Consider the following 121896-nt stretch of genomic DNA (forward strand, 5'->3'; position numbering starts at 1 on the left):
AACATATATCCCCTTTACACTAGATTCGCCTATACAGAATAGAGGGCAATGCATTGTTCATGGCATGGAGAAAGATGGGACATGTTTTAAATGGTGCTATATCTTATCTACAGATTATATGCTTTAAGAAAATATATATTTTAGAGTGTTTAATTTGTTTTTCCTGGACTATACATGCCAACATATATCCCCTTTACACTAGATTCGCCTATACAGAATAGAGGGCAATGCATTGTTCATGGCATGGAGAAAGATGGGACATGTTTTAAATGGTGCTATATCTTATCTACAGATTATATGCTTTTCAGAAAATATAAATTTTAGGGTGTTTCATTTGTTTTCCCTGGACTGTATATGCCAAAATGTATCGGCTTTACACTATATTCACCAATACAGAATAGAGGGCAATGTATTGTTCATGGCATGGAGGAAGATGGGACATGTCTTAACTGGTGTTATATCTCATCTGCAGGTTAAATGCTTTCAGAAAATATATAGTTTAGGATGTTTAATCTGTTTTCCCTGGACAAAAGAGGCCAACATGTATCCGCTTTACACTAGATTCGCCTATACAGAACAGAGGGCAATGTCTTGTGCATTCATGGAGGAAGATGGGACATGTTTTAAATTGTGTATATTTTATCTACAGATTATATGCTTTCAGAAAATATATATTTTAGAGTGTTTAATTTGTTTTTCCTGGACTATACATGCCAACATATATCCCCTTTACACTAGATTCGCCTATACAGAATAGAGGGCAATGCATTGTTAATGGCATGGAGAAAGATGGGACATGTTTTAAATGGTGCTATATCTTATCTACAGATTATATGCTTTTCAGAAAATATAAATTTTAGGGTGTTTCATTTGTTTTCCCTGGACTGTATATGCCAAAATGTATCGGCTTTACACTATATTTGCCTATACAGAATAGAGTATGTATTATGCTTGGTGTGGAGGAAGATGGAAATGTTATTTTGTTGATTAATGTTATAATTCATGTACAGGGTATATGCTTTTACAATATGTAGAGTAGAGTTTGCGAGTAAGTGGCTGTTTTATGACTTTAATGAACCATGACCCATGTACTGTATAGGCATGCATTGTATATTTGTGTAGATCAATAATTGTTGGTATCTATCATTAGGGGGGAGCTAATTAAACTGAATCTTAAACTATATGCATAAGTAGATCAGAAATAATTATTATATCATTACTCTGACTCCTCTGAAAGGAACTTGTGTGGATTGTCACATTGTTCATTTTGACACGTTCCACAGGCAGCAGTGCAAGGTAATCCATATCTTCTACACAAACAGCGGAGTGTCTTGCAGAAATGAGAACAGTTGACTGTCTCTGTACTTGGATCTAACATGAAAGAGTATTTGATTGAGGTTGATTCCATTCCATTCGGTAATCAGTATCTGAAAGCTAAACTGAGGGAGCGGTACGGGAATGACATATGTTTCACAGAAGGGAAAGGTTTTGAAGGCATGGTGACACTGAGAGAGAAAACATCATGCATCCTCAGGTCCTACTATAAGAACACTAAAAAAGGTGGAGATGAAGAGTCATCAGTGACCTCTTAATCTGATAAAACATGAAAAACACTTTCCTAGGCTGAATAATGCTTCAGATATAGCCAAAATTAGCCTCTGGTGGCCATCTTGGACGCCATCTTGAAAATTCTAAGTCTTTGAAAATGATGATCTTATACTTTAGTGTGACATATATGATTCAGTGACCGCTACATCTGATTAAACACGAAAAAAACTTTCCTAGGCTGAAAAATGCGTCAGATATAGCCAAAATTAGCTTCCGGTGGCCATCTTGGACACCATCTTGAAAATTCTAAGTCTTTGAAAATGATGATCTGATACTTTAGTGTGACATATATGACTCAGTGACCGCTAAATCTGATTAAACATGAAAAACACTTTCCTAGGCTGAATAATGCTTCATAGCCAAAATTAGTCAAGTCAAGTCAGGTTTATTTTTAAAGCGCATTTAACATGCACATAGTGCAATCCAAAGCGCTCCACAAACAAGACACATAACAACAAGACAAAAGATGCCGGATGGAGCGGCTTAGTCGCCAGCGTACCCATGACATCAAGACAAGACAAATACATTTAAAAAATAACAAATACAAAAAATGCCGGACGGAGCGGCGTAGTCGCCAGCGTACCCGTGACACCAAGACATACAAGACAGACAACAAAACAAATAAACAAATAAAAAAAAAAAGAAAATATATTTTAAAAGGGGAAAAAGTGATGTTAAAACTAGTCCAATTTCCAAACCAGCTGAAAATGTCCAAGGGCAATCATGATCCATGAAAACTGCGCACAGAGCTGTGTCTTTACAACCGATGCAATGCCAACAAAGTTCTTTAGCAACTGACCAACCCTGTGAATTCACTGGCAGTCTGGAGATAACGTTAACGTTAGAAGCTAGGCCTGCTAGACTGCAGTCTGGAGATGATGGATGCACAGACCAAAGTAACTGAGCGATCGTGTAGATCCGCAATTCGGTGGACTTAACAGCGACTTTGTTGCTCCGTGAGAATGCAGCTCTTCACCGTTAACGTTAGTTTGCAGTTGGCAAGGCAGCTCGCAGGTCAGCAACAGCTCGGTGGGCACGGTAGATCTTTCGCAGAGTAGAGCCTAGGTCCGGCTGTCCCGAGAGATCCACTCGACCAGACAGTGAAGTGCACTGTTCACGGATGGATGGAAGGATGTCAGAGGCCCAGTTTGTCTGCAGTTGGCATGGCAGCTTGCAGGTCAGCAACAGCTCAAAATTAGCTTCTGGCCTTGAAAATGACAAGTCTTTGAAAATGATGAACTGATACTTTAGTCTGACATATATGAATCAGTGACCTCTAAATCTGATTAAACACGAAAAACACTTTCCTAGGCTGAATAATGCGTCAGATATAACCAAAATTAGCTTCTGGTGGCCATCTTGGACGCCGTCTTGAAAATGACAAGTCTTTGAAAATGATGAACTGATACTTTAGTCTGACGTATATGAATCAGTGACCTCTAAATCTGATTAAACACGAAAAACACTTTCCTAGGCTGAATAATGCGTCAGATATAACCAAAATTAGCTTCTGGTGGCCATCTTGGACGCCGTCTTGAAAATGACAAGTCTTTGAAAATGATGAACTGATACTTTAGTCTGACGTATATGAATCAGTGACCTCTAAATCTGATTAAACACGAAAAACACTTTCCTAGGCTGAATAATGCGTCAGATATAACCAAAATTAGCTTCTGGTGTCCATCTTGGACGCCATCTTGAAAATGACCCCTTTACTGGGGTCAGATTTTGCTAGATTTTTAATATGTTATTAAGTACATCTAAAGGTATCATAATCAGTTGAAAAACCTTTTGTATAATTTTTTTTGAGGTTAGGTGTTTTTTTTTTCATATATTGACCCGCCTACTTATTTGAAGTAGGCCTATTATTCATGTCACATATTGTGTAGGCTACATAGCTTAAACTGTAGGCTATGTTTAAACTGTATTTCGAGTTTAATGTCTGCACTTTGCCTAAAACACGCGTGCATACCATAAATCCTCCCAGGCCTCAGATTCAGACAAATAAAGGCCAGCCCCCAAATAGCCTACAAGCCAGGGTAATAATTGCCTACATTGTTTCGATTTAGCCTAACTCAATGAAATAAAAGAGCTCTTATTAATATTTTACATTGTTGGTTGGTTTAATACTGTTGCCAATGAAAAGTCGTTGTCCTACACCATGGGTTAGAGTTCTCAACGGGCCTGAAAATTACAACCCGACCCAACCCGGCCCATGGCTTTTAAAGCCCGGACCCGATGTAATCCGACACATCAACATGAACGGTGATTTTCTCCTCTTCTGGCGTATCGTGACGGAAGAACCATGCCAACTTTGGATGCGGTTATCTTAGCGATACTTTTTTCGATTACCCTCGATATACATATCGTTGGAAAGCTTAGTTTATGGTCGTTCATATGAGCACAATAACTTAATTTTGTAAATTTTCCCAAAGCGACTGGTTTCGCCTTGCAGGGTCACATATTTCATCAGCACCTTGCATTTTGAGCATTGCACATAACCTGTAAAATGTCCATCAGAATCCAGCACCACTCCAAACACTTTCCAGACCTCTGATTTTCCCACTCCTGTAGTAGCGACGGTGAATTCCCCTGCGGCAAGTTTAGCCTACTTTTCACCAACTCCATCTTCTTCTCCAGGCTAAAGGCGTGCACGCAGCGTCTGCCCCTGCCCCTCTCCATGATGCACGTTGCACGCAGCAGCAGACTTTCTTTATGGTGAACAGCTGCGATGATTAATAAATGTTTTTTTTTTCACTGAGCAGAAAAGATTAAGCCCGAGGTCCGACCCGACCCGAGTCCTTTGCTTATATTTTCGACCCGAACCCGGCCCGAACCTGCGGGTCCCGTCGGGTTTGTCGGGCCGACCCGACCCGTTGAGAACTCTACAATGGGTCTCCAACACGTCGCTCTCAAGCTATAGTCGCTTGCTGCCCCCTTCTGAGCTTGTCAGAGGCTGAAGCAGTACTAGCCTACATTTAAACACAATTGTTGCCGTGAGGCATTCCTATACGAATGTAATAAAAAATTTAAATTATGCATAGGCCTAATTAAGAAAAAAACTCAATTTAGGCTACCGTAGGCCTACTTGGCTACGCGATAAGGTTTCCATTACTGCACAGTGTACGTTCAAAGAATGAATGAAAGCGGATGCCTTGTCTCACAATAAACAGAGGGTGGAAATCCCGACACTCTTTCAACTACATGAAATTAATAGTGAACCATCAAATACCCCCCAGATTTCAGTGCCCATCAGTCAGCCAAAGTAAATAAAACACCCTGGCCATAATTTGAGGATTTATGATAGTCTGTATCCTAAACATTCCTCATCCGTTATCCAGACATCCATGAAAACAAAACTCACAGCCAAAGGTTATTTTGATAATGATGACTTTCTCTTCAGCATTGTCCTAACCGTTAAAACGAGGCAGATATGATGAGGCATTGCAACAATGTTTATTGAGATACACTGTAAGGTTGGCTGCAAAGATTATGCAGACTGTTGTGAATGACTGATTGTCAGGGCACACAGACTCAGGATAAAGATTCTGGATTCAAGATTCAATTCCAAGTTCAGGTTTATTTTCAAGATGAAACAAAGGCAGTTGAAGCAGGGACCAAATCTCAGAAAACACAGAAGATCAGGAATAAAGTTAACTGAAAAAGTCCAACTTAACAATTCACCATCCAGACCAGTGTCTGAAGAGCGTAGGGGGGAGTCCGACCAGAAGAATGTCGATAGAGAAACCCTGGAGTCGTGGAGGCCCGCGTGGAGGAACACAGGGACACAGTCCGTGCGCAGCAGTGCTTCATGTCTCCATAGACGAGGACAGACAGAGAGTGGAGTGTGACTGGGCTTTAAGTGGTCAGAGATAAAGTCCTACTGTAAATGTCAAAATCATTGAGTATGAACAAAAGTTTATGAAGGGGGTAAATTTACTCATCTAATTTGCATATTATGACGTCACTGGATGGTTACCACCGTGAATTATGCACATTTCAGTAAATACTAGATGTTAAACATATTTGAGCAGTTTTACTTTTTTTTGTAATTTCACCGACATAACAAATGAACAGGAAAACAGTCACATGTAAACCAACAATAGTAAACTATTACTATAATCACAAACCCTATGCTACTATACAATAAAGTAGCCTGGTCAAATCAGTTCCATATCGCGGGTGACTTTGAAGTTCTTCAGAGCCCTATTTTTACAACCCCTGTCTATACCACGTCCATTACGGACACTATCATCACTATTGCCACTGGAACCTCCAACTATGTTGGGCAGAGGGTCGAAATAAGCATGGTATGCTTAGTGGACACTATCGCAAAGACGCGCCTCCATTCACAGACGCTCCGTGACTATCAGTCAATAGACAATCGATCATATTCTCCAAAAGGCAGATATTCTCCTTCAGAATCAGAATAGGTGAATAACAGATACAAGACTTCATCACACGTGAATTTTTTTTTTCAACATTTGGTGTATTTCTGCTTCAATTTGTGCAAAACTATGGCCCGCATCGCTTCTGCGTTATGGAGGAAATGCACGTCTTCTTTGTGTGTTTCTCACGTGTTTTTTCGTCCTTCCTTGAAGAAATACACTCCTCAATGTCAGATTACTTGTTTAATGACAAAGATGAAGAAGCCCTGCAGCAATACACAAAATAGCAACATAAGCTACAATCAGTAATTCCTACATGCACATGTTATGGTTATGGTTATGGATTTAGCAGACGCCTTTGTCCAAAGCGACACATAAATACAAAACAACATAATATTTAAAATTGAACAGGGAACAGATTAGAATGTAGGTCAAATATAGTAAGGAGAATAGTACACAATAATATCAATTCAATCAAAAGCCTAATAAAAAAGCAATGGAAAAAAAAAGGGGAAAGGCAATAATAAACAATAATGTCCATTCAATCAATAATATATAAACAATGACATGCTAAGACTACATTAAGGAGAATATCAATAATAAACAATAATGTCAAATTAATTAAAAGCCCAATTAAAATAAAACAACATTATACAAACCATAACACATAAGCGCTTAAACAACTAAGTATATGTTGAATAGGAATGTCTTTAGACCCCTCTTTAACGACCCAAAACTACCACAGGAACGGAGAGCACTGGGCAATTCATTCCACCAACATGGAACCACTGAAGAAAAGAGTCTGGAATTAGACCCAGTTTTCATGACTGGTCGACACAACATGCGCTCACCAGAAGACCGCAGTGGGCGGTTGGGGATGTAAGGCTTGATTATTGAATTATAATAACTAGGAGCAGATCTAGTTAGTGTCCTATAGGCCAAAGTGAGAGATTTAAATTTAGTTCTGGCTACTATAGGGAGCCAATGGAGAGTAACTAGGAGAGGAGTTACATTTGTCCTCTTTGGCTGATAGAAGACCAGGCGTGCTCCAGCATTCTGAATCAGCTGTAATGATCTTGTTACACAAGCGGGTAAGCCAGCTAATAGTGAATTACAATAGTCCAGCTTAGAGATGACCATGGTCTGAACAAGAAGTTGTGTGGAATCTTGTGTCAGATAAGGTCTGATCTTCCTAATGTTGTAAAGCATAAACCGACATGATTTTGCAATAGAAGCTATATGCTCAGAGAAGTTAAGTCGGTCATCAATTACAACGCCCAAATTTCGTGCCGATCTAGTTGGGGTCAGTGAAGTTGAGTCAAGCTGGATGTTAATCTGTTGGGGAATAGCTGTTTTAGCTGGAAACACCAAAAACTTTTTAAGATTAAGCTGAAGGTGCCGATCTTTCATCCAGGCTGAAATATCCTTAAGGCATGCAGAAATCCGGTGGGAAACACTAGAGTCATCAGGTGGGAAAGACAGGTAAAGTTGAGTGTCGTCTGCATAACAGTGATAGTCAAATCCATGGGAGTGAATGGTATCACCTAAGGAAGTGGTGTAAATAGAGAAAAGCAAGGGTCCTAATACTGATCCCTGAGGCACGAGTCATGAGACTTAGATACCTGTCCCTGCCAAGACACGTTGAAAGAACACTCTTTAAGGTAAGATTCAAACCAGTCAAGAGCTTTTCCAGAAATTCCCAGTTCAGATAGTATAGATAGGAGAATGTCATGGTTAACAGTATCAAAGGCTGCAGATAAATCTAGTAGAATTAATACTGATGACTGAGCAGAGGACTTAGCTACTCTCAATGCTTCAGTCACAGACAGAAGAGCAGTTTCAGTAGAATGACCACTCTTGAAACCAGACTGCATAGGGTCTAGTAGATTATTCTGATGAAGAAAGTCACAAACTTGCTTGAAGACCACTTTCTCCAAAACCTTTGACAAGAAAGGAAGAAGGGAGACAGGTCTGTAGTTCTTCACCTCAGTTGGATTAAGTGTACTTTTCTTTAGCAGAGGTGTAACCCTAGCCTGTTTAAAAGAATAAGGAACTATTCCAGAACTGAGTGAAGCATTAAATACATGTGTGACTGCTGTAGAACAGCGGGTGAGATAGACTGTGGAAGAGTGGACGGGACAGGATCTAATGGGCATGTTGTTGGACGACATCGCTGAAGCAATTGAGAGACTGCCTCCTCATCAAGAGGAGAGAAAGAGTCAAATCATGCGGTCATACTAACACAAGGCAAAGCCCTCCTTATAGGAGCATCAAACTGAGCACTTATTTTAGCAACTTTTTCAGTAAAAAATGTTGCAAAGTCATCTGCTGACAGTGAAGTAGTTGATGGTGGTGGTGGAGGATTGAGAAGAGATTTGAAAGTAGAAAAAAGTTTTCTACTGTCAGTGGCGCTCTCAATCTTGCTTTGATAGAATGCCTTTTTTGCAAGTGTAACAGTGGATGAAAAGGATACTCTTTTTCATGTCTAACATAAATATCAGTAGGAACTTAACCAACCTTGACAGCAACAAAATAGTAATAAAGAATGACAGGGGACTTACATGAATTATGTTCACAGCTTAATATTCAACCTCTGTAACAGGAACATTGTAATTCTGGCAACAACAATATGGCCGACTCCTAATTGAGCTGGTAAGGTAAGCTGTCTTAATGAGATACTACCCCCTAGTGGCCAGTGGTAAACTCTGCATCCCCCCCAGTCCGGAAAGCTATGAATGGGTATAGGTTAACAGACTCAGTCCTGTATCCAATGGCCCGACTCGGGTTCGTAGCGTTTGGGCGTCTTCCTTGTGCAGCTCGGCTGTGCAAGTCGGGGCAGCGACAACAGAGATGCATCCGGGGTGACGCCTGTCGGAACCAGGTGAGCTTGGTCCCTGAGATCAGTGGTTGACTCACCAGATGGTGCCGGCGGGGAGGCGTTCAAAGCCGTGTCATGGGGCCCATCTGCTGCTCGTGGGATGATTCCCTGGGGCATCACTGGCTCCGGGTGGACAGGCGGGGGCTGGCGTGCCAAGGTCGTGTGAGGTGGCAACAGCACAGCCGGCCGCTGCTGGTCGTATGGGGTAGCCGGCGTGTAGCCGCGAAAGCATCCCGACCCGTCAACCTTAATCCGATACTGATCATGACCTAGCGACTCCACTACCACCCAGACCTGTCCCACTTGTGTGGACTTGGGCCCTGCTGATTCTGGAGGAATACCTTCTCACCAAGTGCCAATGGGCGGAGTGGTCTTGAGTGAGTCCTCAAAGACTCAGTGGTGCGGGATATCCGGGTCTGAAGGGCATCCTCCTTCGCCGCCCATGCCTGGCGCTAGAGCGGCCGGATGTGAGGGTTTGAGAATTTTTCTAGTCTGTTGACGAACAGGAACGAATCTCAAAGGGGACGGCCGAATATAATCTGTGCCGGTGAGAGGTTGCAGTCGGAGTCAGGTGTGTTGCGCAACTGTAACATGGCACGCAAAAAGCGGTCATGATCAAGACTGCCAGTCGGGCCAGTGTTGGACATCAGAAGGCTCTTAGCAGTCTTCACTGCAACTTCCGCTCTCCCATTCGATTGTGGGAAACCGACAGAGGACACGCGATGACTGACGTGCCATAGGCGGAGGAAGTCGTCTGTATGGCTAGCTTTGAACTCTGGACCACCGTCGCTTGAAAGCTACTCTGGCACGCCAAAGGTGGCGAAGAACGTGCGGAGGTGGCGAACCAAGCCATCTGAGCCCCCTAGATCGGAGCCTGCTGTGGAGCTTAGGACCTCCACCCAGCCCGAGAGTCGATCCCCGATAACTAGGTAGTGGCGGCCTCCGTAATCAAAGAAGTCAGCAAACACCACCTCGAATGGGGTGGATGGTGGTGAGGATGGTAGGGGGGGCGTGGCTGCCTGTGACGGAGCATTGCGGTTACATTCTGAACATCCGTACCTGGTGGCTCGGATGTCCTTCGACATTCCTGGCCAGTACACTATGGCACGGGCCCGCTGCTCCATCGCAGAGGTTCCTTGGTGGGCGGCATGGAGGTGCCGAAGGATTCTGTCACGAAGGGACGGCGGAACTATGACACGATCACAATACAGGAGCACGCCATCTTGTGCATAGATGGACTCACAACTGGAGAAAGACTCGCCAGGACAGGGTCATTGACGTCAACCCTACCCTCATGCTCGATCAGGTACAGAATGTGGCCAAGGCATGTGTCAGCTGCCGTCTCTCGTGCGTGAAGGGACCCTGATATGGCTCCAAGTTCTTGTGCATTGTCACGGACGGACGCCATAAGTGCTGATTCTACAGCGTCAGGTATGCTTGGCGATCCCAGTGAGAGGCCGTTTGCAGAGCCCGAGATGAAGGGGTGTCTCGAAGTAGCATCAGCGGCATGGTTGCTAATGCCATGTTGGACGCACGCATGCTAACGCAAAATGTCTGAAGACATGAGTGAATAGGGCCTCAGCAGTTTCAGTTGCTGGGGAGGCCCTTGAGAGGAATAAGCTGGCAAGCTTGAGAATCGGTCAACGACAACCAGGATGCAGGTCTTGTCATCGGATGGAGGGAGGTCGGTGACATATTCGACTCCGAGGTTCGACCATGGTCGTCTTGGCACTGGCAGAGGTACCAACTTCCCTGTGGGCAGGTGACAAGGCGTTGTCGGGGTTTTCCTATGGAATGTTTCCTTGCTTGAGATACCCAAGGCACAATACAATACCTGCACAACGCAGGTACTTTCATTGTTAATGTAATCAATGCATTCAAACTATTCTATTTACTTTATGAATATTGTGTATCAGGGATACTATTATCGTTTCTCCTATTCTACAAGTGTCTCTCTTCATAATGTCACTCTTTTCATGATATTTCTTTCTTCATGTTGTTCCTCTTTTTCTGTTGATCTGAGGGCCATATCCAGGTCATAAGTCTTTTATCTTTTCGCTCTGTCTGGTTTATGAGTTTCGATAAAAACACATTCTTCCTCTTTCTTCTCCTCCTATATATGATAGCTTCAGCGAAAGTTCTACTAGGAAGACTCGTAGTGTAGCTTACTCCTCCCATGCTTACACGGAGCCAATCTTAGCTTTGCCTACTTTCGGGAAAGCCCTGCAATCTGATCATTCACTCATTCAATCAGCGCTAGCCTATAGGAATTCAGTGGGCTCTTTAAATATGTACCACCTAACACTGCTTCTGCTTCTCAGTACGCTGACTTTGACGTCCTAGCTCAGGCTTCCGCGTGGACCTGGGCTCTCTGCATTTTTACATTCGCCCCTTCTGCCCTCAGTGGCGTTACTTGTTACAATCCTACCACGCTCGTTCGCTGCGCTGTTCAGACCTGTGCGTCCTTCTGTCAGGGCCACTGCATGTCGCTTCATCGCTAATCTCTGCATATCGGAGCCAGTCACGCTCACGCTGTTGCAGCCTTCACTTCACGGTAACCTACTGCCGGGTCGCCGTCCTCACGCAACTCTGTTGCAGGCCCATGTCGTTTTCAGCAACGATTTCTTAAGCTTCAGCGTCTGGTAAGGTTATCGTGCTCTCTCTTCCCAAGCTCCTCGAGCTGGGCTACACTCTACCCACAGTCATGCAACCTGCTTGCCAACGATATTCGGCGGGCAGCAAACAAACTGACTTGTCTGACATGGTTTAACTTTCACTTAAGCCTCCTTACAATAATTCCTGCTGATTTTATAATCCCTGCAATTTGTGCTGTTAATTGCTAGCCTGCACCACGCTGCCGTTGAACACAACCCTGTATTAAGACCTGTTTAATTGATGTTCTACACTCACTGTGGTTATCTCGATGTCTACCTTGGTTGAGCGTCGTCAAACCAGTTGTCTTTTTACGTAGCCTCTTAATTTGCCTCACGGCTCGTTGGGCTGCATAGGCTTTAGGCTAGGCTACTCGTCTGCTGGACCTTCGGTTCAGGTATCACTCGTTGTGCATGGCTGCGGGAAGCCAGTTCATCGTTGCATTCGTTTAATCATCTGGGATTGCGTCCCATACCTTCTGGTAGGAAGTCTACACGGCCTTCCTCGGGTGATTCTCTGCATGCACTTGCCGTTGCTCAAACTACTCTCAGCTACCGCTGATCTGTCATGTCCCAGGTATGCTGTGACGTCCCCCACGTTCACGGCTATCTGGGTTCTCAATTTTGGGGGGTCTTACACCAAAGCTCGAACCAAAATGACGGCACGCCGGCCCATGGTCATCAATTGCCAGTATGTCACACAAGCTATTATCTAGGCAATAATAGGTGTTTTCTTTTCAATGCCCGTATTATGTCAGTGTTCATGAGCTGACACCACAGTGATGGGCTCATGCCCACATGGTGTTGGTTGAGCTTTTAATTAAGAAGCTGTGTCATTTGTGTATGTAACATATCCTTCTAGCGTCTTTTGTATGTTTAAAAATGTCTTTTCTGATTCTGTATCGTGTATTGGGTTCCTAGGAATTCTATGGCAGGCCTCACTTTGCTCACTGCCCACCAGTGGGTCGCTTCAGTACTCCATATATTGGTGTTAATGGTTACCAGCTGTTCATGATTATGTCGGCAATTTTACATTTCGCTAGTTGTGGTTTAAGTGGTGGCCTATGCTGGAAGTTCGTTGATCACGACTACCAATGTAGCCGTTGGCTGGTTTTACCGATGACGATGCTACATGTCACCTGTCTAACCACTCCTTCCTTCTCGCAGGTCAAACGGAGCGGTCCATCATCACTGGCAGACTCAAGTCTCCTTCAGGCCAACACCGCACCCTTCATGCACTCTCTTTAGACACAGGTCTCTGCGTGTCCATGTGATTTCAGCCCATCTAGTCACGCCATCAGTCACACTGATTGCTGACTCGAATTGCCGTTTTAGCAGGATCCTCTGCAAATAATGTGTACTCTAATTTCCATTCTCCTGTTTTGTTTTTGGCAGATATGCTCACCCGAAGTGATCGCGCCAGGGAGGACGTGCAAGTTCCTTTTACATTCTCCTCCCAATCTTTAATTTGCTAACCCCTGCAGGTGCATCATGGCTCCCCTCTTCCGTTGAGGGGATGCAGTTCGTCAATGGAGAAGCAGTTTCACATCACACTAACATCTACTTTCTTACAGGGATGGCAGTGCCGGTTCACGGAATCACGCAATCATGTGGATCATGTTTCCAGTTCATACTGGAGGGGTTCATCCCTCCGTCTTCACAAATCTCCCGAAGACCAGCGCTTTCGAGGATATCTCCTCTTGTAGCATGGCTTAAAACTAGCCTTCCTAATCCCAGCACTTATCACCTGTCTAGAACTGACTCTTGACTGTGTAAAACCGGCACTCACTGATGCACTTTTCGTTATTGTGCTCTACCTTCTAAATTGTTTTTAATTGCACTTGCATTGTGGGAGAATTGTTTTAGCTTTAACCTGTTTGCTGTCACGTTGGTCTAGGTTGCCCTAGACGCTGGTTGCCCAGCTCACTGTCCAGGTTGCCTTGGATGCCGGTTGCCCGGCTCATGACGCTCGTCTAGGTTGCCCTAGACGCTGGTCGCCCAGTTTGGTCCAGGTGGCCCTGGATGCCGGTTGCCCGGCCGTCATGTCTGTCTAGGTTGCCCCAGTTGCCCAACCCGTGGTTCAGGATAACGCTATACGGTCAATGTTAACTGCCTGATTCCGGACTTCGACGCAATTGGATGACACTACGTCTGTCATCTGTTTAGATCGCCTCTGGCCCGCTATATCAGCTACACAAATATATTGGTTCCCTGCGATGCAAGGGGCAAAAGTTACGTGCATCATACTCCTTGCCAGACTCGAGTCTCTCCCTGAGCAAACGCTTCCGTGAGAACTCTGGATTCCCAGGGTACATAGTCAGTCGCTTTGATTAAAAATGTCCCGGCCACATGGAATGTCACGTGAATGCACACCCCTCCACTCATCACTCAGGGGCCAGTGCTTGGCCCACGACTAATATAATTTCTGCATCCAGTTGGGTGATATGTTTGCTTATTCTCTCCTCATTGTTACCTTTACTAATTGTCTCTTCAGCAGCCAGTAAACTGTACTATCCTGCCACAGTTGGTGCAGCTGGTATAGCAAGCTCGCGTTAAGTCATTCTCAGAGCTCCTCTACACTCAGATGCATAAGCACCATGGTGGTACCCCAGCACTCATCTGTTTGTTGTCTTGTCATATTTCAGTTACATATGTTTCTTCCTCCTGTCACATACAGGCATGAATTGTCCTGAAGTCCTTTGTCTACGTCGCAAGGTCATGCTTCCCTCGCATGACTGATGCTGCTCATCTTATTTTGGGGGGCTTTCCAAGAGCAGGTGCTAAGTTGTCGCTCACACGCATCCATCTTGACCTTGGGTTTGCAGCTCAATGCATTCATGTCACTCTAGCCGCTGCAGGTGAGCTATCGAACCAGAACACACATCTGGCTTCACAAGCACTACTCTTCTACAAAACTAGTCATAATGCTGATCTGTCCTAAATATTAAACCACATGTCTTCAATGCGAATATACTCAAGCACCGATATCAACTAACTCATTGCTCAGTCCCAAGCATCTGCAACCACAAGCTCTATTCCCCTGCATTGATCCTGAGTACATCATGTTTAACCTTTTAACCCTAACCATGTTTTGCTTCCCTGGTCCCCGTTCACTACCTTAAACTACGGCTCACACTTTACCTGATTTTCAGCAGTCATCTAGCTAACGTGCTGCTTAAATGTAACCTCTCTCCAAAGAGGGTAATTTCTCACTCATTCCGCCTCGGCGCAGCCAAGACTGCTGGCCAAAAAGGGCTATCCACGTCATCCATCAGGATGCATCAAACTAACTCCTCTTGACATTTTCGATGCTCAGAAGTTGCTCTCCCATGTTAACTCAGGTACCTCATTTTACCTTCACAAATCCTGGTGGCGGTGGTTAAATTCTGGCATTCGCCTTGCACTAATCGCTGAAACATATTGGGGCCCAGCATGCCGGTAGCTTGTGGTGATTTAGTCTCAGCCATGGGCATGTTGCCCTTTTCACTGGTTGCCCAGCTCGTTCGACGCTTATGGTTCAGGTCACTTCTCGCCGGTCGCCCGGCTCGTGATGCACGTCTAGGTTGCCCTAGACACTGGTTGCCCAGTTTGGTCCAGGTTGCCCTGGATGCCGGTCGCCCGGCCATCACATCAGTCTAGGTTGCCCTAGACGCTGGTTGCCCAGCTCATGGTTCAGGTCGCACTGTACGCCGGTTGCCCGGCTCGTGACGCTCGTCTAGGTTGCCCTAGACGCTGGTTGCCCAGTTCGGTCCAGGTTGCCCTGGATGCCGGTCGCCCGGCCGTCACGTTGGTCTAGGTTGCCCTAGACGCTGGTTGCCCAGCTCACTGTCCAGGTTGCCTTGGACGCCGGTTGCCCGGCTCATGACGCTCGTCTAGGTTGCCCTAGACGCTGGTTGCCCAGCTAATGGTCCAGGTTGCCTTGGACGCCGGTAGCCCGGCTCGTCTCGTGGTCTAGGTTGCCCTAGACGCTGGTTGCCCAGCTCGCATAAGCACTAAAGTCCAGGTTGCTCTGGATGCCGGTGGCCTGGCTCGTCACGATGTACTAGCTCGCTAGTCACTGGGCGCCCAGATCGTGAAGTGCTTATGGTCCAGGTTGCCCTGGACGCCGGTTGCCCGGCCGCCGCATTGGTCTAGGTTGCCCTAGACGCTGGTTGCCCAGCTCGTCAAGCTTCTAAATCCCACTAAAGCGAAAGCATGCTGCGGGCCCCACTACAACCCTAGGTTTATGGTTAACACCTTGCTACTTTTGCTACCTTGCTGATGCCGTTTAATTCATCTTGTATGTATACTAATGTCTCATCGCTGGACGGATCCGAGACGGGGCCTACGCCAAAGATTGTTACCTATTCAGGACTCGTTCAATCACGCTTGTATCCAAGCCGTTCCATTACTCATTAAATTGTTAACTGATTCTATTCTGTCTACTGAGTCTTTCTGGTAGAAATGATAGCTTCAGCGAAAGTTCTACTAGGAAGACTCGTAGTGTAGCTTACTCCTCCCATGCTTACACGGAGCCAATCTTAGCTTTGCCTACTTTCGGGAAAGCCCTGCAATCTGATCATTCACTCATTCAATCAGCGCTAGCCTATAGGAATTCAGTGGGCTCTTTAAATATGTACCACCTAACACTGCTTCTGCTTCTCAGTACGCTGACTTTGACGTCCCCTCCACCTCCCCTCCAGCCACCTCTGCCAGCAGTCCACGTCCATCAGGCACGGTCTGCCTACCACATAATCTTTCTTCAGCCACCGCCACCAGTTGGTCCCCGTCTCGTCGTGGGGGGTAGGCTCCCCGCCCCTGCCTTCATCCATCGGCAGGAGACGAGATCCGCTCATCGCTGGACGGATCCGAGACGGGGCCTACGCCAAAGATTGTTACCTATTCAGGACTCGTTCAATCACGCTTGTATCCAAGCCGTTCCATTACTCATTAAATTGTTAACTGATTCTATTCTGTCTACTGAGTCTTTCTGGTAGAATGTTCTGTTCCTTTTTTTCTGCTGATCTGAGGGCCATATCCAGGTCATAAGTCTTCTTTCTTTTTGCTCTGTCTGGTTTATGAGTTTCAATAAAAACATGTTCTTCCTCTTTTGATAAGGGCATAATTGTACATGCTATGAATTGATGGGTTGGCTGTCAGCGCAGGGTGAGGGTGAAGTGCCAGTTGGTCGAAACAAACAACAGAAGAGCGTTTAACACAATACCATAAAAGGACCTGAAAGCCCAGACAGTGGCAATGACACGTAAGAATGTAAAGAGGGGGACGTGGTTTCCACCATTGTAAAACGTCCCCTGAGCACTAATTGGCTGAGCAGCGTTCTGGTGACGTCCCAGGAAGGAGGCGCTCCGGGGATGGCCAAGGATGTTTATCAGGTAGAACTTAGCCAGCGGAGGGTCAGATCGATCTCAGCGAGGGTACCAGCTGGTAACATTGCCTTCACCCTATTGCATTGACTCAGACTCAGTTCAGCCATGGTTTGGATTGTGTTTTCATTGCAATACGGTAAATAAAGGAACAACAGTTTAGCCGAATTCTGTTTGCGTGGTCTCCTTCGGACGCTTGATTCCAGAGTGCTGATTGGTGTTTTCAAAAGGTAAATTGATTCCAGAGTGCTATTTGCTACAAAGTCCAAAAGAGTTTAATTTTCCACGACAGCATCTTTGCCATAGCACAGTCGGCACACCCTAAAACGAACCTGCGGACATCCCGAGCCATCCCAGGGTGGGGCTCACAATTAGGTCAGCTGGCAGAATGGGCTTGGGGTGTTTGGAGTCCTTCACTGGGTGGTACATCCGTAATAGGGCATCAGCCCTGGGATTGTGTGATCCAGGTCTGTAACTGATGGTGAAGTTGAAATGGGTGAAAAAGAGGGACCATCTGGCTTGGCGGGGGTTGAGTCGTCTTGCTTCCTTGAGGTACAGGAGGTTTTTGTGATCGGTGAGGACTGAGAATGGTTGTTTGGCTCCTCCAGGGCTAGCTTGATGGCAAGTAGTTCACGATTACCAATGTTATAATTGGACTCTGCGGGGCTTAGCTTCCTGGAGAAGTAGGCACATGGATGGAGACGAGGAGGATTACCTTGATGTTGAGATAGGACAGCGCCGACTCCAGTGGTGGATGCATCAACCTCAACCACAAACTTCTTTTCAGGGTCTGGGTGGCAGAGGACAGGTGCCAACATGAAGGCATTCTTCAGCTCCTGAAAGGCCTCTGAGGCTTCAAGGCTCCAGATGAGGTGCTTGGGCTTCTTACGGAGCAGAGAAGTGAGGGGTGCAGAGATCTGGCTGTAGTTACAGATGAAACGCCTGTAGAAATTTGCAAACCCCAGAAAGCGTTGGAGTTCCTTGATGGTGTGTGGAACATCCCAGGAGAGGACAGCCTTCACCTTCCCATCATCCATACTAACACCTCGGGAACTGATGTGATAGCCAAGGAATTGGATAGAGGTTTGGTGGAAGGTACACTTTTCAGCTTTCAGGAAGAGTTGGAATTCCAGCAACTTCGCCAGGACCAGGGAGATGTGTTTGAGATGATCTGTGAGGTTAGAAGAATATATAAGAATATCGTCAATAAAGACAACAACAAACTGGTCAAGGTACTCCCGGAACACTTCATTCATGAATTCACGAATTTGACAAACCGTATGCCATCACCAAGTACTCATAATGACCAGTGGGCGTGACAAATGCCGTCTTCCACTTGTCACCTTGGCGAATGCGAACCAGGTTATAGGCATTTCTGGCCAATTAAGAACAGGGATACCATGGTCCTTAAACCAGGTACTGGTAGCTTTGGCACTGTGTGCAGGTGCCAAGTCCTGTTGGAAAATAAAATCTGCATCTCCATAAAGTTGGTCAGCAGCAGGAAGCATGAAGTGCTCTAAAACTTCCTGGTAGACGGCTGTGTTGACCCTGGACCCAAGGGCGTAGGTTTGGTCTCAGCTTTGGTGGGGACACATCCACAACTCCTGTTGTCATGATACCAACATTATTGTTTCAATACCAATAGTAATTGAATAATCTCGATTTCGATACTATTGCAATTTTTTAAAATTTGATTTGGTTTGTGTGATTTGTGAGATCATTCACATCAGTGGCAATCATAGAATTTGATTGACCCTCCACACACACACACACACATAGAAAGTGATGGTTGTCATAGGTTTCTTTTTCATATTTTGGAGTTCATATAAACTATAAATGTATACTGATAATTATTTATAGTATTTTATGATCTGCATGATTACTAGTAGCTAAACTAGTGGTGTCAAACTATTAACGATTTTTAATCACGATTAATCGCTGAATTCCTATAGTTAATCACGATTAATCACATATTTTATCGCATGATTAAAATTCTATTATTTTGCATTTCTGAACTTTCCAGGAGTCCATGTTAACAATATAAAGCAATTATTGTGTATCTTGATTAGGATTCAAATGAAAGCAAAGCAAGTTACTTCATTAAGGTCCGTGTATCATTCGTTCATTTGATATTCAATTGAGAATCAAAAATGAAAAAAGGACTTGTTTTTTCATTATTTGTTTATGAATGTGATACAAACCAACAAATAATGCTTTGTTTTTCAGACTTTTGATTTCATGATCAGATCAAAAGTAGAACGTTTAAAAAACGGCCTAAGGCCCAAAACTGATTTTGATATTTATTTTTTCCGATTTCTGTGACCTGGAAGTCTATCCAAGTCACTTTCTTGGTCTAGACCTGTCAGTGCTCAGTGTTGCCAATTTAGTGACTTTGTTGCTAGATTTAATTTTGGCCATCCCATAGCGACAGAAAATATTGTCTAACAACTATAGCGAGAAATTGGGCTCTTGCACAACGATGGCAAACTTGGTTTAGTTGAATCGACAGAAAATCATCTCCCTTCTCATGCCTGTTTCGTTTATGAACATCGCGTTCGCCCAAAGCATTATAGAAGTAATGACTGGCCTAGGCTATGTAGTATCAGCCCATGTTAGGGAAGTAGGCCTAGATGTTAGATCTATCAGCTCAGATCATCATTTGTCGCCAACATCATTGGAAGGCAGCCAGCTGCAGTAGCCTTCTGGTGAGATTACACCAAAGACAGTAGCTATGACAGGGAAACTAGGGACACATCGTTCAACAAGCACATTGATCAAATGAAAGAGGGGCTACAACTTCATTCACAAACAGAGCAAATAATTCAAATCGAGCCATAGGCGTTTCCCGTCCAACTAGGCCTACGTTCACCATCTAAAAAAGACGCGCAAGTCAACACTGCTCTGAGAGCTCAAGAAACAGTCAAATCGCGAACAGGCGACAGCTCCGTTTAATTGTCAGGTGTGAAATGCGTTCATATTCCACTTTTTATGTCATAGACGTTGCATGCCTATGGAAGGAAAGGCTTTGCAGTAGGATTGTCCAAGCTGTTTCTTCAGTTTGTGTTTTAAGTTATGCGACGCACCGTTGCTGGGTTCATGCCGTTTTGCGCAAGTTTAAAATGTTTAGCCGACTGCGTAATTTGCCATTTTTGTTCAATAAGTTCTGTAACATGCATATGATAAGGCTTTGCAGTTGTAGGCCTACAATATGGTCAATCTATTGTCTGGTAGGCCTAGTCCGATTTAACACTGCAAAACAGAAGCAGCAGCTGGCAATGGAAGTCGATAAATAATTTCCGGGTCAGAGCAATCGGAAAAAATAAATATCAAAATCAGTTTTGGGCCTGAGGCCGTTTTTTAAACGTTCTACTTTTGATCTGATCATGAAATCAAAAGTCTGAAAAACAAAGCATTATTTGTTGGTTTGTATCACATTCATAAACAGATAATGAAAAAACAAGTCCTTTTTTCATGTTTTCATTTTGGATTCTCAATTGAATATCAAATGAACGAATGATACACGGACCCATTAACTAAGACGTAGGTCTATTTGATTATTTCAAATCAAATTTCAAAAGATGTGCAGCAGACCTAAGGCAACACAATATATTCTTCAGAAATATAGCTAATAACGGGCATAACAAACATAAAATACTATATTCATTATCTTTGAGTTCGGTTGAAAATAAGGAACTTTTCGACATGAGTGCACTGGCATTTTATAGGCCTACAGTCTATGGAGCACTGTCACTTGCCACACACATCAGCGCCTAAGTTTTTAACACGCAAACACTGGATGAACAATGGATTTTATGGAGCGGCGTCGACCAAATAACTGAATCGTGATTTACATGGCGGCAAAGTGCGATGCTGGTGTGCAGAGTTGTATTGAAAAGAATGGAATCTAATGTACAGTAAATGAATGTCGAAAGTAGATCATGTCGGCATCGGTGTCCACAGCAATTTAAAACACCATTCAGCTGACCAGGGGCCTGTACTACGAAGGGAGCTTAACCTACCCAGATGTAACCCAGGGTTACTTTGTTAAACCGGGGTTGACAAAACCTGGTTATCTTTAGTGGTGTTAATCGGTACTACGACGCTGATTATGAAGTTGATTTGTTGAGCCGGGGTTAACCTCATTGGAGTTTGTGCGCGTTCACTTAAAAGGGGCGGGTTGCAGCGCAAATCACCACTTTCAGTGATGACGCGTTCACCTTATTTTACGGATGAGGAATGCACAATTATTTATGACAAGTTATGAGGAATTAAAACCCACTCTACGACAAAAATCAAATACGTCGGCAGTGAACAAAGCAAGCTGGCAAGGCTGTTGGCAACGTATTGCAGATCCTAAATGCCTAAAAGTAAAGTTTTATTTCCACATGTTCTTCAAATACGGAGGATTAATAGCTTGCGGAATGTATTTAATGAGTTGAAATAATTAAATTACTTATTTTGAGTTCATAGAAATGCCTACAGATGCAACACAATTTAGAAGTGGGTATATAGATTACAGTAATAAGGATAATTGAATATTTAAGTAGCCCCATTGACTGATTTAGTGTAGGCTATGCCTAATCCTGTGAACATTTCAGATGCAACACCATTGCCAAACGCACATGGCAGCAGGTGAAAATGAAACACAAACACATTATTCAGAATAGTGGTTTATATAGTCATAGCTTGCATTAATATTTCTTAATTATGAAAACATGTAGGCCTATGCTTATAGCCTTCACTTGGCCTCTGTTTTACAGCTAACAAGAAAAAGGTGTCTTTGAACACTACTGTAAGGCACCAGAGTGTTTTAGCCTACAGTAGCAGAGGAGTTGGCCATCGCAAATAATAGTGGAAGGCCGATTATGGAGGGGGTTGAGGGAGGCATTCGGTCGGATTCTGGTGCTGTGGAAATGTGTAGCCTTTATGTGCAGGGTACAGTAATATGACATTCAATTCAACAAGTTTGTTAAAATGGTGATTTTTATTTATTAGGCCTACTGTAGGCTATGTCCGATTTATTTTAGGCTATTCTTGCTCAGATGTTCAGCATACTGTAGGCCTATGTCCGATTTATTTTAGGACATACAGTATTCTTGCATCACCGATTGAATACATGAATGTCCACGTACGGGCATTGCTATGAGACGTCTTCCTAGATCATCTGACAAAGATAACGAATTCCCTCGGCTGACAATCTATATCTTCATAGAGAATATCGTCCGGGTAGGCTATATATATTTTCTGGCGGTCTCTAAAACCCCTCGCCCTGCGTAGAGAGTCCCTCACGATTTGCGCTCCAATGTCGTATGGATCATCCAGGTACGCCGACATGTCTCGGGAGAAATTGTTAGTGGAGGGGTGGTACTTATAAAGGGTGTGGTTAACGGAAACCTCGGGTTAACCAAGAACATAACCTGGTCGGAGCAGGTTTGAGATGCAGCGTAAATTGCCATGGCAGCATACCTCGGTTAAAACCTATCCACCTTTCGTAGTACGGGTTAATCGGGAAGTTACGCCACACGTGATCAAGTTACTCTCGAAGTTACCCAGATAAGCCAGAAACCCCGCTTCGTAGTACAGGCCCCGGGAGTTCAGAACTGCGTTGGTGTTTATTGTACGAATCTACTCTTTGGCCTGCTCATAAACCCAAACAACAAGTGTGTGCAGCATGCCTTTACGTAGCCTACTAAAGGTGCATCATCATAAAGATAGGCTACATTTAATCTGCATCACGCCCCATTTTAGCGGAAAATAAGTTAACATACATAGGCTATATCATTGATTCTAATGGGAAAGACAGATAGCCTAATCACACCTTGACGTTACATCTAGTTATTAATTTACAGGCCATTCAATAATTTTACTAACACGGCAGTTATAAAGAATTATGTGTATTTATCACCCGGAGAGAAGAAATACTCTTTTCTGATTGGCTGGCGGGTGGCCTTCTGAATAACAGGACACCGTTCCATATCAATGCTTATGAATGGTAACTATAACAACCATAGTAGGACGACGGTTGCAGCGCTCTAGAATCTTTTGGTTGCAGGCTTCCCAACAATGGAATCAACTGTAAACAAGCTAACTGTCCATGCTAAAGTTGTACAACAAGCTGAACTAGTGAGCTTCTTTTTAAACAGAACCGCGTGTTTACAGTGTTTACAGTGGCAACCGGGTGATAAGCGGGATAACGGCCTTCGAGGTGTGTCCAGTTATATGGAATTAATGGACTTGGGCGGAGGCAACTCCCCTCCGCTGCGCGTCGGGGAGTTTTTGCCCCTCGCCCTCGTCCATTAATTCCGTATAACAGGACACCTCGGCGGCCGTTATCCCTTACTTATCACCCGGAGAGAAGAAATACTCTTTTCTGATTGGCTGGCGGGTGGCCTTTAATTCTGAATAACAGGACACCGTTCCATATCAATGCTTATGAATGGTAACTATAACAACCATAGTAGGACGACGGTTGCAGCGCTCTAGAATCTTTGGTTGCAGGCTTCCCAACAATGGAATCAACTGTAAACAAGCTAACTGTCCATGCTAAAGTTGTACAACAAGCTGAACTAGTGAGCTTCTATTTAAACAGAACCGCGTTGTTTCCAGTGTTTCCAGTGGCAACCGGGTGATAAGCGGGATAACGGCCTTTGAGGTGTGTCCAGTTATACAGAATTAATGGACTCGGGCGGAGGCAACTCCCCGACGCGCAGCGGAGGTATTTTTTGCCCCTTGCCCTCGTCCATTAATTCCGTATAACAGGACACCTCGGCGCCCGTTATCCCTTACGTAACTTACTCATGTCGAAACGATGTAGGCTACATTACAACCCATTCAGCACGTACTACACTACCATATCCCATGTAAAACGGTTTGCAAGCTAACTGTGGAACTTCAGTATAACAGGCATAGCCAATTATCTCACCTAGTTGTAGGAAAAAGGCTACAGTACGTTCATATTACAAGTGATAGAATGAATGTGTGACTTATGTTTAGTTGATGTTATGACATGTAAAGTTAAGCTTGCCGAACTTAGTTATAGTCAGCCACAGGCAGTTTGACTGTGCCTACATTCGTGACACTCCTGTTAGTAGGCTAAACTGGAAAGAGCAAAAAATAGGAACACAATGGTCACATTAATCCCATAAACACACAGATAACTCTTACACCAACCTTATTTTATTCCTTTTATTCACGTTTGTTTCAAGATTAAGCCTGTTTGAGTTGTGATTCACTCGGATCTTTCACCCGTATTAAATTAACCCATGAGTCACGAGTCTCTAGTATCATTAACTCGGATCAGTTGAGTCCTACTACAATTCAATCTAAAACGATAAACAGCGCCACACACAAACCTCTTGCAACATTAGCTAGCCTCCTAGCCCTAGCCATCGTAGCTGCCAAAAATGTAACAATTTCGTAGGCAACCACAACTCCACAAATCAACTCAAGCGACTGAGTGAGCAGGCAGTCTGAGATAACTGGTTAACTTCCCGCAGAGCCGGAAACATTGCAGACTCACAGACCATGGGACTCAGATTGGAGCGGCTGAGTAGCAATCCGGGTTAGTCGGATCAGCCGGCCGGTTAGGCTACGTTGAGTACGAGTCAGTCGAATCAGCCGGCTACGTTGTCATGAGTGGATCTTTAGAGTAACTCCTCGTCAAGGTGAAAAACAAATCCACAACAAAAGCCATGATTTCACTTCTGAAATAACATATGTTCTGCACGCATAGCCTACTTTAAAATGCAATTAGGTCGCGAAGACAGTCCGAAACATTGCAAGCTCTGTATGGAGAGTAGGCTAGTCGGATCAGCTAAGCGGGCCGGTTACGTTGTTGTTATGAGTGCGAGTCAGCCGAATCAGCCGGCTACGTTGTCATGAGTGGATCTTTAGAGGAGCGAGTAACTCCTCGTCAAGGTTAAAAGAAAATCCACAACAAAAGCCATGCTTTCACTTCTGAAATAACATATATTCTGCACGTATAGCCTTCTTTAAAATGCAATTAGGTCGCGAAGACCGTCCGAAACATTGCAAGCTCTGTATGGAGTTGCTTGAGTAGGCTAGCCTGGATCAGTCGGGCGGACCGGTTACATTATGTTGTTAAGAGTGCGAGTCAGTCGAATCAGCCGGCTACATTGTCATGAGTGGATCTATAGACGAGCAAGTAGCCTCTACTCGTGTCAAGGTGATAATAATAATAGGCCTAATGAGAATAGTAGTAGTAGTAGTAGTAGTAGTGTAGTAGTAATAATAATAATAATAACAATAATAATAATTTATTCACTGCAGGGCATTTCTACGTTCCTGTTTCTATGTCTACATTGAAAGTCAATTGCAAAGGCTAGGTTAAGACAATAAATAAACAGTCTGGCTCAAACTGCTTTCTTTCCCGTGAGTGGGTGGAGGTTTTGATGCTATTATATTAGGCTATTTTATATTATATTATATGATATTATATTAGGCTACCTAACATGATATATATATATATAGCTATGATTAATAGGCTAATAATATTAGTTGCCTAGTAATACCTATTAGAATAGATTCCTAGTAGCCTACTATTAGTATAGTAGTGGTAATAAACATTGTAGCAGAGTAGCATTAAACCTAGGCAAATTTTCTATTGTTAACAAAACAACAACAAATAATTAATTATTATATAGGCTACCCTCTCTGTCAATAAGATCAAAGTTTCTGAACATGAGCACCAAAAAGATGAACAATGTGTGGATGCACTTTGACCAGGAGAGCAAAACTCTTAGGCTAAATGCAAGTACTGCAAAAACCTGGTTTCAAATCATGGAGGATCCACATCCAACATGACAAGGCACTTAACGAAATGAAGCACCCCACTGCACTGCTTGAACGTAGGACTGAATTTCTTTGCGATTTAGCAATACTGACTCAAGTGACTCAAGTGACTCGTTCAACCCGGATCAGTTTAGTGAGTGACTCAGAATAACCCGGATCCTTAAAAGGAATCGAGTTTGATAGGCCTATTCAAGATTTAGTAAGTATAACCCCTTTTCGCTCCCCACTTCTATGCAGCATAGGTTTCCATTATCCAAACAGCTCCCTTTCCCCTAAAAGGGGGCGTGTACATGCAGCACGATCTAGCTATAGATCCAGTGTGGTGTTGTAGTTGTTCTAACGTTACTAGTTGTTGCAACAGCTTGTGAAAAAACTACAAAGTTTGTTACACCAAAAAGAATGTTAATCTCACGATAAAAAATGTACGCCGTTAAAATAGGTTTACGTTAACGCCGTTAATAACGCGTTTAACTGACAGCACTAAGCTAAACATATTTAGTAATTTGATTACATCATATTGATATTTAAATTATTAGGCTACACTTGTCTATATCATCACATTTGGTGTGTAAATCTAATTGAGTGCCTGTCACTTTAAGAAGAACGTGAATGCTGAAACATAGTTTCGCAAGTGCAAGGATATGTGGATTCAATTCATCATATTTGCTGTCATTTGATAAAATAAATGTTCAAAAAACTAACAAGTCAAAGAAAATCTTTCTGGGATGAGATCATAGAACAGATAAGTGTTTCACAATGTTCATTTCTATGAGTATGGAAATGCACCAGTTTATCTTTTATTTCTTTGCATTGTGCAGGCTACATATACACTGCTCAAAAAAATTAAAGGAACACTTTGAAAACACATCAGATACATCATGCTGGATATCTATGCTGATATGTACTGGTTAATGTGTTACGAAATGAAAGGAGGGTGTTGGATGGACCAAAACATAATGTCCGAGAGGTGTTCTATTGCATTTAAGTCAGGGAAGTGTGGCGGACAGTCAATGGTATGAATTAATTTATCCTCCAGGAATTGCCTGCACAATCTTGCCACATGTGGCCATCGTTGTGCACCAGGAGAAACCCAAGGCCCACTGCACCAGTACAGGGTCAGAATATTTCATCCCGATACCTAAGAGCAGTGAGGGTGTCGTTGTCCTGCCCACAGAGGTCTGTGCATCCCTCCAAGGGTATGCCTCCCCAGACCATCACTGAGCCACCACCAATCCGGTCATGCTGAATGATGTTGCAGGCAGCATCATGTTCTCCACGACATCTCCAGACCCTTTCATGTCTGTCACATGTGCTCAGGGTGAACCTGCTCTCATCTGTGAAAAGCACAGGGCGCTAGTGGCAGACCTGCCAATTTTGTATTCTATGGCAAATGTCAAATGACCTCCACGGTGCTGGGCAGTGAGCACAGGTCCCTCTAGAGGCCATCGGGCCCTCAGGCCACCTTCATGAAGTCTGTTTCTGACAGTGTGGCCAGAGACATTCACACCAGTGACCTGCTGGAGGTCATTCTGTAGGGCTCTAGCAGGGCTCCTACTGTTCCTCCTTGCATAAAGGAGCAGATACTGGTCCTGCTACTGGGTTAAGGACCTTCTACCACCCTGCCCTGCTCTCCTAGAGCAACTGCCTGTCTCCTGGAATCTCTTCCATGCTCTTGAGACTACGCTGGGAGACACAGCAATCTTTCTGCCAATGGAACATATTGGTGTGCCATTCTGGAGGAGTTGGACTACCTGTGCAACCTCTGTAGGCTCCAGATACTGGCTGATGCTACCAGTAGTAACACTGACACTATCCAAATGCAACACTAGTGAAAAATCAGTCAAGAAGGATGAAGATGGAAAAATTACCAGTTGCCACCATCTGTAAAACCATTCCTGTTTTGGGGGTCGTCTCATAGTTGGCCCTCTAGTACACCTGTAGTAAATGTCGTTGACATCAAAGCAGGTGAACCTGATTCACAACCACCTCTGTTGCATAACTGGCCAGATCAATATCCCACAAGTGTGACTGACTTGATGCTATACTCCTATGACCAAGTGTTCCCTTTATTTTTTTGAGCAGTGTACATTAGCCTACATAAACAGAATATACAGTAGGAACAGGAAAATGTCTCGGATCCATTGTTTATTGCGACTGCAAAATTGGTAGCCCAATTAGCCTAACAGGTCAGTGATGGTGACTTATAGCCTGACTGTCCATGCGGCACACCCTTATTCAACATGACTCCTAACTTTGGTTGAAAGATTACAGAAGCTAGGTTAGCTGTGACAATATCCTGGGTAATATCCTAACAGCTAATGCTATTTTACATAGTAAAATCCGCATTTGAAAGCCTGGTCACCAGTTGCCAGTTTGTATGGCTAATTATTTTGCCTAGACTACAATGAAAAAGCTTCATATTTTTGGGTAGCATAGCTGATTTACAAACCACAAAAAGGGGCAAACATGTACATGCTGAAGGGCAAAAGGGAATATCACAATGTTTTACTCTGGCCTTTTTTGGGATAGGCTATTGTATTGGCAGACAGCCCTAACTTACCGTTGTTGTTGACACACCTGCTCGCTTGACTGCCGGTGCAAACAAGTACAGTAGCCTGTGCTTTGACACTCTCCGTGCGTGTAGGCCTTACTGTACCGTGCATGTCAGATAACCATTCCCTCTCCCCCTCTGTTTTTCAGCAAATCATATGACGACGTTTCACTGTTGCGCTGGCTGTCGGAATGATCAGCAGCGCAAATAAGTTCGCTAAAACATTGGTGGGGACAATTTTGTCATCTTAAATATTTATTAGGACTAGTCCTTAGCATCCCACCCTAAATCTACGCCCATGCCTGGACCTCAGAAAACACAGTGGACCAACACCAGCAGATGACATGGCACCCCAAACCATCACTGACTATGGAAACTTTACACTGGACTTCAAGCAACGTGGATTCTGTGCCTCTCCTCTCTTCCTCCAGACTCTGGGACCTTGATTTCCAAAGGAAATGCAAAATTTATTTTCATCAGAGAACATAACTTTGGACCACTCAGCAGCAGTCCAATCCTTTTTGTCTTTTGCCCAGGTGAGACGCTTCTGACGCTGTCTCTTGTTCAAGAGTGACTTGACACAAGGAATGCGACAGCTGAAACCATGTCTTGCATACGTCTGTGCGTGGTGGTTTTTGAAGCACTGACTGCAGCTGCAGTCCACTCTTTGTGAATCTCCCCCACATTTTTGAATGGGTTTTGTTTCACAATTCTCTCCAGGGTGCGGTTATCCCTATTACTTGTATACTTTTTTCTACCACATCTTTTCCTTCCCTTTGCCTCTCTATTAATGTGCTTGGACACAGAGCTCTGTGAACAGCCAGTCTCTTTAGCAATGACCTTTTGTGTTTTGCCCTCCTTGTGCAAGGTCTCAATGGTCGTCTTTTGGACAACTGTCAAGTCAGCAGTCTTCCCCATGATTGTGTAGCCTATAGACCAGGGGTCTCAACCTCAAATGAGCTGGGGGCCAATTCTGCCAACGTCATCTGATTGGAGGGCCGGCTATTTCTGAAAATGCAATGTTCTTTTTTTCAAATACGACACAAAACTGCAAACAGAAAGTGCAAGTGTTTTTATCTAGTTTTAGACACCTGTGCTAGCAACCTTAGCTTATAAATAAAATAATGATAAAATAAATATTAAAACAATTATAAAACAAATGAAAAGCATGAAAACAGGTATGTGTGTGTTTCACACCAAATAAAAATATTTCCTCTCATAACTTTTTTAAACCTGGCAAATAGGCGTCAGGGTTAAGAAAGCAACACCATTGGATTTTTATATCAAAATGTTAAAAGGCTATGGCTTGAAAGTGGTCAAAGATAAAGTCCTACTGTAAATGTAACAATCTTTGAGTAAAACAAAAGTTTATGAAGGGGGTAAATTTACCCATCTAATTTGTCACTGGATGGCAAGCACCTCAAATTATAAACTTTTCAGTAAATACTGGATGAACATATTTGAGCAGGTTTACTTTCCTTTTTTCATATTACCCACATAACAAATTAACAGGAAAACACCTGATGTATACCAACACCTAAGATGTATATGGTTTCTAAACCACAAGGCCTACAATAAAGTATTCTGGCCAAATCAGTTCCTATCGCGGGTAATCTGAGTACCCAGAAGTTCGCATCATATTGCGGGTGACTTTGTAGTTTAGAGCCCTATTTCTACTAGCCCTGCTGTCTGTACCACGTCCATTACGGACACTATCGTTACGATTACCACTGCAACCTCCAATCTATGTTGAGCAGAGGGTCGAAATAAGCATGATATGCTTAGTGGACACCGTCGTATAGGCTACACGCAGACGCACCTCCATTCAATAGACGATCGATCATAATCTCCAAAAGGATATTCTCCTTCAGATTTAGAATAGGTGAATAACATAGTCTACCTAAGACTTCATCACACGTAAACGTTTTTCAACATTTGGTGTAGGCCTATTTCTGCTTAATTTCTGCTTTAATTTGTGCAACACTATGGCCTGCATCGCTTCCGCGTCATTACAAATGCACATCTTTGTGTTTCTTGCGTGTATTACAAGTATTTCCTGAAAACTTTGCGCAGCGATTTTGGGTTTGAATGAAGCACTGGATGTCTATCACATAGTGGAGCAGAGTACAAATGAGATTTGTCACCCTACTTGGAACTATCGTCTATTTTAATCAGTAGCCTATCGTTGTTTGTTGCAATTAAAAAGTATCAAGGGCCGGATTACATTATTATTTTGACATACGTCGCGGGCCGGACGCGGGCCGGATTTGGCCCGCGGGCCGGGTGTTTGAGACCCCTGCTATAGACTGAGAGACCATTTGAAGACCATTCACCAGACCATTTTGTGTTACCATTTAAGTACATGTAGTCACATACAAACTGACATTTTGTTCTTAAATTTTGCTTCATTAATTGCTGAGTGACACCACAAAATCTCGTGGGATTGTAACTCTGTTACCGTATGATCTTCCCCTAATATAACTATGCCATCAGAAAGGTCATCAGTTGCATAGTCTGCTAAATAACTGTTAAAAAAGTTACATCATCAATTCTGTGTCATGACCATAATATGAGAGGTGCATGTTATCAACTGTGTTTTGTAAATCTATGCTAGTGGTTTTAGCTACAAGTATTAGCTGTGTTGAAGTGCTGAAACTAACGGTTCATTTCTTTTTCTGAAGGGTCACTTTCTTTCAAGGGTTCGCTCAAGGGTTACTTATGTGACAGTGAAATATGGTGCATTGAACTCGACTTGATCCAAGGATTCCAACAGTACCTAATTTTTCAACATTGGGCATACGGGACAAAGGTTAAGTGCAGTAACGCACGTCTGAAACACCAAAACACATTTTGCTAATTTCAGCGCCCCCCTAAAGGTCAAAGGGCACCAAATTTCATATGTGTCCTCACGGAGTCCCTAGTCCCTGTACCAAGTTTTGTTTTGATGAGTGAATGTTTTGCTGAGGTATGACCTTACTTCCTGTTTGGAAGCTTCATGACTGATTTAAATTGGCTGTGAAGGGTGAATGTTTTCGACAATCAAAAATCCAGGTAACTTTTGCGACACATGGTCTGAATATCATGTACGTCAAGTTTTGTGAAGATCGGACAAAATTTGTGACCTGTGAAAATTTAGTTTCGCTTTCGCAAAAATCCAAAATGTGGCCGATACCCAATGATTCCAGCAGTACTTCATTTTTGAAAATCGACATAATCGACATTAATGCACGTGCAAAACGCCAAAACGCCTTGGCTGATTGCAGTGCCCCCTAGGGGTCAAACAGCACCAAATTGTGCATCCTCACAATTTATGTCTATGTACCAAGTTTGGTTTCAATACGTGAAAGTGTTGAGATATTCTATTCTTTTGTTTGGTGGCTATACCACCGATTTCGTTTGGTTGTTATGGGCGAACGTTTCTGAAAATCCAAAATCCTTCTGGTAACTTTGTCTGAATATCGTGTATGTCAAGTTTTGCGAAGATCGGACACAATTTGTGACCTGTGAAAGTTTACTTTCGCTTTCTATTAAATCCAATATGGCGGAAGAACGACATGGGTCAGTGACGCCATTTTCAATTTCCACACTACACTGGTTCCGGACGGACGTTCCAGAGTTGGAGCGGTGGCGATATCTCAAAAGGTCTAGAAGCAGGAGCTGGCCAAAAAAGTGGGCTGAAAGGAATAATAATAAGAAAACTAAAGAACAAAAATAGTGTGCTATTTTCAGTAAACACACTAATAAGAAAACTGGAAAAGAACAATAGTGTGCTAGCTTCACAATGCTGTGAACTTGAGCATAGGTCTGAGACGGTAACCGCATTACCGCAATACCACGGTCACATGACGCCTACCGCGCGTCTGAGCTCGTCACCGTCATCACCGCAAAAAAAAAAAGAAATCCGTGAAACATTGGCCTGCACGTGTGTACATGGTATGTAATGTCATGATGTGTTATGTGAGGGACAATCTTATGACATAGATTCAGTTTTTTTTTTAAACAAAACTTCAAAACTTATCATCAAACGATGAAGCAAACCTGACCTTCTGCGTGTATGTTGGGGAGCGCAATGTTCCAATATTCCATTTGTGTTTATTATGCGAGAGTAGGGGAGAACTGGCACAATCTTAACACTTTTCTATTCTCTCCATTCAAACTCGATTTACACAAAGATGTGAGACTTGAAAGCTGTGCTGTGCTTTCTCTATATTTGGCCTGAAAGAAGTAATACATGTTTACTCCATGAAAGAATGAACAAATAAACAACAGAAATAGACAAATAGACAACAGAAAAAATATGTTCTAGTTTGTTAAGAATTTAGCGACATGTAGCCTAGCTTTGTTACAACCTGATGCAGCCATTAAAAAGTGCGGTAGCCTACCGTTGTAACAGAAGCATAAGCATCATGAATGTAACAGTTCTAAATTCACGATAGCCTTGTTGTTAAACTGATTATTTCTTTCATGTCTGAAGCATTTGGTCCAGTGATCTTTGCTGTGGCTGTCTTAAGTTTAATTGGGGGTGATTGCGGCACAAAATTCATAATCCATAACTCGCAATTAGAATTATTTTTCTTAATTGCAAAAAATGGGTATGTTGTAATATGCTGAAATAGCGATATGGTGTATTTACATACTTCGCCACATAAGTATAAGTATATATACTCTTTTGATCCTGTGAGGGAAATTTGGTCTCTGCATTTATCCCTATCCATGAATTAGTGAAACACACTCAGCACACAGTGAGGTGAAGCACACACTAATCCCGGCGCAGTGAGCTGCCTGCAACCACAGCTGGAGCAGTGAGGGGTTAGGCTCAAGGGCACTTCAGCCGTGCCTACTGGTCGGGGTTTGAACCAGCAACCCTCCGGTTACAAGTCCGAAGCGCTAACCAGTAGGCCACGGCTGCCCTAAAGCAGGAATTGTATGATAATTTTGCCATGCATTGTTTGATATGGCACAAACCTCGTTATTAATTATTATGGCAATGTTGATAATTCTCATGCCAACAATGCATATTTGGTATAGTGCCACCATGTTGCAACAGATAAAATAGCTATTCACCCTTGTAACACTAGGCGAAAAACAAGGTAGAAAGTTTGAAAAGTTGTTGTGAGTGAATGGAGTAATAGCTTATTGCTGTAAATTTCTTAACAACGACAGAACTAAGAACCATTTTTTCATAATTTCCCACGAGGCACAAACATCCATCGGTAGTGGATTGCCAAAATAAAGCGTGATGTTGGACCATATTTTGACATTAAGCTGAGGAAGACATCCATCGTTCTCTTACCCGAGTTATATGGGTGGTTATACAGCCCTCTATCCTATTAATATATCCTTTTATACTGTTCTCATGATCCAATTGAAATTTCATGACATGTGGCACTCATATCATCCCTCACAGTCTCTACTCAGGGACAGAGATTTAGCCCTAGGTGAGGCCCAGGGACTCCATATTGTTTCACCCACACAAACAAGAGTTGGTAAGGATATGGACCTCCCTAAGACAAACATAAGGGGAGGAGTATTATTTTATTAATATGTTAGAGGGGAATTTTAGGGATAACTTGTCAACTGTTGCATTGCATATCACCAAATGTATGCCATAAATTAGTTACTTGAAAGCATATCACTGTACCCTACATATTGTGATGTAGCGCCACCTAGTATTAGTGTAAAACCTCACGTCCAACAGGAAGTGAGTTAGTGTTTCCAATGTATATAACTTGCAAAAACACACACACCTGATATTTGATGCATGCACGACATGTGAGTGCATTGTTGGATTGTGAAATGTCTGGGATCGCGGACCGCAGGTGCTCGGGCCCGCCATCGTCGCTTGCGGCTATATTTAAAAATTGCCTTCGTGATTTAATTTCAAGTAACATTATGCTATTTACAGGCAAACAAATTAATGTGACGGGGTGGTTAGTCAAACCAAGGGATGCCAAAAATTCTCAAGATATTTACCAAAAAAACATTTTATTATAAATAAATATGTCTAATGCCATCAGGAAAATATATTTAATTCTGTAAATAACAAAAGTTTGATAAGAATATAACATCTACGTGATGATATTTTAGATGTAAATGTTCTGTCGGTCAACCTGGACAAATGGAAATGGCCATGCACTTTTAAATGGTTAAAAATAGTGTGATGCTCTTTAATAATAGTATTAATAGTATAATAGTATCAATTTGTTGTAACAAGAACCTTTGAATTCTTAGCTTTAGGTTTTAGAAATACATTTTGGCTATAGTTTGTATCTTATGCATCTCATCAAATGTGACGAAAATGGCACCCGTTTCATAGAAAGACCTGTTTTCTTGAATTATTATGACTGAATTTTTGGTCAACGATACCCAGGACACCAAAACACAGGGGCACATCTATTTATCCTTGCCCTACCTCCACTGACACTTACTCTACCAAATTATCTCACTGTATTACCTCCACTAGTCCATACTCCAAATCATTTGACAGTTATAACTTCATCATTACAGTGCATGAAAATGCACTGTTCTGTTATCCGAAGTCTTCTTCTTCTTCTTCTTCCCACCAAATTTCTGCGTCTAATTACAGTGCATGGAAATGCACTGTTCTGTTATCCAAAGTCTTATTATTATTATTACAGTCCATGAAATGCACTGTTATCCAAAGTCTTCTTCTTCTTCCTACCAAATTTCTGCGTCTAATTCAGCTTCAACCGTTTAACGTAGAAACTTTGTTCAAACTTTGTTACGTAGGTCTTAAAAAAGGACACTTTCAAGGACACACTTATTTTTCCCCATATACTTTGCCTTGGCACTATGACATCACAATGGGCTAATTAAATTGTATCAACTGCCAGCTGCTCAACTAGGCCCCCTCAAAGAGCCAGTTAAACTGATTGCACCTGTATCAGCTGCTTTCTGCTCAACTAGGCCAACTCTCTCTGTCTCTCCATTCTACAAGGATATGAGGCATATTCCATCCAACTGTCTATCCATCCATCTTCTACAAACCATTCACTCATCCACCCATTAAACTATTTATCAACATCCATTAAACAATCTGCCTATCAACATCCATTAAACTTTCTGTCTATCAACATCCATTACACTATGTACATTCAATGTTTAAACTATCTTCTCTGTCTCAGACTTTAAAACAACACCAAAGAGTTTTTTGTACCTTAAAATAATGTTTCCAAAATCGTTTCAGTGGTTCATCAACTCGTAACAGGGTGAATGGCACTTTCTGCATTCGCTTCGCGGCCCTCTATCGGCTATAACCGCACTATGTAAGTTTGCCGGATCGGGTAGCGGATCTGTAGTTCGATGGAATGAGACATGAGAAACTACAAATTTGACTTGCATCTGATGTCGCAATACATCGTACTTTCATAAAATCATGCAACATATTCTACCTTGTCTGTGGACATTGTTATTTGCAAAGCTGATGCTGGATAAACAAATAGTGTGTGAGGAAGAGGAAAAGTTCTTTGGTGTTGCTTGTTATTTGCATACAATCTGGCTCACTTAAGACTACAGATCCTGTTTAACTGTTTCCAAATAAAAGTTTGATTTGCAGTTATTTATTAATATATGTTTTGCATTTTCATGCACTGGTAATTCCTCGGAATTACATTTTCTAGTTATTATTTTTCTTTTTCTTAATGTGTGTTCTTGTATGTGTCATATAAGCTGGATGCCACAATTTGCCTCAGGATGAATAATGTATCTATCTGTACATCAAGTCTTTAACCAAACCACATTCATCTTTCTAAAAAGTGTCATAACAGTCAACAAATTGATCACATAGTGTACTAGTGAAGTCACTGGCATGTCATTACTGGCATAGTCAGCATGGCTATTGGGAGCCCTGGGAGAAAACTCATTGGCCAGTCACTGTGGGCCTCTGGCACAATGTATGTTAATCCCTCTGATATTCATGTCCTTTCCACAGGGTACAAGGATAGAGACATGGTTGTTTGTAAATAATCAGGTATTGCAGAAGAGTCAGTGTGCATTTAATCCAATAAAAACCCAAATTCACCACTCACATGGACAGAGACCATAATGATGTTAGACTTTCTGTGTGATGAAATGTCAAATGTGATGAAAATCTTTCAAGGCCCCTGAGATAGTCTGACTGGATTCATTGCAAACACTGAACTTCACATTAGTATTAGAAACCGGGAACAGCCATGGTAGCGGCCATTTTCTTATTGGCAGAAACCCAAAGCATCTTTTTATCTTTCTATTCAGTCTTCCAGACATTTCTTTTTTAAGAATGTGGCTCAGTGATAACTGTTTAGACACAGTTAACAGTTGTCAAGATGCTACATCTATAATGGCTACGGTATAGCAAACTCAGACAGAACTAGAGGTGCATAACATAACATCAATCAGTCAACATATAACAGAGGAAGTTGTGTTCTAAATATTATAATTATTATTAGACTAATACACAATCGCATTCCGAACACAAAACACATTCACATTCAAGATAATGTGAATATTAAAGTAAAAAAAAAAAAACATGAGTCTTACTGAATGGGCCAATAGTTCATTTGGGTTGCCTTGGGTAGATCTGACTCTGATTTCCAAGTGGGTGTTCACTATTTTCTGTGGGTACGCACAGGGTGCGATTAGTGAAAAAAAAAACAGAGGGGGGGATGATTTTGAATAAGTTTGTATAAGCTTTTTCATTAATTTGTCCAGCTAACTTTTCCATTGAGACTAGCCATTTATGATTGGTTACACAGTCGACATTCAGAAATGCCCTGCATGATCAAGGCCAAATTAACCAGTCATCACGCAGCCACTGTGTCAGCAACATGAGCGCTGACAGTGATGGTGTATTTCTGATGTCAGATTATTATGTACTAGACTGTTCTCACGTTGCAGCGCTTTACTTATATGAAGTAGTATTAATCAATATGAGGCGCAGAGGGGGATAAATGTTGCCCCCCCCCCCCCCCCTCGGTGATGAAAAAAATTAAGAAGAGGGGAGGATATCAAGACCTGGGGGGGGGGGGGGGGGCAACAAATCGCACCCTGGGTACCCAAGCTCCTGAACACCCATGGAGTTGTTAATTAGGACCTGAGATGTGGGACTGGAGAAGGTGATTTCTCAGCTGAACAGAAGTCAATAGCCTGAGATCCAAATGTTTTAACATGCACAGCTGGGTCGCAGAGAGAAGATTGGGCATGCTCTGAAGGTAGAAAAGAAAAAACTGATGCCTCATATGCTTTCATGAGTATGAGAGCATCTCAAAGCTCCAAGTCGGTTTTGTGAATACGTTCACAGCTCAATGGGACCTCCATGATTTAGTCTCAGTAACTGACCAAATTTCTCCTGGAACAGTTTAATTTAAAATTAAAATCACCCATTTCATGCTGAACATTAGGAAAGTTGCCCTGGAAGTTTACATTTCAATTCATTATATGTAATGTCATTAAGAAAATGCAATGGTGATGTAAAGCTCGATGGCAATTTGAAGTTAAAATAGGAACGTGACACCATGTGGGTTAAACACTGATTTTTAACAATACACTGTAAGCTTGGTTTCAAGGCTGAACCATTACATTGTTTGAAGTTCCAACCACTCTGTGACAGGACAGGAAAATCCTGTTTAAGTGTTCCCAAGATGAAGGTAATTAGTGGGGAGCACAAGTGAGGGTATAAAAACATCGCAACAATATTTACTGTAAATGTGTTATTACAGGATTATTATAACAGGACACTGTTGGAGATACTGTCATTTTATTAGTGGGAGTGCAAATATTCAAAGACTATCTTTAAAATTCCAATGTGAAAACTGATACATATTCTGATATCTTAATGCTTAAACATAGGTTTAGCCATCAACTATAAATACAAAGGAAAACAGTCTGTCTTAATTCAGGTTCAGGTTACAGCTTGTGTGTTATATTTGCTTTGTGCTGGTAAATATGAATTGTTTTGCCAATGATGCCAAAGATAGACTTTAGGTGTAATCTGTCAGGCAATATTGTCATCTAAATCAGATAACAAATCAAAAGTTTCTGAAGCTGTTTGGCAAGATGAAGATTGAGACACAAAAAGAAAGAAGAACCTATGCAAAGTCCTATATGAAAGTGACCAAAAAGTTAACATAATTACAGGTTAAAACAGAGTACTCTTAACTGGCAATACTTGTCTAATTAGAATACAAGGACATGATGCAAACATGAAGGAGGAAAAGATTTTGCGAACAATTAAATGCCAAATGGTGTAGCTATGTAAGAACTAGGGGATAGGGGGTTAACACAATGAAATAACTACTGTATGAACTAAGGCACCAAGATTACAATGCATGCAGGAACTCACCCATACCCAGCTGGAGGGAGGTGATAAGCTTTGACTCAAGATTAAATCAATGGCAATATGATGTCATGATTATCTAAGCCCCTCTGCAGCTATATTTAAAATGGCATGATCATGAGATCACAGAATGATAAAGATCAACTAACAAACAAAGATCCAGTGATTTTAAAAGAAATCATTTGCATAAAACATATAAATTAACATCAAATCACAGCAAAGAGGACCATTCTATTTTCCGTTTTGCGCATGGGTTCTTTCAACGGTCTTCAGAGAAATGTTATTGTCTCCATTTTACTTAACAGTATCTGATAAGGAACTCTGACACAGAGTTAATAAGACATGCAAAGACAAACAGGACATGTTTTGAGAATGGATGCACATTTGTGCTTTAAATTCTATAAAAAGTAGCCTGTGACAGATAAACAACAGGGTTAATCACCGCTTAATATGCGCTCAATCTCTTCTAGTCTTTTCAAGGCAGCTGCTCTTTTTTTTTCAATGTCTTTAATCTCTTTTGTGGATTTGCTCTTAGTCCGCTTGTCAAGTTGGCTGCCCTCCAGGTCTGTTGATTGGTCCTGGCCTTGGTTGTCAGAGCTTTCTACAGGGGAGGATTTCCGTACATTCTTCTCATTCCCATCCCCCTGCTTGGCTTCTGCACTAACAGCCTGCCCTTTCCTCTCCTTCCTTTCCCCCTCAGTCACCGAGGAAGTAGCACCCTCTACTGGTAACAGAACATGCCCCGAAGCACTAATTGCTGCCATCTTATTGCGGACAATGTTCAAGTGTCTGCGGACATATTCCTCTTGTGGAGCCATGGCCAGTGTCTCTTGGAGGCACTGCTCAGCCCGTAAAAGGTCTCGTTCCTCAAAGTAGACCACACACAGGTTGTGTTTGCCCTGCACATTGGTGGGGTCCATGCTCAAGATGCGCTGGAAACAGGTTTTGGCTCCATGCGTGTCTTTTTTGTGGTTCATTAGGATATCTCCTTTTAGAATGAGGCCTTTAATGTGTTCAGGATGGTACTGCAACAACTCATTCAACACAGGCAGGGCATCCAGCTCCCGTTGGGACTGGGAATAGAGCAGTGCCAAGTTGAACAAAGCACTTCGAAAGCCAGCCTGCATGTGGATGGCCTTACGCATCCAGTGTTCAGCTGCCTCATTCTCACTGCCATCCATGGCAAGCATCCCTAGATTGAAATAGCCATTTGCATCATTAGGCTCCTCTTCTATATAAGTGAGGAAACGCCGATTTGCTTCTGGACGGAGTCTTGCATCACCTATTGGGTCAGTAGGGAAAGACAAATTAAAAGCCTGATGGATTTATCATATTAGGGATCTGAAAATTATTCAATGTAATATCAGAGCAGATTTTTTCGATAGAACATACAAACTGCCTCTCGGAATACTAGATAATGTAGAGACAGGTTCTGCAGGTTTGTATTGTTACATGCATCACACATGGACCTCATCTGCTTTCCAAATCTGCTGGAACCGAAAATATTAAAAAGTGTAAACAGTCTGCAGAAATGCAATGGTCTCTTACCAGACTCCTGCATGAGTAGAGCTGAATTGAACAAAGCCAGCTTATGCCGTGGATTTAGCTCAAGGGCGCGATTGAAGTTTCTTAGGGCCTCTGCAGGCTCCTTCATTTCAATGTTGACAATGGCCAAATTGTACCAGAGATCAGCATTGGTGTGGTCCAACTCAAGGGCCCTGAGATAGGCATCCTTAGCCTCTGTAGGTTTATTCATTTTCAATAAAAGCTCCCCCCTGTAATTCAAAGTAAATATTAGAGCTGCAAATTGCTTTGTGATTTGAAAAACGTTCCAATTTAATATCATTCTATCTTGCAAGATAGCATTTCTAAGAAACCCTTTTGAACTTTGTTATTTAATCCAAAACCACTATTTTCAGTTGATGTTGAAAATCTTTGCTATTAGAAATACCGTAAAAAATTAATTAATGGCCAGGCTTATAAGCTGCTTATATGTGGGACAGGTGTCTATATTGATTAGTTCCTTTCCACAAAACCTTTGCTCAGCAAAGATGGGATATGCTATCAAATTGATTATTGAAAATCTGCCTACTAAAATAGTCTGTTCAATAAAGTATTAATTATGAATCATTCATTTGATATAGCACTGTTACCTAGTTGAACCTTGTGCAGAGAGAGAGAGAGAGAGAGAGAGAGAGAGAGAGGGATGTCTCAAAATACCGCTAGTCTGAAAAGATGAAATCAAGGAATGGACACATACAGTGCAAATGGAAAGTTTTCCATATTTTGTTATGCTTCAGACTCATTTTAAAATGGATTCAATTCATTTATTCATTTCATGGATTATTATTTTTTTCTCATCAATCTACACACAATACTCTAATACACCACAAAAAAGCAAGTGGTAATATCCCATTTATAAGTATTCAGACCCTTTGCTATGACACTTTCAACTGAGCTCTGGTGCATCCTACTTCTATCAATGGTCATTGAGATGCTTCTACATCTCAAATAACCCTTCAAAGTGGCCTATTATAAGTATAAAATGCAAAATAATAGCGGCTCTAATATGGCCAAGTTCACCTATTTTCACGGTCATGAATGAAATTCAGGGATAGAGACCGTTGAGACGTCATGACGCAGATACTACTCAGTCACCACTAAAGGGCACACTCTCCCCCACCTACGTGTGTTCAGCACTGAACAGGACTGATGCACGTAAGGCTGCTGGTCCTGATCCTCAGCAACCAGCAACTTGATGCAACATTCTAAAACATTGCAACTGTGACTAGACATGGTCTTTGCGCTTTGCGACGGCTTGCAACGACGTGCAACATCTAATTCACAGCGCTGCAACTCCTTTCTGCAACGGTTTCGTCTCATTGCTAATCTTTGGTGTGAATTGGGTTTTAAACAGACGATCTGACGGGTTTAGAAGATTAAATACAACCCAAAACTAAAAAACAGACCAGGCCTCTATTTGAGACCGGCCTTTAACCCAAACCTGTAACCACACCAGGCGTTTAAAAGAGACAGGCGTCTATTTGGGACTCGGCTATTATTTGAAGTTTTATGGTATACATGTGCCGGGGCCACTGAATTCTGCAGCAGACATCATGTTAAGACAGAGTCCAAGCCTAGGAGAGTGGATACTTCACCCCCAGGTGGCGAGGAGATTTGGTCTCACATCAGCAGGGCAGAGGGCGACCTGTTCATGACCAGGGAGTTGACACATTGTCGGCTCTTTTTCTCCCTGAGATGACGGTCCCTCCCTGGGTTGGGAAGCCGTGGTTGCAGTCATGGTCCCAGGTTTTACAGTACAGCTTTCAGCCCTTCACTGTCCTCCAGCCTATCCTCTGCAGGTGCAGATGGAGCAGATTAGGTTGATTCTGACTTTCAGCAATACAACTGTTAGACGGTCCGCTGAGGGCTCCCTGTACGGAGAGATCTGTTGTCTTAGGCGAGCAGTACCCTGTTCCACCCCTTACCGGTAGGAGGTGGTGGCCTGACCCCTGAGCCAGAGCCTGTGGTGCAGACAATACAGTAGGCCTGTGCGACATCTACAAAGGCAGTTTACTCTACTAAACTACTCTAGTTTACTGATGACGGGTGTTTATGACTCAGTGTGAGGCTCGCCAGGTGGAGTCCGACTTGGCTAGTACATCCTGCTGCTCCTGGAGTCCCAGTTGGAGGCACGGAAATTTGCTGTTATTCAGTGAGGCATGGTAGTAGCAATATCAAGGCTGTTTGTGTCGGGGAATATGCACAGGAGGGCTGCGCCCTGATTTTCCGGTTCCTTAGAGTCAGTTTGAATTTTTATATTGCTAGCACCCAGTTCGTCTTGTGTTCTATACACTGCCAAAAGTGCGTAAATCTTTGACTGACCCCCCGCCCTGGATCCTATAGTTGTGCAGAATGGTTCTTTATTAGCGCCTTTGTCTGAATTTTTTCAAACCCTATGTGCACACATTACCTGCCTATACAAAATATTCTACTGACTTCATAAATTAGATCTCGGATGTAACTGATCTACCTAATGAAGTCCTTCTAGTCACACTGGACATTGCTAGCTTCTATTCTAATATTCCGCATGACGGTGGACTGGAGGCATTGGCTTTTTACTTAAAAGACCAAGACAATACTGCCACTCCGCCTAGTGAGCTACTGATTGACTAGCCGCTTTGGTGATGAAGAAAAATTATTTCTTGTTTGATGGAGACTTTTATCTACAGGTGTCTGGCATAAGCATGAGTTCTATTTGCGTACCTAATAATGCAAATCTGTTTGTTGGTCTTTTCAAAAGAAATTTTGTCATGAATGTTGAAAAAAAAACAAACACACATTTGTCAAAAATCTGGAAGTGGTATAGATGCATTGATGATGTATTTTGCCTCTATCATGGTTCAGTGGAAGAATTCCTCTAATTCCTTGCCTTGTTGCATAGCTTTAATGAGAACTTGACGTTTACAATGGACTATAGCCAGGAGAAGGTCCATTTTTTGGACATGTGGGTCTTTAGTACAGGGCGATATGTAGCAAAAAAAGGTGTTTGGAACATTTCATATAGATTTTTGCAAATTAAGTTTTTCAATTCTTCAGACCCTATAGTTTGCAAAACTACCTGTTTCCAATTTTTTCCCGGACTGCACAGGTCCAAAATCCAAGATGGCTGATATATCACCAAAAATTGCAATTAATCGCCTTTTTAAACATTTTAAATGGATATATGTTAGGTATTATCATTATATACATACATTTTCTAATAAAATTGAATGACTTAGGTAATAAATATGACCATGGGTGACATGAGATGTCATGATTATCAACCAGTGATTGGTGTAACCACCATTATGCTATTTATTGGCATACCCGGAAAAACACATTGACTGATTAAGTTTCCTTCACATAACCTAATAATCATTTGAATTAAAGTAATGTTCTGCACTCACCACAATAGATTAGATTAGATTCAACTTCATTGTCATTGCAGAGTACAAGTATGAAGACAATGAAATGTGGTTTGCGTCTAACCAGAAGTGCAAAAAAGGAGAAAAGTGCAATGTGATATACAAAGTATAGACAGGTGGTGCATAGACAGGTCAAGAGATGTAGTGCAGTGTAGACAGTAGTATACAGTTGATTTATATAAGGTTTAGAGTAATATAAATATGTGCAGTGTATGTTAGCAGTTACTTTATAAGAGAAGAATAAATATGGCTATGTAATGTGAACAATGTATAAACAACATACATTGGGGGGGAGGGGGGTCTGCCTCCTTGTTGTCCCTGTCAAGATTGCTATGGTCATGGACACCTCAACAGGCACAGGCAAGGAGGCATTGGGCGGGGGTGGCTTTGTAGGTTGGTTGTCACCAGGATGCAGAGCTAGAGTTCAGCTGCAGGAAAGCTTCCTCTGAACCTGCTGTGCGCCTTATGCAAGCATCACTTGCCCTGGATGGCCTCAATGGAGGGGAGTGAGGTGATGCGTTGGGCAGTTTTCACCACCCTCTGCAATGCTTTTTGGTCGTGGGCAGAGCAGTTGCCATACACACAGTTGGTAAGGATACGCTTGATGGTGCAGGGGTAGAAGTTCACCATGATCTGAGGATCTGACCTTCTTTAGCCTCCTCAGATTGAAAGCTTCCTGAAGTCCACAATGAGCTCTTTGGTCTTCAATAATTCTGTTAACAGGACTTGCAGGAAATTGTGGGAACATATGAATTTGTTGATTATATGCAAGCCTAATGCTGCCCACTACAGCTAAGTCTGCCTTCATCCATGAATTGTGACTGGTTTCAGAAACAGCATCATCTGAACAATCTACAGAGAGTAGCTCAGTGCAATTAACACACACATTGGATAGCATCTTAATAGATGGCATGGCTGTTGTGCAGGAGATGGTTGTCAGGAAAAGTGACATAAACTGTTGCTAAGATCTGGCAGAATGCTTCTTTGAAAATGTTGAAAGTGAGGCACGAGGCTACAATGACATATAGGCTACTTATTATTTAACTATACCATCACAAACTCCATGAAAGACAGGACAAGACAGGTCGATACAATGGGAAAAAGCACATGATAAGGGATACAAAATACAAGACTACACCAATTAAAGACTTTAAAGCTTTCTGGGATCGAAGGAAACCAAAGCCAACCTCGTCCTCTACCTTGCTCATAAAGCTGTTGAACTATGTAAACTGCCAGTCACAGTTCACACACACAAAGGTGGCAGTAGCAGTAAGTAATTTTGGCAAAACCCCACATATCTACACATGTCACACAGATGTCTTGGTGCTTGCCCTTCACAGGGTACCAGACATCAACAAAGACAGTCTCATTATCATGGGCACTGGAGAACGTCGACAAAAGATCCATCTCAGCCTAGAAATCTTGACGCACCCTAGCGGCAGCAAATGTAATTTCTAGCCAGGGGTAGTCTAGCAACTCTCCGTTGGCTTGTGAGGTGGAAAAACCAAACTTTGGTCCAGCCAATCACAACGTGCATAGAGTCGGTGGACCTATCGGGTATCCTATTGTATCCTGTCAGGAAATTGAAAGACAACCGTTTGTCCCGCCATTTACTGTTTATCCCGTGGCAAAGGAAAGGTTTCAAGTCAATCAAGTCATGATGATGTCATTAACACACTTTGTAGGCTTGTAGTAGGTCCTCATCCATCTCCAGACGTGTTAGCTGGATGTGAGAAATTTGTGTGTCAGCTCCTCAAAACATGGTTTTCAAACAGCTAAAGCCCTTCAGTGGAACTCGGGAACTAGGGAAATCCCATCCCTATGATTGTCCTAGCCTCGTCTTTTGCTGTCCCCATGCTCGGATTCCTGCCCGCGCAGCCTAGAGACCCACTACTTGCCCGATGACAACTCCTAATCCCTATGGACAATTCATCCCCTACACTGGACTATTTGAACTTAACACTAAATAGGACTCATGCATTATCATACTGGTTATGTAACCATCTAACCACTTTGTAACATATACCTCAGGTGGCTCTAAATACCATGTTCTATTCTCTGTATATAGACCTTACTGTCCTGTAACTGACCCCAGGCAGATGGGTCAGGCCCTTGAGTCGTGGATCTGCTTAGGGTTTCATCCGATATGTTTCTCCAATTCTTGCGAGTTTTTCCTCGCCCCTGTTACTCATTGGCTCTGTCTGAATGTTTAACACTCTGTAAAGCGCCATGAGACATAATGTTTTGACGCTCTATAAGTGAAATTAAGTTGAAATTGAAATTCTGGGAGCACACAGGCATGCAAATGTTTGGGCACAAGATACAGTGCCTGCTCCAAAGATTCTTGACTCACCATCACTGGGATGGAGGCAAATTGTTGATGGGCAATGGGCTCCTGTTCTGTCAAAACTTCCACCAGCACCACAGGCTGTTGTGGAGCTTGTGAAGTGCTGTTGTCTTGTCAGCCAATGCAGTAGAAGGTGTTCTTGCAAGAGTAACAACTTACCATTCACACAACTTTGCAGGTGTGAAGGCTCTGAGGAGATGTGCACCAATATTAAAAAGACAGTGACAGTGGTGAGGATAAATACTTGAGTGACAATGTTTTGTTGAACTCTTCAATAATGAAATGAATGATTTTTTTAAATGTTTTTCTATTTTTCCCATTTTTTCTCCAAATTTCTTGGCAAATGATGCAATACATCTTTTGTAAATAGTCTGTATCTCACTTGTCTACCTTATTATATGTATATTTATCAAAACAATTGACCACTGTAAGCCTTTATATTATTTTTCTGCATATATTGTCTACAATCTTGAATTTTGGCACTGAAAATGAAGAAAAAAATTGGAAACAGGTTGTTTTGTATTCAATGGGGTCCTAGCAAGTAAAAAATCACCAGTTGCAAAAATCTATATGAACCGTTCCTAAAATTGCACGATTCCCCATACTACTTTCAGAAGAGTGCCTCTTTATCGACCACTTTATATCGCAAAGAAACTGACAAGAATACCCTCCTTTTGACAAGCAAGACAAGCACGTTTCGCCACCCTCTCACAACAATAAGTCTTTTCCAATAAAAAGTGTCATCACTTGCGCCTCCACTCATGTCGTGTACATCCTAATTGAACATGTTAGTTTACCACGGAGGTGGAGTAACCATGACTTGCTACTTAAAAGATGTGAGGCATATTGGATATTTACTCTACAGACACCATCACCAAAAGGCCTCAATGATGAGTTTAATCTTAATTTCTAATTTCTAAAGGGGTGACCATACTCTTGTGAGTGGCTGTATGAAGAAAAATAGGGATTTCATAGAAATGCAAATATGACATTGATATGTGGCAAAAACAGCGATCAATGTCATGGTGTTCTTTTCATTGACAGAGTTCACAGAGTTGAGCAATCATTGCACTATACATTTTACACCTTGTATATGTGACAAATAAAAATGATTAAATCCTTGGAATTAAAGAAGTTAACACACTTTGGCTTTTCCCAGGAAATAGAATTATGTATGGAGTAGTTTTCAGGTGGAAGAAAAAACTTGCCTGCTTATATAAGCTTGCTTGAAGTCAGGTCTCATACTGATGGCTTGCCTGTAAAGCTGGTCAGCTTCCTCCAGACGTGAATCATTTGCCCGAATCAAGTTGGCAAGGTTTATGTAGACATTCAGGTGGTTAGGTGCAACACGTGTAGCATATTTCTTCCCTGGAATTATCTATAATAAATAAATGTATGAAATTTACAATATTTCCAAAGCTGTTTAATGAGGTCTCACAGACTAACTTAACTATCATAATAAAGCTTGAACTACCCACAGGATAAAAATAATTTCACTAGCTCCATGAGAACTAAACAGTTCCTGTATCCTTTATACTACAATGTGTTCTGCTAAATATTTCTTTCACTTTAGTAAACCTTCCTGCAATTTCAAAGACAAACCAGTGGTTTCATTTTCATATTCACGACTGAAACAATGCTTCAGAGGAAGATGTTGGTGACTGATTGTTGATAAAATGTGGATTTTAAAGTTAATATTACAAATGCTAATAAAATGAGCTGTAAGTAGCCTACGTAGCCCACCATACAAGAGAAACTTAGCTTACTTAAGTCTGTCTTGCTATTTAGGCTACTGAGGTTTTCAGAATAGAATATAATGCTATCAAGAAGCTCTTGAAAATATATCTGTATCATAGTTTAAATCTGTTGTAAGTAATGAATCATACCGAATTATGAGTGATATCGTGATTATGGTTGCTAGGTTACGGGGACGCTGGCGAGACACGCCGCTCCGTCTGGCATCATGTTTTTGTTTGTATTTATGTAATGTTCGTAATTTTATGTAATGTTCTGTTAATTTTTTGTATTTATTTTTCTAGTTAAATGTAATCACTCTTTATTCATGTTATTTTCGATCGTTTTTGTGTTATTCTTAGGGACCGTTCGTTATTTATAAACGGGGTCACCGGAGGAAAATAGGGGAGGTTCATGTCTTTTTATTCTTTGTTGAGGGGAGAGTCACCTAACTTTTGTTTTTCTAGGAGGGAGGGTCACCCATCTTTTGTATTAATGAAAACAGCAAAAAAATCAAAGTGGCTTGTTTGATTGTTGATTTCTGTCGCCATATAACGTTCTCTTTCGTTCCATAGCTCTGTCAACATTGAACAATGAAAATAAGGGAGATTTCCCGGGTTTCTCACGCAAAATACGGAAAATGTCAACATTCGTCCCCATTAACGTTGGAAGGGTTGGAGCAACAAAGTAGCCTACTTTATTCACGCCTAACAGCCTATATCCATTTGGTCAACTTTATCCAGCCCTAAAAAAGCTAAATTTAACTTTGGTTTACTTGTAGTTTACCGTGTAGCCTAACTTTAAACAGTGTGCATGCTTAACATAAAGCATACTTGTGCTTCATTCATCCACACATCCAGCTCCTAACGTTTTGACAAGCATTTCTACTCATTGACCTTGTTCCTGCCCATCTCTAGCTTTGGACTTGGAGTGAATATACAGGGAATTCTTTGTCTAGCTGCTGAGTAGCCTGGCAGGTGCGCACGTAGGCATAGCCTACGGCCGAACACTGCAAGCGCTAATGAATCGTGTTCTCACGACAACCACGTCGTTAACTTAAATAGGCCTAGGTTAACATCACTCTGAGTTCGCATTCAAGCAAGCAAAACGATGATTTGAATACATCTGTTTCACTGGAAGGGCAAGGGGTAAGAACAGGACAACACAGAGACAGGCCAGAATGCAGGACTAATGTAATGAGAGTATTACAGTAGCCTAATATGGGATATTCTACGGGAAAATATTAAAACGGCAAGACAGAGGGGAAACGTTAAAATGATAAACCCGGAAAAAAAGTTGGCATGTTAGGTATTTTTCGGTCCCTGTGATTATTTGTGAAATTGTGCAAACGGCCTTTTCAAGTCATTTGAGAAGGAAGGAGTGTAGTAAGCTCCCAAATTGACGCTCGTCTGAGAAATTGAGTTTTGGATAATGTTCAGCTTCGGCAGCTTTACAATGACTGAGGAAGCCTAGAGACGAGTCCATAGCAACAAGTTCATGTGTTGAATTTGTTATTACCCAGTGTGCTTTGTTGAATGGTCTCAATGCTTTATTGTTTTATTTCATGTGAATACTTACTAGAGGAGTAACTTTTCAAGTAGGCTAATGCAGTTGCAGGAAGTGTGCATTTATTTTCCATGCTTATTGTGTTTCCACAACAATATTAGTGAGTAAATCTACTGAAATGGCCACCATCTTGGTGAAGTGTGATGTGTAAGATCAGAAAGCAGAGGTTGGTTTTAGTGCGGTAGCATAATATGTTGATGTGTTTTCTTAACGCGTTAGAGCGTGGGCGGAAGACTTCGACAATTGGCCGGGGAGGGTCATGTCATTTTTGAAAATGCTGCTGGAGGGTCGTTGAAAATTATGTAGCAGGCAGGGGAGGGTCATGCAACTTTTGATCGGAGCACTCAAAATCCCTCCAGTGATCCCGTTTATAAATAACGAACGGTCCCTTAGTCCTTTTTTCTGTTTAACAAACTTGGCTGACACCATCAACGTCAAGTTAACGTTAACCAGCTTCCATTGGGCTGATGAGCGCCTTGGCTAGCCTGCCTTATGTCTCTGAAGTCCCTCATCCATCCGTGACGATGCACATCCAATGTCTGGACGGAGGGATTGCTCAGCAAGGGGGCCTAACGTCAATCTGCAAGAGATCTGCAGCTGCCACGACCACCGAGCTGCGGCTGACTTGCGAGCTGCCATGCTAGCATCTAGAGTCTGGATTGAGTGCTAAGAAACTCTGATGACAGCGTCAACCATGAAACAACAAACGCTCACTGTCTAGGACCACCGAGCTGACAATCAGCAGGGTCGCCTATCACAAATTCGGACTGTCTTGTCCTCCCAGTGCTCTCCAGACTGCCAGTGAATTCTCCGGGTGGGTCAGTTATAAAGAACTTTGTTGGTGTTGCATCGTGAAGACACAGCTGTGCGCAGTTTTCACGCAGGTCATCTTTGCCCTTGGACATTTTCAGCCGGTTGGAAATTGGACTAATTTTATTTTTAATTTAAATTTATTTAATTTATTAATTTGTTTGTTGTAGGTCTTGTATGTCTTGGTGTCACGGGTACGCTGGCGACTACGCCGCTCCGTCCGGCATCTTTTGTGTTTGTTTTTTCTTAAATGTATGTCTTGGTGTCACGGGTACGCTGGCGACTACGCCGCTCCGTCCGGCATCTATTGTCTTTGTTAGTCTGTGTCAATGACAATGTCTTATATGTGGAGCGCTTTGGGTTGCACTCTGTGCATGTTAAATGCGCTATACAAATAAATCTGACTTGACTTGTCTTGACATATCATTTCTCCAACAAAGATGAAGTTCTGATTGTTCTGATGGCAGGCCAGACACTTTGGCGACAGGCTAGGTGTGAAACACCAACAATCGTAGAATGGGTTTTGGGGGTAAGGGGCCGTCTACACAACGCCGTTTTTTTTAAACCGGTGAGTTTTTGTTATCGGTTACGCCTTGTGTGTACACGACGCCGGCAGTTTAGGAGACTGTAACCGATCGTTTTTGTAACCGGCTTCGGAAGTGGGGATTTTTGAAACTGCCGGCTTACTTTCGCCGTGTAGACGCAAAGCTGGCAAAACAAACCAAACCATTTGTTTATCATAATAAAATGTATAAATGTTCAAATGCAATGAGTAAGCATTTGAAATTTCACATAGCAGTCACATATCTTGAAAATGAACTTTATTAGTTTAACCCTTACAAGCCTGACCGTTCTAATTTCGTTAACATTTTAACGATGACCAATCATCTAATATCTCAGCTGTCCAATGACTGATTTTATTTCTGAAATCTTCCCCGAAATGCTGACAACATAAGCTTCAATTTGATATGATTGGTTAAGGGGTTTATGGCGCGAAATGTTTTGGATACTTGAAGATGAGTCGTGAAAAAAATGTTTCACTTCAGTCAGTACATTTTGACATTGACCGCCAGATGCCACCTGCACTTCGTTGGAGTTTACCTCGACTGGAAACCACACAGCTGGATAAACTGAGGTAATATATGTTTTACATAGTTTCTACTTATGGTTCATCTTAATTTGTAGTCATAAAATCATGTCATTTGACAGTAATATGCTTTCTCATCAGCGTCAACATTATGGCATAGCAGGGGCTAAGTGCATCGTCATGTAACTAGCACTAGCTAGCTGCATTACTCTGAACTGCTTGCAGTATTCTCGTTTGCTTTTGTTATCAGTTATTTTCATTTGACAATTTCATTAAAAAACCTGTTAGTATATAACCTGTAAGTAAGTTTGTTTTCTAGTACCAATTTGCTTGTTAGGTAAGAATTATATTGGCAAGTCAGTATAGCATACCAAAGCTGAATAAATCAATGGGCGCCGCGTTTCTAAGTTGCGTTCTCTTACATGAAATAAGTTGAGCGATATTTTTACTCCTCTCAATGTAGTTGTAAAAAACAAGATGTGAAATCACGGATTCTGTCAGAAATGTAGTGCTAATTAACTTATTGACTCTCCTCGGGTTGTTACCTCGCTAGCAGCTAGGCAGTTTGTAGTGAACTGTTTTACCTTGCTAACTTCTAAATGACAAACATCAGACGTGCTTGTCTCAACATTTTCTAAGATGGCATGACTTGATATTCTACTCTTCTCAATATCTAGTTATAGAAAACATAGAAAACATGATGTGAAATCACATATTATGTCAGAAATGTCATTATTGCATTTCAGCAGTTAGTTACTAGGTGAAATGTAATCTGTCTTTATCTTAATGCCAGCCAGGCAATCAGATTTAGGGTAGCTAAACCCATGTGTAATAAAATGACTTTTCATACTTCTAAATATTTTTGAGTTCTTGAATGCTTCAATAGTTTAGGCTACCTCTTCTTGTGTATGTATGTGCACACACGCACGCATCTGTAGTTTTGTGATTTTATTTTTTAAATTAATAAAGGTATTACATTTGTATGATTTTACTGTTGTTTCAGATGGAGGATGACAAGACCTACACAGACCTCCTTGCAGGCCTGAAGAGGTAGCTGACTGCTGATGAGCTTGCGCTCACAATGTTGAAGACCATGTGAGGATGGAGGAAGAAGGTATAGATTTAGGTGGCGTGCGTAGGTTGGTGTAGACTGCCACTAAAACACTGTGAAATAGACTTGTTATGTTGTTTTTTATATGTTGTTGTCCCAGGCATATGTGGTTTTACCAACCGGAACGGGTGGGAGGTTGTGCTTAGTAGGCCGTCGTATGCAAACACACAGTGCAGGGGCATGGGACGAAGAGACCCCAGAAGAGTTTCACAGTTTTCTGGGATTGATCATTGACATGGGACTTCACTTCCCTCCCTAATATCCATTGCTACTAGGGAACCAAGTCTCTGAAGGGATCAGGGAGCATTGACCAAATGAAAAATACATATTGTGTACACTTTTTCTCCATTGACATTGCCGTTGTCAGTAGTTTCTTATTATTTCAAGTTTGGCAATGCAGAATCTGGTGTTGAACCTAGGTTTGGTAGCTACAGCCAGAAAGACTTTGGAGAAAATCTATCACAACAGCTTTCCGCCTCGCCTTCAGCTGCTCCAACTACTACTTTGTCGTCTTTTCATCAAGTACATATTCCTGTACAGCAGGAGCCAAAGAAAAATTGTTGGCTTTGTTATAAAAACAATACATAATAACACTAAAGTAGCTTGTATGGCCTGGAGTTTAGCGGTAGGTGACTTTGTTTTTTTGGTAAACAAAATTGCTGTCAGATTTGGCATTCTACAGAAGGGGATGCGTTTCGTTATGAGTCATAGGTCTTCTGTGTTTAACCTTCAGGTTCCCCACCCCACCTTTCCCTATCCTCCTCTGTGTGTGTGTCTGTGTGTGTGTGAGTTTGTGTGTATATGTGGCAGGCTTGTTCTATGTAATCCACTTTCAAATGTTTAGAACACATTGATTTTTGAGTGTTGTTGAAGTTGATTGTATTCCTAGCTTTTCATAAATAATACATTTTATAGATGTATATCATTTTCATATTAAACTAATTTATATAAGGAAGTTGTATCTGTTGAATCAAATGTATTTTATGTCTCTATTCAGAATTGATCTTCAATAAATATACAGTATACTTACTTCCTGTATTACTGGTAAGGTACATGTTTTTCTTTTATATATCATTATTATTGACTGTAGCATTTGCTTATATACAAATAAATGGTTTATTCTTATGGACCAAATAAATCTAAACCATTGTGTCTGACTTCATTATTAGTTTTTATGCATACTTTTATGTTTTTGGTGAGAAAGAGAATGTGAATTCTGTCAACATTCTAAATCCCGTTTCCTGCATTTTTTTACACTGATCACTAAATTTATCATAACTTTTGAAAGGTTAATGATATTCCAATTCAGTCTTTTTTGTTAAATAGCCCACAACTTGCTGAACATGTCATACACTCTATATTTTTCTCTATCTCGTATAGAAATATGATGAAAATTAATTTTTATGTGAATGAAATTAAATTTTAACAAATTTCGGTATACATTTGGAGAGGATTTTCAAAGACTGTTCATTACTGTATCAACATTACCATATGTATTTTATATCATTTGATAGAACTGATCCTTCTGATTACAATGGTATGTATATCCCATTGATGGTATGTATTATACTCAAGTAATAAGGTTTTTTGTGTAAGGAGGTCATCCAGCACCAAAAATGGAATGTTCGGCACGGGCACGAAAGGGTTAAAGGAGAATTCCGGTGTGATATTGACCTAAAGTGTGTTGAAACATGATACCGAGTGTGAACGTATGTCTCATAGCCCATCTCGGCTTGTCCCCTGCACTCCAAAATCTGTCGCTAGTTAGCCGATGCTACCAACAGCTTTTTCAATTGTGGTGCTTCGGCATCGGGCTAGCCATGCAAATAAATCACTGTTTTACACCATTTACGAGGCTCAATGTATCTCCACACTTCATTGGTAGACTACCGAAGGCCCTGACATTTAAAACGAGACATTGAGAACTTTTAAAAAGCACTGGTAGTTTACTTACAAGACGATTTATACAGACAGTATCTTCACGAAGTTTAGCGTTTGCAGCCATCTTGAATTTAGTCACGATAAGTAGAGCGACGAGTAAGAATGAACAGGTATGATATGGGATCAGATTCCAAAAATAATTCCGTGGAAATGCATGGATTCCAGTTGCTGCTACTGTAAGAAACTGGAATCAATGCATTTCCACTGAATTATTTTTGGAATCTGATCCCTTATCATACCTGTTCATTCTTACTCGTCACTCGACTTATCGTGACTAAATTCAAGATGGCTGCAAACGCTAAACTTCGTGAAGATACTGTCTGTATAAATCGTCTTGTAAGTAAACTACCAGTGCTTTTTAAAAGTTCTCAATGTCTCGTTTTAAATGTCAGGGCCTTCGGTAGTCTACCAATGAAGTGTGGAGATACATTGAACCTTGTAAATGGTGTAAAACAGTGATTTATTTGCATGGCTAGCCCGATGCCGAAGCACCACAATTGAAAAAGCTGTTGGTAGCATCGGCTAACTAGCGCCAGATTTTGGAGTGCAGGGGACAAGCCGAGATGGGCTATGAGACATACGTTCACACTCGGTATCATGTTTCAACACACTTTAGGTCAATATCACACCGGAATTCTCCTTTAACAGTCGAATTAAAAAAACAAATTGTCTGTAGTCTCCTTATTTCATGGGACTGCTTAACAAACTGTTTCAACAATATTTTCTTCTACGCGATTCATGCGAATTAAACGTGAAGCCTCTACACAGCCTGGCGCCATCGACTGGTCTGGCATATTATTACAGCACTTTTAGCCGCTTTTACCTGTGTGTGTGCATGGGAGATATTTCTTTACCGGTATCGTTAAAGGTGTGATAGTGGAGAAAATTCATCCGGCGGTTTCGTGTAGACGTAGTCTAAGCCATTGAAAACCATCCCAGCCAAAGGTGAGAGGTTAACTCAATTATCATATACATCTAGTTGAACAAAAGGTTGCCAGACCAGTTAGTCAGTAAGAGCCAGATCAATTTGCATTGATACCAGCCTATAATGACTTGAGTTGGTAACTTTTAGTAGTTCACCCAGACAGGACGAAGGAGAGAAAACTCCAGAGAATATGCAGAGGGCAGGCATAGGTTGAACCTTTGTGAACCTTTCTACTATTTTGCATTGGAATAAAACCTGACTTTTGCATCAATCCAAGAGAAGAGAAAACCTTTCCTATTTTTTCTTACACTGTGTATTCTTCTCATCTGTCTAGAAGACATTTATTGTGTGACAATAGTCAGCCTTAGAACCCTACTCATGCAGTTCTTACATGAAAGGAGAACTCCGGCCGTTTTCAACATACTGTAGGGTCCTGTTGTCCAAGGTCACAGAGTATTGTAGGTACAATTGTTTTTTTTCTATTTTTTAATTTTAATTTGTGATTTTTAGCTTGAGTTATCCTGCTAAGTAGCTAGTGCAGACAGGCGGCTACAAAGGTACACTGCACAAAATAAAATCTAACCAAGTGTTAATTGGTGGACAACGTACAGTAGGCTACCGGTAAGTAAAGCGGGAGATGTGTGTTGCTTATGCGGCCACGTAAGCTGCAAAGCACTGCGTGAAACACTAAAAAGGGTGTGTCGCGGTTAGGGGTGGCACGGTTCACAAAACCCACGGTTTGGTTGTACCACGGTTTTCAGTTCTGTACAGTTCTTGTTGTTATTTTTCCTTTTAATCTTTAACACTTCAGAAATACCATACTTCAGCATATGATGTATAGCTTAATGATCCACCATTTAGGCTACAGTATTAGTATAGTTATATCATGTAATCATGCACAAACTGAAATAATTGACTTTGAGCACATCATTCACACCATCTCTGAGGAAAGGTGAGATTTTGATACAGCAAGAGTGAAGACATTGATTTCAAATTGCTTTTGATTTATTTGGCAAACAAGTAGAATGTGTTATTGACATCTGCAGGAACTTCTTTGCCTTTGTAGCATACTAAGATTGACTGAGATATTATGGAATATTTTATTTCTACACATAGCTTAGCCTACCCGAGCTATGCAAAATAGCTTCTAGGCCAGTGTTTTTCAACCACTGTGTCGGGGCACACTAGTGTGTCGTGAGAGATCATCAGGTGTGCCGCAGAAAATTACCCAAATGTCACTCACTGGTCCAGAAAAGCAACTGTTGCATCAAAGAATTTATAACCACATGCTCTTATTGATTGTATGATTGCACTATTTGTGGTATGCAGGCATTGTACAACGGGGGCCCCATATCCAGTATTCACAGAATCATCACATATCCCGTTCATAACAACAATTAAATTAGATATAGTCACCTACAAATGAAAAAGAGGGAGCTTGTTTTATTGAGTACAGTAGGTCTTGCATAGAAGCCATAATAAGGCCATATCTGTGTATTATTTGAAATTTTAGGCTATGGTATGTTTATTTTTTCTTCACACAGGATGTTAGTGTGCCGTGGGACATTTTAAGTGTCAAAAGTGTGCCGTGGCACAAAAAAGGTTGAAAAACACTGTTCTAGGCTACCACATAACATTGACAAGCCTTGTAAATGCACTTTATCTCCAGTCTCTGCCGAATTTGAACGCTCCTCTAGTTTCTCTCAACAGGGCTATTTGCTCACTGAAACTGAACGTTAGATCTTATGTGAGAAAGACCCAACACACATTGTAATATTTTATTTTTTTCAAGGGCTTTTGAGATCTAAGGTTATTACCTTTCAGTAAAATTAGTTATTATTAGCCTACTACACGTCTCCCCTGCACATATGAGAGTTCGTCAGAGCCGTGCCACTGGAGGAGGGGCTGCTCATATAGTCTCCTACTCCTTGGTTGTGATTTCCAAACAGTTTTTGTGAGGTTAATTTGCTAATATTTATGAAACTGCAAGTAAGGGCCTGCGATCGCACAGCCTAAGCTGCTAAAGTGCTGCGAGTGCGCAGTAAATGAACTTCAGAAACAATACATTTCAGCTCACGATATTCAGACCGGCCCATCCTCCCAAATCTCCCGATTAGCCACTCCGGGCCTGTACTACCATAATTATGTGCTGCACAATGCTTGCACACAGTCGCAGTTCTATCTACCGTTTTGTAAATCCAAAATGTTCGCACACACCAGACTTATGCGACGCTGGTGCATCCTCCAACTCCGGGCTGCCTATGTTATCGCTCCCACTTGCCATTTGTGACGTGCAGCACTCCACACCTTTCACACGTAAGGGGGAAAACTGTCTGGGGTCACATATGGGCATGAGGCTACATTACACATGCCATGAACCGTCAAAACCGTGCGATGCACACATGTTCCGAACCGAGACAAGTGAACCGAATGGTTCGGATTTTTTTTTATGAACCGTGCCACCCCTAGTCACGATTCTGCCTTTTCACACCGCATATGCACTAATGATTAATTAGGGTGTGGATACATATTTTATAACCCACTTCCTAAAACTATAATTCATGATTATCTCAGGAGTTACAAGTGGTTAGGTAATGATATTTTGTAAGCTAAAGTGAGGACTTTTTTATGCCTTGCAATGCATTTACAATTGAGTTCTAAAGGTGACATTTGCATTTATTTATTTAGCAGACACTTTTGTCCAAAGCGACTTACACATGTCAATGGCACAATGGTGGAAGCCGGGGCTTGAACCCTCAACATTTTAGGCTACTGTATGTAATTGCTCCTATCCACTACACTACCAGTACAACACACTAAAACAATACAATTTAACAAAAACAGTTACACTAAAAACACTACTGGCAACAGGTTCATGTCATTATGCAAATTAGGTTTGTCACCAGAAGCTCACTGTGGTGGCAAATCACTGGTGAATATATTTGCCACTAGTGGCAAACTTCTCATTGCTGCCAGAACTTTGCTGAAAGTTTGCCTCTAGCGCCCAACCTTCTGGCAATATTTTATAGTCAACTAATTTGTTTCCCACAAATCACCCACAAGTTTGCTGCAAATCTGCCGGAAACATTTAATTTTTGTAAGGGTAGGCTCAATTGGCTCAATGCAAAATTATGTGTGGTTAATGTTACAATTTGTCTCTCACATGGTCAGAGTATCGGGTGTCACTTCTAAAAGTACCCCAGGCACATATTTTAACCATTTGAACTCTTTAGTTATTTAGTTACTTAGGCTACTTGCAAAAGAAGCATAAATACAGAGTGGACACTAGGAAATTTACTGAGGTCGACCGAGGTCCTCATTGTGACATAGTGAAATGGGGCGGGGCATGGGATCGGACAATTGAGATGGTTGCTATGATGTTTCTATGGTAGACATGGTGGTTGCTATGCTATTTAAAGTGGCTACTATGCTGGTTGCTACGGTAATGTATGGCTATGGTGGTTGCTAGGGTGACATTGTGGTAGTTGTTGCTAGGGTAATTGAAATGGTAGTTAGGGTGTTGCTAGAGTAGACATGGTTGCTATGCTAATTTAACTGACTGATCAAGTTTTCATTAGGTTACTGAATGCTTTAAATGTGAATGCTATATACTTAATTCACCATTAGGTAAATTAGCATGCAGTTGTCATCTAAATGCAGTGTTTTGTAGGCTATTCAAAGCATTCCACGTTCATCACTCCGTTGTGGTGTAGGCCTTGAGTGAAGGCTGTCCCTTTAAATGTCCTTAAAATTACATTTTAACTTCATGCTTTTAAGCTGCTTTTCTCAGTGGAGAATGACAGGAAGCGAGTGGGAGAGGGAGTCGGGGTGGGATCCGGAAAGGACCACGGGGTGGGAATCGAACCTGGGTCGCCGGCGTACAGTGCAGGTGCTCCAGCCAGTTGCGCCACGGCCGGGGCCACTTCATGCTGTTTTTGTTGATGGACGCCGTCTTTGATTCAGTTTTCTCACCGTTTTAATAAACGACACATGCAATTGCTTGATTAAAGTAAGTAATGTTTTCAGTCGTTTTCTTGCAATTCCCACATAACATTAGATACTAGGTAGGGTTGGGCGATGTCCCCTAAATTGCCATTTGACGATGTGTACAGTAAAACATCGTGATGGACGATGATATCGTCGGGGGTGGGGTGGGGTGTGGGGGGGGGGGTAGTAAACACTAATTACCATATTATTATTATTACCATATGTCTGTATTTTTATTATCATAATCATCATCATCATCATTATTATTATTATTATTATTATTATTATTATTATTATTAATAATAATAATAATAATAATAATAATAATAATAATAACCATATGTCTGTACAGAAATTTATTTATTTATACATTTATAATTTTCTACATAAAAAAAAAAAAAATATATAGGCTATATGGCCTGATGAAAGTGGACAGCTAAGAGAGACATACTGACCAGGCTACCAAAGTTGTGTGGAAGATCTGCTCCAAGAAAATCGTTGTGAAAGACGGATAGACAATCAATCTGAACACTTGCGTGTGCACCAACCAGCGGAATATTACACATTGCCAGCCTTCGCTGGGTTTAGCAAAAAAGCTACTTAAGACTACTATTGTGGTCACTCATTTAAAATCTTCAGTAGTACGCTATGCAGCATCCCACATTATCAGGCTACCGTCTATGCTGACTATAAGGGTGGCGGGAACTGAAAGTAAAGGGCTGCGATCGCGCAGTCCAGGCTATAGGAGGACGAAGTAAAAAAACTTTTACAAATAACGAATCCCGATTAGGACTACAACTCCGCTGTTGTCTGGGACTTTTGCTAAATGCATGAAATACAAGCCTTACAGTGAAAGACGGATGGGCTACCTTCTGATCCTATAATTAACGAAAGAAATGGTTTATTTTAACACAGAGGAGAAGGACACATTTGGCGCTTGCTGTAGCCTCGCAAAAATATTTGAGCACTAGAATGTCCTAGCCGTAGCCTAACAATAATAATTCAATAGGACTATTTTCTGCTAAAACATTAGGCTACACATATTACGTCCAATGTAGGCTATAGGCCTGCGAGACATGTAGGCTACAAAAAGACAATTACATATTCACGTCACAGTCAGGAATTATTTGAATAAGACGGTAGACTAATAAGTCTTTTATTTTACAAGACGGTAGACTAATACTTGATAACTGTTTGGCTGACAGCCTTTAAAGTAGGCTCAATTTCATTTCCTGGGAAAAGTTTTTTTATGTGTTAGCCTGTTACAGCAGGACTGGCATGTGGGGGCAGACTGGCAGGACTGGCATGTGGGGGCTTGGCATCACGATGGTTGCGTCCCATCGTAATGTCTGTCAACCATCACAATATAGTCCATCAGCAGAACCCTAATACTAGGCCTAAGTTACATAAAACAAATGTTGGTTACTATGTCTATGACTGGTTCGAACTTCGTTACTGATAGGTTCATAGGTGGATAATTTTATAATTGTACGATTCTGGATGATCACAGTCAGATGGCAGCACCAGCGTCAGCTGAATGAAAGCTTACACACTAATCAAGTCCACAGTTGCGTGTTAAAACCTTCAGCTGAAGTAGATAGAGGGCCCTATTTTAATGGTCTAAAACGGAAGTGTCTTTGCGCAAAACGCAATTCACTTTGTGGGCGGATCTCGGGCGCTGATGCTATTTTACCGGCGGGATATTTGACTGTTGCGCCCGACGCAAATCTAAAATGGGGTTGTCTGAAGTAGCTACATTAATCATGGGTGTGGTTTGGGCGTAACGTGCAATAAACCAATCAGAGCGTCATCTCACATTCCCTTTAACAACAGGCACGCTTGTTCCATAGCTGATTGCTATTATGGTGGCGTATTTGCCAGGCGCAGCCAGAAGCGTTCACAGCGCTATAATCACTGTTCAGTTGGGAACAGTTAGCTATTGATTTTTCATCTTGACAAAATGTAATACAGAATTGTCACAAAGACATACTTTCCGATGTTTTGGGATCATTCTCACTGAATCACGAGGTTATGAATGCATGGTGATATATTTGCAATGTACAATGTAATCTAACATTACCTCTCTATAGACAATGCATATCTTCTGTCAGTTAATCTCTTCTCTCCCGTGCTGCCGCTGGGGCATTAGGGTTAAATGGCATCGGCATGCAGTTCAACATCACGTCTCCTTAAGTCCTCTAACATTTCCTAATTTATGTCATCAACACATCAGTGATTCGTGAAAATGTGTAGGCTACGCTAGATTTATGCCTATTTTTTCACATGGACACCACACTGATTTCCCTTGAGTGGTAATATTTTTCTTTGAAATTATGTATGGTTTACAGAAATGGGAACTACATTGTATAGATGAGAGGAGCTAAGTGTGCGTTGCGCAGCACAGGCGGCCAAGCAAGGGCTTCGTTTAAGTTGACCTAACTTTCAACTCTGCACAGTATCCCATTAACTGCGTGACAGTAGACTATTTACAATATTTTCTGTAAAGCAGAGTTTGTAAACACGTTATCATCAACTTAATTCACGCACAACATTTATTTGAGCAGGAGAGAGAATAACAATGAATGGATGCAGCAACTACAGAAATTGTACAGAAATTGTAACCATACTTGCTGCTTTCTTGTACTATCTGTTGCTGGTTAACAGCACATGAAAAGTTGATTTAAGCTAATTCACTAACTCAAGACTTCAAGGCCATCATGGATATAAAACGTTTTTTGAAAATAACGAAAGGATGGAGGGAACATAGCAAAGCTTGGAGTTATTTCAGATGGGCTACAACAAGGTAGGCAAAATTATGGTGCTTAAAACCTTACACAACGGTAAATTGGAACAAAACTAAAAGTAACTTTAGCCTTTATAGGGCTGTAAAGTTTCCAGATTAATAGGTCGTAATTAGGCGTTGTTGTAAAGATATTGCATGTAGATGTTGTACTATATAGGCTACTAAATATTTAGGTCACCAATGCACGAACAAAACCGGGAAATGGACAAATATTATCAAGGCTTTGAATGTTTCCGTCTGTGCACGGGGGTGTCTGTAGATTGGTGTGCAACGCATTCATTCATGCAGGCCTGTGGTCATGCATGCGCCCTTAAAATAGCATCTGCATTTTCGCCACAGACTTTAGACCAGGGAGTTCCTGGTCTGTGGCGGAATTGTTTTCTGAAACTGCAAAATATCAACAGTGAACGTTTGCGCCGGAACACGCCCCGTCTTTTCGCTGAACCGCCCCCGTGGGCGCAATCGAATTCCCTAATTTACAGGCATGTACCTGTGGAGGGAAAATTCCAATATGCGCTGACTGCAAAATAGGAAAGATAAAACGCGCGAGTATACAAAGTCAATTGCGCCGGGACGGAAGATAGAGCCCCTACTGTGAAGGTAAGATAGCCTAGTGCGAACTGAGAGTTGCCTCAAAAAAGCGGGAGGCACCGAAAAGCGCGCTGTTTGCGTCCCTGAATGTTAGACAACAAAAGTAGGTAGTAGTAAAATTGGTAAAATATGTCTTGTCTCCACCGTGGGATAGTGAGAAACGTAATTTCGATCTCTTTGTATGTCTGGAACATGTGAAGAAATTGACAATAAAGCTGACTTTGACTTTGACTTTGAAGTAGGAACATTTCACAATTAATTAGGTGAACTGGAACCATGAATGGGGATAAAAAAAGAGCATCCCAGAGAGACAGAGTCTCTCAGATGGCACTGCATTAAAACCAGACCTTTTTCTGTAAAGAAAATCATTGTACGGGCTCAGGAAATTTTCTGATAACCATTGTCTATGAGCACAGTTTAATGCTCCATTCACAAATGCTAGTGTAAACTCTACCATGCAAAGAAGACATTTTATTTAGACATGATACCGAAATGCTACCATCTTATCTGAGCCTGAGCTACTTTAAAATGGACTGATGTAAATTGGAAACCTGTGGTTAGGCCTATACAATTTGCAATGTAAATTGGAAACCTGTGGTTAGACCTATACAATTTGCAATTCTTTTTGGAAATCATGGACTCCTCTGGGCTAAATAGGAGAGGGACTATTCAACTATCCAATGTACAAATATAGTGCTCAGTTCAAAACCCAGTATCCATGATGATGTGGAGCTGCATTAGTGCCTATGGCAGGGGTGGGCAAATTTTTGGGTTCAAGGGCCACATAGGGTTTTGAAAATAGGGCGGCAGGCCACATAATAATGACAAAGTTATTTTGTTGCAGAATATTAATTTAGTAAGAAATACTGCTAATTTGATGCTGTTTAACTTTGTGCACTGTCACTTTAAGCGCATTGTGTCTACACATTTAGTTCTCAATGATCTTTAGCCAGCTCCACTAAAATATAGCCTATGGCTAGTGCTGTACAGTTTATAAATGGCCAGTAGTGGCAACTACTGTTGCCTTCATGATTTCCTTTTAAAAGTTTCTTATAAAAAGGAGATATCAATTATCAACAATCACAAGCCAGCTGGAACCTGCCACTCTCTCTCTCCCTCTCGTGCGCCCTCAAACACGTTCCCAATTAAAATAAGTAACATAACATTCAAGTTAGATCTGCTGCAATGGAGATTACAAAGAGTATCAACTCTATGTAACATGCTGTTTTGACACTGACATTATAAACGTTCTCTAAGAAGAGTGAAAAGCAGTTTGCAGTAAAGCTAACCACAACGTCGTCTATTGCAGGAAAAAAATAGCGAGCAGCCTATGATAATTTAATTAAATGCTCGGCGGGCCGGATTAAAGTCTGTGGCAGGCCAGATCTGGCCCAGGGGCCATAGTTTGGCCACCCCTGGCCTATGGCATGGGCATTTTGCACATCTGGAAAGGCACAATCAATTCTGAATTCGGATTTGAGCAACATATAGGCTACTGTCATCCAGACAATGTCTTTTCAGGGAAGACCTTGACTATTTCAGGAAAAAAATGGCAATATGAATTCTGCTCATATTTAAACAGTATTTCTCCATAGAGGAAGAGTCAAAAATGGCTGCAGACAGGCCTAAAATGGCCTGTCTGCAGCCCAGACCTGTCTAATTGGGTGCATCATGGAATGAAAAACATGACTATGAAGTCCCCAGAGTCTCCTCAGTTCTTAAACATTTAGACAATGTTGTTAAGAGTGTGTCCATGAGAGGACCAGGCGGGGGTGACGCATGCTACGTCACCGATTTTGATGAAACTTGGACAGTTTGAAGGGTCCACCTAAAAACTCAAAAAGCCAAAATAGTACACAATTTGAAACAACCCAGGGGGAGTTAGGCCCCCGTCCTTGTTTTAGGCCAAAAAACCTCAAAAAAAGGCCCAAAATTGCATAAAATGTTGACATCCCTCCTGCTGTCAGATTTAAATACAGCAAAGTAACAATCCATGCCATTAAAAAAATTCAAGGTTAGTTTAATACTGGAGTTACAAGGCGTAAGGTGTGACTGGTGTCAGTCCAGGACTGCACGTATCCACTATGTCACATGCCTTTTGGCGAATACCCAAAAAATAGCAATATTCAGACCTGAATATCTCCGATGAGCAACCTCCTTTTTTCAAAATTCTTTCTGCACATGAAAGGGCCATCTGTGGACTTCATAAATCAAAAGAAAAATGCTCGGCCTTATTATTTTTGTCGCTGTAACCGCCTAAATAGTGTGATCCAGCCAGTGATTTCAAATGCATATCTATTCAATGATTGGTTGAAACATAATGTTTAGGTCATTTATGGTGGACAAATGGAGATATATTATCATCAATCATGTCTACTGATCAAATCCAAGCTAGATTTAATGTCCTAAGTGCAATATATTCCTTAAGGTAGCTCAAAATGACATAATTGGGTGACATACACCAGTATACCCGAAGGTCCAATATTTGCAAATGTGATATCTCCAACATATCTCAGGGCTGGAAACAGTCACTTGGATTAAAATAATAACTTGTAACATTTTGGTAGCCAAAGGTCAAAGGTCAAGGTCACTGTGACCTTATGTATATCCCTTTGTGGTGGATAAATCTCAAAAAATCCCTGACATAATTTCATATGTGATACAAATATTCACTTTGACTCACAGATAACACATTTTTTAATCTGGTGGTCAAAGGTCGAGGTCAAGGACCTTGCATTCTTGAGAAAATTATATATCATAAATGCCTGTAGGGATGTTTTTTCAAATTTGGTACAAATATTCACTTGCACGTTATGCAACGTACATTATATTCACTTGCACGTCTTCGTCATTCATCGGTGACCTCCAGAAGGCTCAACAGTGGTATCTGGCATCTCAGACCCAGCTCGCTCCACACTCATGATAGGTTATCTACCAACCAATACCGACACATTTTTTGGTAATTTGTCTTCTTTGCTGTGGCCGTTTATGATCAGCAACACAGCCAAGCAAACTGCAGTCCCTTGATGTGGGCACCCACAAATACCAACAAATTCTTCAGTTAATCATCTTTTTTGCTGTGGCCATTCATTCCTCTTCATTACTGTGGACACTTATGATCTGATCAACAACATACACAGCCGACACGAAAGCCCTTGATGTAGGCACCAACAACTACCACTCCAGAAACACAGCAGCAGCGTCTCAGAGTCAATTCAGGTTACAACATGACCCCAAATAGCATGTGAGTGCCATAGCCATTGGCTTGCCTTTTCATCAGCCTCCGATATTTGTTACAGCTCCTTTCAGTGATTGTCCTCAAAAAAAGTCTAACAGAAGTTTTGTGGCTGATTATATTTGTGAACTATTTCACTATTCACTAAAAAATATTTTTACAACTTGAACATGATATCCTGGAAACACAGAGTATTGTTATTATTGTTATTTTTCATGTGATAAATGGTTTTAACATTGGAAAATGTTTGGCATTACTCCATTAGCACTGTTCCATTAGCCCAACACAGCGGTCATATGCAGGAATTAAAGTGGGAGGAACGCAGTTCCGCCACCTCGGATAATTTAATAATAAATATATTCTTTCATACCAATGATACAGCGATTATAGTGTAAAAATAATTGGGGAGTTAATTTTTGTGTGTACAGAGGTGACCAAGAAGCTATCAATTCTTGTCCAAAAAGTATTGCTACACCACGATACTAAATATGTTGTCCAACGGTGAGTCATTTTTCCCCGTTGCACCGACACTGGATTTTAGGGTTCCCCCACCTGCCAAATCCCACTTTAACCACTGGTCATGTGGCATGCAATGGAAACAGATTCACAAGTAATGTACATTATCATGTTTTCAATGTTTCAGACAGATTTCCTTGTGGGACCCTAACATGAAGCTAGGTGGTTATACCATATCAGAGTCTCTGCTTTAAAACAACTTGTACTAATAAGCAGGGTCTACAGACATGTTTTTACGATGGATGGACATCGAGGTACAGTAGGCTACAAAACAAGTAAAGCCCAGGAGAGTACTGACTGACTTGCTATATATACGAACACCCAATACCCATCCATAGTAATCATCATGTCCTTGTCCACGGGGTAACCATCATGTCCTTGTCCAAGGCCTACTGGTTAGTGCTTCGGCCTTGTAACCGAATGGTTGCCGTTTCGAACCCCGACCAGTAGGAATGGCTGAAGTGCCCTTGAGCAAGACACCTAACCCCTCACTGCTCCCCGAGCACCGCTGTAGCAGGCAGCTCACTGCACCGGGATTAGTGTGTGCTTCACCTCACTGTTATGTGTGTTCACTGTGTGCTGTGTGTGTGTTTCACTCACGGTGTGTTTCCACACAACGAAATTTCGCGTCGCTCTCATTGAGGTTGAATGGAGACGAAATTCGCCCTAGTTGGACGAAATAAAAGCGAATCGCCGAGGCAGGCGAAACAAAGTTGGCCAAAGTTTAACTTTATTTAAATGAGGACCAATCGAGAACCAATCAGGTACGCGTCTTTGTGTTTGGAGGCGGGAGTTACAAAAAAGTCTGACCAAGATGGCGGAGACTACCTGAGCTGTAACACCAACATTTGTATGTGATTAAAATGTTTCTACATGAACATTGGCACTTGTATCAACACGAATTGTGGTTTATATGCCACACGAACTTAGTCAGAGCACATACACCACTAAATAGACCACTATATATGTTAGTTTAAGCACTCAATCTTTTTAGCTAGCTGACAGGCGAAATGCTAGTATTTTAGGACATTGGATTGCATTGTAAACCTAGCTAGACAGCTAGGCTACATGCTGCAACACAGGTATGAAATATATTATGTCTTATTGACCTTGTTGTTTCTATGAACATGAATTGTTGTTTATAGGCAACATCAACTTAGTCGAGGCATAAAGACCCCTGGATATCTTCATTAAGTACTTAAACGTTTGAATTAGCTGATTAGCCTAATTAGCTCGCTTGCCACCACTGGCTAGACACTGCAGTCAAAATGTTAGCGGTTTCGCCGTCACGCCCCCGAGGCGAAATTTCGCTGGCCGAAAATCGCGAGGTGTTTCGCTGTGTGGAAACACACCGTAATTCACGGATTGGGATAAATGCAGAGACCAAATTTCCCTCACGGGATCAAAAGAGTATATATACTTGTTTGTAAAAATCTCCATTTTGGATGTCCACAGATCCAAGTAAACCAGCATTCTCTTTAGAAGATTTAAAAAAAATATCTGTGTGGGCTAAAACACTGTTTATGTGTGGACAAAAGACCCAAACATAAAATATCTGGTTATGTGTGTACAGGGCCTAAGTTGTGCTAAATTTGAAATAACTCCCTCAAGGTGTTTCCAGGATATTGTGTTCAAGGTGTAAAAATACAGTAGGTGACCCTACTATGACCTGACCTATGACCTTTGACCATCAATCATTCAAATTAATTTGTTATCTGTGAATGAAAGGCCCTTTCCGAAACTAGCTACACTCTCTCCCTAGCCACTTGCACTCCTAACCAAGTGTTAAAGGAACACGCCAACATTTTGGGAAATTATCTTATTGTCTCTGCCAGAGTTAGATAAGATGATACATACCCTTCTCATCAATGTGTGTGCAGTACCTCAGTCTGAAGCACCCACTGTTAGCATAGCTTATCATAGTTCATTGAGGTGAGCAGTTCCAACTAGCCTATAGCACCCAAAAGTGATAAAAGAACTCCAACATTTTCCCATTTACATGGAGAACTCGATTTAGCTGTAAGGGTGATTCCCACCTGAGTGCACATCGTAACTTAGGGGAGTTGGTTTCAGAAAGGGCCAGTGTGAATGTTTGTATCACATTTGCAATTATGTCAGGGATTTTTAGAGGTTTATTCACCACAATGGGATGTACATAAGGCCACAGTGACCTTGACCTTTGACCTTTGACTATCAAAATCTTACAAGTTATTATTTGAGTCCAAGTGACTGTTTCTAGCCCTGAGATATGTTGGAGATATCACATTTGCAAAAATTAGACCTACGGGTATACTGGTGTATGTCACCCGATGATATCATTTTGAGCTACCTTAAGGAATATATTACACTCAGGACATTAAATGTAGCTTGGATTTGATCAGCAGACATGATTGATGATAATATATCTCCATTTGTCCACCATAAATGACCTAAGCATTATTTTCAACCAATCATTGAAGTAGATATGTAGATATGTATTTGAAATCACTGGCTGGATCACACTATTCAGGCGGTTACCACGAAAAAAATAATAAAAAGGCAGAGTATTTTTCTTTCCACAGATGGCCCTTTCATGTGCAGAAAGAATTTTGAAAAAAGGAGGTTGCTCATTGGAGATATTCAGGTCTGAATATTGCTATTTTTTGGGTATTCGCCAAAAAGCATGTGACATAGTGGAGTCCTGGACTGTCCTGGACTGACACCAGTCACACCTTACGCCTTGTAACTCCAGTTTTAAACTAACCTTGGATGGACCTTTGATGGCATGGATTGTTACTTTGCTGTGTTTAAATCTGACAGCAGGAGGGATGTCAACATTTTATGCAATTTTGGGCCTTTTTTTTTAGGTTTTTTGCCCTAAAACAAGGAGGCGGTCCTAACTCACCCTGGGTTGTTTCAAATTTTTGGCTTTTTGAGTTTTTAGGTGGACCCTTCTCCTTGGACCTGGATTACTCTCCTTCAACAGTTGATATGTCGTCATATATATATATATATATATAATATTTCTTCCATAATTGAAATGCCTTAAAGGCTTATCCAGAAAATATTCACTCATAGACATACCTGTGGCATAAGAGACTTTGCAACCATGTACGCTTCTTCAGCCTCCTTGGATAGGTTTAAGTTTTTGTAAGTTCTCCCCACATTCATGTGAGCTCCAATGTCATCTAATATAAATAAAATAAATTGAGAATATATGTTTTATTAGTGAAGAAATAAACCACATGAAGAAAAACCTCATAAATCTAAAGACTTAATTTAAGGCAGGTGCTGGATGTTCTTAAATGTAATATCACCAGAATAGTCACATTGAGATATGGTCTGTTTCCAAGAGAGTTCTGGCCAAAGGAAAATACAGCAACATATTTGAAACAAACATACAAACAAATAAAAAGACAGATAAACTGAACACAAGACAACAAAAAAAATACATTAACATAATTATTTCTGTTGCATGAGGGATGCATGACATTGGATTTTGAATGTATATCGAAATTTATATAGTGGCAAGAAAAAAATAATGACCAACAAACAGCTGCTTTCAAATATAATAATAGTATTCATCTTTATCACAATAATTGACACATCAATGTGTCATAATCTTCTATCATTAGTTCATCAAGATCTAGCATTTCCTTGTGCAAAGGCATTTGGGTGGCTTACGGTCTACAAATAGATGGCGCTGTTGCTGATCTAGTTAATCTACCAATCCCTGGGCAGGAAATGGCATCCATACAAACTTCCTATGGTCATTTCAGTTGGCTTCCTGTTGGTTTGATGGTCAAAAAATATTTAATTACATAATATATAATTACAATTAGTAATTTCCCAAGGGTGCGTCAGCAGCACACATCCGTGGCGGCTGAATTTTAAAGGTCCCCTGTGTAACGTTTTCTAGTTGTTTGTTAACAAAATCAACATTTCCCATTCATAAATATGGCCCCATTCATGTTTAATTACCACCACCACCAATTTGAAGCATACTTATTGGCTTCCTCATTTCCATCTACATAGCCCGGGGGCGACTCTCCATGTACGTGCGCCATTTTAAAATAATGGTGGCCAGCAAGAGACATATGCGAAATACAGCTCAGTCTTTGGCGTCTACATGCATAGAAAAAACATTAGCTTGGATTCATCTGCAGAATTTCCCTACATTCAGCAATGTAAGTTACAAACCCATTTTCTACAAACCACATGTCTTCCAAACATTCCGACATTGAAATTGTATTTTCCAACTAAAGAGAAAAATAACTTGGTTCGTGATCTGTCACTGTCTCACTTGATCTCTAGTCTCTCGACCCAGAGAAAGTTAATAAACTAATCTAACATAGTTTTGCTAGAACTAGTAGATTACCACAAAGTTGCTGAGCGTGTGTTATTTCAGGTTAGTTTGCAACAATATACAAGTTTAACCAAAGTCCTTAGCTGATTCCTAGCTAGCGAACATCTGTAACATTAGCCGTTCCCAATCACTTTCCGTTTACTGTGCTAACGTTAGCTAGCTAGCTTAACATGCGGTTAACAGGCAAAATGAAACTATTTATTCCGTGTCCGAAAGAGTGTTTCATTGGCATCATACACAAGCAATGGCAATAAAATAGTACACAAAATTATATTAATATTTTGTTATTGCTTATTCAGAGAAAAGTTTATGTTTTGACGCACCTAGGAGTCCAGAACTAGTGCCAGTTTTTGATGTGCGACGGCTACTGTAGTTCTAAACGAGGCAGCGCTTGAGAGGTTGGTCACAATATAACACCTAACCACTAGATAGGAGAAATTCTTACACAGTGGGGCTTTAAGGGTTAAACAAATTCTTACCTGGCTGTACTCGTGTAGCCTGAAGGAAATATCTCAAGGCTATTTCATATCTGTTCTGATTTTCAAGAGCATGTCCCACATTGTTCCAAAGCTTTGCATTGTTCTTGTTCACCTGCAAAAAAACAAACAAAACAAAAATCAGATCTGTTATGCCAAATTGCCTTTTCAATTTGAACTTTTTTTGTAACAAAAGCAACAAAAAAGTAACTGGGACCACAATAGAAAAATAAAAAAAATATGTCATACTTTTAATGCTGAGGTGAAAAGGGTGTACTCTGATTCCCAGTCCCAGTTCCGGTTGAAAGTTTTCATAGCATGAGTTAACAGGAGAATTCCCATCAATAGCCATGATATTTTCTTTGATGCTCTGTTTAACAAATTCATATGTTACATATCTGTACATACACATACCGACAGTCTCTTTTACACGCCCGGTGTGGCCACAGGCTAGGATAAATAAAGACCGGCCTCAAATAGAAGCCTGGGCCCGTATTCACAAAGAATTTTAAGGCCAAAAGTAGCTCCTAACTGGCGTTTTGAAATGCGTATGCGGCTACAGGAGCTTCCAATCGCGAGGGAACAATTGTGCATTGTAGGCATAACTAAGGGATGCAATAACGCCACCAACAACAACTAAAACTACTCATTGTCAACATGTAAACTAAATGTAATGTTTGATTGTGAATCAAATGACAATGTTCACCTCTTTGCAAACGTAGGCATAGGATGACAGATTCATTTAAAAATGTTGATAAGATACTGCATCAATCCGTATGTTTCATTAGGCTACTAGGCTATTTGTTTTGCCTTTCTTCTTTATTCATTTAAGCTATTTATTCAGTTATTCTTCATCATCATCTTCCGTCCTTCGCACTACTTGTGTAGCGCACACATTCTCAGACCGGTCACCTGTCACTCATCATCGTAGGGGAGGTGTTTGGAATCATTCCCGCGTTACAATCAACAGCCAATCCAGGTGGTCACTTCAGTTAAGCTTGTGCATTAGTAATGACGTCAACCATAGCAACGAAGACTCACTCTTAGTAAGGAAAAATGACAACTCCTAAACTAAGAGAAGGTCTGAAAGGCTTTGTGAATAACTTTTAAGAGAAAACTACTAGCTAAAATCTTTTAGGGCGATTTAGGTGTACTCCTAGTGGTAAGATAAAATGCTTTGCGAATACGGGCCCTGGTCTGTTTTTTTAGTTTTAGGTTTTATTCAATCTCCTAAAACCTGTTAGATCGTCTGTTTAAACCTACATTGTGTAGTTTTGGGGTTAATTCCTGGGGGAAATTATCCCATCTAGCGGTGAGATGGTATATTGCAACTCCAGCGGTAACTGAATGACAAACGTGAAGGCGGAGCTGGAATTTCAGGTATGTCCATCTTTGGCTAACGTATTCTAAAGATGGAGGCAGAAACATGGCTGCCGCCTTACGGGCGACTCTCCCGTATTCTTAATGGCAGATTCTACATTTAAAAGATTACTACAATTTGTTGGCATAAGTAATTACACATGAATGAGCACATATTTTTGAAGGAAAAAATAGATTTCAAGAATCAACCCAAAACATTACACAATGTAGCTTTAAGCCAGTTCTATGGTGCAGATTGTGCACGCTAAAGTTCTGATTTAATGGCATACAACAATACTGTCATTCCCGGTCCATGCTCTGACAACAGCTCAGATACGGAGAGCGATAAAAAGGTGACCTTGAAATTGTGCAATTAAAGGTGACGCCATGAAAAATTTGGGTGCACCTAAATTTTATGCTGGTGCACCAAAATAAAAAAGTACAACCAATGCAAAAAGTTAGTCTGTAGTCTGTAGCCCTGTAACTATCATCGGCTAGCCTAGTACTATGGGTAGGCATTCAGTGTATTTGAAATTATTAATTTGATAATATTTCCCATCTTTGCAGAGGAAAAGTTTTGTGTGAAGGAAATTAAAGGCCTGTCTCATATAAATGCCTGTCTCAAATACTAGCCGGTACAGTTGTGCGATTTGGGAAAATAAAAGCCCGGGCTATATAGAGTATCCCAGTGACGCCACTTCCATTTGCCTCCATGGGACCTATCTTTCAAAAATATTTGAACGCCAGCCTATGGCGAAAAATAAATGATTTTCTGGTCCCGGTTGACTTGTGCCTTGAATTACCCATATGATGTTTGTCAAGTAACTATTGAATTACAACATTGTGAAAGATCGTAATTCCAACTAACTAATCTTATCGTTTCATTACGTTGGTGACGTACATCGTTCGAGACGAGAGATGTAGTCCACTGAGCGGATTCGCACAAAACCAACATAACTTTTGAAGTCTATCGAACAACAGTACTTTCTTGACGTGAAAAATTATCTTTTAAATTCACACACATCATATGTGAAATTCGTGGCACAATTCAAACTGAACCAAAAAATAATTGTTATCTCTCCATTAACTCCCGTTCATGACAGGTCCCTTGTAGCGGAAGTAAAACGGAAGTCACTGGGACACTCTATACATACATATACATAACAATTATACAAAACAGGTCAAAACAGTAATTCAATTTTGTTTTGAATAGACTTGCCCTTTTCTTGAAACAGCTTTGAATCCATGTGCAATTAATATGCAAAACCCCATGCTGGGTACATAAAGCACTCTCTCTGCCACCACAAACCCAACAGGAAAAAACAAGTTGGATGCCGGGATGAAAGGAAGGATTGTTAAAGACAGGGCCTGAAAGGAAAGAAGAAGGGAATATAATCAAGATACTTTAATGTCAGCATGGTGAAACCATTTTTAAAAATGTGGGCTGGTTACCCAATAATATCTGCTTGGCGGGTGAAAAGGACATTGCCTATACTGTGCAGACAGATACTGTGTCGTAGTTCCAGCAAAACCTCTGCCACAAGTTAGAATAATGTCCCTTCCAAGTTTCAGGTGCTATTCCAAATTGTTCTTTCAAATCTAGAAGCCATTGTTGCTCAGGAGCAACACAGAATTCACATGCCCCCCACACTTCCCTTTTTTTCTGCTAAGTAAACTAGTGTTTCTAATCAGCAACATATGTAGTTCTTTTTAAATCGTGTGGGGGGCACCTAGGTCCTTCATTATGTCATCGAGACACATTTCAGAGTGGCTGCTAGCACCGAAGTGGAAGGGACCATAATGTGGGTAAGAATAATGAAATTTTGAATTCACAATTTAGAGCAACTTCCTGACACATTTCTGTGAAAATATTGGTTATTGATTAGTTGAAGATAATATTTATTCATTAAAAGTAAGTATATATAGAAAAACAAACTTGCAGTGAGGTCGCTAAAAATTGTGTTGCTCACAAGCAACAATGGTTGTTAAGAGTAATAAGTTCTAATAATACAAGCATATAGTGTCATGTAGTGTCCAGTTCGGTTTTACTGTTGTTTTTGATGCAAGTCAAGTCAAGTCATACACAGAGGTCATTCGATTTTTTTTACCAACAGGACATTGAAGGGGCTGACAGGAAACGAGTGGGAGAGAGGGATGGGGTGGGATCGAAAAATGACCCGGTTCGGACTCAAACCCAAGTCCCCATGATGTTTGTCCTTCTTTACGCTTCTCTCATCCTCTCAAAGGAATACTGGATCTCATTCATAGTGACCACTGGGTCCTTGGTTACCTGTCTGACAAAGGCCCTTTGTTCCGAATTACTCAGTTTGGCTGAGTGGCCAGATCTAGGAAGACTGTTAGTTGTTCCAAACTTTTCCAGTTGAGAATAATGGAGGCTACCGTGCTTTTGGGCACTTTCAATGCTGCAGAATTTTTTTGTATCCTTCCCCAGATCTTTGTCTTCACACAACCCTGTCTCGCAGGTCTACGGACAATTGTCTCGATCTTTTGGCTTGGTTTTCACTCTGACATACACCATCAACTTTGAGACCGTATACAAAGAGATGTCTGCCTGTCCTGATAATGGCCAATGAATTAATTTAGACACAGGTGGACTCTAATCAAGTTGTAGAAGCATCTCAAGGACCATTGATAGAAGTAGGATGCACCAAAGAGAGAAAAATGAGTCAGACAGAAATGTCCTTTTTAGTCTGTGTCATATTTAGTCATTCAAATATCATTTTTGTTAGTCAAGTTTCAGTCAACTAAAAGTCTCGTTATTTTAGCCTAGTTTTAGTCAAAAGAAAACTAAAGGTATTTTAGTCAAGTTTTAGTCAGAACATCTTAGTCTTTTTTTTACATGTTATAATATAAATGAGTTGTTTGCAATATTGAACCAATTTGTATGTAAATCCAAACAGTTCTGCAACACTGTCTTTGTAAGATATGCCAGTTTAAATCATATGAATCCTCTGACACAATAAGTAAAGTGCAAAGACAATATAGGCGGGTCAATATAGGGTTCAACGTCAAAAAAATTGATACAAAAGTTTTTTTGGATGGATTTTATGGATTCTGGTACTGTTGGACATGCTAAATAACATACTAAAAATCTAGTAAAATCTGACCTTGGGAAAGGGGTCATTTTCAAAATGCCCGCCAAAATGGCTGTCAACAGGTTAGAATGGCTATATCTCAATTACTATTCAGCCTACAGGGGTGAAATTGATATCAAATGATGGTCAAATTAAACAAGAATAGGATTTTAAATGTTAAAATTGAAAATGTTTCAATGCTCTACCTTTTTCAGCCATAAATTAAAATCAATGCGTTTTAATACAGAGCAAATGCAATACAGGATTATTAACCATCTCCATGGCATGGAGGAAGATAAGACATGTCTTAACTGGTGTTATATCTCATCTAGAGGTTATATGCTTTTAGAAAATATATGGTTTGGGGTGTTTAATCTGTTTTGCCTGGACAATATAGACTAAAATGTATCCCCTTTACACTAGATTCGCTTATACAGAATAGAGGGCAATGCATTGTTCATGGCATGGAGGAAGATGGGACATGTCTTAACTGGTGTTATATCTAATCTGCAGGTTATATGCTTTCAGAAAATATGTAGTTTAGGGTGTTTGATTTGTTTTCCCTGGACTGTACATGCCAAAATGTATCTGCTTTACACTAGATTCACCAATACAGAATAGAGGGCAATGTATTGTGCATTCATGGAGGAAGATGGGACATGTTTTAAATGGTGTTATATCTTATCTACAGATTATATGCTTTCAGAAAATATATATTTTAGAGTGTTTAATTTGTTTTTCCTGGACTGTACATGCCAACATATATCCCCTTTACACTAGATTTGCCTATACAGAATAGAGGGCAATGTATTGTGCATTCATGGAGGAAGATGGGACATATTTTAAATGGTGTTATATCTTATCTACAGATTGCTTTCGGAAAATATATATTTTAGGGTGTTTAATTTGTTTTCCGTGGACTTAACATGTCAACATATATCCCCATTACACTAGATTCGCCTATACATTATAGAGGGCATTGTATTGTGCATGCATGGAGGAAGATAATACATGTCTTAACTGGTGTTATATCTCATCTAGAGGTTGTATGCTTTTAGAAAATATATGGTTTTGGGTGTTTAATAAAAGATGATAGTTTAAAAGTAGACTGTTTAAAAGCTGAATGTAGATAGTTTAAAAGTTGTTGATAGACAGTAGATAGTTTAAAAGATGTTGATAGACAGCTAGTTTAATAGATAGTTTAATGATAGTTTAAAAGTAGACTGTTTAAAAGTTGAAGGTAAATAGTTTAAAAGTTGTTGACAGACTGGAAGTTGAATGAATGTTGATATTCAAATAGTTTAATGGCTATGTATAGGTAGATATTTGACAATAACTAAAAGTTGGAATGGCTCTAATGTTTGCTAGCAGTTATGCTAAGATTTTTAATTCTGCTAACCATGCTACTTAATGTTTTATAGCAGTGCTAGCAATGCTAACATGCTAACCATGCTACTTAGCTAACTTAACTAACATTTTCTAGCAGTTTTGCTAAACATGCTAACTATGCTAGCAATGCTAACATGCTAACTATATTAACCATGTGACTTAGCTAACCAAGCTCATCATTTTTAGTAGTTATGCTAACTATGTTAACCATGTTACTTAGCTAACTTAGCTAATCATTTTTAGCAGTTATGCTAACTATGCTAACTAGCATGGTAACATGCTAGCATGCTAACTACGCTAACCATATTACTTAGCTAACCTAGCTAATCATTTTTAGTAGTTTTGTTAAAAATGCTAACTAACATGCTAACATGCTAACTATGTTACTTAGCTAACTTAGCCAATCATTTTTAACAGTTTTGTTAAAAATGTTAACTAGCATTTTAACATGCTAGCATGCTAACTATGCTAACCATGTGACTTAGCTAACCTAGCTAATAATTTTTAGCAGTTTTGTTAAAAATGCTAACAATGTTAACATGCTAACTTTGTTAACCATGCTAACTAGCTATAGTGGGTAGGAGTCATAGTTGATGAAAAGTGTTGACATAGTTGATGACAAGTTAAAAGTTGTTGATAGACAGCTAGTGAATGTATATAGTTTAAAAGTTTAAAAGTTGAATGTAGATAGTTTAAAAGTTGCTGACAGCTAGTTTAATAGATAGATAGTTTAATGATAGTTTAAAAGTAGACCGTTTAAAAGTTGAATGTAAAAAGTTCAGTAGTTTAATGGGTTACATTGTTTAACAGTGGATTATTGTAGTGAGGACTTTTATTTTGAAACAGTTTTGGGCAGAGGAAACAGTTGAATAGGATGTGTAGTCTTAATTGACCCAGATTGTATGCTTAAAGCCTGAGGCTGCAGGTGGCCTGAACACCTGCCATAGGATTCTAATTGCTTAACGGCCGTATTATGATGTCACAATCGGCAATGTTAAGTCTATGGGGATTTTTAAAAAGTTTTTCTTTAATAGTTTAAAAAGTATAAAAGACATAGCAGCTTTGTCCGTTTGAATACCTACGTTACATAGTTTGAATGAAGTTTCTAAGTTAAACTGTTCAAGAGAAATAGCGTACGGAAAAAGTGGTAAGCGGAATAACTAGAAAAGCATTTCCTGAAGGAAATACAGTGCATGAAAATGCAAAAAATATGATGTAAAATATCATACAGAGTAAAAACAAACTATATTGGTTGCTAGGTAGATGAGGTTTAATATAGTTGGAATGACTGAACAGTTAAATAGGTGGATAGTTTATATAGTTAAATGATTTGCTTGGTAGATAAGGTTTAATATAGTTGGAATGATTGAACGGTTAAATAGGTGGATAATTTAAATGGTTAAATTATTTAGGTAGATAATTGACGATAACTGACAGTTGGAATGGCTCTAATGTTTGTTAGCAGCTATGCTAACTATGTTATCAAAGATAATAATGTTAACCAAGTTACTTAACTTAGTTAACTTAGCTAATGATTTTATTTTTAGTAGTTATGCTAACTATTCTAACTAGCATACTAACATGCTAACTATGTTACTTAGCTAACTTAGCTAATCATTTTTAATAGTTATGCTAACTATGCTAACTAGCATGTTAGCATGCTAACTATGTTAACCATGTTTATAGTTTTGCTAAAAATGCTAACTAACATGCTAACTATGCTAACCATGTTACTTAGCTAACTTAGCTAATCATTTTTAGCAGTTTTGTTAAAAATGTTAATTAGCTTGCTAACATGTTAGCATGCTAACTATGTTACTTAGCTAACTTAGCTAATCATTTTTAACAGTTATGCTAACTGTACTAACTAGCATGCTAACATGCTAACCATGTTACTTAGCTAATCATTTTTAGCAGTTTTGTTAAAAATGCTAACAATGCTAACATGCTAATCATGTTAACTAGCTACAGTGGGTAGGAGTCATAGTTGATGACAAGTAACAGTTACAATGGTTGAACAGTTAAAAAGTTCAGTAGTTTAAAGGGTTAAATTGTTTAACAGTGAAATATTGTAGTGAGGACTTTTATTTTGAAACAGTTTTTGGCAGAGGAAGCAGTTGAACAGGATGTGTAGTCTTAATAGGGCCAGTTTGTATGCTTAAAGCCTGAGACTGGCAGTTGAAACAGGTGGCCCGAACACCTGCCATAGGATTCTAATTGCTTAACGGCTCTATTGTGATGTCATCAGCCCATGTTAAGTCTATGGGAAAATTTTGAGTAGTTTTTAATTAATAGTTTAAAAAGTATAAAAGTTACAAAGATGAAAAATACATAGCCCACATGTCCTAAGTAAGACCTACGTAACATAGTTTGAATGAAGTTTCTACGTTAAACGGTTGAAGCTGCATTAACTGCGTTAGAAGAAGAAGAACTAGAAAATGCAAATCCAGGGAATTACCATTGCATGTAAATGCAAAAAAGCTGCCGTGTATAACATTAAATTACTTACAGTATGATTATTCAGATTACATAGACGTGTCCAGTATTCTTGAAAACCATTTAGGCCTACTTGATTAGATGTTAGCTTAGAGTATATGACAGTCAGTACAAATAAATTGTTAATTCAATATTGATCAACATTCTTTGTTTTAATAGCCTACAGCAGAATGATACTCAGAATACACTAATAAACACTTAACAACCAATGTAAGCTTGAAGTAAAAAAAAAAAAAAAACACAGTTGTGTGTGTGTATATATATATACAGAACTTGATAATGCCAATCATATTATCCTAAGACAGATCTATTTATCAGTGGTAATTCTGAAATGGCAGCAAGAGCTAGAGGTCTCAGTTAAGTGTAATAAATAGGTCACTTTTGATGGTGATATAGACTGAAGAACAAGATTCAGCCCTTCAGATGATCAGTTTTAGACAGAACTTAGGTTAGAATCTTAATTTTCACACAGCACAGCTCAGGTCTAAAAACAGAGGTCTAACAGCACAGCTAAGTTTCACAGATGTCACAGCACATGATTCAAATGTATGCATGCTTCATATAGTTGTCGGCATAGTCCTCCTGCAACAATATAATACTCAGAATGTCTCAGTGTAGATCTCAGATCTACGTCTATAGTTCAAAAGTATGTGCAGATATGTTGAGATATGGTCACATGTTTTTTAGGAATTAATGTTAGTGTTAATGTCAGCGATGTATGGTTGGCAGGATGTGCACACAGACAGGCACACACATAATGTATTACACGGTCATCACCACACTGGTCTGGTCCCTAAAAGACAAAAGCAAACAAGTTAGAGTTATACCAAAAACATGGAATGTGTACAATTGTTCAATACAACTTAGATATTTAAGTGAGGTTGTTGCACCATAAATCTGTAATGGTAGTTAAATATACTAGCCTATAGTATTTCACTGCAAACAAAGCAACATTTTGTGTTTTATTAATTTCTGTTTAAGGATAGTTGACAGCCAAACAGTTTAAAGTAAACAGCTTAGAACACTTTGTAGGCAAAGGGTGTGTTGTTGCTGTTGTTGATAATCATAAACTGAGTCTTAAGGATGGACCATTCTGATATTAAGCATCTTGATAACCAACTACACTATATCTTACAGCTTGCTAGGTCTGTTATCCACATTTGTTCTACAGATTACGATGTAGGCCTACTTTAGGATGTAGCCTACAACAACTGGGAAGCTTTAATTTATAGGCCAGAATAATGCAGAAATGAGTAGCCTAGGCCAAGTAAACATACTCTGTAGCTATGTTGACAGCACAAACGTTATACCTCAACTTCTGTAGTGTGTTTTAACAATACTTTGGTCATATGGTCCGTTTCCAAACAGTAAGGTTTTCATCAGGTCCCTTTCCACAGGTTATCAAGAGCCAGATAGTATAACGCTAGTTAAAACGCTACTGGTTAGTGAGCAAATGTAACGTTAACGTCACTGCTCAGCTGGGAGCGACGTTAGGTTTGAATGTCGTTAGCTAACGTTATCGAAACCTACAGCTAACCGGTCAATTTAAAGTGACGACTTATTAACGTTGATTAGGTGGGTTTCATAACTTTCCTTACATAATAAATATCAACGGATAGTAGGCCTATAAGTGCTAACGTTAACTATTCCCCAAACGTTAGAACTACCGAGTTTGGCTACTTGTGACCTATCATTTCATACATAGCCTAGGCCTATAGTAGAATGCTACATAACATAATGTTTGACGACATAAATAAGTCAAATACCAAAAATCGGACCACTTACCTTGTCTGTAGTTAGAGAAATGTGCCTCTGGAGGAGAGTTTTACGAGCAAGTAAAGTATCACGGCAGGTCAAAACGTTCAGAAGATTCACGTTCACAGCTCCAGTGATAGAAAGATTGCAGCGGACCAGCTGTTGATTGCCTTCAGGTGCAGCTGTCACGTCATAATGCTAAAAGTTGCCGCCACGGCGGTCAATGTTAAGTCTATGGGATTTTATTGCTCTTTTATCGTAAATATCTCAAAAAGTATAAAGTTCACAAATATGAATACATTCTACGATTGTCCGTTACAAGAGCTTTGTAGGAGTCTTTGAATGAGGTCAGACGGTTCAGCGGTTTCAGTCGCATTAAACGTTGAATTTGGTCGGAAGAAGAATAATAAGAAGAACAGCGATAATAGTCCATTGCATTTACATGCAATGCAATAAGAAGAAAATGCCTAGGAAGAACAGTACAGTGCATTTTCATGCACTGTAATAATAATAAGAAGTTGCCTAGGAAGAACAGTACAGTGCATTTTTATGCACTGTAATTATTATATCATTATTCATCATCCTCTGACTCCTCTGAAAGGAACTTGTGTGGATTGTCACATTGTTCATTTTGACACGTTCCACAGGCAGCTGTGCAAGGTAATCCATATCTTCTACACGAACAGCGGAGTGTCTTGCAGAAATGCACACAATTAAGAACAGTTGACCGTCTCTGTACTTGGATCTAACATGAAAGAGTATTTGATTGAGGTTGATTCCATTCCATTCGGTAATCAGTATCTGAAAGCTAAACTGAGGGAGCGGTACGGGAATGACATATGTTTCACAGAAGGGAAAGGTTTTGAAGGCATGGTGACACTGAGAGAGAAAACATCATGCATCCTCAGGTCCTACTATAAGAACACTAAAAAAGGTGGAGATGAAGAGTCATCAGTGACCTCTTAATCTGATAAAACATGAAAAACACTTTCCTAGGCTGAATAATGCTTCAGATATAGCCAAAATTAGCCTCTGGTGGCCATCTTGGACGCCATCTTAAAAATGACAAGTCTTTGAAAACGATGAACTGATACTTTAGTGTGACATATATGACTCAGTGACCGCTAAATCTGATTAAACATGAAAAACACTTTCCTAGGCTGAATAATGCTTCATAGCCAAAATTAGCTTCTGGTGGCCATCTTGGATGCCATCTTGAAAATGACAAGTCTTTGAAAATGATAAACTGATACTTTAGTGTGACATATATGAATCAGTGACCTCTAAATCTGATTAAATTCTGGTGGCCATCTTGGACGCCATCTTGAAAATGACCCCTTTACTGGGGTCAGATTTTACTAGATTTTTAATATGTTATTAAGTACATCTAAAGGTATCATAATCAGTTGAAAAACCTTTTGTATCAGTGAGTAGGCCTATTGTGTAGGTTAATATACAGTTGAAGTAGGTCTAATCTTTCGTTTCCTTGCGTTTCTTTTTTAATAGTTAAGTGGTTCTTTGTCTGAAAAAGTTGGAGAAACGTATTAATTAAAAGTATTAATGTTTTACTCCGCCACGCTAGATGGTGATATGCGCCCAAACGCAACACATTCCCCAAACTTTTCATCTTAGCTAACCTGGGGTTACCACAGGGTTGCAGCAACAGCACATAAACTAACCTACAGGAAAGCTGCTGCGCATGAACTCATTCAGAATATTTTGAAAATGTAACAGCTAGATATTCTGTCTTCTCATTTTGTAGACGAGAGATTTTATCTTAGTTTTTGTTTCATGCAAAACATTTTAGTCTCGTCTTTTTTCATCAACAATAATGCATCTTAAGAGAGTCTTAGTCAGTGTTTCAGGACATTAGTGCAGTCTCATCATCGTCTCGTCTTAGTCATGCACGATATATTGTTATAAAATCGCGATCTCGATTCACCCCTTTGCGCGATTTAATTTTTAAATGACTTCGATTCTCATTTAATTTTATGAGTCGACTGCATCACAAACCCTACTACTTTTTTCTGTGAGCCTTAAAAGCACTTCCAAGCGCTGCAATGCTCTCCCTTCTTTCACAAAGTTCAGGGCTTCATCCTCAGCCAATGACAAAGCGCCTTTCAGTCACGTATTTCACTGGTGGAGTGAGTACGGTAGTTCGAAAGCCTTCGAGGCTGCAGCATCATCAAACTGCGACAGGAAATAAACAAAGTTGATGTTGATTAAAACCCAGGTAGCCTACTAGCAGTGTTGGGGGTTATGAATTACAAAGTTACACGCTACTGTAATTTAGTGCATTGCCTACAATTCAAATTTCAGTAATTAGTTGCAGTTAGGCTGAATAACTCGTCCATTACTGCGTTACTCACAATATCTCAAATATATTGACTTATTTTTTCCATAGCAGCACGCAGTGATTTCTTATTTAAAATATAGATTAGATGCATTCTTTCATTGTAGAGATAAGAGCACGCATTCTCTCCCTGCACTGCCCTCCGTCAAACAGGTTGGCTTCAGCCCGCCCTGCACCGCTTGTGCAAGGACTTGTCATGCAGACTACAACTGTCGCGGTGTAGCCTAGACAGTTTTATTCAAAATTGATGCATTTAAGTTAACTTAGCAAAGTTAGTACACATGGTTAATCACGTTGTCAATCGCAAACGCTAATTTACTCAAACGTCTCTCTACCGAACTACATGGCTAAAAATACATTGAGTAGCCTAGTGAATCAGCCAACCACTCAAACCGAACTGAATGGCGAGTTGAATGTTAATTCTCTAAAAAGCAAGCAGTTCAAGAGTGTGCTAAGAAATCATTCTGTTTTTGATACTGCACTTAAATTGACAATTGACAAGCTCCATTTCTCTAGAGACTGAAGCTGTAGCTGCAGTATGTTGATTGACATGTTTTAGTTATGTAAAGATATGTTCAAGTTCAGATAGAGCCTGTATCAGGACCATATTTAGTTCAATGTGCAATGTACTATTTTTGGTAGCCTTCTGTACTTAAATGGCCAGTATTTTCTTTATTCATCGAAGCCTCTGTTTACAGGCTTGTAGCAATGCACAATGTGCTATAGGTGACAAAATCTATGTTTGGTACTGCCAAATTGTTTTGTTTGGTCATGGTTTATGTGTGCAACAAATATTACACTTAGTGAGGGGGGAAATCGTGGCAGAGAATCGTGATATCAATTCTAAGCTAAAAAATTGTGATTCATTTTTCCCCGAATTGTGCAGGCCTAGTCTCGTCTGACGAAATTAACACTACCTCCCACCCGGAAATAAACGTTTGCCAATGGATCTAGGCCAGACTCTCTGCAAAGTCAGGCTAGTATATTTCTCCTAAATTCACCAAAAGGTAGCATTCTACATGCACTGCCACGACTGTGATCCAAAATATATCATGTGTAGTACCGTTGTAAAGCTGTTTTCCTTGCATGCCACTGTGTGATCCAAATATGGACACTTCCTTTGTTTCAGCAACTAATCGCGAAAGTTCAAAGGCGAGTCTAGGCTGAGAACGTAATCTCATTGGCTGTGTTTCAAGGCTGTTTTCTCAAAACGAGTTTCCTCTCCCACTCTGAGCACGAAATCTCCACTTCAAAAGCACTTACATACACCAGACTTTCTAGACTTATGCCAAACTATATTTAGAAGATTTTTACAGAGGGGTTTGTTAATATATTTTCCTTGCCTGATTAATATGACATTTCATAACTAAAAACTTCCTGGCAAAAATCTATTTTTTTACAGCTATTGACAGCATATTCTGATTTACATGATAACAAAAGCAGATATCCATAAAACACTCTGTAATTTTCCCCCCCATCTAATTTGTGAACACAATGAAATCATAATTTTGAACCTGGCTCAGATTTTGTGCTTTAATATGTACGAAAATGAGCGCATATTTAATTAGATAATGCCTAATTTGCATATGTAAACATTAAATTACAGAAAATTTGTAATACATTTTTTTCTCATATTAATGTAAATAATCAACTGGGGAAGTTTCATAGTGATATCTGCTAGTTAAAAATTGTACCCTATTCACATGTAGTGTCTCGCCTTAAGATGAATATTAGTTGCAGCCTCATCATGTACACATCCAACAATACCAAGGTGTAATCTCACCATTATAACTGTTTTTCCTGAGCTGTGTGCATCTCGGAGACTCTGACAGGCTAGAACCCCAACAAGAGAATAGAAGGCTGCGGTTGCAAGGTTACGGGTGTCCAACAGTGTCTCAACCAATGGAATGGTACCCATGGTCCAATCACAACAGAGCTCAGATGGATTTAGTAAGAGCCACGCATTGACTGGTAGAAGATAGTTGAACGTCAGCTGTCTGGTTGGTGTAGGGCTGACCGCTGCTGGATTATCAAACCTGAAGAGGAAAACATTTTTATTTTTTATTTTTTAGGGATCATAAAATGGTGCTGTATGGGTTCAGATATGCCCAAAATGCTTCCACAATATAACAAATTCATCCGTCAGCAACAATATACATCATTGTTTCTACTTGTCCTACAGTTGAACTTTTCTGTCAGAAGAAAAATATTACAAAAAGATATCATGCACAAAAATATATTATATTGGGGCAGCCGTGGCCTGCTGGTTAGTGCTTCGGACTTGTAACCGGAGGGTTGCCGACCAGTAGGCACGGCTGAAGTGCCCTTGAGCAAGGCACCTAACCTCTCACTGCTCCCCGAGTGCCGCTGTTGTTGCAGGCAGCTCACAGCACCGGGATTAGTGTGTGCTTCACCTCACTGTGTGATCACTGTGTGCTGAGTGTGTTTCAATGATTCACGGATTGGGAAAAATGAAACCAAATTTGAGACCAAATTTCCCTCACGGGATCAAAAGAGTATATATACTTATACTTATACTACTTGTATATGATTGCAAGCTGTTTATCTTTCTGAATTGTCGATACCATATATTATACAATATATTATTTGAATGTGCTTTGCCTAGTAGGTCATGTTCAGAGCAGTAAAGACGCCTGGAATTTAAAACTGGAATCTCAAACATGAACTTGAATGGTGTGTCTCTGTGTGTCTCTGTGTGTGTGTGTGTTTGTATGGAGCTCGTGAGGTGACATGAAAAAAAAAAAAACGAAGGTTAAAAAAAACAAAAAAAACTGAGAAAAGGTATGTACTTGGGACAAACACTGACTAGGTTTGCGAGATCTTGAGTTTGTTTTGCGAGATCTCGAGTTTCTTTTGCGAGATCTTGACTTTCTTTTGCAAGATATTGAGTTTGTTTTGCGAGATCTCGAGTTTCTTTTGCGAGATCTTGACTTTCTTTTGCGAGATCTCGAGGTTCTTTCGCGAGATATTGACTTTCTTTTTGCGAGATCTCGAGTTTCTTTTCTTTTTTTGCGAGTCTCGCAAATCCATCAATGCATTATGAGAACTACTAGAAATGTTCCGGAGAGCTTTAGCCACTGGAATTAGGTTGCAGTTCCTTATTTTGGCATCTGCGTTGGTCTGAGGTTGCGTTCCACACTGACTGACAAGCCAACCTAGTCAGGGTGCGATTTGTGAAAAAAGCCGAGGGGGGGCGGGGGCGTCATCGCTCCTACACATCACTCCATCCTAAACCTCGATTTCAATAGTCAATTTGATTTTAGAGGCTTTAAAAATAAGTTAAAAAGTTTCGTTTCCCTTTCTTTAACTTGTTTAGCTGTATTCTCCAGTGCAGTGAACAAGCCGCTGCATTCTGCAGTGAGTCAAGACCAGAAGTTAACGTTACCGGCACACACACAGTAATAGTCTTTTGATTTTAGACAGGGCCGGTTCTACGTTATTCTGTGCCGGGGAGCAACACGGCCACGACCGCAACAGCCATTATGGTCTAGGTATAAGCACGCAGCACAGGCGAGCATAGGCTACCAGGAGAAACATCAACCAATTCAGATCAATTAGTTAAAATAATATAGATGAACCATACAATTGCAAGCGACCATGCCACAGCGGGCTACTGTATTAAAGGCTGTGTTGCAGGGTTCATTTTCCAACGAATTTGCACAATTTGCTTGTTGATAATAAACATTTAAACTGTTATCCATTGTATTTGATGTTGTTGGGTATCACAAAACGGAATATAATACGAAAAAGCAGGTACTATTTCACAGCATTTGAAGTGATTCTCCTTTCCCCCACAATGCATTGCATTACGTCACCTTGGGGAGACTACAGACTAGAGCCCTGCACTCCCGCGGGAGTCCCGCGGGACTCGCGGGACCCAACGCAAAGCAGTGCGACGCGGGACAAATATTGAAAGCTCCTTGCGGGAGCGGGCGGGAGGGAGAGCGCACAGCGCGGGTGCGGGCGGGAGCAGTGATAAGCGGCAGTCCCGCGAATTAAAAAAGTGTTTTAAAATGTAAAATAAAATCATAAATTACCTATTGGTCAATGTATATCATATATATAACACAATGTGCTGGATATTATATTTGGTAGCCTATCTATTAATAAACATTTTTGAATGTAGATTTGCAGATGTAATAATGCAGATGTAATAATAATTAAGATTATGTTATATTTTCAATATTCTGGATTCAGAAAAGGTAGGCTAATATTTTCTCCATTTCACTTGTTTGCATTTAAGCCTAAATCAATTGTAATGTGAGCTGGCTATGCTCAAATGCTCGAGGGGGCAGGGCATTATGCGGTGTTTAAAATTATAACATCACTTCTTATATTTTTATTTCTTATGTAAACGTAATGAAGCATATAAAGAATGTATTATTCTTAATATCACTGTAGATTAAATTGGTAGGTTTGCTGGGTATTGCTGTGAAACCTAAGCAGCTGGTGCCACCGAAGGCGCTTCATGCACTTTGGAGAAGGATCCGTCAGTGATGCGCTCAGCTTAGCGCAGCGTGTTTAATTCCTCAAACCAATGTCAATAACTGTCTTGAGCAGTAGGTGAACGTCGGAATCATGCGGGAATTGCGGGCGGGAGCGGGACAATGTATTACAGTTGCGGGCGGGAGCGGGACTGAAAATCATAATTCTTTGCGGGAGCGGGCGGGAGCGGGACTGAACACTGCGGGAGCGGGCGGGCGCGGGACTGGAAAATCTGTCCCGCGCAGGCCTCTACTACAGGCCTCTACTACAGACCACTACCCTGACGATGTCAATGGCAATCAATCACGAGCAGTAGTTATCGAAAATATTCATGCTGAAGACACGACCAGCCTAATCGGCGGCGGCTAGAAGCTAAGTTATCTAACTGGGGTGGCTCACAGGTGGGACTAAAAAGTTAGCCCAGCTAGCTATCATGATGCTTCATATTCTGATCTTCTGACTAAGTTTGCCCGGTAGCCTACTTATCTGAACTAACGACATGATCACTATCACTAGATATAAAGAACATGTTGACTTTCATTCGGTGCTGTTCACTGACAGTAACAAAAAAAGTGTCGTAATGTTAAGCATAATACATTGAACTGAATAGGTGCATTATGTAGCCTCATAACGAGGCCTCTCAAATTCAGAAAATTGCATTAAACTAAAATCGGAAGACATTGTTATCTTTGTTAGACCATAGGGTCGTTGTCATATAAATGCTGTAACGAAATTCGAAGTGTATATATACAAACTTTATGTTGGAAGTGTAACCGCGACCGTTTCCCATAGGAATGCATGTAAAACATACCCTCCAAAACGAGACCTCCCGAAATTCAGAAAAAATACTAAATTGATATCAGGCACCGTTATTACCATTGGTAGATCATAGGGTAGCTGTGATATAAATGCTGTGACGAAATTCGAAGTGTAAATATACAAACTTTATGTTGAAAGTGTAACCGCGATGTCCATTGAAATGCATTGAAATGAATGAAGCGCAGATCAAGTAGTCCCCAAAGTCAACGTCATCACCGAATTGCGTACAAAAAACCCGCTAATGCTAAAAACAACAAAAACTGGCATTTAACACCATTTGGAGACATTTTTAAAATGATATACATATATTGAGTGCTTTATGTACCCATTAATCAACAGTGGTGTTTAACCTGCAACACAGGCTTTAATGTCATCATTGTCCTACCGTATCCTCGAACTCGTCTATTGCCCGAATGTGAAGCCAAGAACCATAGGCCTACCTTCTTTGCATTCTCTCCCTCCTTTTTTGTATTTTCTATCCTCTGTTTATGTTCTTTTTTCTGGCTACCAAATTTGTTTACAGCCATTTTCCCACTAGTTTTGCCTACCAAGCATACGCGTAGCCACGGCCAGGCCTGTCTACTTGTCAGTCTTGCCCGTCCAATTAGGCTTTCCTTCGTTTACGTTCACCATCTAAAAAAGACGTGCAAGTCAACACTGCGCTGATAGTTCAAGAATCAGTAAAATCGCATAGGCTACAGCCGGCAGCTCCGTAATTGTCAGGTGTGATGAAATGCGTTCATATTGCACTTTTTATGTCATAAACGCTGCATGCCTATGAAAAGGCTTTGCAGTAGGATTGTCCGATGGTCAAGCTGTTGCTTCAATTTGTATTTTAATTTATGCAACGCACCGATGCTGGGTTCATGCAGTTCTGCGCAAGTTTAAAATGTTTAGCCGACAGCATAATGTGTCATTTTTGTACAATAAGTTCCACTTTTCATGTCATGAATGTAACATGCCTATGATGAGGCTTTGAAGTTGCCCAATATGGTCAATCAATTGTGTTTCATGTGACGCACCGAAGCTACATTCATGCATTGTTTTGCTCCAGTTGGAATTTTTTTTGCGTAATTTGTCAGCTATGATCAAATGCCTTCAATAAATTCCACATAAATATAACATGCCTATGATTAATGTTTGTATGGCCACCCATTTGAACATTTCTGGCTACGCTACCGAGAACAGAATCTCTCAATCTCACATCTTGACAGGTCACGTCTAACGTAGCCTACTTCTCCCCACGAGCCTAACTTTTGCTACATTTTTAAAAATAAATCGTTATCAGCCAATAGGGAAACTGCAAGAAACAACAAGCAACAACGCTTTAAGCTGGTACTGTAAGGGAGACACATCGATGAATGCACACTTAATGCAGAATCACCACAGAAAGCGTTTATTTGATTATTTATTTTTCTGCACCCCCCCCCCCCCCCCACCCCTCCAGACCGGGCCGGTGCTGTTGCTCCCGTTGCGTCTCTTTCAGTGATTTCGCCGACAATGACACTGCAGCCTGGCCTACATTTACGCGCGAAGCCCGTTAGTTTTGCTCTTGTTCGCCGCATGCTGGCAAAACAAGACACTGCAACGTAATTTCAGTGACTGAAGCTCTCCAGAACGTTTGTGGTTCTGCATTGATGGATTTGCGAGATCTCGCAAAACAAACTCGAGATCTTGCAAAAGAAAGTCAATATCTCGCAAAAGAAACTCGAGATCTCGCAAAACAAACTCAATCTCTCGCAAAAGAAAGTCAATATCTCGCAAAAGAAACTCGAGATCTCGCAAAACAAACTCAAGATCTCGCAAACCTAGTCAATGTTTGTCCCAAGTACATACCTTTTCTCAGTATTTTTTTTTTTATGTCACCTCACGGGCTCCGTATGTTTGTGTGTGTGTGTGTGTGGATCTGCTTATTTTTCCAATCTCCGATCCAGCTATTTTGTCAATATCGGGGGCCGATATCCGCTTCTAATATCGGATCGGTGCACCCCTAATTCTAGATATTCTAACAAAGTATTATTAGCTTGTGATTAGGGGTGTCAGGTTTAACACGTTAATCGTGATGAAATAATTAGTGATCCTAATGAACGATACATCATTGTAGTTGGACAACTCTTTGCCAATCCTGTGATTTTAGTCAATATATACTCTCCCAACTCTGATGACAGTAATTTCTTTCAGAAATTATTTTCCACTATTCCTCATTTAAGCAATAGTTTTCTCTTGATAGGAGGATATTTTAATCTAGTACTAGATGTGACTCTGGATAGGTCCTCTAATAACTCCCCAAATCCCTCTAGATCCTCTGGAGTCATTAAGGACTTCATGACTCAGTGTGGCCTCACAGATGTCTGGAGGTTTCAGTTTCTCCAAGCCAGAGCCTACTCCTTTTTCTCTAATGTACACCATACCTACACCCGCATTGACTATTTCCTGGTTGATAATAAGACTGTTGCCTAAAGTTAAGACTATTTCATATAGTAGTATTGTCATCTCTGACCATAGTGCCATCTTACTTAATCTTAACATCCCCAACCGTCCGCCCTCTAATAGAACATGGAGACTCAACCCTCTCCTCTTAGCAGACAACCATTTTGTAGAAGTCATCTCCAACCAAATTCAATTCTTCCTAGAGACAAATACCACCCCTGAGGTCTCATATGCAACAATTTGGAAAACGCTGAAAGTATATATATGTGGGCAAATTATAGCATACTCCTCACAAATGACAAAAGTAAAAAAAATCCAAATGATCTGATATTTCCCAACAAATACTTAACATCGACTCAAAATACACCCAGTCCCCAAACCCAGAACTTTACAAGGACCGTTTAAGGCTACAATCTGAATTTAACCTTTTATCCATTGATGAGGCTACACGTCTTCTTTTGAAATCAAGTCATAACGTTTATGAATTTGGGGACAGGGCGAGTAGACTGCTGGCACGACAAGCTAGACAAGATGCGACCTCCCGCTCTATTACAAAGATTCAGTCAAATCAAAGTCAAAGTCAAGTCAAAGTCTGCTTTATTGTCAATTTCTTCACGTCAAGACATACAAAGAGATCGAAATTGCGTTTCCTACTATCCCACGGTGGAGACAAGACATATTTTACCAATTAGGTCCACAGACAAACATAACATTCAAGTAAACAATATCTAAAAAGTAAAAATAAGAAGGCACATACAATGAAGAAATAAGAGCAACAAAATTTGGTTGAAATTGTGCAATTGTGCATACAGTAGACAGTCAATATAATAGTGCAAAAGTCAGGCCAATAAATGGCTGAGGTAGTTTTGTTTGACCTAAGTATGCAAGTGGCATAGTGGTGCAAGTTATGTAAGAGCAGCAGAAGTGTGTTCAAAAGTGTTCAGGACAACAGCAACAACAACAGCAACAACAACAACAAGTTGCAAAGTGTGCAAGTGTACAAGTGGAGTAGTGCAAGTGGAGTAGTGCAAGGCAGCCATTGTGGGTCCAAAAGTCCAGGATGTTATGTAGCTGAGGGTGGAGGGGGGAGAGAGTTCAGCATCCTATAAGCCTGGTGTATGAAGCTGTTGGTGAGTCTGGTGGTGCGGGAGCGCAGGCTTCTGTACCTCTTCCCAGAGGGCAGTAGATCAAACAAATTGTGAGCGGGGTGACTTGCATCACTCACAATTGTGGTCGCCTTACGGGTGAGGTGGGAGGTGTAAATGTCCTTCAGGGAGGGGAGTGAAGCACCAATAATCCTTCCAGCTGTGTTCACTATGCGCTGCAGGGCTTTCCTGTTGTATTCAGTGCAGCTTCCGCCCCACACAGCGATACAGCTGGAGAGGATGCTCTCAATGGTGCCTCGGTAGAATGTGGTCATGATGGCTGGTGGAGCACTTGCTCGCCTGAGTTTCCGCAGGAAGTACAGGCGGCGCTGAGCTTTCTTCGCCAGTGATGCAGTGTTGGTGGTCCAGGAGAGGTCTTCACTGATGTGCACCCCCAGGAATTTGGTGCTGCTCACTCTCTCCACCACAGCACCGTCGATGGTCAGTGGCAGGTGTTGGGTGTGACCTCTCCGGAACTCAACAACAATCTCCTTGGTCTTGCTGACGTTCAGCAGGAGGTTGTTGTCCCTGCACCACGTGGTCAGAAGGTCGACCTCCAACCTGTATTGAGTCTCGTCGCCCTTGGTGATGAGACCCACCAGAGTTTTGTCGTCAGCAAATTTCACTATGTGGTTGTTGCTGTAGGTTGCAGTGCAGTCATGCGTCAGCAGGGTGAAGAGCAGCGGACTGAGCGTGATGCTGCTTGAGATATTGTTGCCAACACGTACTACTTGAGGCCTCTGACAGAGGAAGTCCAGTAGCCAGTTGCAGAGGTAGGTACTGAGTCCCAGTTTGTCAAGTTTGCAGATGAGTTGTTGTGGTATTATGGTGTTGAATGCAGAACTGAAGTCTATAAACAGCAATCTCACATATGAGTCTCTTTTTTCCAGGTGGGTGAGGGCTGGGTGGAGGGTAGAGCAGATTGCATCCTCTGTGGACCGTTTGGCTCGGTATGCAAACTGGAAGGGGTCCAGGGTGGGGGGGGGGAATGGATTTGATGTGTGACATGACAAGCCGCTCAAAGCAGTTCATGATGATGGGTGTCAGTGCCACGGGACGGTAGTCATTGAAGCAGGATGGAGCAGTTTTCTTCGGCACAGGTATGATGGTGGCAGCTTTGAAACATGATGGGACGATGGCTTGCTTCAGGGAAGTGTTAAAGATGTCTGTGAAGACATCCTTAAGCTCCTCAGCGCAGTCCTTCAGCGCACGACCTGGGATGTTGTCTGGGCCTGCTGCCTTACGGGTGTTGATAGCAGCAAGTGTCCTCTTCACACTGTCGGCAGAGAGGCACAGGGGCTGCTCGTGTGCAGGGGGAGGGGTCTTCTGTGGGCAAGTGCTGTTTTGTGCTTCAGCGAGCAAAGAAGCGGTTCAGATTGTTGAGCAGAGGGATGTTGCTCTCACAGCTCTGTGGCGCGGGCTTGTAGTCCGTGATGGCCTGAATGCCCTGCCATAGGCTTTGTGCGTTCCTGCTGTCTTTAAAAAGTGGGTGGTTATCTTGCGAGTGTATTCCTTTTTTGCTTCCTTGATGCCACGGGACAGGTTGGCTCTCGCTGTTCTCATGCTAGCTTCATCCCCAGCTCTGTAGGCTTTGTCTCTGGCCCTCAGCAGCCTGAGGACATCCCCTGTCAGCCATGGCTTCCAGTTAGCCCGAGTGATGATGTCTTTTGTGTGGGTCACATCATCAATGCACTTTGTGATGTAAGAGGTTACAGTGTCTGTATACTCCTCTATGTCTGTCTGATTGTTGTAAGTGGCTGCCTGCTTAAACATTTCCCAGTCTGATGTGTCAAAGCAGTCTTGAAGAGCATCAGAGGCTCCCTCAGGCCACACTTTTACCTGCTGGTTTGTTTGCTTTCACTCTTTGTCTGTATGCGGGCATTAGCATAACAGTGATATGGTCAGAAAGTCCAATGTGGGGGAGGGGGGTGGCTTTGTATGCTCCTTTGTGTAGTATAGACCAGGTCCAGAATGTTGTCTCCTCTTGTTGGAAAATCAACATGCTGGTGTAGCTTTGGAAGAACAGTTTTAAGGTCTGCATGGTTAAAATCTCCAGCGAAGATGGTGAAACCGTCTGGGCGTGCCGTCTGTTGTTCACTGACAGCCTGGTACAGTTCACTAAGAGCCGTGTTCCTATCGCTGTTATTGTTGGTAGGCGGGATGTATACTGCGACTAGCAGAATCGCAGTAATTTCCCTTGGCAGGTAAAAAGGACAAATACAGGACAGATCTTGACAGATCATGATGACATAAACAAAGCTTTTCCGGATTTTTACTCTGACCTTTACACATCTGAATGCAATACCGACAGTAACGAGGCTTTCTTTGAAGGCCTTACTATTCCTGCTGTGTCTAAGGAGCAAAATAACATCCTATGTGCCGACATTTCAACCTCTGAGATAATTGCAGCCATACAATCAATGCAAAATGGTAAATCTCCCGGGCCTGACGGATTCATAACTGAATTTTTTTAGAAGTTTTCTCCACAATTGGCTCCAGTTCTCCAAGCCATGTTTAGTGAGGCACACACATCTGGTATTTTGCCTATGACCCTGAGACAGGCCTCTATTTCATTATTAGAAAAAAAGGATAGAGATCCATTGCTCTGTTCATCCTATCGTCCTCTCTCATTGTTAAATGTGGACTTCAAAGTATTATCCAAAGTTTTAGCAAGACGTCTGGAAAATGTGGTCCCAGAGATTCTCACCTAACCAGACTGGATTTGTCAAAGGGAGACACTCCTACTCAAACTTAAGAACATTGTTTTGAGGTTGAGGTGAAAATTGAGGTCACTCTCAATCTCTCAACTACCTTTGAGAGACTACCTACAAAGAATTTCACTGGTCTGCTAAATAAGTGTAAACAAGACATGTACCGTTGGGCCTCTTTACCATTGTCATTAGCATATTGTATCCTTGAGCTCAATTCCAATTGTATTGGTAACATTAACCCAGACACAACTGCACATTTGAAACAAGCCTGGGACACAGATTTAGGGGTAGTCTTAACAGAGGACCAATGGGACTCTATCTTAGACTTGATAGACACATCATCCACATCTGCTCTGCATGGTTTAATGCAGATGAAAGTGGTTCACTGAGTACATTTATCCAAAGATATATCCCAGTATCGAACCGTTATGTCCACGATGCAGGGGCCAACCTGCGGACTTAATACACATGTTTTGGCTTTGCCCAAACCTCTCATCCTTTTGGGTGAATATCTTTAATGCTTTTAGTGAAATGTTTGCAACGCGATTTGACCCGAACACTGTTTGCGCTCTTTTTGGTTTAATTCCTGGAGTCCCGTGATAGCCTACCAAACAAAGCTTATGTGGTCATTCCTTTTACCACACTCGTTGCAAGGCGTCTGATCCTTTTAAATTGGAAACAACGTACAACACCATCGTTCTCCAAATGGATCAAAGATGTTCTGTATTTCTTAAAATCAGAGAAAATCAAATATACACTTAAAGGGTCTGCACAGGCCTTTGTTAAGGTTTGGAGGCCTTTAATGGATTTCTATGACTCACTACAAGAACCCGTTGATAACCTGTTTATCTTTTGCATTTCTTATCCAAACAACGTCAAACTTGGCACTGCACTTACTCGTGCCCATAGTAAAACACCTGCCAAGTTTGAAATCGAACAGACAAATGGTTCGACAGATATGCGGTTAACACACAAACACACACACAGACAGACATGACAGCAAGCCACCTCATATTACCTGGTGAAAACTGGCAACTGCGACTGAATGACCTGCACTCTGATGATCACCAGCAGCAGGGTACTGATGATGAGAACAATGAGCTTGAGCAGCGTTTGCAGCATGCCATATGGCAAGATATGCTTCCCTCGCAGTACCTGCAGAACAGTGTCCATCAGGGCAGGCAAGGTGAACTGTCAGTGAATTAAGAAATGAGAGAAAAAACATGAAAGAAAACATGAATTGTACAATTTCAGAAAAATATTTTCCTTTGGTTATTTTTTTTACAGTGGAACATTTGAAAAGGTACAGTCAAACCCCTGACATCAAAAATGAGCTAGCACTTTCAAATTAATACTGTGACCTTGACTGTGATAACACTTCACAAAATATGATTGTCATTTTGTTTTAAAGTGGACTTATTATGCACACGTTTAATGTTTATAACTTTTCTGGGAGTCTACTAAAATAGATCCATTTTCCCTCTGATCTTTATTCACAGTCTATTATATATTATATATTTATACAGTAGGGAGAATAAGTATTTGAACCCAAGCTAAAGTTGACTAAAAAGAGGAATATAAAATAATCTGTTAGAAATTGATCTTAATGATCAATAAAGTCCCCTTGGCCTTTGGATTTAAAATAGCCCCACATCACCACATACCCTTCACCATACCTAGAGATTTGCATGGTGTATTTTAGTGGGGGGCCTTAAGCACATTTTCGCGCAAATTCATCTAAAAGCGCCAAATTTGGCAGAGATGTAGCTTAGGTCATACTGAAATGATTTAGCTAGGGCGCCGGAGTCAGCGGCCCTTGGGGCCAAGATGGTGGCCAAATCCAATATGGCCGCTGCGCGAAAAGAGTTCCGGCTATAACTTTTGAACTATATGAGTTACAAATACAAACTTGATATCTTTTTCAGCTTAATTGATCATGGGGAATACATAGGAATGCATCTGGACCCCTTATTCCTCCAATTCTAATATGGCCGTTGTCCAAAAAAGCAGTTTTGGCTGTAGTATGGGGCCTTACACCGCATTGTTTGTGCAAATTAATCTACAAGCACTAAATTTGGCACGGTTGCAGCTGAGGGCATAATGAAATGATTTAGTCAGGCCGCCCGAGCCAATGGTCCCGGAGACCAACATGGCAGCCAAATCCAAAATGGTTGTCGCCTGAAAGGGATTCGGCTATAGCTTTGGAGCCTGATGAGATACAAATACAAACTTGATGTCTATTTGACCTTTTTTAATGATGGGAAACCCATAGGAATACTTACATTTATGATTGGGTATATCAGGACCCCCCAAATTCCCTAAATTCAATATGGCTGCTGTCCGAAAAAGGGTTTTGGCTTCAAATTTTGAACCAAATGCGCTACAAATGAGGATGTGTCTATTTTTAGTTTATTGACCACAGGAAGTCCATTGGCATACATTGGTATATATATGCTTGTGTAAGTCTGGAACCTGTATTCTTTTCAAGACTTTGTTTGAAAATCTTTTTTTACTACAACTTTGAAGGTTATTCTCAAGGTGGATTAATTTCCTTATAAAAGTGGAATGCTTTCAGTGTACCACAGGTGAATACATTTCGAAATGTAATCATATAAGAAAGAATAAGACATAATTATTATTGCAAGGCAATATTTATAGTATGTCAAATTGTTAAAAGAATAATATAGTCAATTTGTCCAAAACTCTTCAAAGGTTTGCTTAGCATATCAAAAAAACAGCAATAACATAAAAATTACAACAGTGAATTCTCATGGTCGCTCTCATGAATTTTTGCCTGAAGAAGACCCAGCAGGGTCGAAACGTTGCCTGATGTGCATTAAATATATGGGAGTCAAAAGCAGTGTTGTGGACATTATATTTTTTAAATTGAGTAAGTTTTAATTTGTCCTGCACCTGCCAGAAGGTGGGATGTGCACACAATAACTGTTTGCTCTCTCATGAATTCTCATTCTCATGGTCTCTCTCACAATTGTAGTCATAAGAACAAAACACTTATAGAAAAAAAGTACACCTGGTTAGGAAGGAAGTTGGTAGGAAAGGAAGTAGTTGGCTAAACACTGTTGTTGGTCATCTTCTGAGACCACAGGTGACCACTACATGGACCCATTACAATTTGCATACCGTCCAGAGGTGGTTGTGGAGGATGCCTTAATCTACCTGCTTCATAGAACACATTCTCACCTTGACAGGGGCTGGCAGTATTGTGAGGATCATGTTCTTTGATTTCTCAAGTGCTTTTAACACCATACAGCCTATGCTGCTATGTGACAAGCTTTGAAGGATGCAAGTAGACACCTCCACAACTTCATGGATTACTGATTACCTGACTGACAGACCACAGGTTGTGAGAATGAAAGGGTGTGTGTCTGAACAGGTAGTCAGTCGCATAGGAGCACCACAAGGGACTGTGTTGTCTCCTTTTCTTTTCACACTGTACACCTCAGACTTCCAGTACAACTCTGAGTCAGGTCACCTGCAGAAGTTCTCAGACAGTTCACAGACTGCAGTTGTGGGGTGTGTCAGTGATGGTGAGGAGACGGAATACAGGCAACTGGTGGACCACTTTGTGACATGGTGCAGAAACAACCACCTTGTCTTGAATGTGGCTAAGAATTTCTTGAATTTCCCCTGGGGATCAATAAAGTATCTATCTATCTATCTAAGACAAGGGAAATGGTGGTGGACTTTCGTAGGGCCAGGCCTGAGCTAAATACCATTTCAATACTGGGTGAGGAAGTTGTTGAGAACTACAAATATGTGCGGGTTCTTATAGACAATAAACTGGATTGGAGGTATATATATACTCTTTTGATCCTGTGAGGGAAATTTGACTCTGCATTTAACCCAATCCGTGAATTAGTGAAACACACTTAGCACAAAGTGAACACACAGTGAGGTGAAGCACAGAAGCGCAGGTGTCCCAACGCAGTGAGCTGCCTGCTACAGCAGCACTCGGGGAGCAGTGAGGGGTTAGGTGCCTTGCTCAAGGGCACTTCAGTTGTTCCTACTGGTCGGTGTTTGAACCGGCAACCCTCCGGTTACAAGTCTGAAGCGCTAACCAGTAGGCCACGGCTGCCCCAAAGAAGGGTCAGAGCAGACTCTATTTTTTGAGAAAGCTTAGGTAATTTAATGTGTGGTCATGGTAAAAAAAATTAGTTTTCATATGTAGCTTATTCGGACAGTCACCAGATTGCATTTGGGGACTTTGAGAGTCCAGATATACCCACTCATAAATATATATTTTGTGTTTCCCATAGCCAGAAAAGGTGAAATATTTATTAATTTTACATTTGTATCTCATGTGGTTCAAAATATGCAGCTTACAGTAATCCCTTTTCAGGTGGCGGCCATATTGGATTTGGCAGCCATCTTGGTCCCAGGGGCCACTGGCTCCGGCATCCTCGCTAAATCATTTCAGTATGCCCTCAGCTGCATCCATGCCAAATTTTGTGCTTGTAGATAAATTGCCGAAAACAATGGGGTGTAAGACCATATTGGAATTGGAGGATTAAGGGGTCCAGATATACTGAGTCATAAATATAAACATTTATATGTTTTTCCCATGATCAATTAAGTTGAAAAAGACATCAAGTTTGTATTTGTAGCTCGTGGTTAAAAGCTAGTCGAAACCCTTTTCGGGCAGCGGCCATATTGGATTGGCTGCCATCTTGGCTCCGAGGGTCTGTGGCTCCGGCGCCCTAGCTAAATCATTTCAGTATAACTTGAGCTACATCTGTGCCAAATTTGGCGCTTTTAGAAGAAATTGCGCGAAACGACCTATTTATGTGCTTAAGGCCCCCCACTATTTTTCAGTTAGCCTATTAGCTGGTTCGATTTGCATTGCACTCAATGAACATCAAACCAGCTAATAGACTTAACAAGAAAAAAAAAAAACACACCATGCCAATCTCTAGGTATGGTGAAGGGTATGTGGTGATGTAAGGATATTATAATTCCAAAGGCCAAGGGAACTTTATCAGGATGCATAGTATCCTGGATAAAATAAGTGGCCTTTCAAAATAAAAAAATCTGCTTGCCTCTATAGGAATTTAACATAGGGGTCGAATACTTATTACCCCTGTATTTTAAGGAAGAACATTTATTTATTTCCGATACATTCTTCATTCACTAAAATTGGTGTTCGGGTTGGATTTTTAATAAAATTTTTTAATTAAGGCATTAAGATAAATTTCTAACAGATTATTTTATATTCCTCTTTTTAGTCAACTTTAGCATGGGTTTAGCAAATTCGATGCTGTGTATTTTTTGGTCAAGTCAGTGAATGTTAATGTAACATCAGTGAATGTTAATGTTTTTTTTTTCCTTCAAAAATACCCTCACATCTAGTCTTTGAAAATAAAATGATATGATGAAATGATAAAATGATATATGATTTGATAAAAACTGTTGTTATGTTAACGTATGTGTCTGTTCACAGCAGAGGACAAATTATTTTTGCACTAATTTTTCCTGACTAGTGGGACCTCGAGCCTCCTACGGCTCCTCGAGTTGGGACATCGTCCATTGTTGTGGCTACCTTCATCACAAAGGGAAACCACTGTCGTGATGGCACGCCCCCATACTGCCAGACATGCCCTTAGTGCTGGGTGGTATATATTTTTTTCCCATGCATTATCATGTGTTCACGCCATTTTCAACTGGTTGAGAGAGGAATTGCTGCAGTAGATTGACTTTGAATGGTCTATTTTATTGTCATGATGAGTGAATATTGTAGAACTAGATGTACCGCAGAGCGGTACAAAATATGACCGCCGCCCAGTCCAGCAAATTTTTTCCACAAAAATAATTCACGCTGAAAGGCCTATATGATTCTAACTGTCTCACTAAATTGCATTAACCACACTCAATTCTCACAGGTATCTGCTAGACAACAAGTACCAAAACATGATTAGTTCATAGATTTCACATGTAAAATTCATTTTATACAACCCCACCCCCATCTTGCCTGTTCATAATTCTGAGAAATTCTTGAATTGTGTGCATGTGTGCGTGTACACGTTTATGTTTATGTGTGTGGGTGTGTGTGTGTGTGTGTGTGTGTGTGTGTGTGCGTGCTTGTGTGTTTGCCTGCGTATGTGTGTTTGTGCATGTGCATGCATGCGTACATATGTCTACGTTGTGAGTATGTGTCATACGTATGATTACTGTGAATGTATGTGTGTGCGTGTGTATCTGTTTATGCACATGTGTGCACATGGAATGGGTTAACATGACCCCTGAAGGCAAACATACAAAAAAAATGGTCCTCCTAAACCTTACGGTTCTCGAGATATTCACAGAAAACTGTGTCTGCCCTACCCTCCTTTCGGGGGGTGCAGTCCAGCCGGGGGGCTACAGATCAAAACGAAAAACGATGGTTCCATGCTATCCATATGGGGTTACATGCCCACCAAGTTTCGTCTACCCCGGTCTTTCAGTGTCCCGGGAATCCTTGACGGAAATTGGGACATGCGAAAAAGAATTAAAAAAAAAAAAAAAAAAAAAAATCTGACTAAATCTATATGAACGCCGCTTCGCTGCACGGTGGTCATAATAATTCTACACTAGTAGTAATGCAGGTTTGTATGGCCCCAAAAATGATGCTGTTTACAAAGAAGAGCCACTCATGATTCTAATGAAGTGAGGAATCAGAATGCAAAGACAATTGCAGTCAAAATACAGAATTTGCAAATTTCACAAACATCTTGTATTAAACCAATACAAAAAGTAGTGCAACTTGCAATAATTATAATTTTTTGAAAATGATACAATTGATACAATGATGATACAAATGATACAATTGATACAACTACCGCTTATAGGTAGCCAGTGTAGCTCGGTGAGCAATGGGGTAACATGTGCCCTTTTGCGTTGGTTGAAGACCAGGCGCACTGCCGCATTCTGGATCATTTGAAGGGGTTTCACTGTGCAGGCTGGGAGACCTGTAGACCTGTCAGGAGGGCTTTATCGTAATCGTGGCGTAGTCGTGAGATCACTATGGTCTGTACCAGGAGTTGGGTAGCATATTGAGTCTGGTAAAGCCTGATTTTTCATATGTTGTAAAGTGCGAAACGGCACGACCGGGCGACCGAGGCAACATGATCGGAGAAGGTTAGTTGGTTATCGAGCATGACTCCGAAATTTCTTGCAGCCCAGGTAAGAAATTGCCAGGGAGTCAATTTTGTGATGGTGTATAGTAGGTTTAGCTGGAAGGACCAGCAGTTCAGTTTCCGAGAGGTTTAGCTGAAGGTCATCCATGTCTGAGAGGCAATCCGTGCAGAGATCCGTGCAGAGACCAAGGGGTCATCAGCAGGGTTCTAAATTAACACCCGCCAACCCGCCAAATACCTAAGCAGCAAGGTTGTTTATTTTATTGTCTATGGAGTTAGCTGAAGATGGATGTGTAGGCGAAAATTTTCAGTTTTAAAAAATTGCCTGATCAGTGATCACCACCACCAGAAGCATCACGCACTGTGCATAGGGCGCTGAGAGACAGAGGAGGGACCAACATTTAGCCAATAAATAGTAGCTGTACTGCAAACTGTTTTTCACTCGTTAGAATTAATAATAATAATAATTAAAATAATTTGATTTGATTTGGGGGCCCCCACCACCTTGACATCATCAGTAATACTGAATATAGCGTGATCATTACAGATCCGAAGCTTCCCTAACCAGAAGCAATGGGCGGATAGAGAAAGTGAGAACGGCATTAAAGTCACGCACCATATAATGCTGGGCTTATTTCAGGGGATATGACGGATTACAAAGCAGCATCTTATAGTTTACGTAGAGCTATTAAAGATGCTAAGCGGCGCTATAGAGACAAAGTTGAAGCTGATTTCTTGGAGGGTGATCCAGCACGAGTGTGGAAAGGACTCCGAACCATCACTGGCCCCCTCCTATGATGAATGTGAGTAAAGCCCTCCCTGATGAACTTAATGCGTTTTATGCTCGCTTTGACATGAAAAACACAGACTATCTTGCACTAGCTGCAGCATGTGAAGCAAATGAGGATGCACCTTTCTGTGTCTCTGAGGTCGATGTGACCAATGCCTTTAGGAGGGTTAATTGTAGAAAAGCTGCTGGACCGGATGGAATTTCTAACAGGGTTTTGAAATCCTGCGCTGCTCAGTTTGTTCCTGTGTTCACTTATATCTTTAACACATCATTGGCTCAAGAGACAGTTCCTACTTGCCTCAAGCAGTCTGTTATTGTTCCAGTACCGAAAAACAAGTCCATCATGTCTGAATGACTACCGCCCAGTAGCCCTGATGCCAAGATGCCAAGATTGAAGAAATTAGTGCTTCTATCCACCGAATTCATCGGATATAGGAGGAACAGGATGATATTCTGAGAATGCAGTGAGAGAAGGAAAGGTAACCTAACATGCCTTTTAGCCCAGTTGACGTATTGGCTGCAATATGCAAAATATAGCTGTAGCGAACAGGCACAAAAGTAGCCTCCCGCAATACTCCCATTTTATTCAAAAGTATAACGCTACTGACGACTCCAGGCTTCCACGCATGCTTGTTTGTTTACACCGAATACAAGCTGAAGTGCAAAACGAAAGTAGGCCTAACGTTTGCCTACTGCCCCCATCAATGCAGATGATAAAAAATAAAAGGATAAAACAAATATACATCCTTGATAGCCTATGTTGGGTATTGTGGAAGAGAAAATGGACTGTTTTAGTAGTAGTATTAGGCAGTATGCAGTCAGATAGGTCACCATGGGCATATTTGGATTAGCTACAGATGGATTCACAAATAAATAAATTAGCCTACATTTGGCAGGATACTTGATATACAGGCTAAATGCAAATATGGCAATGTATTACATTATGTTTTACATTAACAAAATGTAGGAAAATAGAACAGACTGAAAATAAAGTAGGCACTGATCTTTAAAATCCTGTTTCCTGTAGCCTAAATGTTGTCAGTCATTCTTAATATTCGCAATTGGTGCACTGGCATTTTAACTGTTAGTGTAATGTTAGATTATGTATAAGTTAAGTACAGAACTGACTGTGCGCCCAAATTTTCGTCTGTGCTCCTACATTTTTTAACTTGGGCGCACAAGTGCTCCTGGAAAAAAATGTTAGTGTAGAGCCCTGCTCCCTGCCTCCTTCGACCCCCTCCAATTTGCTTACAGAGCCAACAGGTCTACAGAGGATGCCATCTCAAACCTCATGCACACCACCTTAACTCACCTGGAGGAGGGGAATGGGAATTATGTGAGGATGCTGTTCATTGACTTTAGTTCAGCATTCAACACGATAGTACCTCTCACCTTGGTCACAAAGATGAAGGCCTTAGGACTGAACACCACCCTGTGTCACTGGATATTTGACTTCCTCACCAACCGTTCACAAGTGGTTAGAGTGGGGGGTCTGACATCTGACTCATAAACCATCAGCACTGGTGCTCCCCAAGGCTGTGTTTTGAGTCCACTGCTGTACAACATCTACACACATGACTGCAAAGCCAACAGTAGTCATACCTCCATCATCAAGTTTGCAGATGACACAGTGATCTTGGGCCTGATTAGTAACAACAATGAACAGCTCTACTTGGATGAGGTTGATGAGGTGGCACAGTGGTGTCAATCTAACAGCTTGACACTGAATATCAATAAAACCAAGGAAATGGTAGTGGATTAAAGAAGGCAGCAGCAGAACTACAGTTACACCCCACTAATGATCAGCGGGCAACCTGTAGAGAGAGTCACAAGTTTTAAATACCTTGGTGTCCACATTACCGAAGACTTAACATGGACTGTTAACACTCAATATGTTCTGAAGAAGTCCAGACAACGACTCTACTTCCTTCGTCAGCTAAGGAAATTCAAAGTTTCTACATCCATCATGAAGGCCTTCTACACTTCAGCGGTTGAGAGTGTTCTAACTGGTAGCATCATCACCTGGTATGGGAACTCCACACACACTTACATCATCTCTGTCATCACCTCACATACATACAGCACACTGCTTGCTACAGTAAGCCTCCTCTACTTGCTGCACACTGCCCCCCCCCCCTCCCTACACACACACAGTCACTGCTCCACTCCCCTCCCGCCCACACACACATCTTCACTGTCATCACTCACATACATCATACATACAGTACTCTGCTTGCAATAGTAAGTCCCTTCACCATACTTGCAGTACACTGCCCCCCTCCCCTCTCCCCTACATACACAGCACATTATTTCATCAGGAAGCTTCTCCAACACACATCCCCAACATACTTACAGCACACTGCCCCCCCCCTCCCCCAATACACAGCACGTTGTCTCATGAGGAAGCTTCTCCAAGACACATATTGCACACTGCCCTCTCCCCACATACACAGCACACTATCCCATCTCCCCTGTCATCCCCCCAACACACACACCAAGACCCCTGGCAGTTGGGTTAGCCCCTTGAGCCGTGGATCTGCCCAAGGTTTCTTCCTTGGTAAGGGAGTTTTTCCTTGCCCCTGTTGCTCTTGGGTGCTCCTTGTTGGTGCCCCCCCCAATCCCAATCCTCCCCCACCTTTCTTATGCAGCCCTTGCCACTTAATCTACTAAACCCCTCTTCTACTGCACTTTTTACCCCCCCCCCATTAATGCACAAATAGGCCGACACCAGACATAATTTCACTGTATTTCTTACTTCCAGTAACTATATGCATGTGACAATAAACTTCCTTGTATCCTTGTATCCTTGTTTAGTAATGGCTCAACTGTCTCATATTGTTCTACTGACTTGGAAACTGCGTCATGGAAGCAGTAAGTCAAGTCACATCAAAAATAGTAGTGGCAGAACTCCCAAGTGCCACCTTGTGGTTGTTTGTGTCAACTGCAGTTTGTGCCAACTGATACCCACTGTAACTTTATAAAATGATTGTGTCCCTCTTTGCCTCCTACACAATGTCATTCAACACTTACAGGCTTTATCTAGTGCATGAGATGCCCACTGCCCATGTTGTAAGCCACTGACTTACTGAAAAGAAACGGTCATTCCAATCCTTAAAACAACACCAAAGAACTTTTCCTGTTTCCTCTTTTCACAAGCACGCTATTTGTTTATCCAGCACCGGCTTTGCAAATAACGGTGTCCACTAGGGCTGTAACGATACACCAACCTCACGATTCGGTTTGTATCACGATTTTTGACCCACGGTTCGATACGAATCTCGATTTTTTTTTTTTTTTTTTTTTTGGGGGGGGGGGGGGGGGGGGGGGGTAGACATTTTATTAAATAACATTTTAATAGCCTCCCTTAGAACACCAGAGAATTACAATATAATATATCTATTATTTTATATCCTGATATAAAAATATTTTTCTGAATGACATTTATGACAGCACACTTTATGCAGATTAGCCTATAGCCTAGGCCTACTATTTTTTTATTACCTCTTTAATTCAGCTGTCTGGTTGAAGCCTGGAAATATTGTAAACAAAGTAGCATAGTTGGCTAGCTTAGCCTATCAGTCTACTGATTGGACTGTTCAGTTTCCCCATGTGTGTTTAAGTTTCAATGTAATACTTGTTCTCCTTGGGACAGGCCCTTTTGGGAAACGTTGGTATTGAGATGATCAGTCAACTTCAATGCAAGAGTTTTAAACAAATATGTGCAGCTTGCTAATGATGCTAAGCGGATTTAATAGTAATTTAGCTAGTCATCTTCTATGCGTCATATCATTGCTTTCACGATTGTGAATGTTTTATTTAAGTCGCGCGTGTTCATTGAGCAGGAGAGGGAGGGAGAGTGAGAGGGAGGGAGCGCGGGAGAGAGCGGGGCAAGGAGAGGGGGTTTACTTCTATACTGTTTGGTAAAGTTGCACACATAGTCTACAATGAAAGCAAGGAGAGGTATGAAATTATTATTTATTTATTTGTTTGTTTTTGGACAACGTAGGCTACCGATAAGTAAAGCGGGAGATGTGGGTTGCTTTTGCGCGTAAGCTGCAAAGTACTGCGTGAAACACTAGAAAGGGTGTGTCGCGATTCTGCCTTTTCACACCGCGACACAGTATCGTGGATATGAATGTCGCGATTTCGGTTTCGAATCGTATATCGTTACAGCCCTAGTGTCCACAGACTGACGGTAGAGAAAGCTGCATGATTTTATGAAAGTATGATGTATTGCGACATCAGATGCAAGTAAAATTTGTAGTTAGCACAGTGCCACTGACCACTGTGTTTTTAACCAGAAAATACAATATTCTTTCTGCTCTCAGATTGCAGATGCTGATTTTGGCATTTGTAGCAGGGATACATGTTTTTTCTTCTTCAATTATTCAAAGATGCCGAAAAATATAAAAAATGCAAGGAAGGTCAAACAAACTCAAAAGTGCATGACAAGCTCAGACTCTTGTATGTCAATGAAATAAAAATGAGAAACAACATGAAACGTGCGTCTTACCCCTTGTGCAACAAAAACCTCGTAAACACAGCAGATCCCAATGACTGTGATCCCTTGTTCCTTGCAAAGAGTAGCAGCAGCAACCAGGATGACTGTGACTGCAATGGGCGTCCACACTTGTCAAAAAAGAGAAAGGGTTTAGATACATTAGGACAAAGTGGATTTTTTTTTTTCAATAGTGGTCAAGTAAATTCAAGCACAACTTTAATTTTCTATTGAGTAATAAGGGATTCATCAACGAGTCAACTATTAAAATCACTAGTCGGTGTTGTAGTCAATAGTCAACTAGTCATAAAGAAAATGGCTAAAAGCTTAAGAAGCTTGTGAGACCTAAGCAAAAGTGTGATTCCGGCCGGTAACTTAGAGTAGTAAAGTAGTTTGTCATCATGTACTCATAAAAGGAATTATAAGTAATGAAATTGTAGTGCCCAAGAGCCAGATCAACTTTAAAGAATAAATTAAAAGTACCATATTTAGCATCAGTCAAAAAATGTAACCAGTATATAACCATATATTATTATTTTCTTAAATTACATATTTTCCTATGCATATTATCTGCATATTGTGTGTACTTTTGACATGACAATTCATTAGTATTCATTCTAATTCATTGTATTGTGTAAATGCTGTTTGTAATGACCACAATGAAATACACAATGTTTCTGGGAGCCCTAAAGAAAGGCAGTGGTGTTACATCCTTTATTATTTGACTGCAGCTATCAGAAGTGATGTAAAACAAGAAAAAAAGTACTTTATACACAGTTTGAAGTTTTTTTGGGATTTAGAATGTAGCTCAGTCATATTTCTTCGTCAGTGAGGGGGTAAGTATTCCAGAATTCAGTGGTAGTTAGAGTTAAGCTTATTAGAGTTATTACCGTATTTTCCGGACTATAAGTCGCTCCGGAGTATAAGTCGCATTAGTCATGAACAGGAAAAAAACATATATAAGTCGCACCGGACTTTAAGTCGTATTTATTTAGAAATGTATTTCACAAAATCCAAAACCAAAAACAGACTATATTTAACTGGACTATTAAGGCCAAAAAGATTAATGTTAATGAAGAGGAAGGAGTGAATGCAGCCAAGGAGGGCCGGAAGGTAGACCTAATTGTAAAGCAAAAGATTCACTGAAAGAAAAGGCCATGTGGTACACCAAAATGTGGAGAATACAATGCAATCAAGCATTTTGGGCGATGTGGAGTCACAAGCTTGCAGCAGATTAAATGTTCACGAGAGAAAAATATGCGGTTTTAAAAGGACGTGACCGAAGCTGAGGCAAGCCAGGGATAGGCCTATAGGCCCGACGGTAATTGTAAAGCAATTTACAAAAGATTCACTGAACAAAAATGCTGATGTGGTACATGAAAATTTAGCTAAACATGTGGAGAATGCAATGCAATCAAGCATTTTGGGCAATATGGAGAGACAAGCCGGCAGCAGATTAAATGCTCAGGAGAGAGAGAAAGATGCGGACCGAAGCTGCAGCAAGCAGGTGATATTTAGAAATTTATTTCACAAAATCCAAGACCAAGAACAGACAGACTATGTAACTGGACACATAGAGGCCAAAAATATTGAGAATTCGACAGGGAATGTTAATGAAGACGAAGGAGTGAATAGTGGCAAGAGGCAAGCCAAAGGCGGCCAACGAGGGCCCGACGCTAATTGTAAAGCAATTTACAAAAGATTCATCACATTCACAACACATTTAAAACCAGGGCCTAAATTTCAGCGTGGGATTGCGGGGATTGCGGGTATTGCGCATGAGTTAAGTATTGCACATAATAATAAAAGTCCCGCAACTCTAGCTATCATAATGTGAGAAATTCCCACACATTTTACAGCACTGTCTGATAACGTTAATCTGATAATGGAGCGGCCTGAATGCGGGACGGACCAAAGTGTGACTTATAGTCTGAAAAGTATGGTAATTGATTTTTGTCTGTGGCAAATATTTTGTGTTATCTTCTATTCTGAGATTCCACCAACGCACGGCCATCCCAATCACACACATACAGTTCAAAATGGACCTGTAGGTATGGTAGTGCTAATGTACTTGCCCAAGGAATTCTTTAGTGAATTCTTTATTTTCAACACACTTACCGATGGAGTGATCTGGGCTCCTAGATTTAGTGTAGGCTAAAAATGCTGCCAACAGAAATATGGACGACAACAGTTCAGCTCTACCAACCACACCGGTTACCTAAAAAGTAAAGTAAAATATAACGTAAGTATAAACATAGTAAAGTATGTAAAGCACAGTATAATTGTAAACATAAGCCCTGTCTCATCCAATATGTTTGCATAAAGTGACTCCATAGCAACCATTTTCCTTTTTTAGAAAAGTTTAGAAAACAAATATCTTATAAAAACAAACTTCAAACCTACTTGAGTATTTTAATTTACAATAAAAAGAAATCAGAAGACAAACTGTATTCTGATGAAACAAAAATCAATTTATGATCTGAATCAAATTACCTTTTCAATAATCAAATCGAATCATGAGGCCTGTAAAGATTTTTCAGGAACTTTTTTCCTTTTTTGTAAACTACATAGCAGTACAAAATAGAAAGTATATTTTTGGGGGGCATTTTTGCCTTCATATGATAGGACAATGAACAGACTGACAGGAAGCGAGTGGGAGAGAGATGGGGAGGGATAAGGAACTCGAACCCAGGTCCCCATGGACACTTGGACCTGAATGTGGCACGGATGCTGTAGGTCATAATCTCTGCCTCAATATTTCATCTATAATATATTACATTTTCAGTCCTGTAGCACCTGATCCACCTGAACATTTAAGCTCCTGGAGTTTGGGGCATGTCCTATGGTATGATAAAAATGCAAAAGTTAGACCTATGCTTTTAAACTGCCTACAGGGTGGCATACAATTGTCAGTTGACATTTCTCTTTTCATTTTTCCTGAGGGGATGGTAAAAAAACGGTTTTGTAAGCTTATACATACTTGGTGCTATGTTCACATTCCGGCGAAGCACAGCTACTTGGGCAAAATGATTTGCAGGCAGCACCTAAAAAGCTCAGGTGTTACTTCTTCAAACCCCAAGAAGCACTGATTTCCCTGAATGAAAACATAGTTCCAAGTATGAATATTCCGACGAAATGGCTGTGTTTCATTTGACATTGTTATTTGTATGTATGAAAATGTTGGAATTCTTGTCACTATTGGGAGGTGTAGGCTAATGAAGCCGGTCACTTCAAGGCACTTGTGCTAAGCTAGGCTAGCGGTGGGTGCGTCAGACCGAATAACTACAGGTCTCAAGCCTGAGAAAGTTGAAGAAAAAGACCATAGTGTCGATTCCTTGCCTGGAAGCCAGCCCAAATTTACCCCGCCCACAACATTTTTCAGGAAATTCGGTCTGGAGTCTCTCCATTGAGAAGCAGGCTGGGTGGGCTACAATGATTGACTAAGCACTGTTGCTCATCTGTCTTTCAAAATAAAGTTTGATTAACAACAAAGTTGTGTATTTGGTTGATTTATCTTCATTATAACTTAATACAGTGTCGCTTTAAAAACGTGTATCATTGTTAAAACAATCAGACATAAACTGCCAATCAATGTGACAGGAAGATAAAGAACAGTTAACATTAGCTGACTGGTTTAAAACAGAGAGCAGTGGATTCTTGCAAATTGCATTTGTGCCTGAGCAACCTGATTTTTTCCCCGTAAATTATTTAACTAATGTACTATCGTCAGGCCATCATTGACGTTTTAGAAAATATTAAGTTATTTTTTAGACAAGTAAACTACTGCAGCTTTAAACTATCAACTATGTCTGTAAAACTAAGAGAAAGAATGCAGTTAAAAAAAAAAAATGATGTGATTTAAAACTGAAAAGGAATGCTGAAGGAGAAAATAAAATGTTTCCCTTAGTACTCACAGCCTCTGTGTGGATGGGGTGCACAGCAAATAGTGAAGCGGCCCACAGACTGGACATTCCGTCAAGGAAGAGACGGCAGACCCGCATGAAGAGAATGCACACTACAGCATGAAGCACCACATTTAATAAGTGGTAAGAGGCAGCATTTAACTCACTGAACACATAGTTCAGTCGAAATGTCAACACAGTTAGTGGTCTGTATGATTTATGGCTCCTCTCCTGCAAAAAACAAAATTAATATACATTTAATTTATTCACCAAATACAACACCTATACCTATTAGGCATTCAGTGTGTTTGAAATAATTAAAGGTACCCTATGCAGTATATATTTTACGACATTCCTCGCTCGGTCAGTTTTCCGTTTCCTCTTTCCCTGTTCCTCTGACAAGTTTATTCGCTTTCTGTTTTTTTTTCGCGGGCTCTGCCATGACGAATGTCTGAGAAACTCCATTGCTACCTTGTTCTAGCCGGTACCTAGAGTGTATGTGTATGGTGCTGTAAAGTAATCTGTTACAACATGAGACCGCAAGACTTTCTGACTCTGAGGCCGGTGGCCCGTCAGACCTAAGTTGCAAGGCTGGTTTTTCCGCTCACAGACGCTAGGGGGAAGCAAGGCAGCCACCATTCAACCTGGAAAAAGTCATATAACCATGCCAATGACCCCCAAGCTGTTAAATTAAGGTAAATTAAGCTAAAAAAAACCCTCTTAGCTCTCCTTTAATTCAATAATATTTCCCATCTTTGCTAAGGTAATATAACGTTTTGTGTGAAAGGAATTAAAGGCCTTTCTCATATAGACGCCTGTCCCAAATACAAGCCGGTGTAGTTCAGCTATTTTGGAAAATACGGGCGGGCTATTGTTTGAAGTTTTACGGTACTCCAGTGAAGGTCTGACGGCCCCAGTTGGTTTGCATGCACACTCTACGAAGGGTCTAGTCACATTGTGGGCTCTCTTCGAGGAATATCCTATGTAGGGCGGTGTGTCTACACGCCAGGACTCTCTCATGCTATCAGAGAACCAGGGTTATGCAAATAACTTAAAGTTTTCTCCTCCGCTTTGGGGGCGGAACCACAATTATGACTAGATGTCGAAAATATCTATGCACCAAATGACACAAATCGGCTAAAAGGGGCTGTTATTAACATGTCAATAACTCAAGAATCGCTTAATCGTAAAAGGGTGAAATTTAGAGTGCTTATTCTTAGTCCCATATTTCCTCACTTGATTGTAACTTTTTTCACATGTTGAATCTATCAAATACTTAAACAGTTCAACCATTTCGCTGGCTCTCTGTATGGAATCTTTATATTTCAGGATCCGTATGGAATATCTGAAAAAATAAAACTTCCTCAGATTCCTTGGGGCAACAATGGTATAACAACGTTCAGGTAGCAGAAGTTAATGCATTTTGAGGTGTGAGGGTCACAACGCTTTGCGTTGTGCCCACATTACCACCTCGAACATGTATGAACTTCTATTACCCAGATGTCATTCGCCTTGTTCACCCGGCAGCCAAAAACGAGACACACTTGCCATCACACTTCAGTCCAGCAGATGGTGGCAATGCACTCCATTTGCAAACTGCCAACTCACTGAAGAAGAAGAAGGTTACTCTGGCAGGCCATAGATATATATATATATATAGAATGTCTATAAGTCTCGTCCGCGCTGCTTGCCAATGGAGCTCGACGTCCGCACCTCGCGGCCATCTTGCCACAGTCAGCTAGCTAACTCAACATTGTGTTTCAATTGTGCACTGTAATGACCTGGTAGTGACCTGAAGGTGTCATTGTTATAACCTGGGGGCATTGTTCTGCCTTTAGTAGAAGAAGAGCCATCAGGTACCACAGAGCCCACCAGATAGCTTGTCTGTGACAAGATGGCCGCCGGTGATGCCGTTGGAGACTCCGCCATGAGACATCTAGCCATTCAATAGAGTGTCCCAGTGACGCCACTTCCATCTTTCAAAAAATGTTGAACGCCAGTCTATGGCGAAAAAGAAATTATTTTCTGGTCCCGGTTGACTTGTGCCTTGAATTACCCATATGATGTTTGTCAATTTTAAAGACAATTTTTCATGTAAAGACATTTGCAGTTTGTTTCCTAACTATTGAATTACAACATTGTGAAAGATCGTAATTCCAACGACTACAAACCCATCAGTCGCGCTAGTGACGTTAGCTCATTCACAGCCACACTAGATTGTAGGCTACAAGCATACCAGCAACAGGTCTTAATTGGGCTTTCCTTGCCGATGAAAATACCATGAGTCAGAGGATTAAACACATCAGGTAAGTTGTATTCGTCCATAGACTGTACATTAGATACTGTTAAGTGACATAGTGACAGCAGGCAGCAAGATGCAACCGTTAACTAGCATAACAGCTAAACTTTCATGGAATTAAAGGAAATTATGGGAATTATTGGGAATTGGGAAATGTGCGGATAGCCGATGGTAAGCTTGTTTATGCTGGCAACAAACCAAAAGTGTTTGCAAATGTTATTCTTTATTCTAAATGCGTACTGCCATGGCGATAAAGAGAAAGAAGTAGGCTATGATTTGAAATGTAAGCTGACTGTTGTCAAATTTGCCAAATAAAATACGGGAGAAACGATGTGGTTCATGCTCTCATGCTGTTTAATTCGTGTCGAAAAGGAGGGAGGATGAAACATTAAGCACGTTCCACTTTTGCATAAATAATTACTGAACGGTTTTGGTCAGGGCTGATAATGCAATGTATGACAGATATAGGCTAGGTTGCTAGTGACAAAATATGAGCTTTCATTGTGATACGATCTCTTTGTAAAATATAGCTGCAAGCAGCAATGCGGGGGCCTAGCAGTGCGCTATAGCAGGAATGGCGTTGCCATGGCATGAGCAAGCACTCACAGCAAGTTTGATGTCAATTGGATAAAGAACGGCTGAGAAATAAGCTCATTTACTTTGTTACAGCGCCCCTAGAGGCCAAAATACACCAATGTCCTTGTGTGTCCTCACAATCAGGTAACAGGTCCTTATACCAAGTTTGGACTTTGTACACCAAAGCGTTGCTGAGATACAAGCACCCCCTACAGAGGCCACATAATTCCAATTTTGTAGTGTGTCCTCACAATCAGATACCAAGTCCCTGTACCAAATCATTTTATACCTGTCCGCCATAGCCCTTTTCATCTCGCGTACCCCCTAGAAGCAGCTCGCGTACCACCGGGGGTACGCGTACCACAGTTTGGGAATCCCTGCATTAAAGCATAGCCGAGATGTTAGCCCACTTCCTGTTTGGTGGCTTCATTGTAGTGCTGGGCGGTATGACCAAAAATGTATATCACGGTATTTTTCAAAATTCTTACGGTTTCACGGTATATGACGGTATTTTTTCCCCCCATGCATAATCAGATGTTCACAGCATTTTCTACAGGTTGAGAGAGGAATTGCTGCAGTACACTGACTAAGGGTGGTCTATTTTACTGTCATGATGTAGAATAGCTCCACACTAGTGGTAATGCAGTTTTGCATGGCCCCAGAAAATGATGCTGTTTACAAAAAAACACTCATGATTCTAATGAAGAATCTAATCAGAATGCAAAGACAATTGCAGTCAAAATACAGAACTTTTACTGTGCAAATTTCACAAACATCTTGTATCAAACCAATACAAAAAGTAGTGCAATTAGTGAAAATTATACAATTTAAAATAAAACCTCTTTGCTAATATGCTTACTCTGTCAAGTAGGCCTATCAGAAACATGCCTTATTGTTATTGTGTGGTTTACATGACGTTAGTGGTAGGCTAATGTTAACTTCATGTGGATGTGGATGTCTTGTTAGCCTGCCATGAGCTTCGGTTCGGTTCGCTAGGCAAAACATCAACAAAAAAGTTCGTTTTGGTGCACTGATGACAGTCAGGATCATTTGTAACTAGCCAGCTAGTATTGCTCAGTGCATGTCTATAACATGCTTTACTTGCTACCTGGATAATTTCAGCGAATATTCTTAAAGTGAGATGAATGATAAGAACATTAAACTTCACTGTGTTCGGTGGGTTGCTAACTAATGACATCACCTACTAGCCAGCTAGTTACAGCTGTTGAACAATCTCAATAGAATTTTCGTGATGGTAAATCCAGAAAGGGTTAAAGCGGAGCTAGTAATCAAGGATCTTTGGTAAATCCCTTTCAATGCAGTATCCCTTAACATTTTTCCTTAACTAAAGAAACAATTTAAGGTATCCTGTGCAACACCCTTAAATAAACCCCTTACCTAAGGAGAAATTAAGCCTTAAGGGTCATACTTCAGGGGAAAAACTTATGGTGTTTTGTGTTTACCCTCACTATGCCTCGCAGGGGCACCATGCGTGCGTGTGAAAAAAGTCCCGTCTGAAACACTGTCGCACGGCGCAGCGTTCCAAACGTTGTGTAATCAAATACACCGGTATGGCGGTATATTTAAAATTCATATCATAACGAAAATATACACCGGTATACGGTGTGAACCGGTATACCGCCCAGCACTACTTCATTGCCATATTTGATTGGCTGTCACAGGCAAACAAAAATGAAATTAAAAAATCTGACAAGTATCGTTTGTGTGGATCGGTCTGAAGATTATCTCCGCCAAGTTCTGTGAAAATCGGATTAAATTTGTAACCGCTGAAACTTTTCGTAGAGTTTGGACTAAATCCAATATGGCGGAGGTCTAATATGGCGGAAAATGATATGATAGGGATCGATGAACTCTGTATGGTCCAAGGATTCAGACACTACCTCAATCGTAAAAATCAGACAAAAGAGTCAAGGATCACGCGCATGAACGCATGTCCAGCATTGAACTGGTGGTGGCACTAGAGTGATCAATGTATATGCATAAAAATTGCTGTGAGTGATTGGGACAGTGTCCTGACTAATGGTATCGTGTTTTGTTATGTTAACTCAAAGCGTCACGGAGATGTTAGTCCACTTCCTGTTTGGCGGGTTTATCACCATATTTGATTGGCTGTCACGGGCAAACAAAAATGAAATTGAAAAATCTGACAAGTATCGTTTGTTCGGCTCGGGCAGAAGATCATCTCCGCCAAGTTCTGTGAAAATCGGATGAAATTTGTGAACGCTGAAACTTATCGTAAAGTTTGGACTAAATCCAATATGGCGGAGGTCCAATATGGCGGAAAGTGACGTCATTGAACTCAGGTCGGTCCAGGGATTCCAACCGTGCCTGATTTGTGAAAATCGGACCCACCGTTCAATGGTCAAATGCGTGAATGCAATCCAGGTTCGACCCATTGGTGGTGCTAGAGTGTTGGGCATAGAGTTCTGTAAATTGGTGAGAGTGATCATGGGACAGTTCTGAATCAGTGCGCCGAATTTCATAACTTTAGACCCAGTGGTTCTATTTTCGGCCAAATTTTGACCCGTTGGTGGCGCTAGACGGCTGGGTTTAGAGATCCGTAAATGAGCATGAGTGGTCAGTGGAGTGTCCCAAAACTTTCTGCCAAATTTCAACACTTTTTAGCCATGCGTTCTATGGGCTGCCATAGACTCCAATGGCGGAAGTGTAATAATAGGAAAAGCTAGTAACTCAATGGGTGCCTTCGCAGCTTCGCTGCAAGGCCCCCAATTACGTCGGATATCGGATAGCCTAGTCATATGGGTAGACATTTAGGGTGTTTGAAATAATTAATTCGATAATATTTAATAAGTTTCGTGTAAAGGGAATTAAAGGCCTGTCTCATATAGACAGACGCCTATCTCTAACACTAGCCAGTGCAGTTTGGCGATTTGGTAAAATAAAAGCCCGGGCTATTATTTTGAGTTTTACGGTATACAAACATTAACATTTTGTTTCGTAATAAGCAATATGATTTGTTTGCATACTAGCTGGAAAACAACATAACACCCAAAAACCTCATAGATTATGATTATTTATAAAGTTGTCAAGCTTAATCAGACAGGCAATATGAGCATATGGTTAATAATCTTCCCGTTAGAGTAGGGCTGGGACGACGCGTCGATGTAATCGATGACGTCGACGTAAGGACAAAAGTGACGACAAGCCCATAACTGGGCAACTCTGTTCGCAAACTTCCCCCAGTTTCACACCAGTTCTTCCCACGTGAGATGACGTTTTCACTGGGACTTTTTTTTCCCCCCATGCACATGAGCCATAGGTTTCCTTTATGTCCAATAGCCTATGCTGTGTGCATGTCATTGACATATGTGCAGGGTAGAAATTCGACTAAAATTGCACTAAATCAGGTTGTTTTAACTAATATTATGCTGCAAGATGGAGTTTTGTCCACTACATTTAAGTTCCCTGTTATAGACTAACTTGCCATATAAAAAAATACCAGTTTATTCCCATTAATTCCTGTATATTCCCGTATATTCCCATGGAAAGTTTCCAACTTTGAAAATTCCTGGAATTTTGCAACCCTAATAACACCAACCAAAATAGCACAGGCTCATTGACAATACGATTTAATTGCATTACCTCTGACATTGGTGTCCCCCAGAAGTCATTTCGGAAGAGGTTTTGGAGCGGCGTTGCAGGTCGAAGGTCTTTGTTATCCAGTATGGCAGACACATCATCAAAAACAAAACCACAAAATAAGCTGTTCCAGTAACAAAGTATCACCAGCCCAGTCAGAAGGCATATCTCCCTCCACGACATTGCAGACATGGCAAAGCCTTCACAAAGGACTAAAGATGTACAAAAAGAAGAGAGATGGCACATTAATTCACTCAGTCATTATATTCACTACACTCTGGGTTCAGAGTAAAGACAACAAAGGTCCCATACACACAAGGTCACTAAGGATGTAACAATACACCATGGCACACAATTCATTGATAGTTTACACCGGCACAATGATCATTATTCAACCAGGTTCATGAGTTGTCAAGTTGTCAAATTAATATTGTGCACCCACAGGCATATTGATGAAAACTAGGTGTGGTCAGGTGCACAATCACAAATTGCTGTTTTAATACCAATAAAAATAATAACACCACTAACCAAGAAAAACCTGCTCTAAAGTGAAATGTGAATGCTCTACACTGCTATTCTGAGGGTACAGTGTAAAACCTTAGCGAAACCTTACCGAGACCTTAGCAACGAGTCCCTGGCGACACAATGCCAAGACTGTGCTGATGTGCTTGGATGACTGTCCTTAGGAATTTATTCAGTCGTTCAAACATTAATCGATTGTATTTATTCAGTGAAATAAAAATAACTAAGTGTAAGAAATTTGATTAAAACAAGCGAATTTGGCTGCCATTGCATTAAGCAAATTTGTCTTGATGAGACATCTTAAGGTAGGTCAAGTCAAAATGATCTTACCAGAAAGCACTAGTCTCTTTATAATAAAAACATTACCAAACCAAGTTTTGATCTTAATATAAAATGAATAACACTTGGTTAGATAAGCAATTTTTGCAGTACGGATTTTTCTGTGGCCACAGGCTGATCATATTAGACTTGCATATGTTAACATTAATTTATGCTTCATAACTTAAGTAATGTGGACTTCACCAATGCTGTGCTGAGCAAGTTTATTTTTCTGAGAAAGTTTAACTGAAGGCAATGTTTTAGCAAATAAAGAACTTGAATGTGAGGCAAAGCACATGAACACTCACAGTGGGAACCCCCCCATCACACACACACAAAACACACACACTTACATCATCACTGTCATCACCTTACATACATAAAGCACACTGCTTGCTACAGTAAGCCTCCTCTAGATACTTGCTGCATACTGCCCCCCCCCCCTACATACACAGCACATTGTCTTCAGGATCTTCTCCAACACACATCCTCTACATACTTACAGCACACTGCCCCCACCTACCCACACACACACACACTACACACACACACACACACACACAGTCACTGCTCCACTCCCCTCCCGCCCACACACACATCTTCACTGTCATCACTCACATACATCATACATACAGTACTCTGCTTGCAATAGTAAGTCCCTTCACCATACTTGCAGTACACTGCCCCCCTCCCTCTCCCCAACCTACACAGCACATTATTTCATCAGGAAGCTTCTCCAACACACATCCCCAACATACTTACAGCACACTGCCCCCCCCTACCCCCCCCCCCCAATACACAGCACATTGTCTCATGAGGAAGCTTCTCCAAGACACATATTGCACACTGCCCTCTCCCCACATACACAGCACACTATCCCATCTCCCCTGTCATCCCCCCAACACACACCAAGATCCCTGGCAGTTGGGTTAGCCCCTTGAGCCGTGGATCTGCCCAAGGTTTCTTCCTTGGTAAGGGAGTTTTTCCTTGCCCCTGTTGCTCTTGGGTGCTCTTGGGTGCTCCTTGTTGGTGCTCCTTGTTGGTGCCCCACCCACCCAATCCCAATCCTCCCCCACCTTTTTTATGCAGCCCTTGCCACTTAATCTACTAAACCCCTCTTCTACTGCACTTTTTACCCCCCCCCCCCCCCCATAAATGCAAAATTTGAGAGGTACCATGTACATGATACCCCGATATTAGCTGTTTTCACATGGAATGACCCTATTGCGTTCCATCAGTCAAACTGAATGAGGGAAAAAAGGCTTTTCGGCGAACGTGTTTAGGTATGAGCAGGCAGGCTACTACGACGCACAGAGCTCAACCATCAAGAATGCGATCAAAAACTGTTCAGCGGTCCACTTTCAAATGTATTTATTATCAAATTAAGTATGTTTAAAAGGCCAGATTAGATACCCTGACTGATGCCCCCCCTTCCCCTATTTCTTGCAGAAATAAGCCACTATCAAAAACAGGATAATACAAATAAATTTGGATACGTGAATGCACACCTTGGTCCTGACCTCCGCACGCCACAGCAGTACAGTTTTTGCTCCTACTGCTACTGATGGCTGCTGTGGAATAGGTCTGTTGTGTGGAAAAGGTCCATTGATGGACATTGACAGAACAGTGACAAATAAGTTTGCCAGAAGAAAGATCGTTTTGCAACTTTTCTTTTCAAGCAGTAAACATTTTTGCTTTATTTTCCATTTATTGCCAGGTTGTTTTGAGTGCATGTTCAGAATCTTAGAACAATGGGTTTCCTTGCTCTGCAATGTTGCTTAGAAGATAGATAGATAGATAGATAGATAGATAGATACTTTATTGATCCACAAGGGGAAAATCAAATTTAGTGGTGTTATAACAGTGATCATTTACTGCTTAATAATAACAGGCTGGTAGCCTATACCAGTTCTTAGAAATCAAATGCAGTTAGCACTACCAATAATGCCACTCATATTTATATTCTGTCTCATATCGGCGTACTACTGCCCCTATTACATTATCCATGCTCGTGATTAAATCGAGTTGTATCAGGATTCACTGAGCAAGACTACTTCGCTTGTTATTTATTTTGCCCCACCAGGCTTTCTGTGACACTGGTAGCGTAGTAATCACACAACAAAGTGGACCAACTGCGAACTAACTCTGTGTTTCAAAACAAAGCGTAACCATAACCATGTTTCAAATGGTATCATAACGTTAAACTTACATTTGCTGGATAACGTTATCCGTCTCCCAAGTTCCTGTGTGTTGTCACTGTAATGTGAGGGTAGATCAGCAACCAAACATATATGGTAGATTAAAGCTGTGGGTTATTGCTATAAGAAAGTCAGAGTCAACCAATATAATATTGCATTGATAGTTACCTTGAATAGCACGTTAGCTATCCCAGTATTAGCGTATGAGCAATAACATTACTGCGGTCATCAGAAAACTACTGCACTTGCCTATTCATACCAACGAAACTGCGAAAACATGAATATGAATCCACTTGCAAAAGGGAGAAAATGTAGCAGCTTGAAACTATGCTCCTACTTATAAGAATAATTCTGTGCTGTGCTGTGTGCTATCCGGTATTTCAAGACCTCAACTGCAGGGACTACTTCCGGTGTCGTTTTAACACCGAAAGCAAGTTCACTTCAAAATAAGAGTCATTCTACCGTCGCATTCTACAGTTGGCATCTAGTCATTATCGTGGTTACCGCCCCCAGTTACCGTGGTTACCGTGGCTGAAATATTTTGTCATAGGCTACTCAAGTTTATTTATATAGCACAATTTAAAACAACCTGTGGTTGACCAAAGTCCTCAAAAAAAAAAATAGATAATAGAAGACAAAATGAATAAAGACACAAACAGGAAAATAAAACTAAAATAATAGGGAGAGCCGGTGTTCCAGTTTAGATGGTGAGCAGGTTAACTTGTGATATTTGCATAAAATCTGTGAATATTCATCAAGACCCTGCCTACTTGTTAACAACGCTTTGCTCTGCCTCCGCCCTTCCAGTGCTGGAGATTCACATTTTCACAAGCCTACAGTGCATGACAGAATATGAAGCAAGATCTTGCCGAAAACATGTGGGAATCGCTATGTATAATGCATGTCTGCTTAAGCATCCACACAAAATGTTGTGCAAACAGGAAATGTGTCAAAGTAAAT

The 121896-nt window shown here is 41.0% G+C and overlaps 1 protein-coding gene across 2 annotated transcripts; it reads right to left on the minus strand.

Annotated features, from left to right (window-relative positions):
• Window positions 1-37987: 37987 nt before the first annotated feature.
• On the minus strand, window positions 37988-121328 carry tmtc3 (transmembrane O-mannosyltransferase targeting cadherins 3). Of its 2 annotated transcripts, XM_076302623.1 has the most exons (15): window positions 121105-121328; window positions 120948-120994; window positions 117902-118110; window positions 111415-111633; window positions 109619-109718; window positions 107516-107631; window positions 96101-96273; window positions 85255-85507; window positions 73603-73751; window positions 71274-71394; window positions 71028-71139; window positions 69267-69370; window positions 47106-47275; window positions 40132-40358; window positions 37988-39865 (listed from the first exon to the last, which is right to left on the minus strand). In XM_076302623.1, exons 3-15 carry the CDS (start codon window positions 118088-118090, stop codon window positions 39018-39020), a joined length of 2781 nt encoding a protein of 926 aa, XP_076158738.1. In that variant the 5' UTR covers window positions 118091-118110; window positions 120948-120994; window positions 121105-121328; the 3' UTR covers window positions 37988-39017. The 2 variants fall into 2 exon arrangements, with proteins under 2 accessions (XP_076158738.1, XP_076158740.1); XM_076302625.1 differs by lacking the exons at window positions 117902-118110; window positions 120948-120994; window positions 121105-121328 and adding an exon at window positions 113217-113335.
• Window positions 121329-121896: the final 568 nt, after the last annotated feature.

Source organism: Alosa pseudoharengus, unplaced genomic scaffold (genome assembly GCF_046254945.1).
Source record: "Alosa pseudoharengus isolate Yale_2024_CS ecotype anadromous, Long Island Sound unplaced genomic scaffold, YU_APseudo_1.1 YU_APseudo_1.1_scf_10, whole genome shotgun sequence".
NCBI lineage: Eukaryota > Metazoa > Chordata > Actinopteri > Clupeiformes > Clupeidae > Alosa > Alosa pseudoharengus.

Excerpts from the sequence above, each read along its gene's own strand:
- tmtc3 (XM_076302623.1), bottom strand. The coding sequence starts at position 118,090 with ATGTCTGCAATGTCGTGGAGGGAGATATGCCTTCTGACTGGGCTGGTG. Across the intron at positions 73,752-85,254 it reads CAGGAAAAACAGTTATAATG|GCCCTGTCTTTAACAATCCT; the intron begins GTGAGATTACAC and ends CTTTCCTTTCAG. Across the intron at positions 40,359-47,105 it reads AAGCAAGCTTATATAAGCAG|GGGGGAGCTTTTATTGAAAA; the intron begins GCAAGTTTTTTC and ends TTTGAATTACAG.